Consider the following 144,179-nt stretch of genomic DNA (forward strand, 5'->3'; position numbering starts at 1 on the left):
TGTATGTCCTTTGTGTCCTGTAAATATCTTTCTGATACTCATTTTGTGAGTTATATATGTGATCTGTTCAAATTTAAATTGCATGAGTTTGAGAAAAGCAAACTACCTACCCATTTGACCACTTGTGTAATTTAAAAGATAGTGCAGGTGAGAAAAGGATATATAAACAAATGTGCTTCTATGCATATAAAATATTGACAAAGGTTTATTATTTTAAAAAGCTAATATATTGGTTGGAGGGGAAATGAGAAGTTAATTTGATAACTTCACAAGTTATGTACTTTTTGATTTTCAATCCCTATTATGTAAAACTGCATTAAAAAATATACCGCAAAGGCAGATTGAAATTTGAGTTTGGGACCGAGCTGAAAAATGTGAGGGAGATATAGACATAATAGTTGACATCATTGAGAGGATACTAAAATCAAAAGAAAGAATAAGATTAAGAAATAGAATCATAAAAGAGACCAGTAGAAGACTTAACCAACATACTTCAACTAATTTATAAAAAGTTTTGTCAGGATTTTTTATTGTATGTATATCTGTATTCCATGGTAATTGCTGTAAAATAATCCTGTGCCAGATATAACAGTTCTGATTACATAGGATTATGGATCAAACCTTTTTCTCATAAGACAGAGATTTCTCCAAGAAGTAAAATATAGGGGGGCACCTGGGTGGCTCAGGTGGTTGGATGTTTGATTCTTGATTTTGGCTCAGGTCACGATCTTTGGGTTATGAGCTCAAGCCCCGTGTCATGGTCAGCACAGAGTCTGCTGGAAATTCTCTTTCTCCCTCTCCCTTTGCTCCTCCCCCTACTCACACTCTCCCTCTCTAAATAAATAGATAAATTAATTAAATATTCTTTTTTTAAAAAAGAAAGACAATATAGGAACTAAAAATCATCAAATATATTTCTAATTACCTCATCTGTGAAGCCCTTCAATTTTTAAACTATGGACATGTACATGTAAAAATACAAATAAAAGCTAAATGTAGAACTAAAATAATTTCCACAAAATTAAGTCACCTTTGGAATCAAAACTTGACCAAGGGAAAGAACATTACCAGCACCTAGAAACCACGTTTATGCCCTTCTGGACACAACCCCCACAAAGGTTACTACTCCTATCACCAATTGATTAGTTTTGCCTGCTTTTTTTATCTTAAATACTTGGATTTGTATTATATATATTTTTTTACTTTCGTATATGGTTTAACTTTTATGATAAAATTTATCCTTTTAAGTAAGCAGTTTATAATTTCTCAGAAATACATATCTCAGTGTAGCTGTCACCAAAATAAGGATTAGAACAATTTCATTGCCCCAAAATAATTCTCCATGTTTCTTTGTCACCATTCACCTCCCCCACCTCATGTCCCTGACAACTCTGGTCTGTCTTTTGTCTCAGCTTTACTTTAACAGACTTTCAAATAAATGAATTTTGAATAATGTGAATTTGTTTGAGTTTCCATACTTAGTATAATGCATTAAGGTTTCTTCCATGATTTTATAAGTTTTAGTCACTTATTTCTTTTTTGGGGTTCCCATAATTTATTTATGCATCTTGTAGTTGAGGTGTATTTGGATGTTTTCCAGACTTTGGTAATTATGATTAAAGCCACTCTAATATTTCAAAATAGGCTTTTTCATGGACACAAGCCCTAATTTAATTAAATATAAGATAAATATATAAGATAAATATATAAGAGGTGAATAGGAGAATACTTAACTTTTTAAGAACTCCAAACTGGGGGAAAAGGCAAGGGGAGAAAGAAAGAATCCCAAGCAGTCTCTATGCCCAGTGTGGAGCTGGACGTGGGGCTCAATTTCATGACCCTATGATCACGACCTGAGCCAAAATCAACAGTTTGACACTCAACCTACTGAGCCACTCAGGCACCCCTCTTTTGTCCATTGTTTAATCAACATGTTTGTTTTATTTTATTTGTATTGTGTATTAAGAGTTCTTTATATATATTTGGATAAAGTCCTATATAAGATATATAATTTCTAAATATTTTCTCTCGATTGGTAGTTTGTCTTTGCATTCTCTATACAGTACCTTTAGCAGAGCAGAAGCTTTTACATCTTCATAAAAACAAATTTGTCAGGTTTTTTTTTTTGTGATCTATTGTGCTTTTGATATCATATCAACAAATATAAAGCTAATACAAGGTAACAAAGTTTTCTCCTGTGTTTTTAATCTAGATAATTAATAGGTTTTAGTTTTTATATATAGGTCTATAAACTACTTTTAATTAATTTTTAAATATGATTCAAGAGATAAATTTTTCATATACTTAGCAATTGGCCCAAAACCATTTATTAAGAAGATTGTCATTTTGGAGGCACCTGGAAGGCTTAGTTGGTTCAGTATCTGCCTTAGACTCAGGTCATGATCCCAGAATTTGGGTACTGAGCCCTGCATTGGGCTCCCTGCTCAGTGAGGATCCTATTTCTTCCACTCTCTCTGCCTGCTGCTCCCCATGCTTGTGCTCTCTCTCTGCCCCACTCTCTGTCAAATAAATACAAATAAATAAATAAATAAATAAATAAATAAATAAATAAATATCTTTTTAAGAAGAAGGTTGTCATTTTTCTATGAGCTGTACTTTCACCTAAATAAAAAATTAATTGCCCACTTATTACTGGGGCTATTTATTTACACTTCATTTGTATTAATTCTTTATACACTTTCATGCACATGGCATATACACTCATATAAGTCACACAGACTTTCTCCAAAGATGTACAAATAGTCAATAAGCACATGAAAAGATGCTCAACATCATTTATTATTTTGGATGCAAAACTACAGTAAGGTAGCTCTCCACACACCCCAAGATGGCTATAATCAAAAAGAATTTTAAGTGTAGTGAAGACAGGAAGAAATTGAAACCCTCATATACTGTTGGTAGGAATGTAAAATGGTGCAACCACTTTGGAAAATTTTGAAGTTTCTCAAAATGCTAAACAAGGACCTACCATATGATTTAGCAATTCCATTCGTAGGTCTATATTGAAAAGGTATGAAAACATGTCTTGTACACAAATATGTGTGCCTTTATTATACTAGCAGTACTCATGACAGTCAACAAGTGGAATTAATACAGATGTCTATCAATGAAAGATGAATAAACAAATGTAGTATATCCATAAAATGAAATATTATTCATTAATAAAAAGGAGTAAATTGCTGATATATGCTACAACATAAAATGAACCTTGAAAACATTATGCTAAGTTGTAAGAATCCAGCCACAAAAGATTATGAACTGTATGATTCTATTTATATAAAATGTCCAGAATGAACAAATCTATAGACAAGTAAATTACTGGTTGCCAGGGGCAGGAAGGGTAGAATGAAGTGGATGAATGGATATTAATGTGAATGGAGTAGTTGGGGGATGATGAAAACAACCTAAAATTAGATGCTGGTGCTGGTTGCCCAATTCTGGGACTATATAGTAACAACAACTGATTAGTACACTTTAAATAATGAATTTTATGGTTTGTGAATGATATCTCAATAAAGCCATCATAAAATGTATTAACACTGGCAAAGATGATATACATTGAAAATCAATGATTTCAAATTAATTTACTATTAATATTCTTTCAATGTCCAATGTTTATTTTGTAAGAAATATGCAAATTTCATCTGAGAAAATAAGAGATTTATTATGGATTGCTCTTTATTCCGTTAGGCATAAGCAAATAGTGGTTATCGAAGAGCAGAATAGCTTGCTTACTGATATGTACTTTTTTTTTTTTTTTCATTTCAGGTCCCAGGGCCCCTCGGCTTTGCTGACACGAGTCTCCTTTATGTCTTTGCCTCCTTAGCCAATATGGATCCTTCTGTTGGTTCTGGTACTAATATCTCTGCCTAGAAGTCTGGGACTGGGTCTCCTTTCAGTTGTGTCACTGGGCTCAATATGACAGTTTTATTAGCCAGGAACTACAAGAATCTCAGGAGTGCAAGCCAGACCTTTGCTTTGCAAGTTAACAGCTTCCCATACCCCAGGTTAAGACTATTCTGAAAATCAATTTCTTCCTCAAATTCTCAATTAATAGGAAGTCAGGAATCCTTCATTCTTTTTCCTTCACCTCATAGTGTAAAATGTTTTTTTTGTTCACTCTGGGGTTTTATGATAACACTAGTTGGGAAAAATGGCACTAGATTGCCCTTCTTGTTCTTGTTTTTTAAAATCTTTGTCCTTTTTATGGGCAATTTTCTGGATCTAGGAAAGTAAGACATTGTATATATATTTTCCTGTATCCTATTCTCTTCTCATTCTGCCATGGAAAAAAGCCTTAATAAATGATTTATCTTCTCTACTCAACTATTAAGAGCTTAATAAAAATTTTAACTTCCTTTTTTTGTATTTATTCAACACATTTATTAGCATTATGTACTGAGTTAGACAGTAGAAGATGGGAGGCAGTCCCTGTTCTTTGGACTCAAAACCCTATACTTGGAAGATATAAATAGCCAATTTCAATTTCAAACTAATGTAATACAGGAAGTACCATGGGAATATGAAGGAAGAGAGAACTAATTTTGCTTCAAGGAGATAGAAAATCATGCCCATTAATTTGACAGTGAAGCTTAATGTTAACATAGCAGGAATTTGTTAAGAGAATAAGGCAGAAAAAAGCAGCATTTTAGGTAGTAAAGGAGGAAGAAACACAATGAGTGTGAGAGATTAAGTTAAAATTAAACCTCTTTATCAAAAACAAGGTATTTCTTTCCAAAATATTTAATTTTTGTCATGCTCTTTAGTAGAACTTTACTTTTTTTAAAGATCTTTTATTTGGAAACTTGCACAAAACCATAAAAGTTTTGGATTTTATTTGAGGTGAATCACAAAAGTGTGATCAAGAAAATAAAATGATATTTGTAGTTTATATTTTTACTGTATTGTGTGGTAATTGGGAAAGTTTGGAAGAGATGAGAATAGAAACAAGAAGAGATATTTAGGAAGCTCTAAAAAAATGTTTCCAGATTAGAAACAATGGGGACCTGAAGAAGAATAGAGAGGAGATAATACACTGGAGAAGGGTTTGAAATATAAAGCATAAGGCTTTTTAACACTCAGGTCATTTTATTTTGGATTATGACAAAGTAAGTCTCCTTCACGTAGTTATCACCAAATTAATCTTCTTAGCCCCTTAAATCAGATTTGCAACATTGATTTTGTGAATCACGGAGGAAGATAGTGAATGTCATGTATTTTCTACTTTATAAGATAACTTGTATGTTTTGAAACACAGGCGTTAGTCGCTACTTAGGAACAATAAAGATCGCCAAGATTATGCAGGGGATGCCCCCCACTCCATGTCACACCATTACATGTCGGAAGCCAAAATTAGACTCATCTGTTTGCCCTCGATTTTATGTTCGTTGAGTAGCCAAATGCATAAGTCACATAAACCAGAGCTAATATGGATGAAATGAGGATGGGGTAGGAGATTTGGCTGGCTAAATCTTTCTCTTTATTTAGCTAGAAAAGGCCTTAGAGAAATGTTAGGGCTCTGTTGGGGGCTGCATTTCTAAATCATTGGTCTATACTATTCTGTATTTTGTATATTATCTCACTGGCAAGAACATAAAGCAAGCACACTTCTTTTAAATAGATGATCATAATATGAACATATATATTCAGTGAAACACTTTTCAATGGCAGAGCACTCATTTTGAATATTTTTTTCAGGGTTAATAATATATGCTGGCTTTCTGAGGAATAAGAATGGATTATCAGTACCTGTTGTTTCTATCTCCATTTGAAATTTGGTTCCAAATGCCAACTGGCGTCTTATACAAGCTTTATGTATAATTAGTACTCAGCAAATACTTGCTAATTAATTATTATATAGTGTTTATTGGGTCTACAGACTTACTTGTCTTTGGTGTATGGTTTTGAAATCCTTAGCGGATCCTTATTTCTATCAATTTGATAGTGTTCTGTTTGGCACGTGGAAAAGTTTTGGAGTGCAGCAGGTGGAATTTAAGATGACTCCTCTAAGCATCACCTTCTGAAATTCACAACTTTGTGTAATTTTCTACCCTTGAGTGTGGACAGGGCATATCAATTACTCTACTCAAGGGACTATGACAAGTTGATAAGACATAATTTCCATGATCATAAAATGTTATGATCCTTACTAGCAGACTTGCTCCAGAGATTCTCCTTAGTGCAATAAGTAAGTGGCAATGTAAAGGAAGCATACACGGTAAGGAACTCTGCATGGCCACTGGGAAGCGAGGGCAATATCTAGAAGCTGAGGGCAGCCTGTAACTTGTGATCACCAAGAAAGCAAGTCCTTAGTCCTACTGACGCAAGAAAATGAACTTTGCCAACAACCTGAGTGAGTTTGGAAGTAAATTATTTCCCAATCTAGTCTCAGGATGAAGACATAACCCAGTCAACCTCATGATTTCAGTTTTGTGAGAACCTGAGTGGAGGAGCCAGCTAATTCAGGACCCACCTCCTGACTCTTGGAAACTGTGAAATAATAAAATTGAATTCTTTTAAACTGCTATATTTGTGATAATTTGTTACAAAGCAATAGAAAACTAATGTGGGAAAACTTGTTTTGATAGGCTGAAGCTCCCCAGAGTAAATCAGTTCTTCCTTGCCCAGGTAAGAGGAAGTTAGTGTCTGTGGAACACATTATAAGAAGAAATCACAGTGGTACAGAACAGAGGCATGATGGCCTCAGGTTGCTTAGGAGAGACAAGTATGGGATGGGCATCTCATTTTTATGTGAACAGCTACAAGTAATTTCTCATTCTCTCTTAAACGTATACCTGGATGCCTCTGCACTTGTATATGAAATATGCTGTTGAGAACTAAATATAATTGCTAGAGTAATAATTACATTACACAAGTTAGCTTTATTTTTAAAGCTAACATATTTTGACCGGTTTCATCATGGGACCAATTTTTTCCTACAAAATGACTTAGGATTCATAAATACTATTGTTACTAAGACCCCTATTAGGACAGAGCTATCTCCACTTCTTTTACTACCATAGTCAACAGTGATGCCTTTTATATTACTGGGTTTCTTTCTTCTCTAGAAGGTGGAAGGAATGGAATGGGACTACACCTGCAATTGATTTAAAAAAAAAAAAAAAGGCAGATTACTCATATAAGTCCAGAGAAGCAGGTGTTTGGTATTTTATGATTTTGAGTATTTTTAGTTTCCTGACTCAAAAATGACTATGGAATAGTCTTGTTTTTGTCTTGCTCCACTGTGGGCAGATGTCTGCGACCTGTTTTTTTTTTTTTTTTTTTTTTCAGTAGAAAAAAATTATGGCTTAATTCTTTCAGCCAAACTAACTCCAACTAAAAGTATTGATGATTTTTTTTCTTTTTCAACAACAAGCAGCAAATATGCTTGTATGTACCTCTTTGTGCACCTCTGTGAAAGCATCTCAAGGATGGAACTCTGGGTTGAAGCGGATACACCAACTTACTTTTACTGACTACTACATGATTGCCATTCAAAAATGGCTATGTTCATTTATAATCTCATCTGTAGTGACTGGATTCCTTGCCAACACCTGATTTTATAATTTAGAATCTGTTTGTACATTCTCCACAATTGCTATAATATTTCTTAACAGTAAACTTAATTTATTTTTAGTGTTGTTATCATTATCGCAATTATCATCATTATTATTGTTTTCCCTGGTCCTTGTATTTTGAGCTATGAATTGTCTTAAATATTCCATTATAACAGTATTCTAATACTTTTATTTTGTTTTCTTTTTAATTTTCTTTTTTCTTTTCCTTTCTTTTCTGTTTTTCTTTTCTCTCCTTACCGTTTGACCCTCCTCTCCCATTTCTTTTAACCTTCCCCTTCTGCCCCACTTCTGGCAACCATCAGTCTGCTCACTACATCTATGAACTTGTTTTTTATGAGTTTGTTTGTTTTTAAGGTCCACATATAAGAGAAATTATCTGGTATTTGTCTTTCTCTGTATGATGTATTTTACTTAGTAAAATGTTCTCAAGGTCCAACCATGTTACCACAAATGGCAAATAAGATTTCATTGTTTTTATGGCTGACTAATATTCTGCTGTGTGTACATACCACAATTTCTTTATCCATTCATCCATAAATTGACACTTAAATTATTTCCGTATGTTGGCTAATATAAGTAGTGCTGCAATGAACATGGAGTGTGTATATATTTTTGAATTAATATTGTTGTTTTATTCAGATAAATAACCAGAAATAGAATTGCTGTATCTTATGATAGTTTATTTTTAATTTTTGAGGAAACTTCATATTCTTTTCCAAAGTGACTACACCAATTTACATACCTGCCAATAGAATGCAAGTGTTCTCTTTTCTCCACATCCTCATCAATACTCTGTATTTCTTGTCTATTTTATAATAACCATCATTATTCTTATTATTATTTCCCCACTCCTTGTATTCCGAGTTTGAGTTGTCTTAAGGATTCCATTATAATAATATTTTAATTTTTAATTAGAAAATAATTACATCGAGTTACAGATATTCTTTGATGAAGTAACTTCAAGGAAACCTAAGTGTTAAAAATATCAATGAATACTATTTTAGATCATGATTTAGCGTCTTCCAACCTACATGAATGCGCTAGAATAAGGTTTATTTAACCAACTAAATAGAATAAACTTTAATATTTGTCCTCCTGTATAGAAAGCACAGCTAAAAAAGAAATTTTGATTTCTGCTCTGGACTGAATGCTTGAGTACTTCCCAAATTATTTGGCTGAATCCCTAATCTCCAGTATGACAGCATTTGGAGATGACACCTTTGGAAGGTAATTAGGTCATGAGAGTGAAGCCCCAAGAACGGGATTAGTGCCTGTAAGTATAAACATCAGGGAGCTTGTGTCTTTTCTTTCTGGTCTTCACCATGTGAAGATACAAGGAGAAGATGGCCATCTGCAAAACCAGGAAGAGTGTCCCCACCAGACACCATCTGTTGGCACCTTGATCAGACTTCTGGGCCTCCAGAACAATGAGAAATAAATGTTTATTGCCTAAACCACTCAATCTATGATAATTTGTTATAGCAATCCAAATTAGGACAATTTCCTTTTAGAAAATAAATAGAAATGTACACTTCCTTACTTATATACATTTTATTTTCTGTTTTTTAATTAAATGTACATACTAAGAAATAATTAAATCTGATGACAACTACTGTTACATGTCTTAAAATTGCTAAACCTTGAAGAAAATATTTCATACAATTATACAAAATTTTCATTTAAAAAATCACCTGTTTTAATTATATCTAAGCTACACACATATATATTTAGTAACTAGTTTACAGTTTTGGTTAATATTTGCAAGGTAACTAGAACTACTTAAATCCTGCTAAATATGTTAAAAATTGGATCCAGAACACATTAATATAAAAAATTAGTTTTAATATTATTGTACACTGTGGGATAACTTTAGATAGATATTATGAAAATCATATTTTACACAAAATAAGAAATCATCAAAAAGGGAAAACTATAAGTACAGTGAAACTTAAATCCAGGTGTTAATTTCCCTTTGACAACTGGAATTGATGGTGATCTTCATGACCAGATGATTTGAAATGGTTCATCTAGAGTAACATTATTCACTGTCAGATCAATATTTAATATCTAAAAAGAAAATAAAATGGTAATTATTTTTTATTCAGAACCGTGTTGTTTTTTGTTTTTCTAAGTAAGTAAGACTATTTCCAGAAATAAATTTTCTGTAAGTAGCATAATAGTCTTTGTTTCTCTTTTTTTTTTTTTGGTGAATTTTTATTCCAGAGAGTTCACAACTATTACAGCAATAATCTCACCCAACCCACTCATTTTGCAGTTAAAAATAAATCCCAGAGAGGTGGAATAGTTGTTAAGAGACTATTAAAACTAAAACTATTAAAAAAAAAATAAAATAAAATAAAATAAAACTATTAACCAATTATCTTGATTTATATTACTTTATTTTTTCTCAATATTCCTAAACATAGAATTATTTATAATTGCATTACATAAATCTCTATGCTTCCTGCCTTCAAATATTAGGGCACATCTACATGCAAAAATTAGACTGTAAATATGTTTTCTTTTGTATCAATCCTAAAATGCTTTAGGATGATTAATTTATTGCCAATGATTTCAACTTTGTTGTGTTACTTTCTTTCATTGGACAGAATCTGGACTAAATATGGAGGTGACTAAGCAGTTGCAGTCAACCATTTGTAATATTTTTATGATATGATGATTACATTAGACCTTATTGCTTTTTCTCCAATACACTCACATGACTTTCTGTGCTTTAGCTCAGAAAATTTAGTTTTAATTATCATATATTGAAGAGAAGAGGAAGAGAATTCAAGATTCCTTTACTGCTTATTGAATACCAGGTACTCTGAGTCTTTATAAAATATATTCCTCACTAAAACACAACATTCTAGAATTTATTTCCCATATTATACAGAAGAGGATTTAAAAGATAAAAGTTAAGCATTTTTTAAAATATATATTAGCCAGATTTGAAACATTCATCTTACACCAAAACCTAAGCTAGTTCCTTTATATCAAAAGTGAAAAGCAACAAGTACATCAGATAGCTTTTAATACCTGTACAAAAGACAACAAAACATAATTGTTGCTAGGAAAATGTTTTTAAAATTGTATTGATAGAGGAGCACCCGGATGGCTCAGTTGGTTAAACATCTGGCTTCAGTTCAGGTCATGATCTCAGGGTCCTGGGATTGAGCCCTGTATCTGGCTCCCTGCTCAGTGAGGAGTCTTATGATCCCTCTCTTTCTGCCCCTCCCCCTGCTCATGCACTCTCTCTTTCTCTTTCTCTCAAATAAGTAAATAAAATCTTTTAAAAAATACACTAGATAAAATTGCATTGATAGAACAATTAAATCATGCTTTGCATATAATTCCCACACTGACGGAGAAGGGAAACCAGGATAGAGAAAAAAATTGACCATTCTTTACTTTTAGCATAAATCTATAAAGTTTGGAAACATTAGACACTCATAAATATTTGTTTTATTGAATGAATTTAGAAGGAACTGTTCAATTGTTAGTAATTAAAATTAGTATCTTCTTTTGGAATCACCGAGGTAATAAAATACCGTAAAAATTTCTTCTTAAAACTTAAAATTCGTTTTGAATGAGTTTGGAAGCAGTGGAATGAACTTTTTATAAATGATGTGTTTTTATACCAAGTATCTGGTCAAAATGAACTTGAAATAATACTTGATATGTTAAAATATCTTATTTGACATTGTTCATCTGACTGTATTTAGTTTATTTTTATAGCAAAAAATTAAGAGCTTTATTTTTTATCAATGTAGTACTAAATAAAGAGCAAGAAAATTATATGGCAAATTATCCCTTTTAATCTGGTTGAACATTGGCCAGGTCAAAAACATGGATTCTAATTGTGACCAATAACTATTGACTATTCCTAGAAAATTAATTTTCCTTTTGAAGGACTCAATTTCTTGGTGTGCTGTAGGTGACCTCTAGACTAAATCAGTGATTCCCTTACCCTGCAATTTTACAAACCATTGAAATTTTAAAAAGAAGAAAAATGGGGATGAGGCACTGAGCTATCAACTTTTTATTTTACAAAGGAAGAACATTAAGTCTACAAAACTCTAACTTCCCAATCTTGATATAATATAAAGAAATAAAAGCATTTTGATGCTAAAATGGTAATTAAGACATGGTTCTATATTAAAGGGGAAATAATACTTGCCTAGGACAGGTACTAAGTTTCAAATGGATGGAGTGACGTTTCAGGTGTTGTTCACTTCTCATATTCATAAAATCTACGAGAACCTAATACTATGGTCCAAGACACAATTATTATTTTTTTCAGTTGAAGTCAGTCAAACGGCTGGCTGTTTTGTAAGTTAGCTTTATCTGAAGTGACTGGTTGATTAACAACTAGCTATTTTTATTCAGCCATAAACACTAACAGGTGCATACACACACACAATTTTAGCAGTAGAGACATAGCCTTGTACTTGGATCATTTATAACACTTAGCTGTTGTCTAGAATATATGTTTTTTGAAATCTACCTTTTTGAGACATGGATTCCAGGATTTAGAATTGGAAGGAACTGAAGAAATTGTTTACTTGTGTTCTTATTGAGTTTGAAAGAAAAAGGAAGCTTAAAATTTTTGTTCAAAGTAAAAAACTAATTACTGGTTGCAGTGGGATTTTGACAAAAAAATCCTGAATATTTATTTGACATATATCAGATCCTTGCACACCTGTATGTCAAATTATTCATGAGTGCCAATAGACAAATTATTAATTTTGCAAGGATTTCCAAATATATTTTATCCAAGATGTATTAAATATTTAAATGTAGACATTTTATATTTTAAAAAAATTAAATTTTGAGGCACTTTACCATATAGGGATAACAATGACTTAGAAGCTTAATGTCAATTTCATCTTGCTTTGATTATGTCGGGAAAATTGTAACACAGATCCCACTAGGTTGATTCATATGACAGGTTACTAAGGATGATAATAAGGAGATCAATTCTGAAGTTTAAGAAAAATGAATAAACAACGGAAGTCATAGGTAACTTGTAATTATGTTTCCTTAGGGTTAAGAAATAGAAGACATTCATATAGATGTTTTGAAAAACTCCATTAAAATTGTTTGTGTGTCACTTACCTCCTTGTCTGCTTCTTGAGTAAATTTAACTGCTTCTGTATTTCCATTATATATGAGATTAACCCCAGTAACAGGAGTCTTTCCTTTCCCCCATATGATGATGAATCCAAGCCTCATTTCATCTTTGTTTATGTAACCATTTTGCAATATAGTGCTTGTCAAGGTATTCTATAAAGACAAAGAAAAATAAGTAATTTAAACCATCCACTTTCAAAAGCAATAAAGACTTTTAAAGCACATACCTGTTAACCAAAATGTATATAATAATATAGTAAATTATTTATTCATATATTTAAAATGAGTTCTGCTATGCAATAAATATAAAATACAAAAATATAAGTATGGAATACAACTTCAAATATTATTTAACACAATTGCATACAAATGATCGGACATGAATACATACATTGTTTAAATTAAATTGTGCCGAGAAATAGAAGCCTCTTTCATAGGAATCTGTAGAAGGAAAAAAAAGTATTTATATTTACAAAGAAGAAACATAGTAAAAATATTTTGCTTCTCTTTCCTAGTTAAAAGGATAACAAATATCTTCATTGCATATCTAATTTTTCTCTAAGTTTATTTAACTTAACCATGGATGAGGGAGATCTGTTGAATATTATCTTTGATTTTCCTTGAGAGAAAAAAATATGTCAGGAAATAACATTTTATAAAATGTGAATGTACTTAAAGGAGGAAATAATTTCGTGCCTATCAACTAGATTGACAAGCTTGCTGTAAGAGAAAACTTCTTCGGAGGTTCCAACCTGCTGAATCAGTCATGCTAAGCATTTGTTGCATATTGTTGTGGCTGTTTGCTCAAGGGTTTATCTGAAATCTTTGTACTTAATTACAACATATATACTGAGTTTGTGAGATATAACAAAAAAAAATACAATTGGCCAGAAGAATTTTGTATGTTTACATGGAAAGACTATAAATAAATATTTGAATTAAGTTTACTTTTCAGTGATTAAAAAATAAAATCTGCCATGAAACTTTCATAAGGTAATAGTCATACCAAGTTCTTTTATCTGTATCTTAATTTGATAGGGAGAGCTGGAGATAATTTCTAAGAGAAGCATTGTCTCCTTTGCTGTTCAATTGAATTAATTTATTACATAGGTAAATTCAAAGATTCCAAGACAAAGATGCAAATTATGCATAATTCAACCTTACAACCCTGGGAAACTGTAGGCAAATACAAAGTGCAGCCTGCTGGTCCCAGGTGAGAAAGGCTGCAAACTTTGCAGAACTCCAGCTAATGTGTTAATGAGGGTCAGGACTCTAAAAATGTAAGATTTTAACTAATAGTGGTTGATTCTTCACCTTAAATCACAAAATACTAGGAAAAGTTTTGTTGTTGTTGTTGTTGTTGTTTTTAAGAGTCTTGCTTTTTACCATATGACTCTTGTATCAACCTTCTGGTATGCTTTATTTACTAATAAATAGATTCTATTTCTTAGGGTTCCAAAATATTAACTAGGGTTTACCTAAAAATATGAAAGATGTATGTCTTGACTAGTAATGAAAAATCTCTCTTCTGTGAATAATTTAAATCCCAGTAAACCACCTCATGTGACCATCAGCTCCACATAGATGTTAGTTTTTACGACTAACATTTGTGTAAAGAGAATGTTCAGAACTCCCATCTAAGTAGAGTAGCACTGTAAATGGCAGTCAATAAGCCTAAATCCACACCGGTGTATATTTAACAGCATAATAATCATCTAAAGGCGATACCTAGGCTTCTCCCCAAATTAATGGAAATAAAATGCTCCTTAGAATCTGCATCTTAAACTGCCCCAAGTGATTCTGATGACAATGGTCAGCAAAGGACACACTGCTGGAAGCCTGCCAGTTAGTTCTGTGTGGTCTTAAGAAATAGTCATAGAGTAAACATAGATCTAAGTTTAAATCCTTAAACTTCACATGTAAAAAAAATATTGAATTAAAAAAAATAGGCATGAGGTACTGAGACCAAACTTGAATTTTGTTTCTAAACTATCTCACATTTTAGAGGCACCCTTTAGGCATTGCCCTGCACACATGGAACCTGGTTTTTCAGCATTGCTGACCTCATGCATGCTGAACGTCTATCGTGTGAATAGCATGACAACAGATAATCAATATACATTCTCGGTCCATACACATTTCTTAGTTTTTCAGACATTTACTATATGGATTAACTATATTTAGGCTTAGAGAAAAGTCTATAATGTTTAGACACTACATTTTTAAGTTGATTTAGCTAATTATTAAGCTGCTTTAGCTTTGGATAATATTATTGGCCTTTCACTTAGCTTACAAGGTACAATAGTAGATAACATAAAAGTAATGCGAGATAATATGTATGCCATCAATTACATTTATCTACTAAATGGGACACTCACCTATACTCTCTCCATCATCCCAAAACAGAGATCCCTGTGCCTTCTGATTAACATCTGCAGCAACAATGAGCTTCATGTAATTTTGTCGGCTAAAAAAAAAAAAAGATATAATATCACCTAAGTTTATAGAATAGCACATGTTCAGCTATGATGTGGCATCCATATAAATATCCAAAGGAAAACTAAGAATACCAACTAAGGAGAATACAAACTGTTTCAGACAAAGAAAATTAAAGGACTTTCCTTAATGAGTTACTGGTAATGATATAAACCATAAAATCCTTCATATTTAATAGAAAATATCATGCATTGTCTTTTGATCTCAAGAGATCATCTATTGTAACAAATCAAAAGGAGCCTCATTTATAATAATTAAAGTTGTTTATTGATATATTTATTTTTCCCTCTGCTAATCCTGCCACTGACCATTAACCATGAAACTATATTAATAGCATTATTTATCTATTATAATTTAAGCCTTCTTCACATTTTCCTACATAAATCACTGAGTTATTATTGGTAATTATTAATAAGAATGTGATGAGTAGCCTGCAAGTTGTAATTTCTATCCTTGAAGTGGGCAATACCTCCCAACCTTGCACCTACATGAACTAAATATCTGCTTGCTCACTCACAGTGGTTTGGTTTGACAGCTTCATATTGCTAAGAAGGATTTCTCAGGCATATTATGTGTAGCTGCTATTGCCTTTTCCAATCACAAATGTTGAAAATTGTATTGCCATCGAACTTCCCTAAAATATCCAGATTATCTAGAGTTCAAATCTCTATAGTACCTTGATTTTTCCTCGTAAAAATGTTAACAAGTCTTAGTATGAATACATATAGATATATGTTCATATATACATATATATATATATATTTCAGTTTATAGTAACTGGGGTAAAAGATAAGAATACCTTATTAGCAACATTAAATATCTGATTTTTCCATAATTTTCCAACATATTTAAAGTTTAAGATTATACAATGTTTCACAGTTTACATTCTATCCTATCTATATACTTAACCCTGGGGCCTATTTACTTTACCCCCTACACACTCACACATACTCACACACACTCACACTCACACACACACACACACACACACACAGCGGCCTCTCTACTGTTCTCTTACAACAAAATGTTTCTTCAAGGCCCAACTTATTAATGGTCTTCTCCATGAAGCTCTCACTTCTCAAGGAATAATTGTTTTTCTCCTCTTTAATTATATCAGGGTAGAATATTAAAAGAAGTGGATTTGAATCTTTCTGGGAGATAGAAAAACTCCATTCACTCCACATGGGGCTGTCGGCATGTAGATCACCAAATAAGAGGATACAGCATAAGATGAGAAAAGGAACAGAGACTGAGTCCTCTAGAATCTGAATGTTTAAGCCAGGAATTTAGACAATGAAAATAGACACTCTGAGTGGTAAAAAGATTCACTCTTACATCAGTCACAAAAGGCATAATGGACCCATGATCTCTGGTAGATTGAATATATTGCTGAATAAGAGGGAGAGAATACCAGGTAGGGCTCTTAGGGCAAAGAAGAGAAGGTCTTAGCCAGATGATCAGTTATGAATGGTAATGGGTAGGAAATATGAATTATCTTTCATCTTTATATGGGACAAGGCTGCTAATAAACAGGTCTGGTTCTTCTCTGGACATCAGTAGACTTGAAGTTTGAAGAAGCAGTGATGTTTTCAATGGGCATCTACATTTTCATAGACTAAAGTGATTTGGAGACTATTTCACAGGAGTGACACAGGGAAGTAGAAAGGGGGAATAGAAAAGGTGGAAGGAAAGAAAAGTTGTCTGAGTAATATTTGCTTAAAATTTATAGAAAGGTTCATTTAAAAAAATCATGTTTCTATGAAGTAAATAATATTTCTTTCCACAAGTCAGAGGCATCAAAAATGATGAGTACTTAGGTAAGAGAGCCACTCAGAATACAAGAAGGCATTCATTTATCAATTTTTTTGCAAATTTATACAGAAGACATGAAGTTTTAGTTGTTATTTTCATCTGTGAGGTTTTCTTACTATTAGAAGGAATGCCATGTTGGAAGACGATTTTTCATGAGTCTCAAATATCTGCATATCTTGCATATGAGGGAGGGGTGAAGGGAGAGAGAGAGAGAGAGAATCCTAATCCAACTCCCCATTGAGCACAGAGCCCTATGTGGGGCTCAATCTCACGACCCTAAGATCATGACCTGAGCCAAAATCGAGTTGGATCCCCCACCAACTGAGTAACCCAGGTGTCCCTGAATTACATTTCAAGGGATGTTTTTAAAGCAGACAGTATTGGAAGATAGGACAGGTTTGGTTTAAATTAATTTTTAAAGAAATTTACTGGCCATTATAAAGGACTGAGCGCCTAAGCCTGGAATTCCTTAGGTGTGACACAATCCTCCTCCATGTGCAGCATCTGCATAGGCATAGTCCACTCCATGTTATCTCCACGGGACTTTGGGGACAAGGAAAACTTAAGCAAACATGAATTTCACATCTCTTGCTATGCCATGAGTAAGAAAGACCTTTGTCTTTTAGCCAACATCCATGACACTGTGGCAGACTAACTAGAAAGTAGGGTAAAATCTTAGACCCTTCCCAGTTATTGACAATTCTAGCATGACATATCTCAAAATTTAATCTGAGCTCTTGTAAACACTTCACTTACCTGTGAAATGTGTTTTGAGCAGGCTCTTGACATGGTAGGATATGACCACCACGGACATGTAGATTTATTGTATATAAAGGAGCATTAAATGAAACAAATCCTTTGACACCAATATCTTCGCCCTGGAAACAAGAAGGTTGCAAGGAAGAACACAAGCAGCAAGAAATGGAATCATCAGCAATATTGGTACTTGAGGGGACATATTATAAAATCAAATGATATATTTAATTTAAAAATTAATAAAAATTCAAACATATTCAGGAAATCATGTTAAAGTGTATAATTAGTTCTTAGTTATTAAGAGCTTTGGAAGTAATTCACCTTTATTTATTTTTGTGATGCTCTCATGCAGAAAATATGAGTTTTCAAAAGTCACAAAAGTTATTCCTGATTTGTCATACACATTATTCTCAGAAAGACTATATCACCTTTAATAGTAATTATGCATATTTGATACAGGACAATGACTTTTTGTGTACAATGTGCATTCTCTATATTTATTCAATAAAATAAATCAATGACTCCGTAACAAACTATGGTGGAATAAATTCTCTTTCACTATAAATTTGATTCAGCTGTAATCAACAAGAGATATCTTTTTAAGTGTAAAGTAAACCAAATATGTTCCTAATGAAAAGGCTGGGATTAAATTGTTAACTCATTTCCTCTTAGTCAATTTCCCAGAATTCCTTAACGACTTACCGTATGATAATCAAACCACCGGGCATCAGGGATGTAGCCTTGTACAGTGTTAGCATACTGGAATTTAAAGATATAGTCATTAAAAACATATGGGCCAAAGCAAAAAATATTTTGTGAACAAAAATAAATGATAGGACTTACAGGCTCCAATACAGGGGTGACCATAAATGCAGGACCCCACAAGAACTGCTTGAATATATCCCAGGTTATCCTGTCGTTAAAGAACCTTGACAAAATATTTACAAATAATTAAATCAATAAACTTCATTTTTTTTCCGGAATACCATGAAATAAGTATTCAAATCACATTTTGCAGTAAATTGAAGTGAAAACTAAACTATAACAAATCAAAACCAATTCTATCTCTTGGAATTTAAAATGTAATAAGTAGTACAATACTTTATGAGTAAATGTAGACCATAACTAAACTTCCTGACAAAATACGGAGAATTTGTATAAGGCTAACTAAATGAGAAATCTTTGAAGAGAATTCACAGAGGTACAAATATTGTTACCTAGTAGATGATCAACAAACTAGGAAGCAAAAATTATCAATACACTGGAAGAGAATTGTGAGACAAGTGTGCTATAAGAATCTTGATTTGGTAATTTAAAAAGATTTTGCTTATCTCACTTAAATTAGAGCTCACTGAATAGTGCATTAATATAGTTCTGAATTTCAGATACAACTGCTTAGAAACACAAAAACCTGTTTTTCATAGTTTGAGAAAGTCAGTATTAAATGTCCGCACTTTCTTCTCCAAATGAAATGGAATTGCAAATTTTTGTTTGTTCTTTTGTTTTTGTTTTAACTATAAACTGAGATTAATGCCAAATTGGACTGCTAAATTTACTCCTTCATGGACTTCTCATGGGATAAAAAGGCCCAGATGTTTTCAACAGGACAGGAGTTTGCATAGTTAATAATAACGTTTCTGGCTGATATTCCGACTCTTCTGAGAAGCTAATAGGGAGAAAGTCTGGAAATAAGAGAGGTGAGATACTAATAAAATTTTACCAGAAATAAAGAGTAGATTACGATAGATAAATAAATAAAGCTACTAGAGAACAATGTGAATCTAGGAAAACCTAGATTTTTAAAAACCCTATCATCAGAACAGAAGGCATACTGATCAACTTATTATTTTTGTCATTTTTGCCTTACATACTATTATTTTATTTAGTAAATATGTGCTGTGTATTTTTACTGATTTATCAATTGTGCAATCTAACAAATCACCTCATTCAATTACTCTGGTAATATAGGGTACACAAGAAGTATGATTATTTTAAAGGTTTTGGTATTTTTTGTTTGAATGTGTGTTTGTTTTTTGTGACATCAACAGTAATAACTGGCTTGTATTTGCCTTAGAAATAGAACAGGCTAAAATTTTTGCAACCTTGTCCATAGAATAGAATTTCAAGATTTGATCATATATCAGTTTGAGCTTTAAGGAGTGAATCCAGAACAATTTTCTAAGGAAAATGTTAAAACTGTTCTAGGGTGCTCTATAACATACATCCAAGAAGAGGTGAGATGGCTACCTTCAGTTAGGCAAATATATATATAGTGGATTTACTTAACTGCTATAAACTTCAATTAATCAAATCATTATATGGAAATAATATTACTTGCCTCCATGTTTAAAATACTCCTTATAATAAGGTATGCAAATCTAAAATAATGCTAGGTATATAGTAATTATTTCTAAGAATTATTACTTTTTAACAACTGATTAATGATTAATGGACCCCAAGATCACTTTTAATATCATCCTGTTTATTAATATTTTTATATAAATGTTTATTAACCCAAAATGTATACTAAAATAACAGTGAATGGGACGCCTGGGTGGCTCAGCAGCTCGACGCCTGCCTTCAGCCCAGGGCATGATCCTGGAGTCCCGGGATAGAGTCCTGCATCGGGCTCCCTGCATGAAGCCTGTTTCTCTCTCTGCCTGTGTCTCTGCCTCTCTCTGTGTGTGTCTCTCTCTCAGGAGAGAGAGAGAGATCATGAATAAATGATATAAATAATAATGAAATATAAATAAATAAATAAATAATAATGACATATAAATAAATGAATAAATTCATGATATATATCATGAATAAATAAAAAATCATTAAAAATAAAAAAATAAAATAACTGAAAAAGTTTCCAATTTCAAATATTCTATGATATTACTGAGTAAACTAAGTGAAAACTATCTCTTTTTGGTAGGAAAAAAAGGATTTGCACTTACTCATGCAAAAGGGGTCGAATAACAGTGCCACCATTAGCATGAATTTCATGCATCTGTGTATAGAAATAGGGCAATAAAGTATATCTAATATTTAGAATATTCCTTGACATTTCAGAAAAAGTTGAATTCCAGGAAGCAGGATCTTGTCTCTGAAACAAAACAGAATAAAATAATCATATGATGAAGAAAAAAAGAACTGATACTTTAATAAGAAAAATGAAAATTACACCCACAGCTTGATTTAGTTTGGGTGAACATATGTAAAGTGCAGTTCACATTTGAATAGGTCGCAAATATATTGTCAATCATGGTGCTAATCACTAGGGGGTGAAAAGACTGGTAAGTAAATGAAATGCTGTAAAAATGTGGATTGAAATAAACAGAGACAGGCAAAGCCCATCATGGTGACACCCACATTGTGAGTTCTCATGAGAAATGGATAAATTGTGATACGAAAAAATTAAAAGTATAGGAGAAAGAGAGGACCTAATTAATGCTGGATAAGAAAGAAGAATATGCCCTAGTCTGCCCTGGAATATACACTCCAGGTAAAAAGATGAAAATTGACTCTGGAAAGATTAAAACCTATTTAAAAAATGTTGAGTGGTGCCTGGGTGGCCTAGTTAGTTAAGCATCCAACTCTTTTTTTTTTTTCTTTTTAAGATTTTATTTATTTATTTGACAGAGGCCTATGTGGGGCTCAGTCTCAGGACCCTGAGATCACGACCTGCGCCAAAGGCAGACACTTAACTGACTGAGCCATCCAGGTGCCCGAAGCACCCAACTCTTGATTTTGGCTCAGGTCATGACCTCAGGGTCAAGAGATAGAGCCCCCGTGAGGCTCGGCACTGAGCCTGGACCCTGCCTAAGAGTCTCTCCCAGGGAAGCTTGGGTGGCTCAGTGGTTTAGCACCTGCCTTTGGCTCAGGACACGATCCTGGAGTCCCAGGATCAACTTCCCCGTCGGGTTCTCGACATGGATCCTGCTTCTCCCTGTGCCTGTGTCTCTGCCTCTCTCTCTCTCTATCATGAATAAATAAATACAAAATCTTAAAAAAAATAGTCTCTCTCCTTCTCTCTCTTTCCCTCTCCCCACTTGTACAGCTCTCTCTCTCTCTCTCTCAAAAAAATGTTGCAGTTACTGGTTAAAAAATAATAGGGAAGGTACTGCCTTCTATCTATCTTTAAATAGATTTTCATTTTTATTTTCATTTTCTAAAATAAATCCTTATCCCAATCTAACTAAAATTTCCCAGGAGGGACATAAGGATTTGATAGCACCTAATGAGCTCCACCGCTCAGTTACTGCTGCTAGAATCCATCCTTCAAAGACTAGCTCTATCTACAACTACTCCATGAAGTATTTTTTGATAATTCATCTTTCCTCTGCATTTCTTCACTAAAAGTCAGTAGCACAAATCTTAGTGCTTAGTTATATGTTGCCTCTAATTATTCATACTTTTCCATAATTTTTAATATTGTCACCCCTTACTCCAAAATTTCTTTGAGACAATTTAGTAATATAGAGAATTGTGCTACCACACAAGAGTTAGATCTCATAATTCCCTTTTCCTTTTTCTCAATTTCTCAACTCATTGTCTTAACATTTGCCTTTTAAATCTGCTCATTTGGGATCCTTGGGTGGCGCAGCGGTTTGGCGCCTGCCTTTGGCCCAGGGCACGATCCTGGAGACCCGGGATCGAATCCCACATCAGGCTCCCGGTGCATGGAGCCTGCTTCTCCCTCTGCCTGTGTCTCTGCCCCTCTCTCTCTCTCTCTCTCTCTCTCTCTCTCTCTCTCTGTGACTATCATAAATAAAAAAATTAAAAATAAATAAATAAATAAATCTGCTCATTTTCATGTACTGATACTAGCATTTCAAATGACTTTTCACTTCTAATATTTAAAGGCTGATTTTTGTGTTCTTCTGTCTTAGTTTAGAAGAAGTTTCAGAAGCAGATTTTTTTTCCCCTGGCTATTTCAAAATTATACAGAACAGAGCAGTAAGCATGCCAGCTAACCAAGTTCTATATCCCAAAGTATAAGGTAAAGTGACTCAAACCAGAAAATTCTCAAAGCAATGGGCTCATGATATCCTTAGTAAATGTAAAGAGGCTCATTCAAAGTATGCACTGGAAATGAGCCAGATTTGGTGAATTCTTTTTAAAAATTTCTAAGGTTAGTAAGGAGAAACAAATAAGAGTGTAGTAACTACATACCCTAGTATTTGCAATGTTGTGATTTCTTGAGTATGGATAAAATGCTCCAAGTTGCATCCAGCGGGCACAGAGCTCATATTCTGAATTGTTGAAGAAACCACAGATATCTGCTCCAGTCTAAAATATTATAATGTTTAATTTTAAAGGTTTGTTTCTTAATGTTTATAAGTTAAGATGAAAGGAATAGAGCTACTTACATATGAGATTCCAAAGAGACTAAATTCCATCATACCTAAAAAAATCAAGTAAAAAACCTTAGAAAGCTACTATTTCATATATTTTAATATTTGATTTTTTGTATTTATTGAGGTGTCCTATTTCTAATAACCTAATCCAATGAAACATTTTCAGATTGTTAATAGAACTTTCTATTATTTCCTCTTAGAATATTCATCGGTTTTTTTGTCATCATGTTAATGACATTTATAAAACTAAGACACTATGCTTCTTTGTCACTTTCAAGATGATATGCTTAGAGCACAAAATAGTGATGAATACATTACAGTACGAGAAAAAAAGTGGTAACATTTTCCTTGGTTTCATTTTTTAAAATGAAAAGCCATCTATGTAATTATTTAACCATAGGTCTCATCATTTGGGAAAAAATAATTATCTTTATTTAAAAAAAATCATCAGAGATCAATAAAGTAGGATTCATGTAATACCCCAGCTCTTTTATTTTTTTATTTATTTTTATTTATTTTTAAAGATTTTATTTATTCATGAGAGACACACAGAGAGAGAGAGAGAGGCAGAGACACAGGTAGAGGGAGAAGAAGGCTCCATGCAGGGAGCCCGATGTGGGACTCAATCCCGACTCCAGGTCCACCTGGACTGAAGGCAGTCGCCAAACTGCTGAGCCACCCGGGGATCCCCACCCCAGCTCTTTTAAGGTAATATTTCTAAACATTGATTATTTTTGATCCTGATATAAACAGTAAAGAATTTTTAATACTAGATCTGAAACAGAAAAGTATCCATTTCCCCTTCAGAATAATAATGTTTTATTGACTATTTACCCAACAATTGTCAAAAGACTCTTTAAAAATTTGGCTTTAAATGCTTTGTTCATTAGCATCTATGAGCATCATTATTCTCTAGAATCTCTACCCATTTATATTCTTAACTCTAGATGCTATCTTTCCCAGTTCCTGCTCTTTCCCAGGGAACTGGGACCAAAAAGGATGAAATTATTTTCTCAGAATAAACTATATCATTAGTTTCTATAAAGCATCCCAGAACCTGTTTTCTGGCCTACTGCCTTTTCATCAAGCTATTTGTCATAGAACATGATCCAAAAGCATGTTTTTGAGGAGGACTTGTAACGTATATGTACTAGAACCAGCAAAAGTGAATACCTAACAGAAAACTCAAAAAAGTAATGATAAAGATGGTGACTCACATACCAATGATTGATTTGTCCAGATTGTCCCATTTTGCATAGTTGTCTCCAAGCCAATGTCCTCCCCATCGTCCACCAGAAGGATATGTGGAACGAGAAATAACAATTCCTCTTTTGCCAGTTGTCTTCTGTAATGCACTAATATAGATGGAGAGTATTTATATAAGGTATTCTCAGACATTTCTGCTTATGAGCATCTCATTTAAAAAAGTGGTTTTTTTTTTATGGTGTCTTTGTTTTCTCTTACTACAACTAGCTCTATAAATGAGTCTTCCCTTATTATCCTATAAAATTCTCACACACATAAAGGACATTTTTCTTCCCTTCCACCATTTACCAGACTGACATGCCTAAGTGGCCTTTCCTTATTTGTTCAACAAATATAGGTTAAGTCAACTACTGAAGTTATCAAATCAACTAATCATATCTTGGGAGATTTTTTTAATGAATTCATTTTATTCTACTTAAATATGTTCTCGTGAATAAAGGTCTAAGCTCTAACTATTGATTGCTCCAGTCTTTCTCAATTATAATATACTTGTCAACACTTAATCTCCATACTACTCTACAGAGAATCTTTGCTATAATACTCTGTTTTAGAAGGCAGGTTAGTGATGCAGAGCATTTTCTCATGTGCATGTTGGCCATGTCTATGTCTTCCTCTGTGAGATTTCTCTTCATGTCTTTTGCCCATTTCATGATTGGTTTGTTTGTTTCTTTGGTGTTGAGTTTAAGAAGTTCTTTATAGATTTTGGAAACTAGCCCTTTATCTGATATGTTATTTGCAAATATCTTCTCCCATTCTGTAGGTTGTCTTTGAGTTTTGTTGACTGTATCCTTTGCTGTGCAAAAGCTTCTTATCTTGATGAAGTCCCAATAGTTCATTTTTGCTTTTGTTTCTTTTGTTTTCGTGGATGTATCTTGCAAGAAGTTACTGTGGCCAAGTTCAAAAAGGGTGTTGCCTGTGTTCTCCTCTAGGATTTTGATGGAGTCTTGTCTCACATTTAAATCTTTCATCCATTTTGAGTTTATCTTTGTGTATGGTGCAAGAGAGTGGTCTAGTTTCATTCTTCTGCATGTGGATGTCCAATTTTCCCAGCACCATTTATTGAAGAGACTTTCTTCCAGTGGATCGTCTTTCCTCCTTTATCGAATATTAGTTGACCATAAAGTTCAGGGTCCATTTCTGGGTTCTCTATTCTGTTCCATTGGTCTATGTGTCTGTGTTTGTGCCAGTACCACACTGTCTTGATGACCACAGCTTTGTAGTACAACCTGAGAAAATGCTCTGCATCACTTGCCATCAGGGAAATACAAATCAAAACCACAATGAGATACCACCTCACACCAGTGAGAATGGGGAAAATTAACAAGGCAGGAAACAACAAATGTTGGAGAGGATGCGGAGAAAAGGGAACCCTCTTACACTGTTGGTGGGAATGTGAACTGGTGCAGCCACTCTGGAAAACTGTGTGGAGGTTCCTCAAAGAATTAAAAATAGGCCTGCCCTACGACCCAGCAATTGCACTGTTAGGGATTTACCCCGAAGATTCAGATGCAATGAAACGCCGTGGCACCTGCACCCCGATGTTTCTAGCAGCCATGTCCACAATAGCCAAACTGTGGAAGGAGCCTCGGTGCCCATCGAAAGATGAATGGATAAAGAAGATGTGGGAATACAATGGAATATTACTCAGCCATTAGAAACGACAAATACCCACCATTTGCTTCAACGTGGATGGAACTGGAGGGTATTATGCTGAGTGAAGTAAGTCAATCGGAGAAGGACAAACAGTGTATGTTCTCAATCATTTGGGGAATATGAATAATAGTGAAGGGGAATATAAGGGAAGGGAGAAGAAATGTGTGGGAGATACCAGAAAGGGACACAGAACATAAAGACTCCTAACTCTGGGAAATGAACTAGGGGTGGTGGAAGGGGAGGAGGGCGGGGGGTGGGGGTGAATGGGTGCCGGGCACGGAGGGGGACACTTGACGGGATGAGCACTGGGTGTTATTCTGTATGTTGGTAAATTGAACACCAATAAAAATTAATTTATATTAAAAAAAAAAGAAGGCAGGTTAAAGAGAGTGAGGTTTTGGGGGGTGTTAAAAATAAACCTAGTTGTTCTATTTCAAGCACAGAATCTATCCAAAGCCAGATCTCAAGACAATTTTACAATATACCTCATATTTTTTTTCTTTTCTCCCCTCCTCAGTCTTTGAAGACTTACTTTTCATTTTAAAACATATTCTCGTGCTAATAATTATATAATAATGCATTATTTTATATCACCTGCACTCTTTCTGTGATATTTTAAGAGCATCTAAAGTAGACAAATATTCCACTATTAATTGGAAGTAAAGTGTTTATTTTTATATTATTTAAAATAAATTGCATACGAATAAGGACTACAGAACTGTCTCAGGAAAAAGAAATACTTCAAATATCTAATTAGGCAGACTTTGCAATCATTTTCTTATTACAACATGGATGACAGTGTTTGTACTGATTTCTTTATACATAAAGTTACTTCTGTGAAACCTTGAGATTCTTGAAGTTAAAGATAATGTCTTATTCTTTTTTGTATTTTTTATACCTAATACAGTGTTTGGTGAATACTAATAGCTCAATAAATTTTTGAATTAATGAATATCTTAAATCAAAATTACAGGAAACTGAAAGTGTTTTCTTTTTTAAAGGCACCTTTTAAAAGATTCTTATTTTTCTTTATTTGACTTAGAGAGAAAGGGAGCACAGCAGGAGGAGTGGCAAGCAGAAGGAAAGGGAGAAGCAGGCTTTCTGCTGAGCAAAGATGCCAACCAGAACCCTGGGATCATGATCCAGGCAGAAGGCAGAGTCTTAACCAACTGAGCCACCAAGGCACTTCCTGAAAGTATTTTCAATGGACATCAGATCCATTGAACCAAAATCGAACAATTTGTTAACGATAAAGACCATATTGTATTTGCTAACTTAAAACTTTCTACTTGCACGTATGCCAATCCTTAAAAAGATCATATATAAGAAAACCATTTTCATTACTTTATTTTCTACAATAAAGGATCTAGTCTATTTAGGAACGTCAATATATTTAACATACATCACATATATTAGCTGAAATTTAACAAGAAATGAACGATTATTTATATAGAGAATAAAAAAACACTGACGATCAATCTAAATATATATGTGAAAACGTACATTCTAAGTTTAGTTAATTTGAGAACAAAATTAATTTTATTTAACTAATACAAAAACTACTTATAAGGATGGAGTTTTCCCAAATTCTTAATGTGTTCACACTCAAGAAATACATTTTTTAAATTTATTTTTGTCTGCTTCATGCAAAACTTTTTACTGAGGCTTTAAATCAATAACTGGACATAGACCTTGTTAGATTTCTAATTGAGACGAATTCTTCATTGTTTTCATAATAATTTTCTCTTAAGGAAAATATAACCTCCTGCATTAGAGGAATCTCCTCTGGAGACACCTGGGTGGCTCAGCAGGTGAGCGTCTTCCTTTGGTTCAGGGCATGATCCCAGGGCCTGGGATCGAGTCCCGCATCAGGCTCCCCTGAGGGAGCCTGCTATTCCCTCTGCCTATGCCGCTGCCTCTCTCTCTGTGTCTCTCATGAATAAATAAAAGTGCTTGCTGCCACTAAATATACAATTTAAAATCCCATCAGTATAAATATTTTCCAAATAATTTTGACATCTTCCAACTTCACAAATGATTTAGTCATAATGAATTTAGATTAATTTTAAGAAACACTTTTGACCTGTAGGACAGTTTGTCCTCTGTTACCAGTTGGTTTTGAAAAACTTAAAGAAAGGATTATAATATTGTTATTATAATATAGAAGTATTTTTATTGTGTACTTATAGCTGCCTACATGAGCATTTTTTAAAAGAATTTTAAAGCTTCTAAAAAATACCTTAAATTATTGGGGGGGAAAAAAGTCCTTAAAAATGATTTTTAGAAAACTATTCGTGTATATTACAAAAGTAGATAATGTGAATGGAGAATATTAAATTGAAACTTTTAAACATATTTAAAAACTTCTAGCCATAACTATATATATTGATTTTTACCATGAAAAAAATAATTTTCACCATGGTTACTAAAGATACTAACTTGAAATTAATTCATTTGGTTATCATTTTTTAATTACTAATAAAATAACTATACTTGAGATACTTCTATCTCTGATCAGGTGGGTATTAAATTATTTTAGATTATAGGACAGGATGTCTTAGAGTAAATGAAGTTATCACAGGATTATTTTTCTCAATATTTATTTAAGCAAACTCTTTGAAAGCTAAATATATCTCTTTAATTTACTTTTTTAGTAAGCAATCATTCAGTATTATACATTTAACATTCATTAGAAATAGTAACTGGACCATTTCATATCTCAGACTCACCATTAGATCAGAATATGTAATTTCAGTTTCAGGTTTAGAGTTGGATAATAAGTTTTTGTAAGCTTAACTATTTCCATTGTTAGTGCACAATAAAAACAAATTTAAATTTCCATTAGTGAGAAGATAATGTGAAGGGGTGAACCATGGAAATAGTTCTATGGATTCAGATCTCAATTTTGATACCAGCTAGATCAACATTCAACTCAGACATATTAATCAGGAAGTAAAGTCCGAGAGACAAGGTTGAGTATCTGTTCAGATGACTAACAAAGTCACAGCTGTAAACAAGAAAATTTCCAAATTAGTGGGAGGGTGAGCTATATTGTGTTTTGACCTACCAATCTTATTTTTTGTTAAAAGAATTACAAGAGGTCACTTCCTACATTACACAATTCTCCCACTCAAAAAGGCGTCTTTCGGGATCCCTGGATGGCTCAGTAGTTTAGTGCCTGCCTTCAGTCCAGGGCGTGGTCCTGGAATCTTAGGATCGAGTCCCACATCGGGCTTCCTGCATGGAAACTACTTCTCTCTCGGCCTATGTCTCTGCCTCTCTCTCTCTCTGTGTGTCTCTCATGAATAAATAAATAATATCTTTTAAAAAGGCATCTTTATTTTTCCAGGAGATATATTAAACTTAGAAATGGGATATGGTTTTTCCATTTGCCATCTAACCCAGTCTATTGGAATATCTAAGAAAATAACTTGTATCTACTGATTTTTCAAATTCCATTCTAAATTATGATTACAAAAATCAGGGGCATTTACTTAAAAGTTACATATTTAACAAAAAAGGGAGAATTTCCAAAGGGAGACAAAGATTTTGATTTTTCTATATCCTCTCTAATGAAAAATATATGATAATCTTTAAAGTCACTCTAGGTATTGTTGAAGTTGAAAATATGGAATATATACTCATATAATTCTTTAATTGTCTGATATTTGAACACAGAATTTGAGGTAGTTTTTAAAGCGTACTTATTCCTACATTTGAACCTCAGGCCTTATATCAGTTCAACACTGAATTTAATTTAATTTTTTATATATTTTTTTATTAAAGTTCGATTTGCCAACATATAGTATAACACCCAGTGCTCATCCCATCAAGTGCCCTCCTCAGTCACTCAGTCACCCCATTCCCCCACCCACTACCCCTTCCACTACCCCTTGTTCATTTCCCAGAGTTAGGAGTCTCTCATGTTTTGTCTCCCTCTCTAATTTTTCCCACTCATTTTCTCTACTTTCCCCTATAATCCCTTTCACTGAATTTTAAATAAGGGAAAGAGATGTATTGAAGACAAAGTTTTTGTATGGGATTTAAATATGAAACTTCATTTGCCACTGGTCCAAGGTCCTTCCTCTTAAACTGCTATTTCTCAAGTGATTATCTCCTGTTTTTGAATCCACTCACTGTATTCTTTCCTTGTTTTGCTTGTTTGTGACATGTTTAGTGAAGAGGACAGTAGCAAGAACTAGTTGCATGTTAAATCTGCACCAGTTTTGAAAGGCACAAACAGCGTCAAAAAAAAAAAAAGGAACAATAAAATGCTACAGTCTGGATACCTTGAAGAAAAAAATTATGTTTTAATCCTTTCACTTTTCCCCAATGATTAATAAAGTCTTTACTATCCATCCTTTGCTTAAATATAAATGTAATGTCCTTTTACATTTGCCAAGGTCTTTAAAAACACAGACTACGTTTAATCTCTAACATTTCTGAAGGAGAGTTCAACATTTTTTTTAATATAACTGAAAAAAAATAAATATCAAGAAATTAGGTAAAACATAAAAGTTGAGACACCTGAGTAGTTCAGTGGTTGACTATCTGCCTTCAGCTCAGGGTGTGATCCCAGAGTCCTGGGATCCAGTCCCTTATCAGAGACTGTGGAGACCCTGCTTCTCCTTCTGCCTCTCTCTGAGTCCCTCATCAATAAATAAATAAGATCTTTAAAATAAATAAAAAATAAAACATGAAAAGACTATCACTATATGTAAATTGAGCTCTTTAACTCAACATTTAACATTTATTCATCTCTAATTTAAATAACAAATGTGGTTGACACCTTTACTGAAAATTTTATGAATGGGAGCAAAATCAACACTATTAAAGAAATATATTATGACTTAAATTAAAAACTGTTCTTTGGAAGACTGTACTGATCTCCTCCTCATAATGTTTGTTATTTAAGAGTAAAATGTACTTTAAATATCCCTAAATATCACTAAATATCTTCGTATATCAATTATTTAGAAATTTACCTACATTTCCTTAAATTTACTAAGCATCCTACAGTGTGTTAGGAACCATGAAATGTGTTCCAGTACAATTTACTACCTCAGTTGAGAAATATTTTTCCAATTTTCCTTAAACTACAGTTTCATCCCAAAATGCATAAGTTTTGCCAAAAAGATATCAATCAATTTTCAGTATTTTTATTCTTTTTTAACACCTATATTTCTATGATAAAATGAGGTTAGCTGAGGATAAAAAAGTGAGGATAATTATACTTCAAAATTATATTCCAGTAGGGTAAATTTAATGAAACATTTATCCCGATAAAAAAAAACATTGTTGAAGACCAATTTGATTACTCTTAAAAATGACATTTCCTAGTCTTTCTATATGATTTTAGTGTCCTTGCATTGGAATTTGGTGAGCAAATCTGCGGTCATTCATTCACGTAATAACATCTTTAAATAATTCATCTCTCATAGGTTGAAAAAGTTTGGTGCTAGAAATGAGATAAGCATGTTTCACTAACTGAGGAAATATTACCCATACCCTTTACTCCAAAATGCTTTTCATTCTTTTACCAACTTCAATCATATACTAGAGCTGTGGTTTTCTTTTTTATTTTATTTTATTTTTATTTTATTTATTATTTTTGTGTGTGTGGTTTTCAACCCTAGATGCTCACTGGCACTACCTGGGAAATTTTTTAAAATTCAGATCTTAGGCTATAGTACAGACCAGGTAAATCAATACATTTATTAAAAATCTCTAGTGGTGATTATACTGTGTAGTTAAGAGCCAGTGACATATATTGTACTGTGTGACAAGCTGCACACTAGCCACATGGAACTATTTAAGTTTAAATTTATTACAATTAAATAAAATTTAAAATCACATTTCTGGGGATGCCTGAGTGCTCAGTTGGTTAAGTGTTCAACTTTTGATTTCAGAAAAAGTCATGATAGGGTCGTGAGATCAAGTTTCATGTGAGTCTCCAAGCTCAGCACATAGTCTCTCTTAGATTCTCACTCTCACTCTCCTACTGCCTCTCCCCCTGCTTGCACTCTTTCTCTCACTCTCTCTCTCTCTCTCAAATATATGAATAAATAAAATCTTAAAAAAATAAAACAAAATAAAAATTCTGAGTCACACTAGTCATATTGTTCAATAACCTTATATGGCTAGTACATGCCATACTGGACAACACAGAATCAGAAAATACTTCTATCATTGCAAAAAGTCTTATTGGACAGTGGTAATAAAGACTTGATGGTCAAAGAATGGTTTGTGTTCCATTATCACTGGCCTCACATAAAAATTTGTTTATTGTGGACATTAAGTCAAGTTCACTTACACATATTTTAATTTGGTAATAATGGATTTAAATAACAGATTAAACCAAACTCTAATGCCTTAATTAATGGACTATATTATTTTATTATTTGTTAATACTATATTAATTGTTATAAATATAAATATAAGATCATATATTAAATTAAAATAATACTTATATAGAAGTGATATATATATGTAATATATATAAAACTGAAGGGGGCACTTGATGGGATGAGCACTGGGTGTTATGCTATATGTTGGCAAATTGAACTCCAATAAAAAATAATATATAAATAAAAATAAAAATATATAAAATACATATATTAAAATAATTACATATTATTAACTAATCATATATTATTTACTCATTTATTCATTCACAGCTATATTTTGAAGGCCTATTATTATAATCTCTATGCTACTATGAGCTAGGGAGAAACAAAATAACATTATTCAGGATTGCTTTTGGAATGGGATGAAATTTAAAACAATGATAAATGATACACAATGATAAATGAAAGAGGTAGAGAGACAGAGGGAGAGAGAGAGAGAAATACAATAATTCTAAGTGCCATAAAGGACCAAGTAAGTTACAGAGAACATTGGAAAGTAAAGTGTTATCAGATAGGTCAGCAGGGAAAAACTCTTAAAACTAATTTAGGTATTAAATCTAATATCTAATATCTAAAAGATAACAGTAAAAAAGGATAATATGAACATTGCTTACTCATAACTAGGTTTCATTTGTGACCATCCATATAGATTGTGAACATTGTAATGCAAAACAGATGATCCATCACTAAGAATCTGCTCGGTTTCCATACACATAGTTCTGAAATGTAATCCACTAGTTCTTTTTGTGAGTTCTGGGGAAAATCAATGGAAAAATATTAATATATTATGAAGTACCCTCTATTCAAATGTGTAAATCATACCTATATATTCTTTTGGTAAAACATTAATCATTATTTAAAATAATATTGATTTCTTAACCATTTGTACACTTTGCCTCTGCTAATTAAAGTGAACAAAAATGGCAGATACAACTGTGACTGAAAAATATGTGAAAAACTTTACTGTACTCAGCAATGAAAATGTTACTAATTAACATGAATAAATAAAAACCTGAAAAATAGGGGTACTCTTAAATGTGTACTATAATTTATGTACTCATATGAGGCATACTGATTAGAAAGACTTTTGTTAAAAATCCATTTGGTAACATAAAGCCCCGGGGTTAAGAACTGAGCAAAATCTATAACAACATTATTTTTTGATCCACTTTTTTTTTGGCTAAAGATGCATGTTTTCAGAGCTTTGCGGTCACTTTAGGTGTCAACAGTTTATGAATATAGAGTATCAGGATGAATGCTGAGTGACTAGACCCCTCTTTCCTGGGTCAGCGACAATCAAAGAAATGTCAGTATTCTTTCAATTTTTCTTAATGGAAAGAAATTTTAAAAGAAAACTTTATGAAAGGTTCTTTTATTTAATCTTAAGGAATATTGAGAATTTTCAAATCTGGGTAGATTTTAAGAAAATCAAAGCAACAATTTTAAGCATGCTTAGAAATGTGTTTATAGAAGCAAGACATATTTCTTGATTTTTCTTCCCAAATAGTGTTAAATAGTTTTGGTAACCAGTCGAGGTATGATTCAATGTGTAAATGGGCATTGGGAATTAGGAATGTGAATCCTATTCACTACATCATAAGGTATATAAACATGATTAATAAATACCAATAACATCAAAGGAGTAGCAACAATATTGTACCTGGGAGATAAGGTGGATAATTTAACTCTGTGTTCCTGCATTGATTAGAAACTGTTCCATGTACAAAACTTGATGGTTCATTCATATCCTTAAAAAAAGAGAAAAGTGAACAAAAAGAATTTAGAACATGTATTCTCAAAGGAACTGCTTCAGATAGCTAATAAAGGAGTATATTTAAGTAATGACACATTCACTATTGTAAAGGACAAAATATAAAGCATATCAATAATAAAGACTTAGTTTATGTGTTTTTTGCATTTCATGACTCCTTTTGAAACACATGAAATGTCCTACTTTATAAATATAAAGTAAAAAGTGCAGTTTCTATGCTTTATAAAATTAAATTAAATTATAATGGTGTATCTTCTCCTATGCCCTTCTCTCCATTCCTGCCCCAGAGCCTTCTATCAATTGTTTTTTTTAAATAAAGCAATAATTTATGGTTTCTTAAAACCATAAAATATAGTTTACATGCAGAAAACTATTTGTTTTATTTTTATTTATTAAGTGTAGAATTTAGTGATTCATCGCTTACATACAATACCCAATGCTCATCACCCAGTTAAACCATCCCTCTGCCCACCTCCCCTCCAGCAACCCTCAGTTTATTCTCAAAAGTTAAGAGTCTCTTGTGGTTAGCCTCTCTCTTATATTTTTCCCATATGGTCTTCTATTAAATTTCTTAAATTCCACATAGAAGCGAAATCACATGCTATTTGTCCTCCTCTGACTGTGTTATTTCACTTAGCATAATGGTCTTTAGCTGCATCCACATTTTTGCCAATGGCAATATTTCATTCTTATTTGTGGCTCAGTAATATATAGAATATAGTATATTCTATTATATATATAATATATATATTATATATATGTAATATATATATATATATATTACATCTTCTTTATCCATTCATCAGTCGATGGACATATGGGCTTTTTCCATAATTTGGTTATTGTTGATAATGCTACTATAAACATTGGCATTCATGTATCCCTTCAAATCAGTACCTTTGTACCCTCTGGGTAAATAATAGTTTTGATTTGTATTTCCCTGATCCCCAGTGACATTGAGCATCTTTTCATGTGTCTGTTAGCCATCTGGATTTCTTCTTTGGAAAAACGTTCATGTCTTCTGCCCATTTCTTATCTGCGTTCTTTGCATTTTGGGTGTTGAGTTTCATAAGTTCTTTATAGATTTTGGATACTAGCCCTTTAACTGATAATGTCACTTGCAAATATCTTCTCCCATTCCATAGGTCGCCTATTCGTTTCGTTGACTGTTTACTTTGCTGTCCAGAAGCTTTTTATCTTGATGAAGTTTCAAAAGTTCATTAGGACTTGCCTCCACAGACGTTTCTAATAAGAAGCTGCTATGTCAAACAGTTGTCTGTGTTGTCCTCTAGAATTCTGATGGTTTCCTGCCTCACATTTAGGTCTTTCATCCATTTGGAGTTTATTTTTTGTATATGGTGTAAGAAAGTGGTCCAGTTTTCTTTATTGAAGAAACTGTTTGTTTTTCATTAGGTATTCTTTCTTGCTTTGCCACAGTTTAGTTGACCATACAGTTAAGGGGCCATTTTTGAGTTCTCTATTCTGTTCCATTGATCTACGTGTCTGTTTCTGTGCCAGTACCACATTGTTTTGATGATTATAGCTTTGTAATACAGCTTGAAGTTCAGAACTGCGATGCAACCAGCTTTGCTTTTCTTTTTCAAGAATGCTTTGGTTATTTAGGGCCTTTGTGCTTCCATACAAATTTTAGGATTGTTTGTTCTAGCTCTGTGAAAAATGTTGGTGGCAGTTTGATAGGGATTGCATTAAAACTGTAGATTGCTTTGGATAGTATAGGCATTTTGACAATGTTTGTTTTTCTAGTCCATGAGCATAGATTTTTTTTTCCATTTCTTTGTGTCCTCTTCAGTTTCTTTCATAAGTGTTTTATAATTTTCAGAGTACAGATTTTTTACCTATTTAGTTAGGTAGCTTATGGTTTTTGGTGCAATTATAAATGGGATCTATTGCTTGATTTCTCTTTGTGCTGCTTCATTATTGGTGCACAGAAATGCAACAGATTTCTGTTCATTGATTTTGTGTCCTGTGACTTTACTGAATTCATGTATGAGTTCTAGAAGTTTTTTTGGTGGAATGTTTCAGGCTTTATACATAGAGTATCATGTTGTCTGCAAAGGATAAAAGGTTTGGCTTCCTCCTTGCCAATTTGGATGCCTTTTATTTCTCTTTGTTTTCAAATTGCTGAGGCTAAGACTTCCAGTATTATGTTAAATAACAATGGTGAGAGTGGATATCCCTGTCTTCTTCCCCACCTTAGAGGTAATGCTGTCAGTTTGCCCATTAAGGATGTTATTGGCTATGAGTTTTCCTTATATGGTCTTCATGACGTTGAGGTATGTTCCCTTTATCCCTAGTTTGTTGAGGGTTTTTAACAAGCATGGATGTTGTACTTTGTCAAATGCTTTCTCTGCATCTACTGGGAGGATCATATGGTTCTTATCCTTTCTTTTATTAACGTGGTGTATCACATTGATTGATTTGTGAATACAGAGCCACCCTTGCAACATAGGAATAAATCCCACTTGATCATGGTGAATAATTTTTTAAATATACTATCGGATCTAATTTGCTAATATGTTGTTGAGAATTTTTGCATCCATGTTCATCAAGGATATCAGTCTGTAATTTTTCTTTTAGAAGGTCTTTGGTTTGAGAATCAAGATAATCCTGTCACTGTTTCTGGATATATTCTCTGTTTCATTCTAGTCTTTGTTGCTTTTGGTCTTTCCCATTCACAGAGTCCCCTTTAATATTTCTTGCAGAGATGGTTTAGTGAACATGAACTCCTCTAATTTTTGCTTGTCTGGGAAACTATCTCTCCTTCTATTCTGAATGACAGTCTTGCTGGATAGAGTATACTTGACTGCAGATTTTTCCCATTCAGCATGATGAATATACCCTGCCACTCTCTACTGGCTTGTCTAGTTTCTGTGGCTAGATCTACTGCAAACCTTATTTGATTTCCCTTGTAGGTTAAGGACTTTTCCCCCCTTTGCTTCTTTCAAGATTCTTTCCTTATTGATGCATTTTGCAAATTTTACTATATTATGTCTTGGTATTGGCCAGCTTTTGTTGATTCCTGGATTTGGAAGTCTGTTTTCTTCACAGATTAAAGACAATTTCAGCTATAAACCCCTCAAATATAACTGCCCCCCTTTTCTCTTTTTCTAGGACTCATATGATACAAATGTTATTACTCATCATAGAATCACTGAGTTACCTAAGTCTACTTTCATGATCTAATATTTTTCTTTCTCTCTTCTTGTCAGCTGCATTATTTTTCATCATTTTATCTTCTATATAAAATCCGTTCCTTTGCTTTTTCCATCTTGTGGTCATTACATACAATCAGTTTGAATCTCACTTATTGAATTTTTTCATTTCAGCCTGATTGGTTTTAAGCTCTTTTATCTCTGAGATATGGGTGTTCCTGATGTCTTATATGTTTTTCTCAAGCCCAGTTAGTATCCTTATGATTGCTGCTTTAAAATCTGGATCAGACATATGACATATCTGTTTTGATTAGATCCCTGGCCATGATCCTTTCTTATTCTTTCTTTTGGGATGAATTTCTTCATCTTGGCATTTTGTCTAGGTTTCTGTCCTCTTCTGTTTATTATGACAACCTGCTATGTTTCCTGCTTCTGAGAGTAATGAATTTATGAAGAAGAAGTCATATAATATCCAGGGCCTGACACTTCAGGAAGTGTCTCTAGTGTGTTATGGATGCTCTATCTCTCAGGTCACTCCTTTGCAGAGTTTATCTTTGTCTGCAATGGGGAGTGTTTGGACCTTGACCAGTGTGTGGTGAGTTTTAATTATGTGTGCTTTGATTTGCTGTTAAAAGAGACCCAAAGCTATTTCCATTAGAACTGAAGCTTTTGGGAAAAAAAAAAAAAAGAACTGAAGCTTTGCAGGACTCTATGGTCAGTAGACATGGTGTTGCAGGGGTTTGTGTTGTTCTCTGTCCCTCATAAATAAATAAATTAAATATTTTAAAAACTTTAAAAAAATAAAAAATAAAATTAGGAGATTGAAAGATAATTTACTACATTTGTAAGAAATTATGATTTCTTGTACCAATGACTGACAGTTGTGAAAGATTTATTTCTACATTAAATAAAAGAAAAATAAATGTTTATAAGCATTTATGAATAATTAGAAAGAAAGATATTTTGGTTCCTTGGTGAAGTTGAAAATATTCAAGAAATAGCATCTGTATATATAAAATGAATTGTTAACACTGTATTTTACAGTCCTTTGCATATTGAAATGCTTTTTCTTTATATGGAAAAATTAGTATTTTCACAAAAAATACTTTGTTGCCATTATTAGAATCTAGTAAGAATTTTTGCATAATCACTGCATAAGAAATAAAAAAACATAACTTAAAATATAAATTGTTCAGTTTACTTACAATCCACAAGCCATCAAACTTCATCTGGTTATTGTAGAAATCTATAATTTCTGTTGCCCACCACTCTGCTGTGGAATTCCTGAAAAAGTCTGGAAAAGCTACATGAGCTCTGGAAGCCTGTAAAAAGATGTAGAATGTCAGAAGAGACATCATGCATGTGTAAGTCAGACATTTATCTGTCAAATTCACAAGCTGTGTGCAGGTGATAATGAAGGCAACCTGATCCTAACTTTAATTTCATTAATGCATATAATTTTTCTATAACCAAAAACAATAAAGAATGAAAAGAGAGAGAGATACATGGAAAGAGAAGGGAGAAAGCTTGGAATCCTTATGGATTGTTTAAAAAAAAAAGTTCACAACACAACACACAGAAATATATTTTCAGTGCTTCTTAGAGTTTTAGGGAATTTTTTTCTTTGTATCCTTAGAGCCTTATACTGCATATTTACTTTTGTGGAGCATGATAGGAAAGGAAAAGGCCTGGTTTAGCCTGTTTATTTGATTAAAAAAAATTGTTTACCCTGCTTTCTGCTCTTCCAAGACCAATATATTGCTTTAAAACCAACTCAACCATTTGTCTTTCTTTCTCACATCTAACCTTTCCCACATCAGCAGAGAAAAGATTATTTACTCTTTTCTCTACCAAGAAAATTCCTTGCTTGTCAACCTACCTATATAAATGCTAAGGTCAAAGTTTATGTGCTAGCAGAGGATTGACCTTCTGTAAGTAAATCAATTGCCTGGAAAACATGGTATCATCTGCATGCTTTCCTGTCACACTAAAGTCTATGTAGTAACTGCCAGAATAGTGTTCTGAATGAATAAAATATGGAAAGGCATTATGCATAGAGATAATGCAAAGGGTAAGGAATATAGGGATTTACAAAACATATGGTACCAGCACAAAAACAGACACATAGATCGATGGAACACAACAGAGAATCCGGAAATGAACTCCCAACTCTATGGTCAACTAATCTTTGGCAAAACAGGAAAAAAATATCCAATGGGGGAAAAAAAGTCTCTTCAACAAACGGTGTTGGGAAAATTGGACAGTCACATGCAGAAAAATGAAACTGAACCACTTCTTACACCACACATAAAGAAACTTAAAATGGATGAAAGACCTAAATGTGAGACAAGAAACCATCAAAATCCTAGAGGAGAGCACAGAGAACAACCTCTCTGACCTCAGCTACAGTAACTTCTTGCTAGACACATCTACAAAGGCAAGAAAAATAAGAACAAAAATGAACTATCGGGACTTCATCAAGATAAAAAGCTTTTGCACAGCAAAGGAAATGCCCAACAAAACTAAAAGGCAACCAATGAGATGAGAGAAGATATTTGCAAATGTCTTATCAGATAAAGGGCTAGTATCCAAAATCTATAAAGAACTTACAAACTCAACTCCCAAAAAAAAAACAAAAAAATTCAGTCAAGAAATGAGCAGAATATATGAACAGACATTTCTCCAAAGAAGACATACAAATGGTCAACAGACACATCAAAAAATGCTCGACATTATTTGGCATCAGGGAAATACAAATCAAAATCACAATGAGATTCCACCTCACCCCAGTCAGAAAGGCTAAAATGAATAACTTAGAAAATGACAGATGTTGACAAGGATGCAGAAAAAGGGTGGCTCTCTTATACTGTTAGTGGGAATGCAAACTGGTACAGCTGCTCTGGAAAACAGTAAGGAGGTTCCTTAAAAAATTAAAAATAAAGCTATCAGAGGATAGCTCAGCAGCTGCACTACTAAATATTTATCCAAAGGATACAAACATAGTGATTCTAATGGGTACATGTACCCCAACATATGTAGCAATAATATCCACAATAGTCAAAATATGGAAAGAGCCCAGATGTCCACTGACAGATGAACACACAAGGAAGATGTGTTATATGCAACTGATAAATCACTAAGTTCTACCTCTGAAACTAATAAAGAAAAACACATGTCATAGATATTTAGAGCCAATATAATGATATACTTCAATATATCATTTGCCTGATAATTACTTTTATTCATAAGGAAAGAGGCACAATGGGTTTATAGTCAACAAATATTTTCTCTGCTAGATTGTAATTTCTCCTCTAAAGTATAATGAAAAATAAGTACAAAACATAAAACCATGTTTTGTTTAACTTCTATTGTTGTGCTCTTTCCACAATTCATGCATTTTTCTATTTGCTTTATTCAGTTAGGTGGCTGTTTTATTCCTTTAATACAAATCATTAATTATATCCAAAACTTTCATCAAATACATATGATCCAAGATTCTCTATACCTTATGTGTTAGAGTATCCCAAAGGATTCTACATAAACCACTGTAAATTGAAGGGGTCTTCCAAATTTATATGAAGAAGCCATGCCTTCCTCTCCATTACTCTTGTGCTAATAGTACACAAGAGTAATGGGTAGAACTGCAGTTGAGATAAAACTCTATTTTTCCCAAATAACATTGTTCAGTAATCCTTTGGCTCAACTCTAGAAACAATTTAGTAAGTTTTAAGTAAGTATTTCTTTCTAATTTTTCACACATGGACTTGTATGACTTACTGATTACAGTAACTGACCCAAACTATTGACTGCCAACTATGAAGTTTCACTGATTTTGTTCTATTGTCTTGATATTTTTTCTTTCATTTATTTTTGGACTAATTTTTATCATTTCCTTTTTTCTGTTAGTTTAGGGTTTAGTTTGTTCTTCTCAGAGTTCCTGGAGGTGTATAGTTAGGTTGTTTATTTGATATCTTCTTTACTGTGGGTATTTATCATTATAAACCTCCCTCTTGCCACATCTTATAACTTTTGGTGTGTGGGATACTCAATTTTGTTTGTCTTAACAAATTTTATAATTTCCCTTTTAATTTCTTTTCTCAGTGGCTGTTCAAAAGTGCGCTCTTCAATTTCTACATATTTGTGAATTTTCCAATTTTCCTTTGGATATTGATTTCAGCTTCATTCCATTGTGGTCAGAAAACATACTTGGTATAATTTGACCATTCTTAAATTTAAGACTTAAAACCAGTCTTACTTTGCAATCTAATATGTGATATATCCTGGAAAATATTGCATGTTCTCTTAGGTAAAATGTTCTGCAGCTCTTAGGTAGAATGTTCTGTAAATGTCTATTAAGTCCATATGCTCTATACTGTTGTTTAAGTCCACTTTTTCTCTCTCTCTCTCTCTCTCTCTCTCTTTTTTTAAAAAGATTTTATTTATTTACTTGACAGAGTGAGATAGAGAGCACAAGCAGGGGGATCAGTGGCAGAGGGAGAGGGGAAAGGAGGTTCCATGCCAAGCAAGGAGCCTAATGTAGGCTCACTCCTAGAACCTCAGGATCATGACCTGAGCCAAAGGCAGATGCTTAACAGACTGAGCCACTCAGGCACCCTTAGACTCCTGTTTCTTTGTTGATTTTCTGTCTGCTTGTTCCATCCATTATTGAAGACGTATTAAAGTATCCCACTATTATTGTGCCACTGTGTACTTCTCCTTCAGTTCTGTCAATGTTTGTTACATATATTTAAGTGTTCAGATGCTGAGTGCATACATATTCACAATTGTTCTATCTTCTTGATGAATTGAACCTATTGTCATTCATCATGTCCCTATTAGTCTCCTGTGACAGTTTTTCACTTAAAATCTTTTTTTTTCTGATACGAGTATATCCACCCTTGCTCTCTTTTGGTTGCCATTTGTCTAGAGTATCTTTTTTTCACATTCCTTCACTTTCTGCCTATAAAAAAAAAACTATGAGAGGCTAGTATGAATAATTAAACACCAGCAAACTGAATAACCTAGAAGAAATGGATAAATTCCTAGAATCATAAAACCTAATAAAACTGAATTGTGATGAAATAGATACCTAAAAAGACCAATTCTTTGTAAGGAGATTGAATCAGTAATCAAAAACCTCTTAAAGAAGAGCCCAGGACCAAATGATTACATTGGAAATTGTACTAAACACATTAGGAAGAATTAATGCCAATCCTTCCAAATTTTTCCCCCCAAAACTGAAATGGTTAGAATGCTTCCAAACCCATTTGAAAAGGCCAGCATAACTCTCATACAAAAGTCAAAGATATCACAAGAAAAAGACAAGAAAAAGAAAAACTACAGAATAATACCCCTTATGACTACAGATGCAAACATCCTCAACAAAATATTAGAGAACCATATTCAGCAGCATATTAAAAAGTTCATACACATGAACAAGCAGAATTTGTTCAATGCAAGGATTGTTCAACATATGAAAATCAATTAATGTGATATACCACATTAACAGAATGAGTATAAAAATCACATGATCATCTGAAAAAGTATTGCAGAAAAAGGTACTTGAAAAAATTCAACACCCTTTCATGATAAAAACTCTTAAAAAATTAGGAATAGAAGGAAATACCTCAACATAATAAAGATCATTCAGTAAACACCCCCAGCTAATATCATACTTATTCAGAAAAAAATGGAGTTTTTTTCTCTCTCACACACACAGAATTATTAAATTAAAGTTGTAGAAAGTAAAACCAACATGCAAAAATCAGTAGCATTTTTATACACCAACAATGAACTATCAAAAAAGTAAATTAGGAAAATATAATCCAATTTAAAACCGCAACACAAATAATACTTATGAATAAAAGCAAGGAGGTGGGAGACTTGTACACTGAAAACTACAAAACACTACTTAAAGATAATGAAAAAGACTCAAACAAATAGAAAGGTAGTCTAAGTTAATGGATTGGAAGAATTAATATTATGAAAAATTTCTGTACTACCCAAAGCAATCTGTAGATTCAAAGCAACCTCTATCAAAATCCCAATGGCATCTTTTATAGAAATATAAAAACAATTCTGCAATTTATGGAACTACAAAAATCCTGAATAGCCAAAATCATCTTGAGAAAGTAGAACAAAGCTGGAGGCATCACATATCTTGATTTCAAAATATACTTCAAAGCCACAGTAATTAAAACAATATAATACCAGCATAAAGATAGATATAGAGATTAATGGCAGAGAATAGACAGCACAGAAATCAATCCATACATATATAGTCAATTGATTGACAAGAGTTCCAAAAATATCCAATGGAGAAAGGATAATCTCTTCAAAAAAGGTGCTGGGAAAACTGGACATACGTATGCAGAAGAATGAAACGGGGCCCTTATCTCACATCATACATAAAAATCAGCTCAAATGGAGTAAAGACATGTAACACATGAAATTGAAAAACTTTTAGGAGAAAACAAAGGGGAAAAGCTTCATGACATTGTCTTGGCAAAGATTTTACTGATATGACACCAAAACACAGGCAACAAAAGCAAAAGTAAACAGGTGACTACATCAAACAAAAAACTTCTGCACAACAAAGGAAACAAACAACAAAGTGGAAGGCAACCTACAGAGCAAGATAAAATATTTAAACACCATATATCAGATAAAGTGTGAATCTCCAAATTATATAAGAAAGTCCTAGACTCAATAGGAGAAGAAGAAAGAAAAGAAAGAAAAGAGAAAGAAACGAAAGAAGAAAAAAAGAAAGAAAGAAAGAGAAGAAAGAAAGAGAAAAGAAGAAGAAAGACAGAAAAGAATGCTAATAACCTGTTAAATTATGGGCAAAGATTTCAATAGAATTTCTCTAAAGAACACATGCAAATGGCCAACAGGTAGATGAAAAGATACCCAAATTCACTTATAATCAAGGAAATGCAAAACCACAATGAGATATCACCTCACACCTGTTATCATGGGCTATTATCCAAAAAACAAACACAATAAGTTTTGGAAAGGATATGGAGAAATTGGAATCCTTGTGCACTGTTGGAAGTGCACAAGGGAATGCAAAGTGGTGCAGCCAACTTAGGAAAACAGCATGGATATTCCTCCAAAAATTAAGAATAGAAACACCGTACAATTTAAATATGGCCTGGTATAGATCATTTAAAAATAAGTAAGCTACTTTTTTTTAAGAAAATATTCAAATTGAATTATTGGTGAAAGTGATAGTTAAGTCCAAGTGCTGAATTGTAGTCAATCATTGTAAAACTTACATTCACAGCTTCATCTTCAGTTAGACTCTCATCTATTGTTATATTGGGCAAATCTGGCCAAACCTACAGAGAAAGAAAAATGGGAAAATAGTTGAAAATAAATTCAGCACGATATGACTATGTTGTAAATAAAGTATAATAGAGTTTTGGAAGCATATTATTACACCAGAGATGCCCAGGTCAGTAATTCCTTCAATTGTTTTTTTCAGTTTGTGTTTTGGTAAATGTATCATTTGCAAACTATTCCCATTTCTAGATTAATTTCCTCTTTAACATCACAAATAGGAAATAGAATGCCAATCTTTGTAGTAGTAGTTACTTTAAAACCAATGCATGTAACCAAAAGTTCTAGTCAAGAACTAATATGAAGGCATATACTAAATTTAATTTAATGTGGTATATTAAAACTGTTTCTATAATAAAACTTTTTCTATAATTATTCCAGTATTAAAATCTAAAAATAATAAATATATTTTTATTTAAAAGGAATTGAAATTTGAGTTGGATAATGCCATGCTGAGGCAAATATTTTCTTAGTTTTCACAATTAGTACTAAATACTCCTCTCTCTCACCCTCCCTACCTTCATATCTGTCTGTTTCCATGCCTACCAATGTGTTCTGCTACCTCAACCACAAACACACAACTTGAGCCCACATTCAATCATGCTAAAAGCTCTGAGAATTTGAATCTGTGAAGTAAAAGTTAGATAGTTCCATATAGAAAAAAATCTAGATAATTCCCAAGGACTAATTACCTACAAGGCATTAGTTGCTGATGGAGTATAGTACTCTAAAGAAATGGAACAGAAGACAGAAAACTGAGAAAAATGTATAGATATATTGAATGGGAAGAAAATAGGAAGAAAAAAAAAAACCCTTTCTGTGGCCAACATGCCATGCTCCATACTTGCATGTTTCTTAAATGTTATGATTCCTCATTAAGTTTATTGTATGATGTTTTCTATTTTATTTTTAACTTTTCGTTTTGAAATATTATCAGACTTACAGAAAGCTACAAAAATTGCAACGAGTTCTATTTCCTTCATTGTTTCTACTAATGTTAACATATTTATAACCTCTCTACAATTATTAAAACCAAGAAATCGGCATTCATACTATATTATTAAGTAATCTAAAGGCCATATTTGAATTTCACCACTTTTATCACTAGTGTGCTATTTTTGGTCCAGGATTAAAAAAAAAAAAAAGGATTTTACATTGCAATTCATTGTGTTTCCCGTTACAGAAATCTGTTTTTGTTTTTCATTCTAGCTAGAATTAATGGATTTTTTGTTTACTTTTTTATATATAACCAAAATTAAGATATTTCTGTATTAGTATACCAGTCTAAATATTTTTGCTTAAAAGTAATTCAGTAAATTATATTCCTTGTTCAAGTCAGGAATATAAGTATAGCTCTTGAAAACATTGTCTCTTTTATTAATGAAAGAAGTACAAACATTTAAATGACTTGCAGTGTAGAATAATGAACAACCATCTTATTAATGTTAATTTTACAGTAAAACACAAGGCATTCTAAGAAATGCAATAAAAGACAATTTAAAGATGAAACAAATAGTATTTAGACATATGAACTATACAAATTCACTGTTTCTAATAATTTGAATTGAAATCAGAATACATATTATTTTATTAGCTATTAAATCATTACATTTCTGTATTCTGTATCTCTCCCTCTGAATATGTCTTTAACAGGTTTTTTTCTTTCTCAATAGAAACTTTCAATGAAATAACATTTTATGCTTATTTTATCTCAAGATATCAATTCAGTACCTTTGCCCAACAAATATCATTGGTGTTAGGCCATTTGACAAAAACATCTTTCTCCTGTCCTCTTTCAAATGCGGAGTAATACTTTGTTTCATTTCCTGAAATTGCTGGATCCTAAAATTAAAATGAAAGACACACCAGGTAACTCTGGAATAAAGTATAGCCACTCGAGTCACTGTTATGAAACAAATTTTCCACAATTACATTATCATTTTACTGTGTTCTCACATAGACTGACAAATAGACGGTATACACTTCAATGTTCTAGCTAGATTGTCCTCTGAATCCCATAGAAGGAAATTTTAAGAACTTTTGAAAATGTATTCGTTATGATTTCAAGAAAGATTGCTAGTATTTTTCATTTTGTTTTTGTTTCTACCAGTGGGATTACTGCCTGCCTAGCTTGCTTCCTGTAAGATATTGATAAAATATTCTCCCCACTGAATCACTAACTTGAAGTCAAATTTTTAAACATGACCAACATAAGAAGTAGTCCCATAGAATGATTTGAGAATTGTATAGAAATGGAAAAATCCATCATTACTTTGTGATAGCTTCTATAAACTGAGACTAGTTTGTAGCTCCGATGATTACTAGACGATAGCATGCCTTTGACTTCCAGATTCAATCTTAAATCTCTAAGGATATACCAAAATGTAAAGGTAGCCTGGTAGTGGCCCATGTAAATAAAAATGTTAAAGGAAGAATTTAAAGTAATAGTCTTAAAATTAAATAAAATAAATAAAATAATAAAATAAAAGTCTTCTATTTTGAAACACCTCCCTCCCACCTCATTCTAAGAGAGAAATTTTAAGGAAATCAAGATAATAAGTCTCAGAAAAATATAAAATATAAATACTGACCAGGATAATAATGTATCTCATTCCTTCTTGTCTTATTTTGTCAACAAACGCAGGAAGGTCACGGAAGTTTTCATCAATTGTAAAGTCTAGTTGCCTTTCCATGTAATCAATGTCTGTATACTGAACATCCTAAAACATATGAAGAATATGGTATTGGGATAAGAATCACAGGAGTCAGTGCATCTCTTTCTGTCATCTTATAAAAGTAATAGCACTATGAAATTTTAAATGCTTTTTCACTTAATCCTAAAGAGAATTAAGTAAGTAACACAAGGTTCAACAACAACAAAAAAAAAACCTAACATATAAAATGCAAAATAGTCCATGAACAAGTTCATATAAATGTTGTTTATTGACAGTACACTTAACAATTTTCATTTCTAAAAATTCTTTCAGATCAGTACCTTTTGTTATGTACTTCCCAAAGGAAATAGGAAGACACAGGAGTAAAGGATTTACGAGGCAATGAAATTACAATAAATGGCAATTTGGAATTTTGTACAACATATACAGAAATAGATGTTGTTCTATTTCCGGAAACATAAAGGCAAGAGGGGAATATTTCAAATAATTCTAACATTGCCAGAGGGAAAGGAAGAAGTATTAGCAAATCCATTAAGATTCTTTTATTATCTACTGAAATCTTTTTAGAATGATAGCCCAAGTTTAAAAAAGCAAAATATTGCTTATAAATAGTTAGTAACAAATATGCTTAAACTAATAAATGTTTGAATTCTTTCATGACACCTTTAATTTAGACCTAAATAGCAAAATTTTAAATTATTTTCTGTTAATAGGCATTAATTAAATTTCTTCTTCTAGGTGTTATAAAAAGTATAGCTGGTAGAGTGGACCCAATTGATAATGGAAAAAAACTCCCTTTTTATAAAAAATTTTCACTTGCATATTTCTGTATCATATACCTATACAATTAATTTCCTCATAATAATGTATTCAGGGATCATATATACTTGATTCTAATACATGTACCAAAGTCTTATAATGAGGCCCTTATTCTTCTTTGAGTGAGTTCTTATACACCAAGCATTCTGGATTTCACTGTTTAAGTGCTCCCAGAAGGACACCTGGGATTCCTTAATCTTGCTAAAAAATAAAATCACAGGGATGATTATTTCTAGAGACTCAGTAATATTTAGTTTCCTGAATAGTGAGGGAAGAGCATATTCTGCAAGTGTTCTAGTTCTATGTTCTAACATTCACCTATTCCAGGGCAAAAATCATTCAGTTTCAACTCCAATATCTTCTCTGTAATTTGTCACATCAGTTGATGAAGTAGGTTTCTGTGGAGTCTTATTCTCATATAAAGAAAATATGGGAAATATATCTGACTCTTAGGCAACTCAAAGTTTGTGAGAGAAAACCAAGTGCACAATGCCTTGTTTAGTACAACTCAGGGTCATGGACTAGAGAGAAAGGAGAAAAAGGAATGGTATTATCCCTTTTCCTTCATCTAATAAAGACACTTTATAAAAATCTCATAACTAAGTCATTAGATGCTACAAAAAAACTAAGCATCAATTATTGCCAAATGCTTAATTTTAAAGTCTATTTATTTACTTCATTTTGCTTTAATAGATAACACATTTAACTCTTTTAAAACTAATATACATACATAGGGGATCTGAGCAGCCACCATCTCATCATATACTTGCTGAACTTGTGAAGTATTTCTATACCCATAACGACATATTTGGAATCCCAAAGCCCAGTAAGGTGGCATGACTGGTCGGCCAATTACCTTTGGAGAAAAAAAAAATATTTGTGAACTAAGAGAGTTACTCTATTTTACAAAGAAAACTTTAAAAAATTATATAATCATACTTCATGGTATTGCTTTGTTGCAACTTCTGGAGTTGGGCCCAAAAACATATAAAAGTCCAAGATTCCTCCAATCACACGGTAAGTTAGAGCAGGAGTTGGCTGAAATGTAACATCTAGAAATTCAAAATATGATTACATGTTTATTTACATATAAGATCTTAGTTTACTAAAGAGTCACATAAAATATGAGAATTTCAACAAATGATTGTTTTACCCATTGCATTGCTGTTAAGTAATAAAACTCCATGAGCATAGCCTTCGTCTTCCAGAGCCATGTAATAGGGATGGAATCCATAGGAATTAAGTTTATACTAAAATAAAAAATTAAACATAATATAAAATATTTAAATAATAAAAGCATAATATTTAAATAAAAATAGCATATGAGTTTTGTCAAAGTAATATTTAAATTAATCAGAGGATTGAGCCTATATGAATTTAAAGCTTCTTTCTTTGTACACAAAACTATGCTTAAATTAAAAAAATATATCTCCTTTAGAAAATAATCTCTATTATTTGAACCATTACTGCTTTAGAGCATACAAATTCATGAACAGATTTGTAATTCTGTACATGAAAATTCATGTAACCCACAAATACTGTCACATTAACTGATGTAAAAACCATTAGGGTAGTTGGGTTTCCTTCAACAGGTATATCTTATCTATAAATTGGAACTTCTTTTTTGATAACAAAATGTCCTAGAAATAATTAAAATGATGAAAGTATTCAAACTTATTAATAACTTATATGGTAATACCTATGTTTATATTTTATGATAATATTTTAAATGATAATATCTTGTTTATATAATAGTTTACAAAACATTTAATTTCATTCTCAGCTAGATCTTTTCACTTTTCAGTATAAAAAACTTATATTCAGGGTCATGAAATGAATTGTCAAAAGTCGCAAAACTCTTAATTTAATGATCCCTAATCAAACTGACATCTTTAGGGGCACCAGGTATACATACATCTGTAGAAAATGTTTTTATATACTCATGTCACTTTTCCCAGTGTTTTGTCTTATTAATGGTATCATAAAGGAAAATGTTAGCATCAAATAAGTATCAAAGGAGTAAAAAAAAAATCAAAGACAACTCTAGTCAGTTATTACTAAAAGCTGAGAGTTAAAGTAGATTCGGCAGGGGATTCTGAATCTGAATATTTTGTTCTACATAGTTGAGAGGATAAGGGATGGGTTGCACCTCACTTTTCACTGTAATCAAGGATGTTATCCATCCAGTCCTCTGCCTTCACCCGTAATTTATTGTGGGTTTTTTTTTAAGATTTATTTTTATTTATTTATTTATGATAGACATAGAGAGAGAGAAAGGCAGAGACACAGGCAGAGGGAGAAGCAGGCTCCATGCCGGGAGCCCGACGCGGGACTCGATCCAGGGTCTCCAGGATCGCACCCTGGGCCAAAGGCAGGCGCGACACCGCTGAGCCACCCAGGGATCCCCTATTGTGGCTTTTTTGTTTGCTTTATAGAAAATCACAGTAGCAAATCTGGGGCCCCCTTGTCATTACTTCATTACTGAAGTCTAGGCCTACAGAGAAGTTGCTGAGATCCTAATCATGGTCTTAACTGCCTCATGGAGTGGTCAAATATTGATACCTACACCAGGGGGTTGGTCTCTTGTGAACATTCCCCAGGTATTCCAGTTCAGGTCTCTCTTAAATGCTGTATGTTCCACTTCCCCAAAACCATATATATATTCTGATGGCAGGCGAGTAGATATTTGAATAAACTGGTCATTAAAAGCAAATCCTGGCAGCTGAGAATCCCAACTGAAAAGAAAAGAATACAATTCTAATCCTGAAAATATATACAAATTAGCACTACAAATACTTGGTAATTCTTTCTTAGGTTATCTGAAAAGCAGTTATATTTTTCTCTATGTACCTTATTGTTGTACTGAAACACCAAATGACAAGAACTATCCCACTACATTTTTCTTTTGACTAAGTTAGAGAATATCTAAAGTATGTTTCATTTATTTGACATTATTAATAAAATAAATTATATGATGAATATGATTATATGTTTATCTTTAGATATATATTGCTTTTAAAAATAAAATTAATAGTAGTAAAACAAATATTAATATAACTTATTAATAAAATTAATAAGTTATAAATATGATCTATAAGTAATATATTTCCAAGAAATGAAAAGTTCTGTTTTCCTGTTCCCTTGAGATAATCACAGTAAACTTTTTCTATGTATAGAATGAAATGAAATCAGTATAAAAATAAACTATAAGGCATGATGGATATTTTAAATCTAAGCTTTCCCTAATTACTACTCCCAATCATTTTCTTTCTTTTATTTTGTACTTATACAAATTGGTGTTAAAAATAAATCCAGAAGAAATGTGTTACAGAGAATATATTGTTTTTCTAGTGATTTGCAAGAATGTAAAGGAAGAAGAAAAGAAGTTAAGGTTGGAAGGAAAAAGAAATGTAATAATTACAAATAATTTGGGACACATAAATTTCTATATTAAGTATTTAGGAGAATTATTTACTAAAAATAATGCTTTCCAAATAAAAATAAATAATGCCATTGCACCAGAAGTCATTTACAAAATGACTTCACTTCTTATCCTCTGAAACAAAAATATTGTCATCATACAATTTTTCAAATTCTACAGACATAATTTTCTTCATTATTTGTATCCACCCTGACAATACCTGAAAAAATTCTGGCAACATCTTCTATAAAGAAGCATGGCAAGCTTAAATTAGTAAAATTTTCTTTTAATATATTATAGTTTGTCTACAACCTCTACATTTTACTAAAATAAAAATAATCTTTTTACATAAATTTATTCATTGTAACATAAAAATATAGACAGGTATATGTATCATAATTTCCTTTCATCAATACCTGGTGGAGATAGTATTAATTGTCAGATTTCAGAATTAATAAACTTCAACTTCAATTAATTTCTTATTAAATATTTACATAATACATTTCCAAATACTTATTTTGTTAACACACACACTTTTCAAGAGGAATCTTGATGTGGGTTGTAACTTGATTAGAAGAATGAGTGTGATAATAACGAAATCACATCCAAAATGTAGATGAAATTTTACTAATCCTTAATGATAGTCTCATGAGTGTGATAATTGTTTAGTTTAAAAATATTAAAACAGGCAAAGTTATTTAATAGAAATAAAAACCTTTTCAGTGTGATGACTGATACTGTAGCACAGTGAAAATCTTACTTTTCCCCTCTAACTTAAAATAAAAATATTCTTCATATCAAATAATTCGATCACTTACATAACTCTTCCTGTACTTCTTCTTCGAACCTGGATGCCAAAAGGATTTTCTCTGATTTCAACATCATAAAGTCTATTTTCATAGGTACTTGTTGGCACGTCTGGAATGTTTAAAGGTATTGGAACTTCATATCTCTTTGTTTGGGGATCATAAATCTATTGCAGAGAAACAATTAAAATAAATATGTTTCACTTTTATTGTTAAAACATCATGTAAATAACAAATAATTCAAATAATTCCTCAAACAAGAACATTAGAATTCTTGTTTATATAATTCTTAATTCTGTATCTATGGCCCATTATCTAAACAGGAAACCTCATTCACATGTATTGAGATCAAATTATGAACTGCATTTTATCATTTGTTTAATATTTTATAATTCATTTTGCCATACAATGAGAAATCTTCAAAAAATGAGAGCTAAATATTCTCCTATGTGGATATACAGAATTATTTACCACTTCATGTTTAGACTCAGAAGTGGTTTCAATATTTCTGGTCACTTGTATGATCCTACAATGAATATTAATAGTTATTTATGTTTATTCATGTCTTTATTTCCCCAGTACATTTCTGAGAAGTGATAGTATTAGGCTAGTATTAGTGTGCTAAAATTTGTAGGGTCTTTGATATCTATTTTCCAAACATAGTATACTAATTAATATTCTTACCAAAATGTGTACTCTAATACTATTTCCTATTAAACTAAAAGCATTTTTTAAATTGTCATGTATTTCTTTGCTGATGAGAATCAACCTTTTTCTACATGATATTCAACATTTAGGTTTCCCATTTTTTAAATTTTCTTTTTGTTCCTTTTATTTTCCACTAATATAAGTATTTTAATATTTTTATCTCTAATTTTTATTTCTTCTATTAAATGTCTGCTTAGGAGGTCTTAACCTTTTTTTTTCTTGGTTACAAGAGTTGTAATTGCTTGGTTTCTGTCATGTATGTGGCAAATACTTATCCATTTTTTGTTTGCCTTCTAATTGTTTATAGTGTTTGTTGATGTTGAAATATATTTAATTGTTATGTAAGAAAATATAGATATTTTTATCTGTGGAATTTATATTTTTGTATCGGTGGTTTGAAAGGTTTTCACTAGGCAGATGCAAGATATAAATGTAGCTATTTTTTTTCTGAGCTTATGTTTGGTTGATTTTGTATGTACACAAGCACATCTTTTATACACACACATATATCTTTTATGCTATCTTCTTTCAATAAACTTTCAGGTAATTCTGGCTGTAGTTCCGTACTGTTTAAATTCGGTAAATTTTATGCCTTCTTTTTCTGAATTTTAACTATTGCCATTATCATAGTTTTTTTTTTTTCCAGATGAACTTAAAGAAAATGAGTAAACTTAAAAAAAAAACAGGATTAGGATTTTTAAAATTTGCTTGTTTTCATAATGTTATTTAAAATCTATCAATACTTTTTTGGGGGAGTGCCTAGATGGTACAATCAGTTGGACATTGAACTCTTGTTTTTGGCCCAGGTTGATGGTGATCTCAGGGCCTTCAGATCAGCCCTGAATACTCCTCCTTGCTCAGCAGGGAGTCTGCTTGAGACTTTCCCTCTTCACCCTCCTCCATCTTGTTGGAGCAAAAGTATGCAGGTGTATGCTCTCTCTCTTAGATAAATAAATAAATCTTTTAAAAAATCTATCAACACTTTCTAAGTCTTTTTCTTATAAACAATTTACTCCTATGATTTTTGATATTTTTGTTGCTAATTTGTTTTTCTCATTTGATTTTACTAATAGGACTTGCCTCCATTTCAATTTCTAAACGGTGAATGATAGCATACAGCAAAACATTTTTTTGGAGATATTTTACATCTATCATTTTGCTGATCTTCTTAATATTTTTAATAGTTTTCTTAATGGACTCCCTTGGAGCTCTTAAGTAAAAATAATGAGAATAAACTGATCATTGCCAGACGAGAGGAGTGGAGGCTTCTGCAAAGTGGGTGAAAGGGCTTGGGAGATGCAGACTTCCAGTTGTGGAATGAATAGATTAGGGAGATGAAAGGTACAGTTTAGGGAATGTACTGTAATAAGGTTATATGGTGACAGATGGTAACTACACTTCTGTTGAACTTAGCATAATATATAGATTTGTGAAATCACTACTTTGTACACCTCAAACCAACTTAACATTTTGTGCCAACTATACTTCAATTTAAAAAAATAACCAGTAAATGTACTATCGAATGAGAAAAAAATTTTTAGATCTGCTGCATTGGTCTGAAAATTCAGGTCACTATTTAAAAATAATGGAAATAGTATCCTGTTTTGTTTTTTTTTTTTTTGTTTACACTAATGGTACTATAAATATAGTCTGATTCTAAGTAATTTATGTATTAGGAAGAATTTAATAGTTTTTTAAATCACCAGTACATGTTTAATTATTCACAAAATTGCAAAAATAAGAAGCCTTATTTACTGAGCACCTAGCTATGAGTTGTATAGGAAAAAAGCCTTATTTTTGTAAAATCAAAATGTCTCCAACTAAATTTATAATCCTTAATATTACATTAAAATTGAAATACCTAAGCTATTCAGAATCTCATCTTGGGAGATAAGTCATGGATTGGGAGAGTTTATATTAAACATACCTTAAACTGCAGCATATCGTTTTTGTGATATTTCACTTCCACACGAAGAGTTGAGATGGGTTCAGAAGGTAGCTTTATTCGAGCACTTGTAGGATTCAGTTGCAGGTCAGTTGTTATACCCATTGATGAATACTGAGTTGCACGGACTAAATATGGGTTGGATTGTCTAGGAAAGTAACACTCTGGTGCTTTGGAGCTAAAAGACTAAAAACATGATACATGTTTGTTACCAGAAATTGTAAGTATCATTACATTGATCTCTTCAAAACAGGTAGACATGTTTAATAACATGTATAATTTATAAATTTTATTAATTTATACTAAAATAAAATTATAATCATAGCACAAAATACCTATTATGCAACCCAAAACACCATATACTAAAATGTTATATATAATTTTATATTTTGACTCTAAAGACAGACCAATAGAGGAAGAGAATCAAATGTCATAGCTTTTCAACAGAAAATACAATGATTCTGTGGTCTTTGCAAAAATTAAGTATGTTACACACAACATTTGATTTCATGCTTGTTCTATTCATATTGACTATTGACTTTTGTGTGTAAAATGGCTCTATAACAGCCCTCAAAGGGCCTGTACTTAAAGTTCTTTTCTTTTACTTATAATGAAACTATTTCATTCCTTATTTCATGACTGGTCCTTATACTGGTCAATAATATCCTGACCAGTATTTGAATAGGAACTGTGGCCAAAGATCAAAGTTAATTGGTTTTAAAAAGAAAAGAAAAAAAGTAATTGGTTTATATAAGGGTGGAAGCGAAGACCTAAGAAAAAGAATGATAAATAGTGGTACTGAGGGCTGGTTGCCTTATAATAGCCCATTCTCCCATCTTTCTTATTTATTAAACTGGGAGAAGCAACATGCCCATCTACATGTCCCAGCCACTTCTGAGGAAGTTATATATGATCTCTAAAACCTCTTTAAAAGAAAAGAGTATAAGCTGATTAAAATAGGATGCCCCTCTTCCTTCTACCTATGGGCTTGGAATGTCTACTTAACGACAGAAGACATAATACAACCTTGTGGATAAAAAGAAATTATCATAAGAAATTGATGACATTGAGAGGCCAGTATATTAGGTGTGGGACTCTCTCTTTTTTTTTTTTTTTGCAAGAGAAAAATAAATCGTGTCTTGTTTAACCAGATCATCATTCTGTTGAATGAACGACCAAAATAACTGGCTAGAAATTATCCCTTAGTAGAACTTACAATAGTGCATCAATTTCAGAAGTTTTAATGACTTTAGACAACGCTTTTGAAAAACTGTCTCCTAGTGGTATAATACCTTAGTAAATTAAGCTAGTCGGCTATAGACAACATCTAACGAGTCCAACAAATAGAGGACTACTTTACTAAGTAAAATGGGCACACTTTATTAAGTAAAGTAAGGCACACTGTCCAAACTGCCTGGAAAGCAATTTACACATTCTTTTAGCCTGACATTTACTAAGCTATGTCTTTGGAGAATTAATTAAGGTAAAAATAAATTATCCATCAAAGTCCTAATTTCAAATTCCCAATGTTTTTCTAGATGAATTTAGTTCATATGTTGTAGAATTAAAATTATAATACATAATCATTATGTTGAGATATTTATGTAAAAGCCATATTATGAATCATAATTAAAATTATCAGTACCGTTTCCCATAAACAGCCACGTGCTTCACATTTTTCTTTACTTGCAGTGTCTGCATCTGGGTAACAATTAAACTTTTCATTTTCTGAGAAATTTTGATTCCACTGAACAGTAAAGTTTCCTCCAAGGTTCAACTTGAGATTGTAAATTAGGAGACTCTGAAGACAAAGAAACATTAAAGAATATTTGTGAGCACTGGATTATTTAAAAATACTTAACACTTATAAAATGCAGCAACCACAGCAATTCTTCAAAACAAATCATTTGTACTTTTAATAGAATATTTAAAGAAGAGATGAGAAAGGGGAAAATATGTCATGCCACTAAAATGGCTAGAACCTCTAGACAAGAAAACTATGAGAAACTGTAGAATACTAATGAAAGACAATATTGCTAAATCTGGACATGAGTTCAGTTCTCAGTTCTGCCATTTAATGCTTATAAATCTTTGGGAAAATTGACTATCCTCTATTATCTTCAATTTCCTCCCCCTATAAAATGGGGATGATGGCTACTACTAAAGGGTGTTGCTATACAGAATGCATGATAAATGAAATTCATAGCACTTAACACAGTGTCTGGGGCAGATTAGGTGTGAAATAAACGTTAGTTCCCTCAAGGGTGGGAAAAGTTAACCACTTAAGTTGATATGGAGGACGCCAGATCAGAAAAGGGAAATATTTATTTCTTCAGTTCTGCCTCTAATTCAGGAACAAGTTAGGAAAAGAACATGGCAGGATGCAAAAAAGAAAAAAAAATTAGACAATGGTTTTATATATATATATATATATATATATATATATTCTAATACATAATTCTTTCTATTATTAGGATATTGAAAAGTTATGTTTGTTGTCTCTATACCCTGAGAATAATTTGGGCAAAATTTATCCCAGAGCTTCCATCTTCATAGCTTACTTTTTGATACCAACTTACTTTCATATCTCTTTCTATATAAGCATAAATACAGACACAGATATAAATTGAGATTGCAAAAATGAAATAAAATTATTTTTGTATTATACTCTCCTGATCATCTTTGTTAGAGTCATAAAGTTTTTAGTAGGGCTATATTGTCTAATTTATAATAATTATTACAGCCCTAGGAATATATATATTATATTTGTCTCCATATTATATATATAATATAATATATATTATAGTATTTTTGCTAAATAAAAATGATTAGCTAATACAAATTTTTATGAAAATTACCAGCTGAAAAACTTGGCCAGAGGACTTAGGAATTAGAAAAATATACTCTAGGAGAATATTGTCTCAAGTAAATCAGAATTTATGCTGATATTACCAGTAATTTAGGATGTATATGAATCATGGGGGAAAAATGTCAATAAAAATCACTTCAGGGGCACCTGGGTGGCTCACTGGATTAAGTTTCCACCTTCTGGGCAGCGCAGGTGGCTGAGCAGTTTAGCGCCGCCTTCAGCCCAGTTTAAATACAGTGATTTATTACCCAAAGCAAATTTATGATTTAAATGTTACATTTTATAGGTGAGGAAGCTAAGATAAGAGATTATTTTGATATGTTTTAATGTAAAGATCGCAGGACTGGAATTCAAGCCCTATCCTATGATTCCTTTTCCTTCCCTAGTACACATCTTCAGATTTTATTTTGTTTTGTTTGTTCTGTTTTTTAAGATTTTTTTATTCATTTATTTTGATAGAGCACAAGTAGGTAGAGCAGCAGGGAGATGGAGAGGTAGAAGCAGGATCTCCTCTGAGCAGAGAGCTCGATGTGGGGCTCAATCTCAGAACCCTGGGTTCAGGACCTGAGCCAAGGAAGACGCTTAACTAACTCAGCCACCCAGGTACCCCTTGAGATTTTATTTTTAAGGAATCTCTATACTCAACGTGGAGTTTGAACTCACAACCCTGAGACCAAGAGTCCTATGTGCTCTCCTGAGTGAGCTGGCCAGGTGCCTCTCTAGTACATATCTTAAAAGAGACAAAAATTACAATTGCACTAGAAGGGAAGAATGTAAACAAATATTCAAAGAAAAAAAATACAAGATATATCAAGGACACTGAGAGTTCTTGAAAGGAGAAGACAGCATAAGGAATGACTGAAGAAAGGGATTATATCAATATCTTAAAGAGTACTAAATGAGAAGCTAAAACATTTAGAACCTTTACTGTATGCAACAGCTGAGTAAGTTAAAGTTCAGAGTAAGAAAATGGTATGATAAAATATTAAGAAGGAATATATAAGAGATATCAAAGACAAAATGAAATAAGGAGAAGCAGTAAGGAGTCCTTTTAATGTTGATATCTGAAATTGGAATGACCTAAAATGGAATATTGGTAGCAAAAGGGGGGAAAAAGGAATGTCATGAAGAAAAAAAGTCACAAAAGCTAGAGACTGAATGGTTACGCAATGTTAAATGTGAGAATATATGGCAGCCAAAATATTTTAAAATTTTTAGTTTACCTGGTTGGAAGCAGTATAAGTAAAATTGTAGTGATTCTTCATTGGCTGATTATTTTCCACCACTGTAACTTGTGTAACAGAATCTATCAACCCAAGGATTTTTATAGTCTCAAATGCTAAAGTGGTTCCTTCCTGGTACGATGAATGTGTGCATATAATATCTAATTTGTTCTGTAAAGAAATACATAACAGTATATATTAAGTAGAAAGTCATTGGATGCAAACTTGAAAAAACAATACAGGTATGAAACAGAAAAAGAACCAATCATCTATCCTTCCATTCCCACCAGCTCTCCACTTCCAAATAACCTATACTATAAAATTTATTTTCAGAGATAGCTTGAATTACCCATGATACAACTCATATATATCTCTTCTCATTCTAGCCTTTGTTGGTGAAGGATAACAGCTTTCGCAACAAAGAATAAATGAAGAAATCCAACATCTACGAAAACTATTGCTATCATTTATTATAATTTAGCCTTGTGTGTAGATGTTCCATCCTCTCTCATAATTAATAACAATTATTACTGTGACTGATATAGTAAACCATTTTCAAATATGTTGACACTTTTTTCCTAGGTCATATCGTTTGAGATAGACACAGCACTTTAAGATGTTTGGAGATTTTTGTGCATCAATCTCATAATTACAAACTTATGGATTATGTTTAAATGTAAAAATTTAAGGTAACAATGTATTTATAATTTAACAACTTAAATTTAAAAATTTACCAATTTATTTCATTTCTTTCCATTGAAATCTGAAGATACATATAAACATCTTAACAAATAGAACTCCATGATAAAAGCATAACTCTGCATTAGGAAGATTGTGTCCAAGAAGAATACTTACATTGGAAACTGAAAAAGTATATAAAATATAATTGCCATTTTGTACGGTATCTGAAATGGGGAAAAAAACAGCATTATTAAATCAAAATGTAATTCTTCACACTATTAGTTAAATTCTCTATTTTTATAGCTATACAACAAAAAATTTGAGATATTTGAAAAAAAGATACTGTTTAGGGGTGACTAGGTGGCTCAGTTGGTTCAGCATCCGACTCTTGATTTAGGATCAGGTCATGGTCTCAGGGCCTAAGATTGAGCCTCAGGTCAGACTCTGTGGTCCATGGGCGGTCCACTTCCCCTTCTCCCTCTCCTTCTGCCTCTCTCCCCACTTGCACGCATGCGCTGGTGCCCACATCCACACTCTCTCAAATAAATAAATAAATAAATAAATAAATAAATAAATAAATAAATAAATCTTTTAAATTATAAAGAAAGATAGTTTTTATTAATGAAGCAAATCAAAAAATCTTTTCAAATTAAAATTTTAATCTCTTGTATACAAAACAATCTTGGCAGTGCATTATCTCAGTAAGTAAAGGTAATGAATAAATATGTGCCTAGTTGAATTTTTCAAAGATGGCTAAAATATTTCTGGAAGTTAAGAGAAAAGAAACTTATAGTAAAATATAGTCGTTATAAATTCATTATTTTGAATATTTTATCTCTTTCTAGTAAACCATATAATATTCAGTTATCTTTGGAAAATATGGGACACTACTATTTTATTTTGCATATTTAATTTTTTTTTCAGGGGCAGCCCTGGTGGCTCAGTGGTTTGGCGGTGCCTTCAGCCCAGGGCCTGATCCTGGAGACCCAGGATGGAGTCCCACGTGGGCTCCCTACATGGAGCCTGCTTCTCCCTCTGCCTGTGTCTCTGCCTCTCTCTGTGTGTCTCCCATGAATAAATAAATACAATCTTTAATTTTTTTTCATTGTTTGAGGCTATAAAGTGAATCTGTAGATATAGACTGAAATAAAATTTAATGAGGAAAATGGAAGAAGACAATGATTTGCTACACTATCTATGTAATAGAATTTTTTAACATGTTTCTTTAACAGAGAAACTGAAGATTACAGTTAAAATAATTAGAAAGAAAGTGAAAAAGTAAAAGGAATCTGAGAATACATATATATTTCCAACAACATTAATTTATCTAAAATTTTAATCCTAGTTAATGAAATAAAAATCAAAATCAGAAAAAAAATCAAAATCAGAACTGGTCATTTTATTGTTATGTTTATTTACAAATTGATTATTTAGAAAACTCTGATTTTAACTTTTCACAGCACATAACTATGTAGATACCATATTAGATGATTAATTGAATCCTATCCATCTTTTTAACCATTTTCCTATATGAAAGTAAATTATCAATGTATATTTTTATATAGAAAGAAATATATTGAGTATATTGATATAATTTGAGAAAAAAAGAGTAACCTTAAAATCAAGACCCACATGCTACCAATACAGGGATTATCTCAGCAATAAAATAATTTAATTCAGCAGGAATCCAATCTTAAGAAACTTCTATGTAGTAAATGTTTGGAACCTATTTTCATAGGAGAGCTCACCCTACTGTGCTTAAGCTCTAAGGCATTTGAGACAGAGCAAGAAGGCTGTTGTGCTGGAGTAGAATGAGAACTAGAGAGCAGTAGGGGATATGTGTGTGTGTATGTATGTGTGCATACGTGCAAAAACAGCAACCTGGTGAGTGGTCTAGGTCGGAAAAGAATATGGCTTCTAACTGAATAAAATGGAGAGTCATAAGGGGGTTTTGAGTGGAGGTGTGATGATTTGAGTCATCTTTTAAAATGAGTACTCCACCTGCTGGATTATAAATTTACATTATAAATGTGAATGGGATTTGACAAGAACTATAGACAGACCAGTTAGGAAGATATTATAGGAATTAAAATGGAAGATATTAGTGATAGTGATGGAACTGATGAGAGAACCCAGGTCATGGTTGACCAAGAGATATTTCTAGGTTGTGAGAGAATAGTCAACTAAAGTTTTTAGCATCTTGTAGAATTGGAATCATCAACTGACAAGAGAAGACCAAAGGTGAAGCAGATATATTGTGTATAGATATTTTCATAGATAAGCCTTAAAAAAGAACATGAACTTTTTCATAGATTCCATATTTTCAAATTATAAGACAACACACAAATACATAGACTATTTCTTGAAGTTAAGCTAGAGAAGTTTGGATGTTTCACACACATATAGAGACCTATGGGATGTTCTTTTTTCTTTCTTTCTTTTTTTTTTTTTTTGGACTTTATTTATTTGAGAGAGAGAGAGAGAGAAAGAGAGAAAAACAGCAGGAGGAAGGATCAGAGGGAGAGAGAGGAGACTCTGCATTGCGCGGGGAGGCTTGAGGTAGGGATGAATCCCAGAACCCTGAGATCATGACCTGAGCTGAAATCAAACGCTTAACAGACTGAGCCAACTCAAGTGTCCTTGGAATATTCTTTAATATATCTGGGAAGTAGTGAGCTAAAACAGTAGCCAAACCATAATTTTTTTTGTACACACATATACAACACATATACCTGAGTCTTCTATTAAAAGAAATAGGATAAAAAAAACCCACAAATTTATGAGGATAATTCTAATTGACCAAATCTAAACAGATAAATTTACTATAGAATAATTATATATTAGCAAAAAAAAAAAGGCTCATTTTTTATTCACTTGGGTACTGCCTTCTCAAGTTTGGAGCTCATGAAATAAAATTAAAGATATTTATTAATTAAATTGTGAAACATTTATATGATAACATTCTTATCTCAAACAATTTAACATTAATTAAACAAAATTTTAAATGTGAAGATATATTTTACAGTACCAAAATTTTAGTTTTTAACCACTACAATTATTTAAGAGAATTGAAAACATGATGAAAAATTTGTCTGAATTTATTAACTCATCAAACTAGAAGTAATAATCTAATAAAGATATCTATACTTGTCAAGACTTTTACAATGAACCAATAGACAAATATATTATAATTCAATATTTATAATTTAAAGAACAATGTTAAATTTCATAAAGCAACCTAATCCCCTAAGATAAATAAAACCAATAATTAAAAAATAGAACGTGACATTTTTAAATAGATGTGATGTTATATCAATAAAAGTCAATTCTCCCATCATAAGAATGAACATTTAAAAGCATATCACATTGAGACTTACTCTTAGTTTCTCCATCATCCCAGAAAAAGTCCCCTTTTGCTATGTTATTGTCATCCAATGCAACTATAAGTCCTAGAGGATTCTTTCGGCTGTGAAGTAAGTTTGTATATATGATTCAAAATATATTTATACTAGTGAAATATCATATAAATAAGTTCATTTCAACCTAATGGATACGTAGGAGTTCTACATTCATATGATAACATAGATATCAATGAAATTCATGTCTGTTTCTTAATTTTTCTATAAGAGAAATAATTTATATATTTATAAAATATATAAAATAAATGAAAGAAATATATATAACAAATGTAATATGGAATTTCATGGTGGCTAAGATACCAACAAAATTGAAACAACATAACAATACTTCAAAGAAGAAAAATTAAATATACCTTATGAATGCAAAATACATTCAGCATATACTTGCACATCTCAATTAACTCTACCATGCGATTTATCAAGGCTACGTCTTACATACATAATAAAGAAAAGTACAATATGAAAAAAATTTAATCCTTAGTGAAATATCTAATAATCTTACAAATGAGGCTAATTCTATCATGAGAAATGAGATATGATGAATACAATTTTTTTCTCTATTACTGTAGGTTTTTAAATCTAAAATAGTATCCCTGAGGCTATACAGTTCAGGCAACTGCTCTATACAGAATATAGCCCATCCTGCATGCTCACCAAAGTGTATGTCTCTCTTGTTCAATACAGCTCTAGAGTAAAACTAATTTTTTGGAGAAGACAGTCATGGAACAGTTTCAGTCTGAAAATAAGCAATTCTAGAATGTCAAAATAATTTAAATTACTAGCACACATTCATTCACTTACGTATTTGTTCCTTCAACAAATATTTAGCAAAACTAGAGAATATATTATGGACTGGATATTTATTATTGGTTTGGGGACTAAAGCAGGGAAAAGTCAAGTCCCTGCCTTAATAGAATTTATAGTCAAAGGGAGTGGACATGCTACATACAAGATAAAGTAAATAAAAAATTCTAGATATTCTTAATATTATGAAGAAAACACAGCAGGAGGGATCCCTGGGTGGCGCAGCGGTTTAGCGCCTGCCTTTGGCCCAGGGTGCGATCCTGGAGACCCGGGATCGAATCCCACATCGGGCTCCCGGTGCATGGAGCCTGCTTCTCCCTCTGCCTATGTCTCTGCCTCTCTCTCTCTCTCTCTCTCTCTCTCTCTCTGACTATCATAAATAAATAAATAAAAATTAAAAAAAAAAAGAAAACACAGCAGGAGAAGTAATAGACAGTGACTATCCCTTGGGGGGGGGGCTGCAGAATATGGGGAAATATGTGTATTTAATATAAATCTTCCTGTGCCCTTGTACCCAGAATGAATGGTGCAAGCTAGAGCACTAGAATTTTCAAGATTCTTCTTTTATTCTAAATGTTTCTGGATTTTATTCTTACTGAACTCAGTTTCTATCTAGTTCTTTCCCTAAACAGAATTATCCATCTCATTTATCATATTAAAAGTAAAACATTTTAGCAGAAAGAAAAACCATCGTGACACTTATGTATTGAAAATCTAAGTATGTAATGGACACTTCAACCATTATATAACTTACTATAATTTTTCATAATTTTATCAAGAATAAGCAATTCACTTTATACATATTCTATAGAGAATGCAAATACATTTTTGGCATAGGAAAAAATTTATAATCTAATTACATTCATTTTTTTGATCAAGAAATTTGTAACAATGTTATATAATTTGAATCTTCTTTTATAAATGACTATATTTAAGAATTCCCTCAAAAAAAATTCCCTCCATATATCAAATATCTTCTGGTGGAAATAACCAAACATTAATCTTTGACTCTTAATAAAATATGAAATATAAAAACTTGAATTATATTTCATATTTCAGTTAATGAAATTTCATTTTACCTTGCAGTTGTAGTTACCGCAGGTTGCTGAATGGGGATAATATAACCTCCCCTGAGATGTAATCCTATTTTGTCGCCCGGAAGATACATATTAACACGTTGTTTTTTCCATGGCCTTTTTGCACCCTAATATTTGGAAGTTAAAAGGATTTTTTTATTAGTGAAGACTTTAATCCCATCTCACAAGAGTTTAATTTTACACATCTAAATAATTTTTACTGTGAGCAATTCATGTCATCTAAATGAATATTAACATGCTCTTTTCTAACCTTGGAAAAAACTTTTTTTTTCAGTTTACTGAACAAAACAGAAGAAAAATAAGTTCACTTTTTCAAAAAGATTTTTAAAATTTAGAGACGTCGATTTCTCCTCTACAATAATGTTCTTAATTAGTCTTATTTTTATTCTTTGTTTTGGTTTAAAATTAAGCATATCTTTAAAAGCTTTTAAAAATCATTGTTTCTATAAAAATAGAGTCTGCTTAGCAAATATAAGTGATACGCAAAATAATGCCTTTTAAAATAAATACTCTTCAAGGAATTTTAGCAATTAAAAAAAATATGTTGTATATGAAGCTACAATGTTGCCTTTTCAAGTTTGAGGTGAAAAACTTTCCCAAACTTTTGAATGTGCCATGTAAAAACAAATGTTTAGAATCACCTCAGTACTAAATTATTGTCAATATGTAATGTAGAAAAAGCATTAAAATGTCACCACTCCTTCCTAAAATTACTTATGACTTTTATTTCCACAATTTAAAAATGAATAGCTTTTTACACTAAAGAATATAACTTTGTATTAATCACATGCAACAAGCAGACTTACTTGCTCATATGCAATAAACATATATAGTTGCAAAAATTTCACACATTATTCAAATTTGGAATTATTCTTTTTTATAATAATAACACAAATGCCGAAACAAGATATGCTGTGTGTTGGGAATTAGGTTTCCACGTACAGATGTTTGACCATATAATACTTGTGAGTAAATTATTATATTAAGGTTACTTACAGTTTCATAATCATACCAAGTAGCATTAGGGATGTATGCACTCACTGTATCTGTTCCCTAAAATAAAGCAGGATAATTTATATGTTTTAATTTGTTTACTTTAATATTTATCAGAAGGGTATCAGATCAAATAGAGAGTTGGGTTTTAATTGGGTTTTAATATTCAAGACAAAAACTTTCTTTGTACTATCAAGTCCAATATTTTCTATAAATAAAAATCAAAAGACTATTTTACTAATTTTATATAATATAATAATATTAAACACACCAAAAGCAGAGTTGAAATTAATTTAAGTAGCAAATAAAAAAATGCATTTCTATTGTCATAATCTATATGGTAATTGCAAATGTGTATACATTCATTTCTGTATATTTCCATGTCCATATAGACTTCTAAACAATAGATAAAAGCCAAAAATCTCACTCCACTATATTTTCAATATTTCCACATGCTGAGTTGGCTTTCAAGTTCCCATTTATTTACAATTTAGCAAAATTTCAATGTGTCTAGTTAAATGAGAGTTCATTGTTATTTTGTGAGATTTGACTTAATTCCATAAATAAAGTTTCTTTTTTAGAAAAATATTAAATTACATAATTTCCTTCTCCTCAGTTACACATTATATATTTAAAAAGCATAAATTTACCTCACATTTTTATGATTTTTCAGAATTTCCTCTACATTTTAGAATTCAGCATTTATCATGTTGAAACAGTAATGTTACTGAACAATTATTCAAACAATTTAAAGCAATAAATTTATTAAAATTGTAAAATCTACCTCTTTTAAGACGGGAGTAATAAGTAACGCAGGGCCCCATAAGAACTGAGTGTCCTCAATCCAGCTTTCTCTGTCATCATAAAACCTAAGAATGGCAATTCACATTATAATGACAATGTTTACAATATAAAGGTAAAAAATAAATGTATCCAAATTCCTTGTTTGGTTTATCATTTCAGTTTTTTCCTAGGAATGATTATTAGCTTAAATTTTACTTGTTTGACACGTCATTTTGAATCTATGATTCTCAAGAAAGAAGAAAGGAAGGAAAGGGTAGAGGGAAGAAATGAGGGAAGGAGGAAGAAATTAGTTTATCTGGGCTCAAAATAATCTATCAGACACGATAAGGTTACTTGTTATTTGTAGTAAACAATTAGTGTGCTTAATTCTTTTTCTCCTCTAAGTACCAGAAATCTTTCATATTCTACTTTCTTCCCTTGAAATTTTTCATTATAAATTCCTGTTTTAACCTGGATTTGAAAGAGTCTTTAGTCATTTCTTGAGGAAAGGTCCTGCTTTGCTCAAGATATACAAAGACAGACACAATTAATTGCTGGGCAACTATACTATACTTTTCATCTTTATTTAAATGATTTTGACAGTATATACATAATATATCTTCAATAACTGCACATTTAATCTTACTAGTATAATTTTTCTAGTATAGTCTATGTATTATTTTTCTTGTATTTATTTTTTTAAAGATTTTATTTATTTATTTATTCATCAGAGACACAAAGAGAAACAGAGAGAGAGAGGCAGAGACACAGGCAGAGGGAGAAGCAGACTCCATGTAGAGAGCTTGACATGGGACTCGATCTTGGGTCTCTAGGATCACACCCTGGACTGAAGGCGGCACCAAACCGCTGAGCCACCCGTGCTGCTCTATTATTTTCCTTTTAAATTCTATTCAATTCCTACATTTCTATCTTAATCTTGTCTAATTCATCAAATTAATTATATTTATTTACTATCATTCCATTGTTCATCAAATGATTTATATGAGTGTAAAAAAAGCAGAAATCTATTTGACATCTTGATTACTCTCTATTAATTTTTCCATATATGTCTGAATATAATTTGAAAGATATTAAAATTCTTGAATATGGTACTCACTCATGAAGAACGGGCCTTGCTACTGTTTCTCCAAACACATGGGCTTTGTAAAACAGAGTATAGAGGAAAGGTAATAAGGTATAGCGAATATTCAAATAGTGCCTTGATGAATTAACCAAAAGGGAATTCTGGCCAAAAAATGCTGGATCCTGATGCTATGGAATAAAAAGAGAAATTGACATTAAAATGCTAAAATAATAAATGAAAATTAAAAGAGAAGCATTTAATCTATTTTTGAACAAATTTTATACATTTTAGCTTGTTTATAAAAATTTGAAATTGTTCCTCTTTCATCATCAACATATGTATTTTATGTTTTCATTTGGATATACATTTTAATCAAACTTTATTTTAAACTGAGATCTTTCATTTAAATATAGTTAGAGATGAAAATATATATTTTAACAAAGGATTTGTCACCTGCATTATTTGTAGGAGACTGAATTATTGCCTCTAATTTCCGTGTTTCCTTGTACCCACACCCTTCGTTGTGTAGTCTGCAGTCCCTACCGCTAAAGGGGGCTTGTACTCCCCACCTCTTCACTTTGTCCTCAGCTCAGTGACAAACTCGGGCCAGTGGAGTCTTAGCACACAGGACACATTCGTATAAAGGTTTGAAACGTGCTTGCCTGAGGTCTTACTGCCTTGTGCCTTGTTGTTGCCATTAGAAGAAAAAACCCAGGTACTCTACTGGCCCAGACATACAGGGAACAGACTGCTTGGCCAACACATAGGTTTGTACCATGAAAGACAGCCTTCCTGCTGAGCCCAAGCTAGACTCTCTGCTGCAGTGACCTGAGCAAACCTGCTTAGCTCTCCTGCTATGAGTAGCGAAATTAACTGAGGGTACCAGCTACTGCCAACCTGGATTCACCCTAATGTTTACACTGAAGACATATTTCCCTTTTGGCTGCTCCTAGCTAATCAATGAGCATGGTGGGGGTACTGTTCAGGCCCATTCCTGGAAGATACAGGGCTTTCCCAGTTGTCAATTTTGCCTTGAGGACTCACCATTGGACTGAGTGGAAACTTCATTAGAATTAGGCTGCAGTGTGTGGCTCTCCCTAAAAACCCTTCTTCTTTGCCTTGATCTTCACCAGATTCAGACCCCAATTGTGATGTAAATGTTTTCCTGCTCCCTGCCCTTTATCTTTCACAAGTGTTTCACTAATAAATCTAACACATCTGTCTCGGCATCTGCTTGTTGGAGACAGAAACGAACATACAGTGTAATGTAATTCGTATCAGCCTCTCCCATGAGCACAAATTTCTTGAAAGCACCATTTAGGCAGATTAGGAAATGACTAATCTCCAATTTATACCTTTTACTTCTGTTCTGACATGCTTCCTTTCTGGCAGAGTTCTGAGTGGTTGACCCTCTTCTCAAGGAGAATTAATGACTCTGTATGTAACCAGTGTGTGAGCAGTGAATAATTTCTCAACCAACATGCACTTAATTGACTTAATGGTTTCACCCAATTTCCCTCATTTCCTCTGAGAATTATGTCTTTGAGAGTCAGAGCATGCTGAATTCCGAGGGCGGATAGAAGAGCTCAGTGTGTCCTTGTGTTTCCGCTCCCACCAGTTCAGACGCTTGTGGTGATAGTTTTATTTTCCCCAACCTGTCATTCCAGTTTTACTTATTATGGAAAGACTCTGGACTCAAACTACTTTTCAAGTCTCTTAAATTTCTTGTGCTTCTTTAATAAAACAAAAAGTGGAAATCCCTAATATTACATTATATTTTTTATGGAGGAAAAGTTACCTGCAACTTACATTTTTAGAATTTAGACTCAAAAAGCTTGGGCATTAAGTATTAAATTATTTTAAGTTAAAGTGATGTGACATACTTGTATATCCTTAAGGCTAAAATAAATATTTATGTTGTTACATCATTACATTTCATGATTTCCTTAATTGAACCGTTTTTTTTTAATATATAAAATATTTGCATGCCTTGAGAAGAGGGCTTCTAACTCCTCTTTATGAATTATGCTGCAAATTTTCAGACTATATCTTCTATAGATATGAATTTAAATACATTGGTAAAACTAGAATTAGGTTTTGTTTCAAAACATGGAGAGCAAGAGGCATTTACCTCATATCCATCAGCATTATGGTTCCTGGAAAATGGATAAAATGCCCCAAGTTGCATCCACCTTCTGCAAAGCTCTTCTGTGGTGTTAACCACAAATCCACAGATGTCCGCTCCAACCTAAATAACAAATATATCTATTATTCATAGTGTAAAGAGTCTCAAATTTGCCTAGAGCGTCACATTTTATGCCTCAAATGATTAATTTACATTACTTAACAATCCTTTTGCTTTACTCTCTTTATATATTCTTCCTTAACATAGTTTTATATTTTCCAGTTTTGCTATGTACATACCTCTAATTGCATTATGTTACACTTTTTAAAATTGCTTCCTTATATATTGTAAGTGTCATGTATTTACTTTCTCCTTTGATCTAATCATTGTTAACTCAATATATAATGTGGAATTATATTATTAAAATGTGTTGTTTCTTAATCCAAAACTCACCTGCCATGATTTTATTTTTTCATTTTATAATATATTACTGTAACAGTAAAATTGTAAACAATGTCACTTAGCCATATAAAATGTCATTTCTTTCCTTCAAGGGTCTTCCAGAAAAAAACTATTATCCTTAATTAATTAATTTTTTTTAATTTCTTTATTTATTCATGAGAGACACAGAGAGAGAGAGAGGCAGAAACATAGGCAGAGGGAGAAGGAGGATCCCCTCAGGGAGCCTAATGTGGGATCATGACCTGAGCTGAAAGCAGATGATCAACCACTGAGCAACCTAGGTGTCCCTACTATCCTTAATTTAGTATGTTCACATTTATTTAAATTTTTGCAAGCATTTCTTTATTTTTCTAAATAGTATAGACATATCCATAAACATTATAGTATTGTTTCATATGTTTAACTTTATATAAATGGCATATTTCATGCATGACTCAGAATATCATTTTGTTCTCAAAGCATTTTTGTGAGATTCATTTATGTTAAATGTGAACATTTAGCTCTTGTTTTCTATAATAATATATGAAAAATGCTCCTATAATATTTATATATAGTTTTCTTTGTGAATATTAAAAACTTACTCTTATTCTGTGGTATTATATATATTAATACTTTCAAGATTATTCTCCTGGCTTATTAGAAATGCACATTGTTTAATCAAAACTCATTGTAATCATTTGTAAGCACAGTGACAGTCTATGAAAATTTCCATTGTTCTGTTTCTTGTCAATTGCTATTATTTATAGACTTTAATTTTTGCCACCTTATACTTCACCAAAGTTTTTACTTTCATTTCTCTGAATACTAGAGAAGTTGAGAACTTTTTCACATTTTTACTGAGTCTACATGGTTTTCTCTTTCTACAGAATTACCCTTTCACATCCTTTCCTAATTTTTCTATTGTTTTTACCTTCTACAAATTTGTAGTAGGCACTTTGAATTGGGTGTTAGGCATTTATAGGCTATATTAATTGAAAAATGTCATTTTCTAGTGTGTGGGCAACTTTTTTTTTAACTTTTAAAATAGTCTTAAATGAACAGAGTTTGTTTTTTTTTTTATTTTGTTGTAGTCAAATTTATGTTTTTTATTTTTTTAATTGTGCCTTTTGTGATCTGTTTAAGAAATATCCCCCTAACCTAACATCAGAGTTACTCATATTTTCTTCGAGTATGTCTGTTTACTTTTTATACATAGATCTTTAATTCATCTGAGATTGATTTTTGTGTATGGTGTGAGGCATGGACCCACTTTATTTTTTTAAATGGATAATCAATTATCCATATGAATATTTGATATTTTCCTCACTGATCCATAGTGATAGTGCTATTAGTTAATATTTCATTAATGCATGGGCCTATATCTTGTTTTGCCATCTTAATCTATTTGAATACAGAGACAAATATCATTGTGCTATATTACTGTTTTATCAGATAGGGTAAATCTTTGTGCTATTTTCTACTTCTTTAAAATGCGTTGTCTTCAACATGAAGGTTAGATAATCTTGGATGTTCCCCAAATTCACTTTACAATGTAAGTTGGAATATCACTGAACCTGGATAATAGTTTAGGAGAATGCATATTCCTAATATATTAAGCTTTATTATATATGGACTTGGCATATATTTCATTTATTTAGTTATTTAAAATTTTCTCCAAAATGTCCTATATTTAGTTTTAATATTTACTCTTGGTTATTTATTAATCACTTGCTATAATAAATAACATCTTAAAATACTAATGAGATTGCTTACTTTTTTCTATTGCAGACAAAACTTGCCAAAAATGCTGTATTTATTCACATATTCAAAATCACATTTGTAATTTCATTTTGTTAATATTTTTCTAGAAACTTTGCTTTCATTGCACTAATGTCTTCTCTTACTTTCATTGCCTACTTCCTTCTTTAGGTTTATTCTGTTTTCCTTTTTTCCATTTTCTTAATCAATGCACTTTAGTCATTTATATTCAGCATTTCTTCGTTTTTAATCTTAGTAGTTAAAGCTAAAATTTTTCTCTAAAACACACTTAGCTTATATTCCAATTTTGATATGAAGCATAATTGTGAACATTCAGTACAAAGGATTTTCCCCCTCCTTTTCTGTTCAGTTTATTTTTAACTCATGAATCATTTGATAATGTGTTTTTTATTTTCCAAAGTCAAGACTTTGTGTGTGTGTGTGTGTGTGTGTGTGTGTGTGTGTGTGTGAAGTTTTTGTTGTTGTTTTGTTGGGTTGGGTTTTGGTTTTCATATTATTCTCTGAAGCACTATAATTTACTAACACATTTTACATTATTTCTTTTTAGGTAGTGGACATCTTTAGTGATGAATGTCAGCATTGTATACTTTTTTTAAAAAAATATTTTATTTATTTATTCATGAGAGACACAGAGAGAGGCAGAGACATAGGCAGAGAGAGAAGCAGGCTCCATACAGGGAGCCTGATGTGGGACTCCATCCCGGGACTCCAGGACCATGCCCTGGGCCAAAAGCAGGCACTAAACCACTGAGCCATCCTGGGATCCTCTGCATACTTTTTTAACTTGATATAGAAACATCAGATTTTTTTTATGTTGGAATTGCCTAGCATAAATTTTCTTTGCTTTTCAAATTTTGAGATTTTCTCTGTCCTTATTTTTTATCTTTTTTATAATGTTCTTTTATTTTCCTATTTTCCCTATCATCTTATCTGGTACCTTAAGATAATGGGAGCTTTATATATGCTTTGTTTATACTGATATTTGTTCTGTGTATTATCTTGAATTGCTTGAATTTTACTTATTCAATTTTCTCATTCTAATGGCTTGAATATTATAGACATCATTCATATTCTTTTTTTTTTCAAAGATTCCCTAAGAATAAAGATTGAATTTTACTGCAACATACTTTTAGTCATTTTTTTTGGAAAATCATTAAGGTGATAATATTACAAAATTAAGAGTAATTCACATAATTTATAAATAACACTCTACGAAATTGCTTACCAATGGCATTCCAAACAAACTGAACTCCAGCATTCCTGCAATAGACCATTCCATTTGTTCCCATGAAGCAGTATTGTCTCCTAACCAGTGTGCAGCATAGTGCCCAGATCCAGCAAAAGTTGACCGGGTGAGAATAAAGCTTCTCTTACTAGGAAAAACTTTTTCTACAGCTCTAAAAATAAAAGTAAATTTATAAATAAGATTTATTTTTAAATAAATACAAATATTTTATCATTTCATAACAATTTTGTATTTATCTATGAATATTTACTTATTTAAATGCATTCCAATCAAACAAAAAAATCTATTAGAAGTGGTTCAGAATTTTATTTTCTCTACCACATTAAACAGATATTTTTTTATCCATTCAATATTTGTTTTAGCATATACGGTCTAAACTCATAGAAATCCCTTTGTGATATAAAATTTAGTAAACTGAACTTGAATTCTACACATTTTTGTGGTGCAGTGATGTTAATGATGTATTAATGCCTGTATTTTCAAATATTACCATGCAATCTTGGGATAAAAGTTACTTTTTTTGTTTCTAGAAGTTTATCATCCACAACTACTGGTATTATTCATCTTCTACTGGTATTGAGTATTATTGATAATTTTTTCCATAAATGGAAAATATTCAAAAAAAGATACAGAATTTTTATTTAGTATATAAAACTAACCAGACTTTCTTAGTAAAAAATATAATGTTAATTTCAGGTGGCTTTTCTATATTTTAATCTTTATAACATTGAACTATAATGTTGCCTTTTTCTTTTTATAATTTATTTCTTTATACATTTCAATATATGATGCTCTATTGAGTTTAAAAGTGAAGTAAATAAACACTATGAAGACAGTGTATAAAAGTTGTAATATCATGGTGTTTTAGGACTAGACAAATGTGAGTTTTAATTAAACTTGATCATGGTCATTTAATAATGAGAAAACTTAAAATGTATTGAGATCAGGATCTGGGTGCTATTGACTATTGCATTATAGGTCCTAATATAATGCTTGGAAAATAGTAGGCAATCAAGATATGATTGCCTTCCTTTGTTCCATATTTTTTTCTGTTCTGTATGCAAGTGACACACTGCTTTAGAAAATTACTTTTCTAAAATATAATTATCATAATCTATTATATAAAAACTACATCAAAATTCTTGATTTTGAAACATAAAGACTTATTTAGAAACAGCATTCTCCCAGGCCAATTGTGAAGTTCATGCTTAGAACACAATTATATTCAGAGATAGCAAACTGAGGAAAATTTTGAAGCGTAATTTAAATATTTTTAAGCATAATTTAAATCTATGAATTAAAAAAAGAATTGCAGCTAAATACTACACCACACAGTTCTTGATTAACTAAGTTCCAAATTCAGGAAGATTAGTAAAAATACTGATGCTTTTAATGCCCTAATTTTTCCATGAAAATACTATCTTTGTTTTCTTGCTCTTGCTGTTTTCCAACTATTTTAGTAAATTATAACATATATTTCTACACAGTAAATATGAAAGAGGTTTCTGAATGAAACTGCACTTACTTCTCTGTGGCTATAGCCATGCTGTACCCATAGAGGCTGTGAACATCATACTGCTTCCCCCAGTACTGCACAGCATCCATGCAAATAGTTTTGGAATACAGGAGTTTGTCAAGAATATCTTAGAAAAAATACGTAAGAAATGTTTTTTAAGATATATTTTGCCATTATAAACTTCATAATCCTTAAATAATGTGCTATGTAAGACCATACTTAGTTTTAAAAAATATGAAAGACAATTGAAGCGAAGTTCTAATTAGGTCTGCAACTTCTACTCCTGTTGATTAACTGCAAGGTTTGCACTTACACTAAGAAATACTCTGCTTCCAAATTTCAGTACTAAGTAAATTCATAGAAAATCATCCTTTAAACATATATATAGAAATATATTTATTTGTATTATACATCATATACATCCATTTTAAAGCTTTATAGTTTAGTTTATTTAAATATAATTATTTACTTTATACGTGTCAATCTGTTACACAATTACAAACCATTCAGATCTCTGCTTTTCATTTTTTTGTGCTTTCATTTGCAGGCTTATGTGGGGTTGCCATAATTATTGTCCTCTTTCTTATTGTTTTTCTTTCTTTAGATATACTTATTGCTATCTATCTATTCCCCTAAAAGAAAATCTTTTTGGTTGTTTTTTTTTTTTACCCGCATTTATTGATGAAAAACTTGTTTTTTAGAATATGTGAGATGTAACTATTCACATTAGGTTCATTCTAAAAACTGCACAGACTTACAGCATAGTGCTCACGGTAAGAATTTGATCATTTAAATTGTAATTTCAAAGAAATTTTGTTTCTTTTCATTGATATTAATCATGGGCAATTTATCAGTGATAAAATCAATATGCTATACCAAGATTTAAAATCATCCTCCTTTCTTAAGCATAAAAATTTTGGCTCAAATGTAAAACAGAAACAAACAAACCAACAAAAATCACATTGATTTCAGGGTCTCAAAATTGTATCAAAGTTTGTGATTTATAGATATATGCTAGAATTTGCCAGACAACAAGGCAAATTATTCTCAGTTAGTGGTAAGTTAATAACCAAGTAAAATTTACCTGGAGTAAAAGGTGGATAATTCAGTTTGTTGTTATTGCATCCTTTCTGTGAACCTTGAATAAAGCTGGAAACTTCATTCATGTCCTGCATAGATATGACATAAAGAACAGCTGATTTTAAATAATAACAGAAGTTATCGTACAAAGGATTCAGAGATTGTATATAACCAAAATGTTTTTAATTTACTTAGATTTAATTATACATGTAAAACATGAATTATAAGTTCAGGCAACTTTCTCAATAGTTAAATCAGTCTTTTCACTGTGAGTCCATCACTGTACACATTTCTAGCACATTCATTTATTCAACAAGTTTGCTCATTTCAGCTAACATTTAGCTAGCTTCTAGATGTGCATTGGTGGCAGCAGGCACAGCACTTTTTGCCTAGCCCTTAATTCCTATATTCTCATAAGAGAATGAAAGTGAAAAAAAGGTAAATAGCATTTTAGTATTCTAATGAAAACAGTCAGGACCTTACTGAGTCCCTGTAAGAGTCTCAGGAAACCCTAAGGCAGCTGGACCATATTATGAGAAGCAGTGACTTAAACATCTCTTGGAGGAAGAGCTGTCTTTATAGATTTTTTTTTTTTTTGCCATGTAAACCTAAGTCCCCAATATTGTCTTGCCACATCATAGCTCTGTGACCATAACTTTAAATAAAGTCTTTGAAGGGCAAATATAATGTATATAAAATTATATTTCACACTACACATGATCAAGAAATAATGAATTTTTTCTCCTCTGCTAATTGCATTGAAGCACTTCTATAATTTTTCAACTTTATTTTCCACAACTCTGTAATATGTAGTCTCTGCTCTCACAAAGGCATAGACTTTCTTCACACTCAGTCAAGTCCCTTGTTAATTTTATTTTCCTCAGGAGAAATATATTTTCTTTATTACTCTTCCCTTCTGTTATCCACATTATGCTCAGATGGAATTAATGTGAAAAACTAAGGTTCCTTAAAGGAGGAACAAAATAAATTTCTCATTGTGATAACAGATATTAAAAGATAAATGTTTACATTATCCAAATATTTTCTTAATAGTCATAAAGAAGAAAAATTATGTGGTTATTCTAAAGTATTGGGGTTATTTTATTGAAATTACCTGGAATATTCTATTCAATTTTATTTTCCTATGTCTAGCGAAATTAATATAAAACATACTACAATTACACAGCCAATAATTTTAGGTGATCTTAAATATTTTTTCTTCATGAGTCCACCAATTAAATTAAATTTAAATACAACTTCAACTGCTGAAATTCATAATTGGGAATTGAATTGCATTATTTTACATTTTAAGACTTTCTAAACCACTTAACATCCTTTGTATATAATTACTCTTGAGAAAATACAAGGCAAACATTTAAGTCTGAAATTTATGTTATTCTATTTGAATTACATATTTGAAATTTTGCAATAAAATTTACAAGATCTTCAAGCATTTGCTCAAAATAGACATTATTCATGTAATTTAAGAATAGACAATTTTAAAGATTATTTATTTCACATGAAAAATTGATAAAAAATATTTGTTTAATCATCAATATTTTATTGTATGTTCACTATCTAGAATTTAAGTAAAAACTTTAAAAAACAAAATAAAATATTTGTTTTATCATATAACTATCTTAGCAAGACTAAATCAAATGTATTATTTCACCAATTCACAATATAAGGGAAAAGAATCTTGTGTTCTCAAGAAAATAAATGTATTAACCTGCTAAATGAAAAAAAATAAACACCTTTATACTATTTTAACCATATTTTACAACAAATGCAATATTTGTTATTTGATTATTTATTTTTAAAACGCCCTGTCTACTTGGCAAGATTTTATTATAAATATATTAAACATACTATACATAATGTAATCGAATTTATTAATATCCCTTTTAATGTACTTTGTATATTTACACTTTTGAAAATTCTGAAAACATTTTTCTCTAACATATACATTAAGTGATGCTACATGTATTTAATGTTATGTAGAAATGAACTCAATCAGTATTTTTAATATTACAACCAGCAGATTCAAAGCAGTGGAAATCATGTGGCAAAAGCCTCAGTGCATTAACAGTGATAAGTACACCTACAGATATTCAAGTATCATTCAAATTATACCAAATTGAGTAACTACCATTCCTAGAATTGTCAACAAAATTTTTAGAGATGTTTCTGAAGATTCTTTTCTTTAAAATCCATTGAAAATTGTGTATGAAAGTTTGGTGGCTAATAAAAATTTTTTAAAAACCTGTTGGCATTCCATAGCTTCACATTAAAAATCAATTTAAATAAAAATAGCCCAATTTTTCAAAAAATTTATAAAATAACTCAATTGTTATAGAAGCCTATAAAATGTAAAGAATATTCCAAAATAGACCCTGGTCATTTAGATATATGAATTGTTTGGATATATCTCCTCATTGAATTTTAAGTTTCCTAGTAGTATATATTAAATTATTGAGCTTCTTTTGGAAGAATACTGGTTGTTAGATTTTTAAGAATGAAATAATAATAATAACATTATCACAACAATATGTATATTTATTCATAAAAGGTGGAAATGATCTTTGAATTTTAAAAATATTGATTAATCTTTTATCTTAAAATCACAGCTTCAGTCTTAATTACACCAAATGAATTAGGCTCTTATTTTTCAAGTATTAGAAGATTATCTGAATCACTTATTGGCCTTTTGGCAAAGATGAAATGTAGAAAAGACTATGTCAAGAATGATGCCATAGTGATAATTCAAGTACATAACATGGCTATGCAAAAATCTATTCTTTCAATGACAATTAAGCTCACGTAATTTTCTGAAGTGATTGTGATGTTTACACTAAAATTCAAAACAATAGCATGGAATTTAAATTAGAAATCTAGTAAATTATAACACTACTTTTAAATTTGACATAAAATAAAATTTCAGCCATTAAATAACAATACTTTTTACTGTATGTTCATTCTATCAGAACAAATCTGAGGAAAGTGAAAGAATTAAGGAACCAGTTTAGCAGTAGGATTTGGCAGTTATTCAAGTAAGAACTGGAAGCAGAATAACCACTGCTTATACATCATATAAATTAATTCAGTGATGCTTAGTGACTTTTGAAATCATACTGATTATCATGTGTTTTGCTTTTTAAGCTCAATCAAATGCTTATGTATTAGTATGAGAACAACTCTGCCTTTCTCAGATGCTCTTCCTCGTCCCATCCCCTCCCTCTCTTTGGAGATGAATCAAGTATTTGTCTTCAGTGGCTATAGGAAATGAAGTATTCTCTATGTACAGCACAGTCAGATTCTCTTTTACTATTCCTAAAGTGTCATTTATGCTGTAACTCTGCTCTAATGGATTCAAACTGTTCCTAAGCAAAAAAAAAAAAAAAACAGTAATAAAATAAAATAAAAAAAACCCAGAAACTTTTAACATGTAATACATTGAAATTGAGGCTAGAACTAAAAACAAAACTCAAGAATGGAATGCAAGTTTTTATTTCTATCAGCAACTAGATATTATTGTGATCTCAGCAGTTTTGTGTCAAATAGCTAAAGTCTCACTCTCTATCTTCATTTTATTCATCATAAATAATCCTGAAGATTATGCTACCCTCTAACTCAGTTGCAGGTTTTCAGCTAAAAACACAATTTTCTTTTTTGTATTCTCCACAGTGTACTTGTTTTATTGATGCTGCAAAGTAAATGCTTCTTAACAAAGTTAACTGATTAAATAAATAATCACAGAATGAATAATGAGCAATTCATGAAAGTAGAGATATTGTGTAACCATACAGCCAAAGAAAAGTATAGCTATCCCTAGGACATCCATTATCTCCTTCCAAAATTCTGTGCAGTTGTAATACCTTTGAATAAAATCCCTGATGGTCTCTCTGTATTCAGGCTTATTAGATTTTTTTTCTGAAATACAGAATTCTGGAATCACCAACTAGTTTCATTCCCCAAATGTGATTGTGGTTTCCATAACAAAAGACACTAAATCATTGACTATCATCCAGTATCATTGTATATGATAAACCCAGAAGCAAGCAATCAATAGTTATAGATATAAAACTTCATTCAAAGAAACTTTGCCTTCTGCAATTGTGATTTGTTCTACCCCATAAATTCCTAAAAAAAAGTTTCTAAAGGCTGAGGACTCATTTATTATTATAGCCCACATTGCACATTGTTGCAATCGCTTGAATACTGTAGACTATAAATATTTTTAGAATTGCATTACTTATCTCCAAATCTTAACTGTTTTGAAACATAAATTATGACTCAGAAAAATATAGCACCTTGTGACAGAAATGAAATTTATTCTATAAAGGGTATTACTGAAGAAGAAAACTCTCAATATACAGTTTTAGTTTTTATTCTAATCTAACTCAGGAACATGACAGTTTTGAATTTATACATTCTAGAAAAATATTCTAAAATTTTTTAGTTTCATGTGCAATACATTACAAAATACACCTCGTCAACTTAATAATTGTTTTATAGAAAAATAATTCTACATTAATTGTTCAAAATTACTGGTTTAAAATAACTACTTACAATCCAAAGTCCATCATATTTCACTTCTTGATAGAAAATGCTGCATTCATTTGCCCACCAATCTATGCAGTTTGGATTAGTAAAGTCAGGGAATACTGTTAATCCTGGCCATACCTAAAAGAATGGATCATTCACATACACATAAAAAAGGAAAATAGTGATAATACAGTTATTGAGTGAAAAATAGTAAAAAAAATATTAAAGTTATTATACTGTACCATCTATATATTTTCAAATTTTTTCTTTCTTTTTCTCTTTTACTTTTTCTGGGAGAGAGAAAAAGTGTGAACGGGGGTAGGGGAGGAAGGGCAGGGGACAGGGCAAGAATCCGAAGCAGGCTCAATGCTAAGCTTGGTGCCCGACACAGGGCTAGATTTCACAATCTTGAGTCCATGACATGAGAAATTAAGAGTCAGACATCCAACCAACTAAACCGCTCAGGCGCCCATTGTACCATCTGTATTTATAATAATCTTAGGCCTACTTTAAAATGCATTTAAGTGACAGTAAAGTAGATAAAGACCATAAAGCATATAGGAAGGCAAAAATATAAGAGCATGGAATAAGGCTGGTCTTTTGATTGCAACTAAATTTATTTCTTAGCATCCTCCTAGGTTAGGTTAAAAACAAACAAAAACTATATAATATATTCATTGTCTGATAAAAGAAAGCACCCTGATGTTTCTAGCAGCCATGTCCACAATAGCCAAACTGTGGAAGGAGCCTCGGTGCCCATCGAAAGATGAATGGATAAAGAAGATGTGGTTTATGTATACAATGGAATATTCCTCAGCCATTAGAAATGACAAATACCCACCATTTGCTTCAACGTGGATGGAACTGGAGGGTATTATGCTGAGTGAAGTAAGTCAATCGGAGAAGGACAAACATTGTATGTTCTCATTCATTTGGGGAATATGAATAATAGTGAAAGGGAATATAAGGGAAGGGAGAAGAAATGTGTGGGAAATATCAGAAAGGGAGAACATAAAGACTTCTAACTCTGGGAAACGAACTAGGGGTGGTGGAAGGGGAGGAGGGCGGGGGGTGGGGGTGAAAGGGTGACGGGCACTGAGGGAGGCACTTGACGGGATGAGCACTGGGTGTTATTCTGTATGTTGGTAAATTGAACACCAATAAAAATTAATTTATTAAAAAAAGAAAGTATACTATTTAATTTCCAAAAAGGCATTTGCTTCCAAGAAATTCAAGTAAAAAGAAGTCTTTTTATATTTATTTTTTGTTTAATGAGAATATGACAGTTGTTATGTGATGGGTAGTTTTCCAAGAATTATTATAATTATTAGCTCATTTAATCTTCACTAGAACTATAGGAGAGAGGCATTATTTTTTAATCACTACTTTACAGACGAGTTATTTACTATAATTAAACTCACTCTGCAGATGAGAGAAGTGATAAACAGAGAAGTTAAGTACATTTTTCAAGATCACACCACTAATATGTGGCACAGAAGGAATTCAAACATAGCAAACACATATCTGAGTCTATGCTATTAAACACTGTACATATTATGCTATCTCTTTGTGATTTATACTTCTTAAAATTATCTACTTATTACTTAAAATCATGACAGGCAAGAGAAATTCAATTTAAGGTGATCTAAAATAAATCATATTGTTTCATATACTAATTATGAATATAGGCGATCTGATCCATCCATATCAAATGGAGCTTGTCGTAACAAAGCATATTCTGTGAGATACTAATAGGCATTATGAGAAAAAAAAATTCAACTTTTATTTCCTGATGGAACCCCTATGTATTTGAATAGACTTTCACCAGAAATTTTGACTGATGAATGTAATAAAAAGTGATAGTTAGAATATTCTTCATTATAGTAAATAATGCTATAATAAACATGTTTTTTATAAATCGACATTATCTCTTACTTTATTTCCTTTGACTAAAGTACAGAAGTGGAGTTACCAAGTCAATATAGTTAGGCCTTACAGTTTTGATATGTCTTAAAGGTGTCTCCAAAATAATTTTTGTTCTTGCTAAAATTATGCATTTGAGATCTACTGTTTCCTAACTCTGCTTATATTAGCTCTGTGACATTAGGAAAGTTACTATGCCTTTCTCAAATTCAATTTTTCACCTATAAAGAATTCTAATCATAGCTATCTCATTATTTTATTATGAGGATTAAACATAAATCATAAAATTTAATATCCAGTATTCAATTTATATAAGTATTTTACACATCAAATTACTAGAATCTAATAATTTATAATCTAAGTTATATTTTGTTAGTTTTGTTTTAATGTGCATTGAAAATTACCTGTCTTCTTACAAAAAATGTTTTAGAGATCACTGAAATATTTCCTCTGTCTAAAAAATTCTTTACACAATTAAAATACCAGGTCCTGATTTGTAAGCAAATACACACATACTCTTACAAAAACTTTGTGGTTACCCAACAGAATATCTCAGCAACACAACTTTAATGAATATCATAATTTACCTCTCCAATAATTGCTGTAGTCCCATCTGAATCATTTACCCACACATTTTTTGCATTTCCCCTGTCATAGGTTTCATATGCTGCTCCATTGGCAAGCTTATCTATGGAAATTGCAGGGTCCTAACAATAGAAAGAAAGAAACTATTAAAAAATCTATTAAGATACAAATGCATAAATACTAAAAACAAATTAATAAATAATGTCATTACCAAGATGATGACATATTTCTGTCCATGGTCATGTAAATCTTGAACAAATTCAGGGAGGCCCTGAAATGCAACTTTATCATAAGTAAAATCTTTCTTGGCTTCCATATAGTCAACATCAGTGACTTGTGTATCCTGAAAATTAGTAGAGTATATTTCAACAAATAGTAATGAAAGAACTCCAATCACTCTAACCTTTAGGTCCAATGAATTTGAATTATAAATATAATAATTAAAAAGTAAATGAACTTAGATCTTCTATTTCACTAAAAACAGTGAAATTGTTTATAAAACTAATTTTTTAATTGTAAAGTACATAAGCATTAAATGATTATTCACGCTTGTTTCCATGATGATCACTGGATAAGTACTATATTTTATATATGGAAATCATTGTATAGAAAACAAAATATACATATTACACAAAATACTTTACATTTTAATTATATTAAAAAGCACATAGACTGTAAAAGTTAATCCATATTAAAAAACTGAATGTCACGTTCACTGTTAAAAATATATTCTAATATAACTCATAATCAGTTCTTAAAATTTCAAGAAGACTTGGCTTTGAGTATGGGTTTAAAAAACACTTTATCATTAAAATGCAGTTTAATAATTCATACTTATATAATGCTGACAATCCCTACATTTATACTTATGTGATAATATTTAGCTTGGTGTTATAGTCCCACAAACCCTTGATCCCACTTACAAATGGTATGCCAGCATCTCTATTTCTTTTTACCACTTCTTTCACTACATCAAGTGACTTATAATTCCAGCGACTCAGTTGGAATCCAAGACTCCAATAGGCTGGCATTGCTGGTCGTCCAATGAGCTTTAAGTAAATGAATATTTGATTAATTTCAATAAGGAGCATTAAAATTATTATTAATGTGCTTCTTATTCTGTTATCTCTAGTGTTTATTTGAGTTAAATTACATATTTTGAAAAAGATTTAGTGTTACCTAAATTCTATGCCCTGGATATTCTATTAGAACTTTATTATAAACACTTTACATTTTGTCCCTAATCTCTGTTTTGTTAAAAAGTTAGAAAGTTAGCTCTTAAAAAAATAGCATTTGCAAAGGTATATTCTGCCGAGCATGCAAAGTTAAAAAAAGAGAATATAAAAATAGCATCAAAGAGAAAAAGAAAATTGTCCCACCATACCCTCACTTCCTGTAGCTATAGAATGAATGAATAAGTGAACAAATGGTCCTCATGTAAGAAAAAAAAAATGTTTAAAAGTATACAATTTCTATCCCCTTATATTTTGGCACATATTTTTCTCCTTTTCTAAAGATTAATATTTACAAAATATTTATAAAATATGTGTTCTGTATGCTCCAACCCAGTTCTTATATCAAGTACTTGTCTCATTCACATGCAGGGCATTGGCTTCTCCCCCAGGGGCCAACAAGAGTCTCTTCTGTGCACACTCTCTCTGTGCACAGCAGCAACAGCATATCAGTGTGTCATCACAACAGAAGACATAATTTTGCACATGGAAATATGGGTGTAACTAATAGTAACTAATTTCACTAAAACAAAGTATTAGGTTCTATAAAGACATTTGTAACATACGACTTTATTGGCGTGATGGATTTTTAAAATATAGGCACATGTGTATATATTCCATGATTTCTTATCACGTATGTCTAAAAAGCTACAATGTAACATTTAAAAAATTACTCATATTGAATTATTGTATTCTACTCATTAAACACTAAATTTATTTTAAAAATAAATTAGTATCAAAACTAAAAAATTAGCATTTTAAAACTCATTTCATAAACATCTTAGGCTTCATAGAATTTCATTAAAGATTAGGACACGTAATTGAAATGTCTTTGTGTGTGTATCATATATACATGGCATAATTTATTTTGAATAAAGGTTTACAAAATATGATTATATATCATATTAATTTATACATTATTTTAAACTTTATATATAAACATTGTTTTTAAAACTATTTGGTCAGTCTAATGAATTAAATTTCAAATATTAAAATATTGAAACCTCTAGTGGGCTAGCTTATGCAGAAAAAATTGTTTTTCTTCAAACAAGAAATAAAGTTCTTTTGCCTATTATCTACATAACTATTATCTACATCACAGTGATTGATTGTGCCATATTCTACACAACAATTGTATCTTATTGCTAAAAATCAAGCCTCTGCAAGGCTATCCATAAAATGAAGTAAGTGTGCATTATATGCTATACTACATGTATGCTGTATTCATATACCACACATGACTCAAGCTCAGCTGCTGCTGACCACAGATTTTACTCAGCACGTAACAGACAACAATCTAAGCTAATATCTCACAAATCCAATGTAAAATTCTTTCTAAAATGTACTATCCACTGTTTGGATAGTTCGATTACCATACGCACAGTCTGTCTAAAGCTCAGCCTAGCACTGTAATTATGACTTAGTATGACAGACTGTAAATTTTGTGTGCTTTTCTGAAATGCATATTTCTTAATAGCAATTTAGGAAATGTTAGACACTGTAAATTATTTACTTGTGTAAAACCCTACTTACTCTCATTTCACATTTTTGGATTCTAATTAAAGAAAGTTTTTGATAGTAATCATTTAACATCATTTTAGCAAATGGGAATTGTATATCAGAGATATATCAATTAAACAAGATTTTAAATTTAGGTATAGTCCTTAAATCTTATGCCAATAAAAATAATTTATTTTTCTGTAATAACACTAGGAATTATATATTCCAACATTCACAGATCATGCAAAAACTTATACAGAAGAAGTACAATGTTATATTTTAGAAGCAGGCTCAAGATAAGCCCTGGATTTTTAACTCTTTAACCCATCTTGGATTTAGGTACATGAAGACATTATTTAATAGGTAAGGAGGAGTTGCTTAGAAGATATAAGACTCCAGACTATATTTCAAAATCTGCCCTTCTATGCCTGAGCATCAGAGCCAATTCTCCTGGAGTTTACCTACTGTGCAGCAAATTAACAGCAAATTTCATTAGCCCTTCTTATAACTCACTTGCCTCTAGGATTTTTATCAACAAGGTGTATGACCTGTACATCTGTTGCTTATCCTCAGCCTTGAATTTAAGATACTTCCCTCTGCTTTATCTCAAAGTAGGTCATGAATAAGTAAAGATTTAACATGCACTATTTCAAAGAAATCCAACTCCTGAACTCAGCTGCCTAGAAGCAACAAAAATTTGATATCAGAAATATAGACATGTATTATATGCATAGTCTTCATGGCATTGGAAAAATAAAAACCACCTACTCATACCCCCAAAAATGGTAAGATTTAAAAATATATTTAGCTAAGAAGCTGCAGATAAATAAAATTAGACATGTGAGACGAAAGAAAATTATGGTAGAAAATAACTTTATAATATATATGTAAAACATACCTCTTGATACTGTTGAACTACCTGTTCTGGTGTATCTCCTAGAAAGATGTAAAAGTCCAGAATTCCACCAGTAACTCTGTAAGTTACTACTGGAGTAGGCTGGATGAAAATTTCTACAAATAAAATTGGAGAAGCATACATAATTAGTAAAAATAAACACAGTGGTAAAATAATTGCAGTGCTTCATATCAACGACATATTTTTACACTGTTTTAAATAATTAAGGTAAAATAAGATACTGAAAATAGGCAGAATATAGGAGAATAATAGAATGCTACCATATATGAGGTTTATGATAGGATATCCCAGATGTTTCTTTCTACAGATGTTGGCAGAGTCTCCCCCTGGAAACTGCATAGCAAAGGATCAGTCCTTTTACAATAGATATATTGTTTTCTAAAATTGGATTTCAATTAGTTATTTTATTTATTTTTTTTAGATTTTATTTATTTATTCATGAGAGACAACAGAGAGAGGCAGAGACATAGGCAGAAGGAGAAGCAAGCTCCTTGTGGGGAGCCCAAATGTGGGACAAGATCCCAGAACCCCAGGATCATGACCTGAGCTGAAGGCAGATGCTCAACCACTGAGCCACCCAGATGTCCCTCAGTTATTTTGGTTGAAGATTCTCTAAAAGATCATATTACCTATCACATGTTAATATCTAAGAATAAAAGTTTTTTATTTTTTCCGATTGTAGACAATATGCCTGGATAACCATATAATATACTGTTCTTGCTGGGACATTGTTCAGTTTTGTAGCTTTTTATTATCACTGATTCATCTGTTAAACATTAGTGTTGCACTCACATTTAAAAACATATTCTATATTAATTGAATTATAATAAGCTAGAAAATTAATCTTCCTTTTTTCTCTCCCCATATGGACCTTTCTCTTTTTTGGTTATAGAGGTACATTAACTTATCTTAACAAGTGAGGCTGTGGAAATAGGAATATTCTTTATCATGAATGTGTTCATTGTTTCTCTGAAGGGACAAGACAGTCCCTGAATATCATAACATGGTACACTCTCCCGAAAATAGAAACAGTGATAAGCAAAATTCCATTGTCATACTCACTACAAAACCTGCTTGTAATAATTTCACATAATAAATCATCACCAATAGAGTTTATTCTGACATATAATACCTATGATTGGAATAAGAGAGGGTTCTAAAATTGAAGATAAACCTCATTGAAATATATTATCAGATAAATTGCTCTTACCCATTGCATTGCTGTTCATTAAGAAAACACCAAATGATTTTCCAGTCTCGTCTTCAATACACATGAAGAATGTATGATGGCCATATAAATTATTATTATTCTGTATGGCAAAAATTTGAAAATTAATTTTTAAAGTATATTTAAACAATAAAATTATATATTTAAAATGGCCTATATTGGGGCACCTGGGTGGCTCAGTCAGTTAAGTGTCTGCTTTTGTCTCAGGTCCTAAGATGGAGCTCCATGTCATGCTCCCTGCTCAGTGGGGAGCCTGCTTCTCCCTCTCCTTCTGCCCTGCTTGTGCTTTCTCTCTTTCTCTTTCAAATAAATAATCCGTAAATAAATAAATAAATCCATAAATAAATAAATAAATAAAATAGCCTTTATTCCAATTTGTTTCTGTAATTTACTCTTCATATCTCTATACTAATTTCCTCTACTATACATAACCATACGAAACACTGTAGCAAAAAATTAACTTATTTTAATTATTAATATGTTTATACATAAAACATATAACAATCTATTCTTTAAGAATACTTTATGTTTTATTATGATTGAGTTTTAATAAGCTATTAATGATAAGAAAATCGCATATTTATTCATTATGCCCTATGTTTGCCCAAGGCACTTCAGGAAATTCCAAGGTAATGTCTATTCTCATAAAACTTCTGCAGTTCATTTGCTAAGAGCTAATGAGTATGTGAAATGGTTGAGACCAACTGGAAATACACTTGAAAAGTAAAGGAAAAAAAGAATTTTTAGCTGGAAATGGAAGTTCAAAGGAAAGAATGTATGGAGTATAGCTAAGAAGTTCTCAGCCTAGTGTTTATTAAGTGTTCATTACAGATAGTGATGCTATGAAAATAATTGTTAGAATTATTAGTAGTAGTTTATTAATAATAGTTCTCTACCAAATGAAGATCTTTAAAGCAACAATCCACATATTCATTTGGGGGAATGAAATAGTTAACACTAGCATTTTTTTAAAAATCACTAAGAATTGACTCAAAACAATCATGAATCAATAAAAAATATTTTTTTAATGATATGGTCTTTGTCCTGAAGAATCTCATATTTTAGAAGTACAGATACATATAAATACATATACTAACGTGTGGCGACCGTCATACTAAAATATGAATAAAGGGTTAGAAAATAAAGACTAATTCCGCATAGGGAATTTGGGAGGAGTTCTTAGGAGGTTGAACTTCAAATTAGCTCTCAGTGACTTATTGTACAAATGATAACCTCAAGTTTCAGTGTTTACAAAAGGAACCAATCCCCAGATATATAAACGTATGGAAGATTATCATATGTTATGGAAGAGGAAGAAGCAGGTGTAGATATACAACATGATGTCCAATAAATAGGCAGACACTATAAAATGCAAAATGATATAGAACACAGTATTCAGAATTATTCTAGTGCAATGACTAGTCATGGATGGATTTTTGTTTTGTTTTTGCTTTTGTTTTTTTAAGTAGGCTCCATGCCTTTAGCATAAAATCCAATATGGGGCTTGACCTCACAGCTGTGAGATCAAAATCGAAGCTGAGATCAAGAGTCAGATGCTCAACAGCTCAGATGCTATATCTATTTAAGTATTCATAAAATCTGTTGGTCACTTTTTGAGTTAATTTAGGACTTTACTATAAATCCTCACCCCTAAAGTAAACAAGCTTCTGGATTAAGTATCACTGACATCAAATAAATGATGGTTTCAAATAGACTAAAATTATCAACTGCTCCAATATATTTTATTTATTAAAAAATAAAAGATAGTTCCTTACATCACCAGGAAGTTGATCCCGGGTAAAAATTGGCCATGTTTTCCAGTTTAAATCATGACGAAATCTCTTATGAATATGTTCCCCAATACCATACATATATTCACTAGGAAGTTTGGTTGAGATCTGTAAATACTGGTCAGAGTAAACCAGGGGACCAATGCTGGTATCAAACCTGTACAATAAAATAAATAAGTAAATAAATTATTTAGAAACATACAAATCTTCTACCAAATAAGGGCCTATGTTATCATCCAGAATATTTCATTTTAAATATCATTTCTTGGACTATATGAATTGCATCATAAACAGAATTTGTTAATTCCATCAACACAATTTGCTTCATCACCACCAATATGATTCTTCATACACATCCTTTCTTTTAATTTTTTTTTAATTTTTATTTATTTATTTATTTATTTATGATAGTCACAGAGAGAGAAAGAGAGAGAGGCAGAGACATAGGCAGAGGAAGAAGCAGGCTCCATGCACCGGGAGCCCGACGTGGGATTCGATCCCGGGTCTCCAGGATCGCGCCCTGGGCCAAAGGCAGGCGCCAAACCGCTGCGCCACCCAGGGATCCCTTTTCTTTTAATTTTTATAACAATCCTAAAGCATAACTACCATTGTTTTTAAAGATTTTCTTTATTTATTCATGAGAAACACAGAGAGAGAGGTAGGGACACAGGCAGAGCGAGAAGCAGGCTCCATGCAGGAAGCCGATGTGGGACTTGATCCCAGGGCTCCAGGATCATGCCCTGAGCCAAAGGCAGATGCTCAACCGCTGAGCCACCCAGGCATCCCCATAACTACCATTATCAATTCCATTTTACAAATAATACAAATTGGGAAAAGTAATTTATGTTTTCTAAGGAGACAAATTGGGAAGCAGCGGAGCCAGATTTCAAACCCAGTTCTGCCTTGCTCCAAACACAGTTTTAAAATACAGTCGCATACTGGCTTTCATACCTCTAGCATACGTATTAGGATTAATGAAATTCAAAATAATTTTTCCAAAATGAAAAAGACTGTATGTTTGAGGCATATCAAATATATACTACAAGAAATGTTATATAGTATTTAATACTTTTGTGATTTAACATAATGTGAATTGCAAATTATTAAAATATATTTAAGAAAAGTAATTGCTTTGATCTTGACACCTGCTTAATTAACCTTCTTAGAAACATGAGACCATTTATCTGGAAAATCACTAAAACCCTTGCTACAAATATCCCTCAAAATACATTCATAATGAAGGCATTTGAGCAATATTTAATTTAGTTATTATATATGCTTTCATGTACATTTCCTATATGCGTATATAAATTCCTTTAATATTACTATGGGAATTAGCCCTTTTCTGAATAGTAACTATTTGATCCTACTAACTGGCAACAAAATATGATAAGCAATAGGGAAAGGACACAATAAGAATTCTAGCCATGTAAAAATATAGGCAAAGCTAAAATTCTATCAGTGATGCTCTTTACCTTCACCTTTGGTTGGCTCCAATTTGTATATTTTCATTCACCTTCTCATACCTTTCATCCACAGGAAATAAAACTCTTTTTCCATTATTCTTTACAAGGATGTACACTCACCCTCTCTGGGGAGGAAATTATTTTTTTCTTTTTTTTTTTTTTTGAAATTATTTTTTTCAAGAAATGCCTTAAAATTAAAACTTTCCTAATTCTATGATAATAGAATAAAATTGACCAGTTATTTAACCTTGTAGAAATGTAAAATAAGATACTTACAAAATTCTCCCATTGCTTTTTCTAATGACTTTGATGCTGAATGGATTATTTATAACCTGTACATCATACAATGTATTAGAAGCTGCAGTTCCAGTAAATTCCTTTACAAACTGGTGAGGGACTTCATATCTTTTGTTATTTGGATCAGTAATCTGCAAATATTTAAACAAATTAGCATTATTTGATTCAAAACTATTATTTCACTTTTCAATTCTGAATTATCAAATGCAAGTTTTGAATGAAAAATACTAAATGTAATAATTTAATAGAGGAGTTATTAATCTAGTCAAACTTAATATTGTTGAATGGTTATGCACAGAATTGTATAAATTATTAAGGAATATAGAATTGGTTATAAAAGTATTGTATATAATATAAAGATTTGTATTAACTGATTTAAAATATACAGAAACTAATGATAGTTTTACCAAATATTTATTTTTGAATACCGTGTTTTTGTGAATATAAAAATTGTTATTGCTTTTCAGTGTTCATCCCCTTAGAAATCCCATGAAGATTTTAAATTTGCTTAAAAAAAACCCTCTTAATTCTTGTGAAATTGCTTTAAAAAGTAATATACAAGAGATACGGTGTTGTTTTCACATTCAAATCCAAAAGACCATGCAAGTAAATAACTTGCTTTAAAAATACCAAGAATTAGTTTATTTAAAACCATGAATAAAAGTGATACCAGTAAAAAAGAACTAGTAAGTATAAGTCCCATTTATAGAGCACAATTAATGTTTCTTAAATTGTAAACTAATTCTTCATCCTAGTCTGGGTTGAAATAATAAAAATTACTAAAGTTTATTGAGTATCTATTCTTCTCAACACACTGTATCCAATATTTTACACTGACTATAGTATGAAATTCTAACTGCTGGAGAAACTAATGTTACATTTCAGTACACAGGTTCAAGTAAGTGGCATAACTAGCCCAATTAGTCCTTTGCTTTGGAATAAATAGTTCTTAAGAGGGAAAAATGTCTTGGTAAGATGAAGGGTATGATCATAACTGCTTTTCATAATTAACTTCTCTTTATAAATAAAAAACAAACCTTAAACCGGAAACGATTGGCTGTTTGGTTTTGAGTTGTGAAGAGAACATGAGTAATGTCATTTCCAAACAATGTAGGTGAAGATATCCTGTTTAATGTGGCTTCAAGTCCTTAACGGAAGAAAAAAGTTGTCATGACTGATGATTTTATTTATAAATATAAGATTAGAAAATATTAAATATTTTATAATAATATTTCCTTTATCACAAAAAATGACTTATTTTGTTATTTGGAAAATATAATTATGCAAAAAAATAAATCCTTGACATAAACAATTTAAACATTCTTATGTACAAACTTTCCACTTGGTTCTATTTAAGATATTTATCCAAAGAAAAATTTTAAACATATTTATTCTTTTCCACTTAAAATATATTCTTTTGGATCACTAATAACAGAACATTTCTCACCAGTACTTGTTGCTGTCAGTTGTCCAACATTATAACCATGGTTATCAACGAAGAAGCACCAAGGAATAATAGAGTTATTCCATGGCTTCCAGCAGCAACCTCGCATTGCACAAACTGCCTGATAAAACATTTATAAAAGGAACCATAGGTTAGTACTCTTATCATGTGCCAGGCTCTATTTTTCTAAAACATTCATTCCAATAAATGTTTGAATTAAATGTTTGAAAAACAAGCTTATTTCTTCAAGAATATGTTAAAGCATCATCTATTTTCTTGTTCCTTTCACTTGGGAGAAATATAAATTGAATTAATTTACACCCTACCAGGAATTGATGCTCTTAGTTGTGATCTAGCAAATCAACATATTAATACACATTATTACAAACCTATGGTTTTTCTTTGCTGTTAAGTTTTTTTTAAGATTTTATTTATTTTATTCATTTGACAGAGAAAGCACACAAGCAGGGGCAGCAGCAGGCAGACGGAGAGGGAGAAGCAGGTGCCTCACTGAGCCGGGATGCTGACACATGGCTCAATTCCAGGACCCTGGGATCATGATCTTAGCCAAAAGCAAACGCTTAAATGACTGAGTTACCCAGGTACCCCAACTTTTAATTTTTTTATTTGAATAAAGCAATCTACAAGTTCAATACAATCCGTATCAAAATACCAGCATTTTTCACAGAATCAAAACAAATAATACTAAAAGTTGTATGGAACCAGAAAAGATCCCATGTAGCCAAAGTAATCTTAAGAACTAAAAACAAAGCTGAAGGTATCACAATCCCAGATCTCAAGTTATACTACTGAGCCCATATATATATATTTTTTTTTTTTTTAAATGTCCTGCCCTGGGTGCCTAGGTGGCTTAGCTGGTTAAGCATCCGACTCTTGATCTTGGCTCAGGTGGTGATCTCTGGGTCACGGGATTGGGCTCCATGCTCAGCACACAGAGTCTGCTTGTCCCTCTCCCTCTGCTCCTCTTTTTTTTTCCTCTCTCTCAAATAAATAAAATCTTTTTTAAAAAATTAAAATAAAAAAGTAAAAGTTCCTGCCCTATGAGGAATTATAATCTATTCTGTTGTCATGTAGTCAACCCAGAAAAATTGAAATTTTTTTTGTGTATCAATTATGTATCAAGCTACAAGTGAATTTTGGCTGCCCTGAATTCAAGCCTACAGAAAATGCTTAAGACAGTTAGTTCCAGCCACTTATTAGCTCAGTACTTAAGTAAACTAGTTAACTTATGGGCCAGGTGTCTCAACTAGTTGAAGACCTTATATCCAATGGATAATATAAAACACTGAACTCTTAAGTAGTATTATGATCTGTATGGAAAGATTATGTGAAGTGGAAAAAGTTCTAAATGCTTATATACCAAAAGTGGTAATGCTGTGTGCTAATATTGGTATAATTAAAAATCTACTTAATATTTAAATTTAATAGTGTAAAACACTTTCATATGAGCATCTATGGTATTTCTTTTTCTTGATTATTTGCCTTGAAAAAAAGTTTAAAGCCTACATTTTTAGTAGCTGACATGTTAACTTCTCTCCTACTACAACATAAAATTAAAATGGCTTCAGATACACATATGCATGCAAATGGTAAGTACAACTGGTTCTGATATTTTAGAGGGTCATTACCTATCAGAATATAAAGTATGTGTGACTTCTATCAGGCAATTTTCCCTTTACAGTAGTCTTTCTAAAAGACTTTTTAAAAAGGTTGGTACAAACAAAGAGGCAGAATTAGATGTAGATACACTGATTTGGGAAGGTGTAAGGTTCTAAGAAAAAAAATAAATAAGCAAATTACAATCACGTTTTGCTAAAATAGAAAATATACATTAAAATGGAATTAGATGAAGTTCTTCCAAACATACTGTATTGGGTTACTAGGTGTTGTAACAGCCATAAACAGGATTGTCTGAATCAACAGAAATGTATTTTCTCACAATTCTGGAGTCTAGAAGTCCTGCTTCAAGCTGGTAGCAGAGCCATGGTCCCTCTAAGGCTTTAGGGAAGACTGCTTCCTTGCCTGTTCCTAGTTTCTGATAGCTCCTGGTAATCTATAATTTCTTGATTTGAAGATGCCTTACTCCAATCTCTACTTCCATCTTTACTCTGCCTTCTTCCCTGTAGTGCTCTGTATGTCATCCCCTTTTCTTATAAGGACACCAGCTATGGGATTTAGGGCCTATCCCACTCCAGCATAACCTCATTTAACATTTAATTACATCTGCAAATATTCCTATTTCAAAAAAAGTCATATTTTTTTCTTTTTTTTTCCAAATAAAGTCATATTTTAAGGCTCCAAGTAGACATGAATTTTTGGAGGACATCACTCATACCACTACATATACACACCAAAATGTTAATTTAAAAATGTATATCCTCATTGTTGCTTTTAAAATGAATAATTTTGGTTTATTTGGGGGTATTTTTGTATATTTTTTATTAGAGTTTGATTTGCCAACATATAGCATAACACCCAGTGAATTTTGGTTTATTTTTTATAGATTTTTGATACTGGTTATTTATGGTTAGTCATTTTGTCTAGTTTTCAAGATTTCAGGTATTTTCCCCTCTTATTTTAATTCCTAATTTTTTTAAGTTTTTATTTAAATTCCACTTAGTTCAGATACAGTGTTATATAAGTTTCAGGTGATTCAACACTTCCTTATAACACCCAGTGTTCATCACAAGCACCCTCCTTAATCCTCAGGATCCTTTCCACTCCCCACCCCCACATCCACCTCCCCTCTGGTAACCATCAGTATGTTCTCTATAGCTAATACTCTGTTTCTTGATTTGCCCCCTCTCTCTTTTTTTTTCACCTTTGCTCATTTGTTTTGTTTCTTAAATTCCACATATGAGTGAATTCAATTTTCTTCTTAATTTGAAAAAACAAAAAAAGTAAAACACATCAATAGGCATAAACTTTGGTAGGTAAAAATACAATACATTTGTTATGTTCTTATCTTTATTATATGTGTGTGAGTATGCATATAGAAATATATGTAATAATATTTATATTACTGTATACGGATGGACTGTATTATGGACTGAATTGAGTCCCCCCACAATTCATAATTAGGAAGCCCTAACCCCCTCAATGTGACTGTATTTGGTGATAGGGCATTTCAGAAGGTAATAAAGGTTAAATGAAGTCATAGACTGGTGTACAAATCTGATAGGACTGATGCTCTGATAAAAAGAAGAGACTCCAGAGCATGGTCACATATATATTGTCCCTCTCTCTTTCTGTGCATGGAAAGACCTGTGCATTGGAAAGACCATGTGAAGACACAAGAATGCAGCTGTCTACAAGCCAGAAAGAAAAGTCTCACTAGAAACCAACCCTGATGGCATCTTGATTTCTAGCCTCCAGAACAGTGAGAAAATAAAGGTCTGTTGTTTAAGCCACCTAGCTTAACATTTTATTACAGAAGTCCAGGCTGAATTATGCTCTCTGGGTAGAATTATAGCTGCTCTTAAATTAAGTTCACCTTCTTTTCTTAAATGACAAATTACATTAGCTGAAATTTGCTAAATTCATAAATTTAATTTGTTTCACATTGAAAACACTCTTTAGCAACCAAACAGACTGACATTAAAAACAGCAGGCATCAAAACCTTAAACCATTGGCTTTGAAATGTTGTTTCCCTTTAAGATCTTAGCAGCCAATATTGTTCCTAATAGAATTCCATGTTAAGCTTCAATTGTTTCCTAAGGAGAATATGCCTGAAGAGAATATCTGGACAATTATCTTAGCATGTCACATTAAACACTATTTATCTAGCTCTTTTATAGTTACAAAGACCCACTATTCCTAATGTTGTCCTAAGAAAAATCTCATCTATGTGCAACTTTTCATAGCAAATTAATCAGAAAATTATGTCTGATTTATGAGGTTGCAATGGTAGGATAAGGCTAATAGAAATTTTACTGTTAATTTAATTATTTTTGTGATGGAGGGAGAGAGGTGAGATTTAGATATGTTTATTATAGATTTAACATATATTATAGATATGCATATTACATGTATATAAGAATATGCTATAGATGTACACATTATATTATAATATGTATATAACATATAATATTTAAAAGCACTGATTAATATATATTTACATTAGTATATATCATAATATATTATTGATTACATACAATACATAGATATTGCAAAATGTGAATGCACACATATTCACACACACACTCATTGACCTTTATTCCCGCATACATTATGAAGACCACGGAAGATCAACTTAGGGTTACATGAATCCATTAAGTTACCCTTAATTTTCTCCATTTGAGCTTCTTCTCCCAAACTACCAAATAATAATAAAAAACTAATAATAATTTTCCAAAATATCAGTATTATTTCATTTTCCAGACACTTCTTAATACCATCATTACAAATACTTTTATGGAGTATTCATATTGTCTCTCAAACATTCTATATAGTCAAAGGCTATACTTTTTTAAAGTGTAGATTTGCAAGGTTAGAATTTCATAAAGGTTTTTAAAATTAACAATAGCTTGTTAAGCATGGGAAAATATTAACTTGTTAATTTAAATTGATTAGAAGTACAGAAAAGCAAGCTCATCAACTTCAATTATCTCTCATCTCTTTATATGGAGCAGTAATAAAAAGATAAATGAAGCCTAAATCATGACTAGAGCTTTTAAAAATATGGAATTGATCCAATATTGAGCAATTATCTTAATATAATTACTATTATATATATATTCATAAAAAATTAAAGTCTTTTGTTGCAGACCTGTGTTGGAAATTGTTCTGGAATGCAGTTTATTCTCTCATTGATAGGATCATTTAGCTCGCTTGGACATTTTCCTGAACCAGGATACACAGTGGTTGTACGAGTGGTAGGTGGAGTTGAAGTAGAATTACTAATTGCTAGGAAAGAGAGAGAGATCAATAAAATAAACCATGGTGTTAAATTTTTTTCAGATTATTTGGGTAATAAATACCTTACATTGAAAGAATACATTAATTTATATATAAGAAAAATAAATTTGACACTAATAAAATCCCCACAAATTCAAGTCCTAATTACCAAAGGAAAATACTGAAACAATATTTAAAATTTGACTGTGCAGAGCCCTATTGACTATTTCTGCAGAAAAACAAAATATTATCACAGAAGGTCTTGAGGTAGATTCAAAAGGAAGCAAAATGTTCATTTTACCACTTTTATGAAAAATGTGTTTTATAGATCAAGAAAGAAGAAGGAGAAATATGGATGGGAAAAGGATATAGAAAAGGAGATAAGAATTAGAGCAAAAAAGGGAGAAATAGGAGGAAAACAATACCTTGAAGTGAATAGTAAAGAAAGCAGGGAACTATAAGGAAAAATAAATCTCAATTCTATATAATAAGAACTTGCCAGCAATAAGATACAGTAAAGATAAAATGATCACGCCACAATGTAGTGAGCTTTCAGTTAACTAGGAGAAGGTAAAACAAATGCCTAATAGCAGTAGAAAACTAAGTTAGACTAGAAGATAATCACAACATCTTTTCTAAGAGAGAATGATGGAAAAAAAGAGATTAGTTGGATCAGAGTAGTAAGCATTTACTCTAAATTAGGATAGAAAAATTCAGAAAAAAATGATAAACACTTCAAGCTTTGTTTTACCTTCCTTTTACCTGTTTTTGTTATACATCATCTGTTTCTTTTGAAACAAAAATGAGACTAAAATAAAGAGGATGTTCCCCCCCAGATTCTCCACCCCTCCTCCTACTTTTGCAAGTATCTGAAAGCCAAACCAAAAAATTACAACAGTTCTTCATTGAAATAACTATAATATAATGGATAGAAAATTTTGGAATTATTATGTAACTTACTTGAGATCTTTCTTCACATGTTTCATCTCATGCAGATTTACTTTTAAAAATCCATAACTATTAAGGGGTAATTTTTTTTTAACTTCACTATAATGTGTAAGTATCTTTAACATTAGTTACCTTCAACAGCAGGTGTCTTAGTTGCTAAAACAGCAATTAGGGCAATAGCTATTATAGTAACTATAACAAAAAGGACAATCAGAGAGATTTCTAATCCAGTAAATTTCTTCTTTGCCATCTAAAAAAAAAGGAAATTATATATTTAATAAATATGTATTTATATATTTTTTAAGATTTTATATATTTATTCATGAGAGATACAGAGAAAGGCAGAGACACAGGTAGAGGGAGAAGTAGGCTCCCTGTGGGGAGCCCAATGTGGGATTCGATTCCAGAACCCCGAGATCATGACCTGAGCTGAAGGCAGATGCTCAACCACTGAGCCACCCAGGTGCCCCAAGTGCATACTATTTAATCTTTCTTTAATCCTTCCACTTTTGCTCTTCTAGGTTGGTCCCAATTAATGCCCAGTTCAATACCATGGTCTTGATGCGTTCTTCCCTATTACTCTTAGACGCAGAGTTAATCTATCTTTTTCCATCTTACCATACCACATAACAAATCTATTGCCTTTATTAATGTATATGTTAATTTCCTTAATTGGATTGTTTTGTTTTGTTTTTAATTTTTAAATTTTTTTGTTATATTCTTTAAAAAAAAGATTTATTTATTTATTTGAGAGAGAGAGTGGGAGGGAGGATTAGAGGGAGAGGGAAAGACTTAAGCAGAATCCACACTGAGCTCAGAGCCTCACACAGGGCTTGATGTCACAACCCTAAGATCACAACCTGAGCCAAAACCAAGAGTCTGACACTTAAATGACTGTGCCACCCCATCACTCCAGTATTATTATATTCTTAATAACAATAATCATGGAGGTAGTTCAGAGCCTGACATCAAGTAAGCATTAGCATTCAATTTTAGCGTATGGTTTCCTATTACACATATGAAAGTTCTTTATTGGGATCCCTGGGTGGCGCAGCGGTTTGGCGCCTGCCTTTGGCCCAGGGCGTGATCCTGGAGACCCAGGATCGAATCCCACGTCGGGCTCCCGGTGCATGGAGCCTGCTTCTCCCTCTGCCTCTCTCTCTCTCTCTCTCTCTGTGACTATCATAAGTAAATAAAAAATTAAAAAAAGTTCTTTATTGAATCTGTAATCTTCAAAGACACAAGTGTAAACTAGGCTTACAAGGGGATATATGAAGCTGTTAAGAAAATGAAACTGAATTGCTCAATGTTCTCTGAGAAAGGACACAGTTGAATTTAATGTTTAACTTTAAATAAGTTTATCTCACTGAAAGTTGTATCTTACTTTGGTATCAAGAAGTCAATAAGAATTGTGCCTTTCTATTGTTAAGAAAAGTCTAAAAGTAAAAATGCATCTCGTTTCAAAGGAAACCTTTTATCTAGAAGAATCAGAACAAAATTATTGTATTAAAATACTCATGTGAGTACTCATACAATCAGTACTAAAATTGTTCATATGCTACTCTCCTATCTTTAAGAAAAACTAAAAATATTTTGTCCTGTTTTAGTACAAGGACTATATATTTAAAATGGCAAATGAAAATATATTATGTTTTCTATTCTAAACAAGCACCTATAAACAGGAGTATTGCTAACACGTAATAAGGGGAAAAATTACTTGGAAACATGAGAGAAACAAAGAAATATGATTTGCAAACTTACCTTATTTCATAGCCTGTTCTGTTTGCTAAGTTGTACCAGAGTTGAGTAAGACTGCCAAAGTAATGATCAAGGAAACTGCTCAGCTATATATTAAGCTACTCATAAAGTTTTATTGCATCTTCACTGGCCTATCAGTATTTAATAAACTTCTGTTCAACGTGCATTGGAAAAACATGTAACCCTGAAAATAGCTGCATAAATATTTCTGTCTAGAAACATAAGTCAATTAATAATTAAGCCCTCAGATAGTCTTTGATTTCTGGAAGCTATTAACTAGTCCAAAAATATAAAAGTATTTACTTATATTTTTTTCAAAAGTTTATTTCTTTCATTATTTATATAGTTTGAAAATTATTTTACCAAGTTATGTGAAATTTAAACTATCACTAAAAAGTAGAAGCACTGGTAAACTAGGATCTGGAAAACATTTGCCAGAACAATCAGAAGATAATATTTAATAGAAGATATATAAAATAGTTATAACATAGAAGATAATATAAAAAGTAATGCTAAAATAAAAGCTCTCTCTTGTGTCTCACTATTAATGTTAAGTTTGACAGGCTGAACAGATCCATTAGAATACAATGTAAAAGTAGAGATATATAAATAAGTAATCCAGAAATAAAAATTTTATTTATATATTTTTTTATTTAGGGCACATATTTCATTATAAAAATTATACTAAACACCATTTCATACAGTAAAAATTATGGTATCAATTACATTACTGATTTAAGCCAGTATAGTGTTTAAGATCAAAAGATTTGATACAAGAGACTTATATATAAATGCTAGGTCTACTACATATTCCTAAGAAATTGGGGGCAAATTTGTTAATGTTTTTAAGACTAAGTCACTTTACAAAGAGGAAATAAAAATACCTACCCACAGAGTCATCATGAGATATGCACTAATATAGTCTATTATTATTGCAGTTCTGCTATCATAGATACAATCTGAAATGCTTAGTGTCAGAGTTCTGCACACAATCTGGGCACTACTTTTTAAAAGGAATATACATTAAAATAATGTGTTCATACAAAGTAAAGTAACTGTTTGTTTTTTTTTTTTTTTTGAGGCAACCTGAATATGAGTTTAAGGAGAAACAGTAGAAGTGAATGTATGGATTATTGTCACGAATCTGGGGTTGGGACGCCTGGGTAGCTCAGCAATTGAGCATCTGCCTTCAGCTCAGGGCGTGATCCCCAGGATCTGGGGTCACTCCCACATTGGGCTCCTTGCGGAAAGCCTGCTTTTCCCACTGCCTGTGTCTCTGCATCTCTCTCTCTGTGTGTCTCTCATGAATAAATAAATAAAATCTTAAAAAAAAAAAAAAGAAAAGTATCCGGGGAATAAAAAGGAGAACTTACAATATATAAAGAGCAGTATATGGAAATAACATTAGAATCTTTCTAGATTGACTCAATGGGCACAACTAAGCTCAATGTAATAGAAATCATGAGTGATTTACTCTCTATTCAAAGAATGCATAATTATGTATGTGTAAAATTCATTAAAACTACCCAAATCCCTTAGAAACAAGATGTGAATGTAGCAAGGTCACAGGATATAGGTTAATATACAAAAGTCAATCATGTTCTTACAAAATAGCAATGAACATTTGGAAACTGAAACTAAATATATTATATACTTATATGTGTACATATATTATATATTTATATATATTTAGAGTTTTAGATATTTTATCTAAAATATATTTAAATTTATTTATATATAGATAAATATTTCCTATATACCTATAGACATATATCTAGCATATATCTTTACAAACAGATTAAAGGGATATATAGATAATTTATGATAGCTTGAAAAATGAATATGTGGGTATAAATCTATACCCCATATCAAATATATGCAGGATATCTATTCTGAAAAAAACAAAATGTTGATAAAAGAAATCAAAGACCTAAATAAATGGTGAGATAAATTATTCATGGATTAGGAGACTCAGTATTGTTAAATTGTTTATTTTTCACAATTAGATCTACATATTTAATATAATTCCAATAAAAATCCCAGCAAGTAAATATAGACAAGTTGATTATAAATTTTCTACATCAATGTTTATACAAACTTTGTAATTTCCCCAAATTGGAAACAACTAAGGTGTCTAACCCTAACATACTACTCAGCAATAAAAGTTATGAATATTGATTCATGCAACAACATGGATCAGTCCTAAAACTGAGGTTAGTTTTTTTCCTGCAGTTTAAGCTTTCTGATTGATTCAAAATAAAGTAAGTAATTAGCAATTTGTCCACCCTTTTGCTCTTCTAAAAGTGAGATCAAACACTCCAGTTTCTCACTTCTTTGAACTGAAACTGTATATCTGTCAAGTTTTAATTAAACATCTTTTAGATTCTCTTTTATTTGTAGAAATATTTTAAATACACTGTTTGTCCTCTTGTTTTAAAAAGCTTTATGTGATTTGAAATTTTCATGCCTTCTATTTCATATCCAGGTTTCCATGTCTGGTCCTGTGAACTGGCCTTTGCCTTTCCTATGCTCACTTTGGTCCATAGCTCCTCTTACCTTAGCTCTGGTTCCATTCATTAACTTTATGACCAGGGAAGTAATGTGCTCATGAATTGCTTATAAAGTGAATTCAGACAAAACTACAATATAAAGGTATTCAAATTATAGACATAAAGAAGTTATCCGGAAAAATTGTGTTCTAACTTAAAACATACTGTTTCTACATAAAAGTAATTTTGAGTTTTAAAATTTTTACTTATTAATATAAAAACTGTACAAAAATTTAAAACTGTATGAAGTAAATTAACAAATATTGAGTTAGGTAGGTAATAGGAAAAAAAAGGTGTAAACACCAGCAGTAGCATTGAAACATACTTGGTGACTAATACTTTTACTAAACAGAACAGATTAGTGTTCAACTATTCTCCTTATGGACTTTGCTCTACTTAGACTTTGTAAGGTGCATTTCAGAATTTCGAACACATGATAGTTAAATCATTCACATCAAACTTACACTTTGGATTAAAAGGTAGTTAATTTACAATCAATTTACAACTGCACCAAAAACAATAAGATACCTAGGAATAAACCTAACCTAAAAGATAAAAGACCTGTACTCTGAAAACTATAACATATTGATCAAAGACATTGACAATGACACAAAGAAATGGAAAAACTTTCCATGCTTATGGATTGGAAGAACAAATATTGTTAAAATGTCTATACTACCCAAAGCAATTTCTACATTCAATGCAATGATAAAATAACACCAGCATTTTTCACAGAACTAGAAAAAATACTCCTAAAATTTGTATTGAACCACAAAAGAGCCTGAATAGTCAAAGCAATTGTACAAAAGAAAAGCAATGCTTGAGGCATAACAATTATGGACTTCAAGCTATATTACAAAACTGTAGTCACCAAGACAGTAGATACTGGCACAAAGACACAAAAATAAATAAAACAGAAAAGAAAACCCAAAAATAAGCCCATAATTATAGCATCAATTAATCTTCAACAAAGCAGGGAAGAATATCCAATGGGAAAAAGCCTCTTCAACCAATGATAGTGGGAAAATTGGACAGCCACATGCAAAAGACTGAAAATGGACCACTTTCTCACCAAACATAAAAATAAATTCAAAATGAATTGAAAACCTAAGTGTGAAACTTGAAACCATAGAAATTCTACAGGAGAACACAGGCAGTAATCTTTTTGACACTGGCCGTAGCAACTTCTTTCTAAACATGTCTCCAAAGGTGATGGAAACAAAAGCAAAAATACACTATTGGGACTTCATCAAGATAAGAAGCTTCTGCACAACAAAGCTTGCTGATTAACAAAACTAGGAGACAACCGATAGAATATGAGAAGATATTTTCAAATGACATATCTGATTAAAGGTTAGTATCCAAGATCTATAAAAAAACTCATCAAAATCAAAACCCAAAAATAAATAATCCAATTAAGAAATGGGCCTAAGACACGAACAGACATTTCTCCAAATACAAATGGCTAACAGACATGAAAAAATGCTGAACATCACTTATCACCATGGAAATATAAATCAAAACTGCAATAAGATATCTCTGCATACTTGTCAGAATGGCTAAAATTAATAACTTAGTAAAGAACAAGTGTTGGTGAGGATGAAGAGAAAGGGAAATCCTTTTGGACCGTTGGTGGGATTGCAAACTGGTGCAGCCACTCTGGAAAATAGAATGGATATTCTTCGAAACATGAAAAATACAACTACTCTATGATGCAGCAATTTCACTACTAAGTATTTATCCAAAAGGAGTTTTTAAAATGCTGATTTGAAGGGGCACATGCACCCCAATATTGACAGCAGCACTATAACCATAGCCAAATTATGGAAAGACCCCTAATGCCCATTGACTGATGTATGGATACATACACACACACAATGGAATATTAGCCATCAAAAAAATGAAATCTTTCCATTTGCAACAATGTGGATGGAGCTAGAGTGTATTATGCTAATCAAAATAATTCAGTCAGAGAAAGATAAATACCATATGATCTCACTCCTTTGTGGACTTTAAGAAACAAAACACATGAACATAAGAGAAGGGAAGGATAAAAGTGAGGGAGGCAAACCATAAGAGACCCATAATAATAGAGAACAAATTGAGAGTTGCTGGAGGTGAGGTGGGTAGGAGGAGGGGTTAAATGGGTGATTGACATTAAGGCAGGCACTTGTTGGGATAAATACTAGATGCTATATATAAGTGATGAATCACTAAATTCTATTCCTGAAACCAATACTCTGCTATATGTTAACTAAAATTTAAATTTAAAAAGGAAAAGAAAAATGTTATTATTTTGCCTTTACCTATTTGTTATCCAATGCTCTCCTTTTCTTTATGTAGATCTGAGTTTTTTACCTTTATCATTTTTTTCTGTATTAAATAATTTCTTTTAACATTTACTGCAAGGTGTGTCTACTGGCAACATATTCTTTCAATTTATGTTTGCCAGAGAAAGCATTTCTCCTTCACCTTTGGAAGATATTTTGCGGGGACAAAATTCTAGGTTGGCAATTTCTTTTCTCTCAATACTTTAAATGTTTTGCTCTACTCTCCTTTTGCTTACATTGTTTCTGAAAAGTTAGAATTTCAGAAGAAGAAAAGATCTTACCTTTGCTTCTATATAAATAAATTGTTTTTAATCTATGGCTTCTCCCAGGATATAAATATTTTTTAAATCTTTGGTTTTCTATAGTTGGAAAATGATATTCATGGTTGTGGTTTTTTGAGGATTTATTCTACTCAAAGTTTATGGCCTTCCTGGATCTATGGATTAGTATCTGACATTACTTTGGGGAAAACGCTCAGCCATTATTGTTTCAAATATTCCTGTTCTGTTCTTTCTTTTTTCTCCTGGAATTCCCATTATGAGTACGTTACACTTCCATAGTTTTCCTACAGTCCTTCAATATCCTGTTGTATTTTTTCCCATGCTCTTCTTGTTTTTCAGTTTGAGTAGTTTCTATTAGGATACCCTCAAGCTAAGATATTCTTGCCAGAACCATTTACCATCTACCAACAAACCCATCAAAGCAATTCTTCATTCTGTTACAGTATTTTTCATCTTATGCATTTATTTTTGGTTCTTCCTTAGGCTACTCATCTCTTTTCTAAAATTATCCATATGTTTTTGTATGCTTTCTGCTTTATCCATTGGAGATGTTAGATTTCTAGTATTTTTGTTATATTCCAGGTCTGATAGTTCTAACATCTCTGCCACTTTTGATTCAGCTTCTGATGTTCTATTTCTTCAAATTGTTATGGCTTTTCTTTTCTTTTATTTTCTTTTCTTTTCTTTTTTTTTTAGCTTTTAGTAATTCTTGTAATTTTTTCTTGACAGCTGGATATGATGTACTTAGTATAAAGAAAACACTACACTTAGTGTAAAGAAAACAGTCCTTTATTAACGTTTTGGTAATGTATAAGGAGAAGGGAAGAATTCTACATTGCTATGAGAAGGTTTCATTCTTTTAGTGACCTGTACTTCCAGACTGTGAACTTCATATATGCTCTTAGTTTTTTACTCTGTCCCCTTCCGTTGGGCAAAATAGGTAAAGGCCCAGCTCCTAGAGTTAAAAAAAGAATAGGAACCCTCGATGACTAGGTCCCAGTTTTTATCTCTCAGAATTGCACTCATTGAACTCCCATCAATTCATTATTTGTAATTGAGGTTTCCTTACCTTGGCACCGGATCCCATTGAGCTTTGTGCTCCTGGATTTCTGCTCTAGAAAGTAATGATTCTCTGTATTTGCCTGTTAGTCTCTTTAATTTGAGGGTAGCGGTTAGTCCTGTGTTACCACCACTCAATCAGATGTAGGAAGAGTTTCTGATTTTCAGTTTGTTCAGTTTTTTTATTTTTGTTTTCTCATTTTAATACTTTATCCTCCTAATTTCCAGTATCTGATGTTCTATGTTTTTAAAAAATTAGAAATCAACTGACTGTTCTTATTTTGTATTTATTTTGTAATTTTAACTACAAGGGAATGACTTTGAGGTATTTTGTGTTAGAAGTTCTAGCCAATTAAATGCTTTGTCTAATAATTTGTATTTGTATTTGTATTAGAGTTATGTAAATTATTTTAATTAAAATGAACATGAATAGTATGTAACATTAAATAGTATTTAACTTACCATTTGGTTATGTTTTTGTTTTTTTATTTCTATTTACATCCTTCATATTGGAGAGCATCATGTCTGTCACATAGAAAGAAATCAATAAATTTTAAATAAAGTTAATTAATAAACTTTACAAAACCACAAAGAAGAAAATAATACATTCTCTGCAGTTAGAAAGGTTATCCTGCCAAAGCCTATAAGAAGAAATGTATTTCTCTCATTTAACTTAATAAACTTGGACAGACTGCTACCTATAAGAAATATAAATTAACATTTTTAGCAGTAAACTCACTTCAGCATATTTACAAGAATTTATTCTGTACAACACAGTACTGATATTTAAATCCTACTACTTCTTAGAGCTCAAGTCTGATGGTCTCACTATTATCAAGACTTTTTTAACTTTCCCACATTTCTTTTCTTACCCTAGCTGTTAGTAGTTTCTATGATCTCTGAAACACCATAAGGTACATTATGTGCTTCTCTCATATCTTTCTTTTCTTATTTGTTTTATAAATATTTGCATATAGTTGCCAATTATCTTACTAAGAACCCTTCAGTGTTCCAAACCACTTAGAATATGGCCTGATACTAGTTAGCTTGTAGCCCATCAAATAGTAAATACTCAGTAAATATCACTGAATACATTAGCAAGTAGCCCCATTTATTTATTTATGTACAACTCTCTCAGTGATAGCAAAAAACTTAAGAGAGCTTATGTAAGTCTATAAAACATCACAGAATATAATATTTATAATTCGTGAATGGCAACAAGACAATAAATATAATTAGAAGAAATCAGGATTGATGATAATGACATAATTCCCTGAATATTTAAGATCAATGACCATAAAATTTGTTCTACTCTCTCCATAACCTATGCCAAATGAAAGTCAGAATCATTTATATAATTCCTAGTGTTCATTAGGTAAAATAAAGCCATCTGTTCAGGAAATTTACACCAATTTCTTGTACTCAGAGTGCATATTTATTTCAGGTGAATTTTGTGTAGGACTCAGGTAATCAAAAATCACATCATATTATTTAAATTTTCTAAGGCAATGAGCTTCATTGGTTTGTTTTTTTCTACTGCCCCTCAGTATAAGCATAATGAAAGATGAAAAGTAATTTAGTATAATTAATATTAATCCATAAATAATTTAAAAGCAACATGATGGGACACCTGGGTGGCTCAGCGGTTGAGTGTCTGCCTTTGGCTCAGGGCATGATCCTGGGGGATTGGTCACATTCCGATCACATCAGGCTCCTTGCGGGGGGGGGGGGGGTCTGCTTCTTCCTCTGCCTATGTCTCTGCCTCTCTCTCTCTTTGTTCTTTCATGAATAAATGAATAAAATCTAAGAAAAAAAAAGCAAGATGGTATTTCAAGACTAAATTTTTGCTTATCTGGCTTAATTCAAGTATATATTTCAGAATGCCTAACTTTCCTGTTTTCAATTTTTGATCTGACTACACCTTTTGATATATACCAACACCCCAAACCACTTGTGTACTGCAATTTATATCTCTGGACATCACTAGATGAAAAAATATTCTGAGCAATCATAAATTCTGATACCAAGTGTTACTGGACAATAACTTTCAATTCAGTTTGGACTGCATTGTTATTTTTGTTGGTAAAGCCATGCTTGTGCAACTACTGTATTGGTGTATTTTCTTAACTTGTGGCCATGCTTTTAAGTAAAAATAGTGGAAAATAGAAAAAAGATCAAGTTCTCTTTTTAGTGAAAACAAAGTATAAGTTTTCTATAAGTAGGACATCCTTAGGTCTGATTAAAGTTGCAAAGATTTCCCTCAATCTGACACTCAATGAACTTAAGTAAAACAATGGTGTTTCCAAATATGAAGATATACAAAATCCCAGTAATAAATATTATTGAATCTAAAAAGCAAAATGTAAGTTGGGGGTCATTTAAAATGTTTTAGTTGTCTGGAAACAGAAACCATTAAAACTAGAAAACTGACTTTACACATAATATATGTATGTATATATATATATGTATATATATACTGACTTTAAATATATATACACACATAAATTGTGTATATAACTAATAATAAATACATTTAACATATATAACAATTATATATAATGTAAATATATAATAAATATATACACATATTTATACATATTGACAAAACAAATTATCAGGACTATATTTTTATTTATTTTTTAATATTTTATTTAAATTCAATTTGCCAACATACAGCATAACACCCAGTATCAGGACTATGTTTTTATTTATTTTTTAAAGATTTTATTTATTTGTTCATGAGAGACACAGAGAGAGAGAGAGAGAGAGAGAGAGGCAGAGACACAGGCAGAGGAAGAAGCAGGCTCCATGCAGGGATCCCGATGTGGGACTCAATCCCGGGACTCCAGGATCATGCCCTGGGCCAAAGGCAGGCGCTAAACCACTGAGCCACCAAGAGATCCCCAGGACTACATTTTTAATATTAAAATAGAATGCTGTCTATATTTACTAAAATGAAAATACATATACATTCTCAGAGTATCAATGCCTCACTAAATTGACCACTTGATAAGAATTAATTGACAATAACATTGGCTACACTCCTCAAGAAGCACTTCAAGTATTGTTCTTTGTTGCATGTACTTGAATGGTCATCTGAAAGATGGTATTTTGGTATCTTCCTGAAAGAGTAAAGTTGCTGACAAGAACATACCTGATTTCCACTCTCCTGTGCATTTCTTGCTTTTTCATCTCAGAAGTGAGGGATAGATAGTGTTGAGTGGCCATAATTCAGCCATATACAGGCCAAGATATTTTTTGTGTGTGTATTGTGTATGTGTGTTTTTAAAAAATGCAAGCATTCAGGCCCTAAATCTGAACTTTTTCTTCTTATATAACAATTTTTTTCCTTTTCTCTTAAAACAGACATTTTGGGAAAATGTGAGGAAAGAATGATAGAAAACAAATTCATTAGAATATATATATATATATTTCAGTTTATAAGATAGGAAAAATGCCTAAAATATTATATTGTCAAGTATCTGCATTACGAGAAACAATAATATTGAAAATTTGGGGTAAACAATAAAATAGTCAAAGCTATTGATAAACATACAAATATATATATATATATACATTTATATATATATATGTTCCCTAATCTTAAAATTATTTGTGCAACTTAAAAATTTATCATGAATGAAATGTGCTTATATCAATCTTCATCATATCCATATTTCTAAGACACAAGCATTGAATCTGTCTCTAATCATAATTAACTGCTAAATAAGAATCTATAAGAAGATGGAATCACTGGAGTGCCTGGGTAGTTCAGTCCATTAAGCATCTGCCTTCAGTTCAGGTTGCAATCCCAGAGTCAGGGTCCTGGAATCAAGGTGGTGTCAGGCTCCCTGCTCAGAAGGGAGTCTGTTTCCCCCCACCTCCCTCATTTGTGCTCTCTTATGCTCTATCTCAAATGAATAAAGAAAATTAAGAAAAAAATGATGGAATAATCTATATTCAATATAGCTTTTTTTTTAATCAGAAATTGGTATACAAACCAACAAATTTATTTTCAGTTGTAATTCAAGGTCATGAAACCAATACATTCTCTGTAGTTTCAAGTTTGCCATGGACTTTTTCAGAAAGTAGACATTACTAAAAAATAAATATACTTTTCTGTTCCTCAAATATTTCCTATACTTAAAGAGATACAGTATTGGGGGGGATCATGTTAGGAAAATAAAGTACTACTTGATCTATCAATGAAGCATTTATTTATACCAGCATATTAATTAAAATATAATTAGATATACATCTTTGTTTTCCAAATAGAATTTTAAGAAGTCACAATACTCACTTTCTGAAAGTGAAATCTTCATATTTTTCATGATTGTCAAGGCAATATTGAGCTAGATTCTAAAAGTTAGAACAGCAAAAAATAATGTTTTATTGATTCTCAATATTACTTTGGAGCTCTGTTCTTTCTCAACATCCTATCTCTCAGAGAACTCATCCTTCAATTGTCATCTCTATGCTGAAAATTGCTAACTGTATTTTTCTAGTTTATATTCTCACAAAAACTACAGTATGTCTAACTTTCTAATGTACATTTTTCTTGTTTCATCTTCTCACCAAAATTGCAATATGCTTATATTTTACTGTACATTTTAACTTAAACAAATATTCATCCTTCAAAGTCAACATTTTTTAAATTAAATTCAGAATTTTTCCTGTCAAATTTCTCCTAAAATGTTTCAAGATATTCTAGTGTCGCCATTTCTATTGTAACCATCCTCAAAATCTATCATCTTTCATGCTTCAGTTTTTACATGAGGCATTTTGATCATTTCAGCTCTAAAAGGTTTTCTTTTATCAGAATTTCTATGAACATCAAAAAATACATTTAAAGTAGGTACATCTTGTATTGCTTCATACTAGATTCAGGCGTATAGGACATAGCTTTCAATAACATGTGCTGAGGGGTGCCTGGGTGGCTCAGCTGGTTGAGCATCTACCGTTAGCTCAGGCCATGATCTCAAGGACCTGAGATCAAGCCCCATATTGGGCTCCCAGCTCAGAGCAGAGTCTGCTTCTCCCTCTTCTTCTGTTCCTCCTCTTCACTCATGCTCTATTCCTCTCTCTCAAATAAAATCTTTAAGAAAAATATGAGTTTCTTAAAATAATAAAGTTTCTAATTCCCATTTTACAGATGGATCATTGAGACCAAGAATAATGTTTATGCCAAAAATCACAAAGCAAGATTTGGATTTAATTCTACTCTGATTTATAATTTGAAGAACTTTATACATCATATATTTTCTCCTTATATTTCAAAAAAGATTTTATTTTTCTTTTCTTTTATTTAAATTTTTCTTTAAATCTTATTCCCCTCTGAAAATAGATCAGATACTTAAATAACTGTGGGTTGACCAGTAACTTAATGAACATGAATCTTGCAAAACAGAAACTAGTTTATTTGATGGCAAGTAAAGCAACACCAGCTTGCAGAGATAATAAAATCATTGTGCATATATGAGTATACTGAGTTATTTATAGTCACAATTAAAACCTACTGAATCATAGATAATATGCACAGAGCAATAAAATATAAAATCAAAAGGCAGGTTTCCAAATGTCAACATGTGAACAGTATATAAAACAAAATATTGGAGATGGTATTTGAAAAGGATGTCATAATTAATTTTGAATTGTGTATCATGCCTATCTTAATTTTTAATGCTATAATTTTAGCAGTGCATCAAGATTGAGAAACACTGAAGGTCTTTCAATATAATCTTTAGCATAAATACATATTGGCTAAAAAAATAATATTAACAACTCGAAACCCTTCCTATTAAAAGGAAAACCACAAGACATGGAAAATAAGGTCCCTAGGTCAAAGGGGAGCAGAGTCTCTTTCCTGCTCTTAGCACCTACTTGAACTAAGATGATTCACTGGGAAGCAGTAGAGTGGCGTATCTAACAGTGCTGACAGCATACTAAACAGATAATTCTTAGGCTTTATTCATGGGCTGTTTCCTAACATTGCTTACCATCCTTTAGTTTTCCACTCTCTTCCTGAACCTTCTACTGATATTAAGTCAAAGTTTGCACTTGATTAAGGAGCTATACAAAAATTAGGCTAATAATCTTAGTAGGGATCCATATATCTTCAATATCAAAAATTAAGAAAATAATCACTGGAACCTCCTCAAATTACTGAACAACTAAAAGTGATTTAATCCATATGATAACCAAAATGTGCTCTAACTCAAAGTGTCTTCAAAAAACTAGTGAAAATGTTACATGATGATTAAAAATTTATTACATGTTAATTTATATTGATGATATTTTGAATTGATAATCCATATAGGAAAACAAACCTCTACTCAACATTTAATTAAACAGGGCATTCTATTCTCAGGCTATTTTCAGTGACTTGAATGGTTTTGGCTTTTAACCTCTTAAGTTACCAGAAGCTTACAGCAGCATCAGTCTATACAAATAACCCTCTGTTGAGGAGGAGGCTTACAAATAATAAACACTACACTTCAGTATCAAGGTTTTAGGAATTTGGAGAGATTACCAGATCCAACAGCTCATTTCATACTATCACCATGTGTGTTTTGGATAATATTTATTTACCTTTGGTTTTACACTCCCAGTCAAACAAAACATTGTTTTACAGAGTTACTCAGCACAGTTATTTTCTCTCTTTTTTATAGTTGAAGTATACTTAACATGCAGGGTTATATTAGTTTCAGGTATGAAATAAAACGATTCAACAATTCTATACATTACTCAGTGTTCAACAAAAAAAGTGTACTCCTTATTTCCTTTATCTATTTCACCCATCACCCCACTCACCTTTCCTCTGGCAACCACCAGAATGGTCATATTTAAGAGCCCCCCCCCCCCATTTTTTTTGGTTTGTCTCCTTTTTCTTTGTTTTGTTTCTTAAATTCCACATATAAGTGAATTCATATGGTATTTATATTTCTTTGTCTTAGCCTTATACTTTCTAGTCCATCCATGCTGTTGCATATGGCTAGATTGTACTCTTTTTTATGGATTAGTAATATTCTATGATATGTGTGCATGTGTGTGCATGCACATGTATTCTTCATTTATCTAGGGATAGACACTTGGGGTGCTTCCATATCTTCGTTGTTGTAAATAATACTGCAATAAACATAGGGGTGTGTATATATTTTCAGATTAGGAATTTTATTTTATTTTTTGAGTAAACAGTGGAATTACTGGATCTTATGTATACTATAGAATTAATATAGCTAATACAAAGTTCAGTTGAATTCTTCCTTTAGATACACAGAGAAATAAAATGCAAAATCAAAATAAGTTTTTAAAATACTTTTTATGTAGATTTTATCAGAGAGCTATGAAAATAATCTCTTCATTCTGCTTTATTAGGATGCAACATTATTTCGATGGTTTTGGGGAATTCAAGGTATATAATAGAAGAAAAAAATACTATTTATTATATCTCACTTAATTTTAAACTATTATTCAATAGTTTTGTTTCATTTCTGAAAATTGAAACAATTTTCTATTTCAGTCTTGCTAAAAAGAAAATCACTAGGGTTCACAAAGTATATTTGAAGAAAAAACAGGTGAAAACATCTCAGCATTAAGGAAAGAAATAGATACCCAGATTCAAGATTCTCAAGGACCTCCAAGTAAAGGGAACTGAAAAAAGTTCACATAGAAATACATTATAATGAAATTGTCAAAATTAAAAGGCAAAGAGAAAATTCTGAAAACAGCATGGAAAAAAGTAACTTCACATACTTAGAAGCCCTCATAAGATGAGCAGTGGTTTGTAAGCAGAAAGCATGACAGCCAGAATCATATATTTGAAGTGCTGAAAAAACAACAACAACAAAAAAAAACCCTGTCCTTCAAAATGAAGAAAAACTAAGCACTTTCCAGGTAAATAAAAGTAGAGGAAGTTCATTGTTACCTGATTGGCCTTACAAGGAAGATTAGAGAATGTCCTTCAAGTAGAAGGAAAAAAAGAGACACTAGAAAACAATATAAAAGCATATGAAAGTATAGAGCTGGCTGGTAAAGATAAATATAAAGACAAATACATAAATGTAATACTGTAGCAGTGTCATATAAATGCATTTAATTCTGGTATAGAGATTGGTATAAAAATACCTAGAACTTTAAAAATTTGGGAAAATATCCTATGTTCATGAATCAAAAGATTTAACATGTTTAAATCGTCCATATTACTCAAGTGATCTTCAGATTCAATGAAATATTATCAGTCTTACAGGGAAATTTTTGCACAAATGGGCAATGTAACCATAAAGTTTATACAGAACAACAAAAGACACCAAATAGAAAACAAAATGGAAAAAGGAAATCCAAGCTGGCGTCTTTAAATGTCCTGACACAAGTCAAACTCTATTAGCTTGGACAAATGCTAGACTGCTAATGTTTCTTCTAAGCCTGTAATGTTACTAAAATCAGTATACATAAGAACAAAATTTTATAGGTCGAATTACATTTCTAAATAAGAAATGGCAAATTGTATTCTATGTCTTCCTTTAATTAATGTGTTCTCTAAGCTTTCTTTTAATTTACCATATGTTTAAGTAAAGTGATATAGATATGATGAGAACCAGATACATGCTTACATGTCATAGTATTTTCCTTTTCACTAACAATTTAGAAATTATAGGTAAAAAACAGTTGATCTGTTGGTTTATTATTGTCAGAAAGTTCAACTGAATATTTAGTTATGCTGAAATGAAAATATTTGACATTTGACATATTTTGGATTCCCACGTCAATGCATTCAATTCTTCAGGGAATGTTTTACTGCTAACCTCTTTCTCTCAAACCATAGATTAAGTAAAATTTACAATTAAATATCTTAAAGGGGTCATTTATATTTGAAGTAAAATAAATAAATAAAAACTAATTTGAACATTTATGTCAAAATCATTTCTTTACTATTTCTAAATTCAGAATCCTGGGTCTTAGGTAAGTACTAATTCCAATTCTTGAGAAGTTTTGTTGGAGTAATAAACTCAATGAGAAGAAACTACTGAAATCCTCATCAAAGTAAAAATAGAATATTTCTCCATTTGGCAAAGGTATGTCAATTCCTTTATTACTACACCTGTCCTCCCGGTTCCTTCCCATATGGAATTTACCTCTATATAACACAGACTATCATCTTGTCACATCGTTATTTGAGAATTCAAATAGAAATTAATGAATCAAAAAAAAGAAAAGAAAAGAAAAGAAATGAATGAATCCAGACTTTCAGGAGGTTCATTTGAGGATATTTATTAAGCCTGTATTGTGCATCAGACACTTTACCAGAGATTTACATGAATCACTGAATGTAAATATTAAGATGCCTTCTGAAGTAGGCTGTATTATTATCCCCAAATTACAGAAATCAAAATTTATGTTAGATAGATTAAATAATTTAGACCTACAATTTGTTACATATGCACTTTCCTAATCGGCTATGCTATTTGTATTAGCTAGACCAGTGATTCCCTAATATTTTGCTTTCAGGACCTCCTTACCCTCTTAAAAGACACTGAAATACCCAAAAAGCTTTTGATTATGTGGATTTTTTTCTGTGAATGCTTATCACATTTGATAGTAAAAATGTGAGTTAAAAATATTAAGTCATTTAAAAACATTGGCAATAACTCATCACATGTTAACGTAAAAATATTTTCTGGAAAAATATATTGTCCAAAACAAAAAATAATAAGGGAAGTGACCTTGTTTTACATTTTTTGCAAACCTCTTTAATGCTCAGTTTAACCAAAGACAGATGGATTGTCACTTGTGCCTTGGCTTTCAAGCTGTTTTGTTATTACCCTTTTCATACACTTGTGAGAAATTGGAAAGGCATATAATATATTAGTATTATTATAAAAAGTTTTGAATTTTTGAAGCCCTAGATTGGTCACACTTGCTGAACCACTGTCCTGATGCATCATAAATACACCTAGGATACATTTACCTTCCACAGATAATTTAAATTTATTTCTATAATTATAAAGACAATGAAATATATACTTTAAATAGTATATACACAGAATTTTTCACTAAGAAATTATGGAAGATTTTCACATCTGACACATTGTGATCTTTTAATGAAATCAGTTATTATTTAATTAATGTTATTAACATATTGTCTTTACATTCTCCTTATCTGTTCTTATATTTCTCTTACAAGTCCTTAGTATGATCACAAAATATGGCTTTAGGAATAAAGCCAAAGGAAGCTATTTAATGATTAATGTATATACCACATTTTCTTTCATATGGCAAACATTTGTTACATAATAAACCCTGTGCTAGCATGTCAGAGATAACAATAGATCCAAGTCTGTTAAAAAAAAAACAAAACTTACAAACATTTCCCAGAAAGTTGGAGAAAAAATATACTTAGCAAGGTAAAATTGTCTGGTAGAAATAGAGGAAAGAAATTTCTATGTCATACAAACTTGTTAAAAAGTGAAATATTGTGCTAGTTACAAATTATGTTTTTCTGACAATGACCAATAGATTTGACCAAACTTTTTGTTAATGACAAACGTAAAACATGCTTTAGTTATGGAAAAAAACACATTTTTTGGTTCTTCAATGTTGAAGGAATGAAAACACTAAAGACAATTACTGCAATAAATCTAAAACCACTAACTGGACTCTGATGTATTTATAATTGACAGCACATTGTTCATAAGTATGAAATATTTTTAAAAGCATAATGTGTTTTCTCTTTTTTCTATTTGGTTTTATATGAAAAAATTCAAGTATTTCTATTTATAATTCAGAAAATCAAATGTTTTTAGGAGGAAAATGTATAACTATATAATTATTGGTATGCTATGCTACAATGAAATATTTTAAGTTCATGGATTTTTGATAAAATGCAATACTAAAGACAACAATAATTTTTATAATAACTAATTTCTTACTATGAAGGATATATCATAAAATACAAATTAGCAACATAAAGTTCATTGTGATAAGAAATTGACAAGTCAAAGTGCACTGTGATAAGATCAATGTGCGCAACTTTTCTTCTCCATTAAGTTATCTATTTTACAGCAATTGTGTTTAATGAAAACATTTTACCTCCAGAAACTCAAACAGGTTTTCACAGAGAATGTATTCTATGATGTTCTGAGTAGATTATTAAAATTAATCAGACAACACCCTGGGCCAGAAGACATACCTTTACAAATTTAAAGCACATAAAAAAATACAACGTCTGTGCTCAAAGAGCGTGGAATTAAATCTGAAATCAGTAACAGAAAGATGTAAATCACAAATATTTAGAGATGAAACAACAAACTTCTAAATAGTGCATAGGTCACTGAGGAAATCTGAAGAGAAATTTCTAAACTTTTCAACTAAATTAAAATGAAATTACGTCAAAATTTGTGGCATGAAGTGAAAGTACTGCTTAGAAGAAAATTTATGACACTGAATTCATATTAGAATAGAGGAAAGATTAAAGTTGATAATCTAAACTCCCATCTTAGGAAACTAGAAAAAGAAAAGCAAATTAATTCTAAAGTAAGCAGAAGAGGAGAGATAATAAAAATTTAAAAATGATTCCATGAAATTAAAAATAGAAATTAATAGAAAAAATCAACAAAACAAATACTATGTTCATTTTTTTAAACTGTCATTTTCTTGACTTCAAGGTTAGCCTCAGGACACAAAAGAAGGCGAGACAAGCAGTAATAAATAAAGGAAGATGTAGGGAGGGACAAATTTAAATTATATCTTTTCCTACATGTGTTTTGTTGTGATAAACAACATCTAAATGTATTTTCTACATTAAGCAAAAAATATATTGCATTTAAACAGATTAAATTCTTTTTGAGTATTTTGTTAGTCACTTTGAGGAATGGGGGTGGGGCGGTGCATGCTATTTGGAAAAAAAATCTGACCACCACTTGGCTGAAGAAAGAAGCTCTTCTTCTGTGTTGGAACAGATGTTCTAGAATTGAGGCTTCAGTCTGGTTATTTGAATCCTTGACAGTGAAAGATCTTAAGATAAAAATGCTTTTTAATTTTTGTTTTGATTTCTGTAATAAACACAGGTTTGAATCATGCAAAAAAAAAGAAAAGAAAAAAAATCTATTCTATTATTACAACATTCAAGTAAATGCCAATAAGCTTACGTGAATTATTTGAAAATTTATAAGCCTACATTTTCTCTTTCAAGATCACGAATAACAAAAGAAATTTAAGATAAACAGTCAAAACAAGATGAATCTGTGAAGGCAAATAACTAAAAGTCATGTAACAGGTGTAACAGTAGTCAAAACATAAAGAAAAATGATCAGAAATCAATATGATCATTTAACCATTGAAGATGTACAATGTTACATAACTCCATATATCTTTTTATTATAAAAATTAATATATTGATTGAAATAAAATTAAGCACTTGAAATACTATGGAAATTTCAAGTCACATTAAGTTACTTTCCTCTTAAGGAAAAATAGAAATTTACATTTAAAATGTTTTCCACAAAAAATGACTTCAAGAAATAAAAATACTGGGGCAGCCCAGGTGGCTCAGCGGTTTAGCACTGCCTTCAGCCCAGGGCCTGATCCTGGAGATTCGGGATCGAGTCCCACCTCAGGCTCCCTGTGTGGAGCCTTCTTCTCCCTCTGCCTGTGTCTCTGCCTCTCTCTCTCTCTCTCTCTCTCTCTCTCTCTCTCTCTGTCTCTCATGAATAAATAAATAAAATCTTTAAAAAAAGAAATAAAAATTCTTTAAAATGATAACAATATATTAGGTGAGTTATTTTAGCAAATTGTTGAAGTAAAGTAATATATCTGGTAGGTATGGTGAAATGAAGATAGTTTCCTGTGGAGGCCAGAAAAGGAAAGAGTGTTCTCATTTACTAAGGCTTTATATAAAACACTGTGTTGTTGTTATTTTTCTATTATTTGATTTTGGTCTAAAAAAATGCAAAGAACAGTTGTTCTACAGTTAACAAGTGTTCAATGTACACAGTCAGTGAAAGAGCCAGAGATTTTTTAGCTCCAAAGGCCATGCTCATTGCATTAAAGCATGAATAACTTTGGATCCTAGCCTATCTTATATTCTAAGCAGAGCATAATATGTTCGTACACAATGTTGGCATGAATAAACTCCTTAGCACTATCTGAATTATCTGGGTGAAGTCCCAGAGTTCATCCGGCCATTTGTATTTACAAAGATACTAGCTTGATTGTGAGAGTGTACATGCAGGAATCACATGTTATAATAGTGACCAATTTCAATGAGTTGCTTTGTCAACCAATCATATTCCATCTCTTTCTCAATCATGTAGACTAGAGATGTGGGAGAGAGATAACAGTTTTTGAATTAAGCATGCAGGCAAAAGATAAATACTGTTTCATATCTAATGCAGTCTAAGACTTCTTACCCACCTCCAGAAATTCTAAGGTAATCTTGATTTAGACAAGCCTGTGAATTTCCAAATAACAGCTATAATGTTTATTTTAAGGATTGATTCATCCTAAGTAGAAGATGACTATACATGTTCTTGTGGCATCTTTCAATGTTTTTGAAGGACAAGGGTCCCCTTTTGCTCACTCTATTTCTTTACCCTTTCTCCTTACCCCTAATCATTATTTAAATCTTGCTTATAGAAGTTGCATTAAAATAAACATTTAGCTAAACAATTATCTAAATCTTACTTATAGAAGTTGCACTAAAATAAATATTTAGCTAAACAGTTAAATATGATCAAACCATCCATTACTGCTTCCAAGATAACTCACAAAATACTACAGTATCTCCCTGATATGCGCTAAATTCAGGTACCTGAGTAGATAATTTTTAAATACTTAATAAAATGTTGTTAAAAAACAAACAATGTTGGACATTAAATTTTGTGTCTCAAATCTGTAGGGAACTGAAAGCTATTCAGTAAGTAGGGTTGGAAAAAGACGATAATCATCTGGAGAAAAACGTTGCATTTTTACTTGACCTCTACTGAATAAGTTCCAAATGAATGGAAATTTTAACATAAAAAAAGAAACATAAAAGTACTAGAAGAAAACAGGAATTTCTTATCCATTCTCTTCTTTTAAAAATAATGAGTAAAATAATAAATAAATAAAAAATAAAAATAAATAAATTAAAATAAATATATTAAAATAAATAAATTTAAAAAAACAAAAATAATGAGTAGGAAATTCATTTAAGTACATTTTAAAACTCATAAGCTCTTATAAAATATTGATAACCAAATACATAAAAATATAATTGACTTTCTTTGCCCAAAACATCTTAAAGATTAAAAGACAAATTGACATTTTGGTGATTCATATCGAAGGTTAAAGTTTTCTTTCTGAAGTTAACAAAATTTCCTACAAATCAATAAGAAATAAGCCAATGGCCCAATAAAAGAATGACAAAAGACATGAACTGACATCAACCAACAAAAAAAAAAAAAATAGTTCTTGGGGTGCCTCGGTGGCTCAGTCATTGAGCATCTGCCTTCAACTGTGGTCGTGATCCTGGGGTCTTTGTGATCGAGTCCCACATCAGACTCCCCATGAGAAACCTACTTCTCCCTCTGCCTATGTCTCTGCCTCTCTCAGGAATAAATAAAATTATTTAAAAAAATGGCTCTTAAAAAATAAACTTGTTCAAAATCACTCATTAGTATAAAAAATAAAACTGCCAGATCCTGTTTTACCCCTGAGTAATGAAATAACTGGATCACAATGTGATGGAGAGTGTTAAGGAAATAGTCCTTATGAGGGCGCCTGGTTGGCTCAGTCTGTTAAGCATCTGCCTTTCACTCAGGTCATGATCCCGGGGGTCCTGGGATCAATCCTGCATCTGGCTTCCTGCTCAGCTGGGGAAGTCTGCTTCTCCCTCTCCCTGTGCCACTCCCCCTGCTCTTGCTCACCCTCTCTCTCTGTCAAATAAAATCTTTAAAGAAAGAAAAAGAAACAGCCCTTCTCATATGTGCAGCAGGATAGGAAATGTACCAGCTTGGTGAGTAGCAATTTGGGTAATATCTATTAAAATTAAAATTAAAATTAAAATTAAAATTAAAATTAAAATTAAAATTATGTTTGTTGACGCAGCAACTGCATCCACAGGTGTTTTTTTTGTTTTTTTAATGGATACATGATTAGATATATACAAATAATATATATATCAAATGATATATATATATACACACACACGTACTGCAGTTTTGCTTACAATAGCATGAAATTGGAACTATAAGTTCATTATTTTATAACTAGTTACATAATTTATGGTATTTATATAAAACAGAATATTGTACGGCCATTTAAAAGAAAGACAGAGGGTGCCTGGGTGGTTGAGCATCTGCCTTTGGCTCAGGTCATGATCCTGGGGTCCTGGGATCGAGTCCAGCATCAGGCTCCCTGAGGCACCTGCTTCTCCCTCTGCCTATGTCTCTGCTTCTCTCTGTGTCTCTCATGAATAAGTAAATAAAATCTTTAAAAAATAAATAAATAAAGGCAGATATGTAGTGACTAATATGACAGGAACTTCAAGGGAAAAAAGCAAGAAGAAAAATAGTTTGCGTAATATGCATCATGTATATGCATATCATTACTAAATTTGGAGAGGAAAAACTAGATTTTCTGAAAGCCCCCTCCCCCCCATCAAACACACACACACACACACACACACACACACACACACACACACACGAGGCATTGTTTCTAGAGTCTTCTCCTCCATACTACTACTGAACTTCATGAGGCATTCACTTTGGTGGGTTGCTTGATGCAGAAGAAAAAATTGGAATCAGAATCAGAAGCTCTGTATGCAGGTCTCAGCCTTGATATTTACAGAGCATGTAATCTTGGATGGGTACCTTAACCTCTCTTAGTCTCAGTTTACCTCAAGTATAAAGCAATGGTAAAATCTTCTTTTCTTTTTTTTTTAAGATTTTATTTATTGATTCATGAGAGGCACACAGAGAAAGGCAGAGACATAGGCAGAGAGAGAAGCAGGCTCCATGCAGGGAGCCTGATATGGGACTTGATCCCAGGACTCCAGGATTACCCCCTGGGCCAAAGGCAGGCGCTCAACTGCTGAGTCACCCAGGCGTCCCTAAAATTTTATTTTCATGAAAGATAGTGTGTCATAGTAAATCAGATCATGGGCTTTGGGGCCACAGACCTAAGACTAAATTTTTGTCTGTTATTTCTCTGTTTTGTGTCCTTAACACTGAAGCTCAGAAAGGTTAAATGATTGGGTCAGAGACCTAAGATTGTTACAGACAGAAAACACTAGATCTGTTGTCTGATTAATTTTGACAATCTATTCAGAACATCATAGAGGATATTCTCAAACAGAATTTCCTTGATAGCAATATAAAACAAGTAAATTCTTTTAAATTGTTCTTGATCAACATAAATTTTGTAGTTTTTATTATAAAACTTAAAAAATCTTAAATACTTTGGGGCTTTACAGTATGTTGACTTCAGTTTATTAACCTTTAATATTTAATAGCCTTACAGCAGTAAAAGCTAAAACATGGAATCATTCATTTTTATATCTTTTCCTTCTCCTTTAAAAAATATTATTTAGCAAAATAATCTGAAAAAATATGTAGTATTTAATTTTGTCTTGGATTCTTGTGGGAGAGTAGGTTTGTAGGTAAGCTTTAGGACAACAAAAGAAAGGCACAATGTGGACTGGAAATTAGTAACTTGATTATGTGTGTGTGCATGTGTGTGTATTAGTTTTTGTTAAGAGCATATGTCTATTTCTATGCCTTTAATCCCAACATGTTCTTGGAATATTTGAAACAACTTTAACATTTACATTCCTCAAATTAAAACAGCACAACAAATACTGTATAATAAATGGAATCTTTAGAAATGAGTCTGAGAACATCGACAATTCAGTCACTTTGGCTAAGACACTGCATGTTAATTCTGACAAATGGTTTCTTGAAGAACTCATATTTAGAACATCAATGAATCCAGTTAAATCCAAGTTAAAGACTACCAAATAGTTTTGTTGCTTAAATGTTTCCTTTGCTTATGACATTTGTTCCTACTACCCTCACACTCAATTAGTAAGTTTATTTTTATCAGGGTGATCTTATGCCTTATTCTTATTATCCAAAAAATATGTTTTTACATATATAGACATTGATCAGAAATCAAAGTTAGGTTATGGAAATTCATCTAAACAGAGAGAAAAACTAAAGAGAAGAGATGGCAGTGTCCTATGCCCATAATTACTAAACACACATACAATAATTTTTAAAAAGTCTGAAAGTCTCATTGATACACAAGAAAACAGAATCCAATAGTATTATTGGAGATCAGAGTAGGAAAAACAATTCTTAGAAATATATAATTGTAGTGAACTATATAAAAATTTTTTTTCTATTCAGGTAAAAGGTGATTTCAGTAAGACAATGAAATAAACAACACTCCAGGATGGTTAAGAAACATATATTAAAAAACAAAGCAAATCACTCAAATACATGCCTTACTTCCGAACTTTATTCAGAATTTAGAAACTTATATTTGAAAAACATTTCAAGATCCACAGAGCATTTTTGGTCACCGAGTTAGAACATGTTCGTAAGCACTGAACCTATGCAATAATTGCTAATAAAACATAGATCAAGAATACCTATTTCTTGAATCAAAGACATTTCATCTTTACTTTTATTCATTAAGCAAATAAAAATGAAATAAAGCCACAACTTACAGTGGTTTGTAAGCAGTGTGTTCTGATTTTTTAATAGGTTTGCTGGGCAAAGATCTGATTTGGTGATACTTAATGGTACTGTCTACCCTATAGTATCGAATCAGTTCACAACACCTAGAATAAACCTGTCTTGAATGACAGCCTAAATGCTTGTGGAGTGTAGGAATTACATAATTTTAGGAAACAATACAGCAACGTACGTAGCATTTTGTAGTACTGACAAAACTCCTAAATTTCTTCAAATGAAAGATAGAAGACATTCTGAGTGAGAGTTATAAAGATGCTCTCTATAGCATTCTTTAGTTCCTTTGCCAAAATTGCTGGGACTTTTATGTGTTTCAATACTAGAATGACTTCAGGGTAATCACTGGATGTTACGTCTTCCAGCATAATGTCTTCAAAGATGAAACTTCAGCTCACTACTAAAAAAAGGGCAGGTAAAAGACTCATGGGAAATAATTTGGTTACATTGTGACTAAGTAATGAGATTTGAAGGTAGTCATACTATCAAAATAATCAAACTGCTAGAAGTTATCAATGGATATCCCAAAGTATTTCCTGATACTTTTTGCTGTTAAGGTTTTTTTTTTTAATCAAATAGAGAATTATTTTCAATTTTTAAAAGAGTAATATATATGTCCTCAAAACATTATTATGTACCAAGTATTTCATCACTATAGCTACAGAGAAAAAACAAAGGCAAACCTAAAATGGCTAGATTTTATTGTATGTAAATTATACTCTAAATAAAGTTGAATTTTAAAAGCTTATTGAGACTATAGAAGCACTGTGAATAAGACACTAAGACTCACCCATATTTGGTGGCCAGTCATCAAATACTCAGATTCAACTGTGATGACTTTTACCAACATGCTCTCATCAAGTTCATCCAAAACTAATTCTGTTTCAGGGTTTACCAAACTTGCATTGTCATGAAATGGTCTGTGCAATTGTTAAACATATAGGTTCCATGGCCTTCCCCCCAAGATCTACTAAATCTGTATGTTCAACAATTGTTCCAGGTAATTCCTAAAATGGGCACATCTGAGCAAGAGGGCTTTAGTTTCCCCAGCCCCTCTTACCAATCAGTTTTCTACTCAGGTTTCCACACGAAATTCCTCTGACTCAAATTTCTATTGTTCTTTGAATTGTCAAAGTTTTATGGACCTCTGCTTTCTAGAACTCCAAATATGGCAATATGCACTGATGACATCTTAATCAGGATTCAAAAATAAAATACAAAAACAGACTAAAGATCTCCTACTTGGGTTCATTACATCAGGTAATGGAGTGAATGAAAATAAAAATATGGCATTCGCACTTCCAATGTCACCTGCCTAGGTAGGCATAACAACAAAAATACTAGCATTCCTACCTTCCAATTTATAATGTACTTTGATCAAAAACAAATAAAAAGCTTCAAATATTTTGAAAGTGATTTCATATCTTTGAAACAAAACAAAACAAGGGCTACTACCAAACAAACAGCACTGTGTAATTTCACTACGTAGTGAGAAAAGCAAACTTACTAATTTAAAAAAGGACTTCTAGGGTCCCAAGTAGTTACTGGTTTTTGAATTCAAAGAAATGCATTGTAATACCCACTTGTTTTGATTATTAGCACTCACTAAGGTTAAATGTATAGTGACTATAGCTCTCATTGAATAAAATGGCCTCAGCAATCTAATTATTTTTGTTTTCTTCATGAATTATAAATCACTGCATCGTTTCAGTTATGGTTACAGAAAGTTGTCCAAACTGAGTACAGATGCTGACAAACGCCTAAAATTTCTGATACCCAGAATAGACATTACCAGAGAAGCAGTCTCTGAGCTTGTTATAGCAAGGCTTATTTATGTTTTACTAAAATAGAGGTCCTTAAAGAAGCCACAAAGGAATCATTTGGAATGCTGATCAAAAACAGACTCCTGGACCCAGCCCCAGAAACAATGGATCCAAATCTTAAAGGAAAGAATCTATATTTCAACTAGATTCTTGGACAATTCATATGCTGAAACCATTTTGGGAATCTTTGTATTTTATGAACCTAAACCTCATCCATATAGGATTCTTTCATTATCACTGGAGTCACAGAAACTATATTATGGCCCAGAAGCACAGATGGATCTATATGACAGTGTTAATGTTAACTATCTATAAAAGCATTTCTCCCAAAGTAAACGAATAATAGGAGAATTAGAAAACCTTCCTCAGAACCATCTGACATGGATTTTTAGCTACTCCTTTAGAGGACTTACTAAAGCCACAGTCTGAAAGAAGCAATAAATTTTCATTAAATGTTACAATTGCTAAATCATGGTCACTTGCTCCAGCCACTTGCTAAACTATGTGTGTGGGGGGGCCGGGGGCGGGGAGAGATGGGCAATGTATACCTTCCTCCCTTCCTCCCTCCCTCCATCCTCAGAGGGAGTTTTTCAAGAGCATTTCCTGGCTGGAAAAAATAAGTTGGTAGTAGAGGGAGGTAAGGAAGAGAGGTTACTACACATTACAGTATGTAGGACAATGATTTAAATTTTAAAATTCTAATATTGCAACAAATATTGCCACAAATATAGAAGAAATAGGGAAGACACAGAATATAAGAAGTAACAATACAGGGTACAGAATATAAGAAGTAACAGTACAGGGCAGCCCTGGTGGCTCAGCCCTTTAGCGCTGCCTTCCGTCCAGGGTGTGATCCTGGAGACCCGGAATCGAGTCCCACATCGGGCTCCCTGCATGGAGACTACTTCTCCCTCTGCCTCTCTCCCTCTCTCCCTCCCTCTCTCTCTCTTTCTCTCTGTGTGTGTGTGTGTATTTCATGAATAAATAAATAAAATATTAAAAAAGAAAAGAAGTAACAATACAGGGCCCTGGGTGGCTCAGTTGGTTAAGTGTCTGTCTTCAGCTCAGGTCATGATCCCAGGGTCGTAGGATTGAGTCCTGCATCCAGCTCCCTACTTGGCAGCAAGTCTGTTTCTCCCTCTATCCCTCCCTCCTGCTTGTGAGCATGATCTCTCTCTTTCAAATAAATAAATAAATAAATAAATAAATAAATAAAATTTTTAAGGAGGACATTTGATGAGGTGAGCACTGGATGTTATATGTTGGCAAATTGAATTTAAATAGAATTTTTAAAAAAGAAGTAACAATACATTGTTTTGTTGAAATCTTTTTATTCTGTTTATACATAATATTGGGCTTCCTGCCTACCATCCTTTTTTATCTTTCTCCTCTCCTCCTGACTCCTGGCTTTTCATCCTATCCTACACACTTTCCTCATTCTTATACTTACTAATCTACATGTAACATGATCATTTTATTTTCAGGTGAACAATTTATCAAGTTTTTATAGTATGCACTTTAAATACTTCCGAGGACAAGATACGACATAAAACCGACTCCACTTAATAACAAGTCACATTATAACAGCATGCTTTAGATTGATCTTTGCCCAGTACATAAATCCAGTGATAATCAGTCATAAAAATGATTAGATAACACACAATTATACATCATCACACATGGTGGGAAATAGGCTTTTGCACGGCACATGCATTAATTAAACCAAAAAGACCCAGAAAACAAAATACATTGGGTATATAAATCTATACCTCAAACTTACCAAAGGAAAGAAAACATTTCATACATTACATTTATTCAAATTTTTCTGGTCTTTAAAAAAAAAACATTTTTGAGAATGGCTGAGAATTAGCACTGGTTTGTTTGCATAGAAATTGATGCCCTATGGAGCCATTTACTAAAGAGCACTCTGACAGCCTTGAAAGAGTCAATGCACCTAATAAAGAGAGGTTACCAGGAAGCACAGAGAAGGTCTAACAATATTTATGTAGTGCCATTTTAAAATAGACCACTTTATTAATGTGATTCCTTTTCTTTTACAACATTTTGAAAACAAAATTCTTTTAAAACTGAAAATCATTTTAGCAAGGTGAATCCTTCAGAGAAAACAGAAAAAACAAAACAAAACAAAACAAAAAACCCTTGAAGAGATGCAATTAAAATTACGAGGACTAATTAAAAATGGAGCACATGTTCCAATATTATTGTTCCTATATATCTAATATACAATTCTGGAGAAATTTGCATATTGAACCTGCCATTGCTTAGACAACATCATTTGATAGAATTCTATAGATCTTTTATGATCATGCTTATTTTATTTTTAAATCTTGGATAGTGGCTTTTAGCTTCATGTTTTATTCACATGTTATTAAAATTATACAATTACCTTCCCATTCACAATGGTTTTAGTCTCCAGCTTTAATTTCCATATTTTAGAAGTTTCTCCTAAGTCTCAGAAAATATATACATATATCCATTGTAAGTGGTAGGCATGTATGTGTGTATATGTAATGGGTATGCAGAAATATTATAAGTAGATTTAATAATTATATAGGTGTGTGTATAGATGTAGTAGACAAATATGTATGTATATAAATATGTAGGAGGGATGTGGTTTGTGTGTATGTGTTGACATGGATTTTGTTTTGACTCCATATCTTAACATAACATAGGTTCTCAATAAGTAGGTAATGAGTGAACCATGTTTCAAAATTTAAAACTTCTACTGTGGGGCAGCCCGGGTGGTTCAGGAGTTTGGTGTTGCCTTCAGCTGGGGGCCTGTTCCTGGAGACCCGGGATCGAGTCCCGCATTGGGTTCCCTTCATGGAGCCTGCTTCTCTCTCTGCCTGTGTCTCTGCCTCTCTCTCTCTCTCTCTCTCTCTCTCTCTCTCTGTGTGTCTCTCATGAATAAATAAATAAGATCTTTAAAAATAAAATAATAATAAATAAATCAAACTTCTGTAAAATCTTTATAGTTTCTTGAAAAAAACTATTCAAATTCAACAAACTTGGTATTTCAGCTATATTCAAATATAAACTTTTCCTTTGAATCTTATCTCACAAGCTTTACCATTTTCTTGAGATGGATTTTTGCATTTTTTATACTCTACATCGAGAATTTACTAGTGCTTAACACCCCTAATGAATTTTACTCTCCATTAATTAAAATAGATATCTTCCTGTCATATATACTATTATCTGAATTTTGGATTCAATATATTTCCCTTTAGCTCCAGTTTAAAATAATGTGAGTGATGTTTTTCAAAGAAGTATATGCATTGAAATATAAAATAAAACCTAAATGTATTTCAATCCACTGCACAACAAGGACTATCTACTGCTTTTTATATAATCTAAGTTATAATACATCATAATAGGACTTTCCTTGCTTTTAACTTCAAGGCAATCTACCATGAACAATCATCCTTCAAATTATCTTTCATACACTCTTTTTCACAGGATGTTATAAATAGAGCATAATGCAAAATTCTCACCCAGGTAAATTTTTAAATTTTAGTGTGTGTAATGGCAAAATCATATGAAACAGAAGTTATGTAGAATAAGTGTTGGGGCACCTGGGTGGCTCAACTGGTTGTCTGACTCTTGATTTCAGCTCAAGTGATCATCTTAGGGTTGTGGGATCAAACCCCATGTTGGGCTTTGTGCTGGGTGTGGAACTTGCTTAAAATTCTCTCTTTCCCTCTGTCTCTACCCTGCCCCTGCTCCCACTCTTTCTCTTTCAAAAAAAAAAAAAGGGAAAAAAGTCACTGTTATTTGTTTATTTGAAAAATAAAAATAAATAAATAAATAAAAAGTATGCTCCCAGACACTGCTCTAGGAATAAAAAATAAGATGGATATGATCAATGTTCTAATGAAAATTAGCCTATCTATTAATAAAAATATGACATTATTTACACAATTATTCAACACTTTTATCCACATTCCATCTTGAGATAGAGGCATTTTAAATTAGCAAAAACATTCATAGAGTTTACCTGTAAATATATTACTAACTATATGATAAGCATACTAACTACAAATTAAGAAATAGTTCAGATATCTTCTAGCTTTATAATTTTATGTGCTAGTGATTCTACATGATCTCAAATTCCTGCCCTTAGAACCCAGAGACCAGGCTACTGATCAATAGTGACCTCACCATCTGCCCTCCTGCCATCAATCAGAGGACACTATCTTCGCTAAACACCAAAGAATGTTATAAGTCACCTCCAACAATTGCATTTACACTGCCCAATTTCACTTGTCTCATTTTTGTTTCAGATCCTCACTTTGTCTCCCTTTAATGCTAAAAAACTTCCAATTTCCACAATACTGTTCAACTACTAGAAAAACAAAAACCCTGGGAGGTTCCCACTCACTGCCTTTTCTCTAATGCATCTAAACATGGAAGGCTGGAGAAATCCACCTTCATAAACTGGATCAGGCCTAACACAGACAATCGAGCGTGTTGCTTACAAACTCTAGAGTGCCCTAAGTCAAAACTGCCTCCCTCCCCAAAGCCATATTCGGAAGCCCCGCCCCCCCATGGGATTAATTCCATGATCTCCAAGCTTAAGTCCTTAAGGGTACTCCACTGTCCTTGTATTTCTCAAAAGAGCTTTCTCACTCAACAGAAAACATTGCACGGTATCAAAAAGGTGGTGGATATCATCAAATTTCCATTTTGGAAAACTCTTCAAATGCATAAGAAAGAACCAACAAAGAGAGTCAAAACTCAAGGCTATTGCAGTAATTCACAGGAAGAGTATCTGCTTAAATCTAGATAGTCACAGTGAGCGTGCAGAAAAGAGCTGGATCTAAGGTTAGAACACAAAATCCTCTGCTGTGTGTGACCTAAGAGCTGAAGCTGACATGGCCACAGATCTTTTTTTCCCCTCGCCCTTAAGAAAATGATCTTCTAGTAGAATCTCACAGAAAAGTTTATTAGTAAACTAGTAAAAGGTGCAAAAAAAAATCTACATCATAAAGTGAATAGTGGGGACGCCTGGGTGGCTCAGTGGTTGAGCATCTGCCTTTGGCTCAGGGTGTGATCCCGGGGTCCCCGGGATCGAGTCCCCCATCCGGCTCCCTGCAAGGATGCAAGGAGCCTGCTTCTCCCTCTGCCTCTCTTTCTCTCTGTGTGTCTCTCATGAATAAATAAATAAAATCTTTCAAAAAAAAGTGCATAGTGGTTTTAACAAAGAAAAAGCAAATAAGGGGCATGCATCTCAAGAGAGGAGACGGGAGCTGTACAATGAAATCTCCTTTATGTGGGGCGAACACCCCACAGGAGGGGCAGGAGGCAACAGGGGCCTGAGCAGGGCGTTGCCCTGGAGCGGGAGAAGCGCCGGGCCCCGGCCGACAGCGGGAGCGCGGGTGCACAGCGCGGCTCCGACCTCCGGGCACGTGGTCCCCCGCCCTGGAGCGCGGGGAGCAGAGCTGGGCCTGCGCATGCGTGCCAGCCGCCAGCGGCCCTCAGCGCCGCCTGCATCCGGGGCTCGGAGCCCGCGCCGCTTCCGGGGCCCGGGGCCCGGGGCGCCCTCCCCGCCGTCAGGGGGCGCGGAGGCGCGGAGGCGGCGGCGAGTGGCTCACAGGCCGCAGGGGATCTCCGGGGGTCCCTGCGGTTGCTGCTGGGGCGGAGGTGGGCCCAACCGAGCTCGGGCTCCCTCGGCTCCCTCGGCTCCCTCGGGCGGCGGCTTCGCGGGACCGGGAAGCCGGTGCGGCGCGAGCGGGAGACGGAGTCGGAGGTCGCGGGCCGGCGTCGCTCCGCGGCCCTCCGAGGCCTCGGGCCCAGGTGAGACCCAGGGAAGCCGCTCGGTCTGACTTCCGGTTGGTGAGGACCGCTGAGGAGGTGAGGCTGCAGGATCGCTCGGACAGGGGCGCCCCTGTGGAGGTCACACGGCGGGCCGGGGCTCCGGGATGACGCCGCCCGCCCGGCTGCAGCCCACGACGGGATCTCGTCCTGGGAGGAGGCGCTGGAGCTCCAGGTCAGAGGAAGCCGTCTTGGTGTTCTCTCTCTCTCCCTCTGCCCCTCTGCTCCTCCACGCCCTGTCGGTCTCCTTCAGAAATGAATGAATGGATGGATGGATGGATGAGTGAACGAATGAATGAATAGATGATGAATGAACAAATGAGTGAATAAACGAAATGAATGAATGAACAAATTAGATGAATATACGAATGAATGAACAAATGAATTTAATGAATAAATAGATGAATAAGTGAATGAATGAATGGATAAAGAAATAAATGAGTAAATGAATGAACGAACAAACGAATGAATGAAGAATGAATGAACAAATGAATGAATGAAAATAGATGAATAAATGAATGAATAAAGAAATAAATGAGTAAATGAATGAATGAATAAATAAATCCTTAAAAAATAAATAGCAGAAAGCTGGTGACTTGACCCAGGATAGCAGTTAATGAAGGTGGTAAGAAAGAAGGGGCTTCCGGAACCAGATATTTATATTTTATTTATTTTATTTTACGTTTTTATACAGTGTTGGGCTATTACAAATAAAGCTGATGTAAATATTCATATGCATGTTTCTGCGTAAGCGGTAAGTCTTCATGTCTCTGAGATGAATATCTAGGAGTGCAGTGTCTGAGCAGTATAGTAGTTGCATGTTCAGTTTTATAAAAAACTGCACTTTTTGGGAGTAGCTGTGACATTTTACATTCCCATCAGCAACGTATAAGTGATGCCACTTTTTAAAAAAATTTTAGGCATTCTCGTAGATCTCAGTATGATTTCAATTTGCATATCCCAAATGATGTTGATCGTGCTTGTGCTTATAAGCCTCTGAATATCCGTATCAGTGAAAAGTCTCTTGGTCTCCTGCCCATATTCTAGTTGGATGTTTTTATTGTTGAATTTTTTTTTTTTATTGTTGAATTTTGAGACCTCTCTATACATTCTGAATCCTTGTGCGTTGTTGGATGTGTCATATAGAAATATTTTTCTCCCACCCTGTAGCTTGTTTTTCCATCCTCTTAACAGTATCTTTCACAGAGCAAAAGTTTTCAGTGTTTATGTGCAGCGCATCAATTTTTCCTTTTATGGATAGTGCTTTTAGTGGTCTCAAATCTAAGACCAAATTGCCTAGCCCTACATCCTAAAGGCTCGCTTCTATTTTTTTCCTAAAATGCTTATATGCCTGTGTTTCGTTGTAAGTTAATCTTTGTGTACGGTGTAAGAATCGTTTTTTTTTTTTTCCCTCCACTTATGTATGTTCAATTGCTCCAGGATCATTTGTGAGGAAAGCTGTGCCGTCTCCATTGAATTACTTTCCCACCTTTTTCAAAACTCATTTGGGCATATTTATCTGGGTTTATATCTGACTGCTTTATTCTAACCCGTTCATCTATTCCACCAGTACCACACAATATCTTAATACTATAGCTCTATTATATGTCTTAAAATATGTTATATATATAATGTCTTAAAATTGGTAGACGGATTGCTCCCACCTTAATCTCCTTTGCTCAAATTAATTTAGGTATTCTAGTTCCTTTTTATTTCCATGTGGCTTTTAGAGTTATCTTTTGTATATCTACCAAAAAAAAAAAAATCATGCTGGGACTTTTATGGGAATTACATTAAAACTGTTGTTTATCAATTTAGGGAGAGGTGACATCTTTACTAGGTTGAGTAGTCAAATATATGTATACACTATGTTTATCTATTTACTTAGATCATCTTTGGTTTCATCAGCTTTATGTAATTTTTTTTAGCTGTATATAGTTTCCAACATGCAAATCCAATGCATATTTTGTTAGATTTACATCTAAGCATTTCATTTTTTTCTGCAATTATTATTTTATTTTAAAAATAATGTCCATGTATTCATTGCCCGTCTGGACTTTTGTTTTTTATCTTATATCTTTCAGCTTCACTGGTCTTGCTTATTAGTTCCGGTTTTTGTTTTTTGTTTTTTTTGGTTTTTCTTTGTTTGTTTGTTTTGGTAGATTCCTTGAATTTTGTATGTAGGCAGTCATGCTGTGTACAAATAGGGACAGTTTTATTTTTTTCTTCCTGATCTGTGTAACTTTTATTTTATTTTTCTAAAAAGATTATTTATTTATTTATTCATGAGAGACACAGAAAGAGAGAGAGAGGCAGAGACACAGGCAGAGGGAGAAGCAGGCTCCACGCAGGGAGCCCAACGCGGGACTCGATCCGGAGTCTCCAGGATCACGCCCTGGGCGGAAGGAGGTGCTAAACCGCTGAGCCATCCAGGGATCCCCTGTGTAACTTTTATTTCCGTTTTTTGCCTCCTTGCATTTTCAGCACTGTGATGAACTTCCAGTACTATGTCAGATATGAGTGGTGAGAATAGTCTTTCTTGCATTCAGTTTCTACCTATTAAATATAATTTTAGCTGTACTTTTTTATAGATGTTCTTTATCAAATTTGTTCCTATTTTTATTACATATAGGTGTTGAAACTTGTCAAAAGATCTTTCTGTGTCCATTGATATGATTATGTGACTGTTTTACATTAACTTGTAGATATGGTAGCTTGCACTGATTGATCAAGTATTGAACCAGCTTTGCATCTCTGGAATTAATCCCACTTGATTATGGTATGTAGTTCTTTTCATGTATAACTGAATTATATACTTGGCTAATATTTTGTTAAGGACTTTTGCATCTTTATTCGTAAGGGATAAACATCTGTAGTTTTTGTGTACTGTCTTTGATTTTGGTATTTGAGTAATATTAGCTTCATAAAATGAATCAAGTTTTCCCTTGTCTTCTATTTTCCAAAAGAGATTGTTTTGAATTTAATTCTTTAAATATTTTTTAGAATTCTCTAATGAAACCATATGACCTGGATATGTCTTTTCTGGGATTTTCAAAAGTGTAAACACAATTTCCTTAATTACAGGACTGTTCAAATTTCCTATTTCATATTGGACAAGATGTGAGAGTTTATTTTTTTGAGGAATTGGTCTATTTTTTCCTTATATTTGTGTGTGTAAAGTTATTCATGGTATTTTCTTATTTTGATGTCTGTAGGATCTATAGTGATATCCTAGTTTCATTCCTGATGTTGATAATTTGCATTTTTTCTGTTTCTTCTTTTCTAGTTTTGCTAGAGGTTTGTCAAATTTTATTAATCTTTTCAATGAACAAACTCTTTCCTCATTGATTTTTCTTTTCTGTTTTTCTCTTCGAAGTTGAACTTAAATCTGTTCTTCTCTTTATTGTGTCCTCACTACTTCATGCTTTGGGTTTATGTTGATCTTCCTTTCTTGGATTCTTGTAATGAGACTTAGATTATTGATTTGTGACTTTTACTTTTTAACATGTGCACCTAATGCTATAACTTTCCCTCTCATCATTGCTTTAGTTGTGTCTCACAAATTTAATATGTTGTATTTGTATCTAATTCAGTACAATGTATTTTTTAAAGTTTCTTTTGACATTTTCTATTTAACCATTATTTAGAATTCCATGTTTTAATTTCCAAGGATTTGAAGATTTTCCTATTGTCTTTATGTTATTGATTTCTGGTTTTACTCCATTGTGGCCATAGAATACACTCTGTATGATTTCAGAGTTTTTTTTTGTTTTTAATTTGTTTTATTGTCCAGAGTATGGTCTATCTTGACATATATCTGTGGGGTATGAAAAGAATGTGTATTCTGCTGCTGTTGGGTGCAGTGTTCTTTAAATTTTAATTAGATTCTGTTGGTTGATCTTGTTGAAATCTGTATCCTTGCTGAATTTCTGTCTAGTTGTTCTGTCAGTTGTTGAGAGAAGACTGTTGAAATCTCCAGCTAGCTATGGATTTATCTATTTCTTCTTTGGGTTTTATCAATTTTTGCTTCACATGTTTTGCAGCCTTGTTGTTTGATGTATACATATTTAAGATTGCTGTGTCTTTTTGGTAATTTAGCCTTTTATTATATAATGTGCTTCTACGTCTCTGGTAACTTTCTTTTCTCTGAAGTCTATTTTATTTGGCATTCACCTAGTCACTCCTGCTTTCCTTTGTTTAATGTTTGTATGATATATATTTTCCATCCTTATATTTCCAACTTGCCTTTGTGATACTTAAAATTAGTATATTATAGACAACATATAGTTCAGCCATGGTTTTTAATCCAATCTGCCAATCTCTGTCTTGTAATTGCCATCTTTAGACAACTTATATCATTTACATAAAAAATAATTAATGGATGTTAAGGCTTACTGTGCCCTTCCCCCCATTTGTGCTCTTTTTCCTTTTTTTTTTGTTTTGTTTTGTTTTGTTTTTGTTGTTTTTGAGTGTATCTTTGTACTTTTTTTTTCTTTTGTTTCTTGCAGGTATCACATTATATATGCATAATTATCATAGTCAACTAGGTCATCATTTTATCTGTTCTTGTGAAGTACAGAAAATTCATTTCCTTTTATATCCATTTATTTCTCCCATTTATAATTGTTTTAAATATCTCCTCTACATGCACTTGGACTCAAGATAGGCAGTGTTATTTTGCTTTAGTCATCAAATGTAAATTAGAGAACTCAGAAGGGGAAGGAATCCTTGGTGATTTACCCAATAAGATATGATCCATTTAAATTACATATAGCTGGGTACAATGTTATCTGCGTAGCCTTAACTTTGTTACTTATTAGCATTGTGATCTCAGACAACTCCTATTTTCTCCACTTCCTCAATTGTAAAATGACAGCAGCAATTTAGCAAGTTTATTTTAGATACTCATTTCAGTTTTAGGGCTTCCTGATTTTATGATACAGATAAACTTATTAGTGCTTTAATTATTTGTGGTAAAACACCAAGGGTCAGACTCCATCACTAAAAGAATGTGTTAGTTGTCTTTATTACAGCCATACCCAGTTATATTTGCCATAGTGCTTTCTGACACTTTCACTTTACTATTCCTGAAAGTCTTCTACTGCAGACATTCACAACTCACATGAACAGTTGTCTCTTTGACCTTATTATCACCTGGCACTGCTCTAGTCCCATGACATTAAACGCAGAATAGTCACTGCTACTCCTTTATTTCCACCATTTCTTGTCCCCCAGTTCTGCTGACTTCACATTTTCCTTCTTCATATTGCTAAGTCCCATGATTCTAAACACAGCAGAAAAATCACCTAATTACTAATTGAATCCTCTATAATGTCAAGTAAACAATTTCTCAGAGAAGCTCTCAATTGTACCAATCAACTCTTTTATTTATCCACAAATGTCAATCTACCATCAGATCTGTAAACATGATCACATTTTTAATAATTCATGGGGAAAATTCTTTCCTTTCAGCTCCCACTCCATACCATGAAACTTCTAACTTGTTAGACTGTCAATCAGTGCTTCTGTTTTTTTTTTTTATTTTTTTATTTTATTTTTTTACGTTACTATAAAGTTTATGCTTTGGATATCTGCTCACATCCCTTTCCTGAAATTAAAGCTTTAAAGGTCAAACACTCAATGCCTTATAAATAACAAATTTAATTGCACTTACTCTTTCCTCCCAAGACCTTTCAGAGGCATTGCCATTTTCAACCACTAGGTGCTCCTCAGTTTCAGGATTTCCTTTTACTACCAGGCCTTACATTTTTATCTCTGGAGATCTGTTTCTTCTTCTTCTTCTTCTTTTTTTTTTTTTCCCCCTTATTTCACTTAATATCTCGGGGAGGGAGAATGTCATTACACAGAGACTTGAATAATTATCTCTATGCTGATCTCTGCCAAATTCTTAACTCCAATCAAATTTCTAGAATTATGTATTTCAACTGGACACTTGATCTTCCCATGCAAATATCCTTTCAAATATGACACACCCAAACTGAACTTCCTTTCCCAAAATAGCTGTAATTATTTTTTTTCTGTAACCTTCCACTCACCCAGTTATTCTTTAATTTTCCCATTCTTCACTACAGAGTATTTCCAAAAATCCCTTTAAATATACTATCTTAATATTTCAAACCATACCATGTCTATTGCCATTCCAGAAAAGCAGATCAAGAAAACAGAAAAGGAAAATGAACAAACAAAAAACTAAGCAGATATGTCCTTAGAAATACAGTAATGATTAATTGGTGTTGGAGAAGTTAGGCAAAAAGAATAGGGTTGAAGGAGATGGTATTAAATTGTCCAGTGCTGTGGAGAGGAAACATAAATTAAAGACAGTGTATTTGTACTGGTTGAGGACTAAGCTATAAGTCACATTTAGAGGTTAATGGAAGGTTAAGAAATAAATGCAATGAGTGTTGACTATTCTAAGGCTTTGGGCTAATGATCACAGGGATGAGGGAGCAGGAGGACAAGGAATTAAAACCACACCTGGTAGATTCAGTTGCAAATAGTAGGAGAATCCATCTCCCAAGATAGGCCACAAGGAGGTAAACATTTAAGTCAATAATACTTCATAAATAAAAATAACTAATAGCTTCAATTTTTCGTGCTTGCTTTTGCCGGCCCAGTGCTTTACTTATACTTTGTCATTTAATACATTTATGTGGTAGGTTTTATTATTTATTGGATCAAAACCTTGCCTAAAGTTTCCTAAATAGTAAAACAGAAAATAACACTGAGTTGCATTGTATTATAAACAGTTTCACATTAGAGGTAATGTACTTTGTCCATAATAACATAACAAAGTTTTAAAAATCCTGACCTGAGAGGTATGGTACACACAGGTGAACTCCAAAAGGAAAATAATCATTTACAAAGAACACTTTTTTTATAAGATCTATCTATCTATCTATCTATCTATCTATCTATCTATCTATCTACCTATCTATTTTGAGAGAGAGAGAGAAAGAGTGTTGAGGGGAGAGAAAGAGGAAGAGAGTATATTAAGCAGACTCCCCACTGAGCACAAAGCACGACACGGGGCTTGATCTTAGGACTCTGAAACCACAACCTGAGCGAATACCAAAAGTCTGTTGCTTAACCTACTGTGCCACCCAGGAACCCCAAGAACATCATGTAAATATGAAATTAGGGGTTAGGTTTTAGGAACCTAATATCCTGAATATGAGCCAATATACTTTTAGGATGCTGCAGAAAATTAGAATTAACATTTCGTCAGGGCCAGGACTAGGGTTAGGCAAACAAGAGACCTAGTGTAAAATTTAAGAAAGCACTTACTCTTAAGTTCATGCAAGTTCAGGGTCAGTATTCACATTGGAGGGTGAATGCCTCCCTACATTTTGTACCTTATACACTTTGCTTGCCTCACCTTAGTCTTGGCCCCAACATTTGGTAAATTTAATAATATGCTTTAAAAAACCTTATAAAAAATAATGTAGCATAGAAATTAGAAACAACAGCTAAGGCAGAAGAATGTTATATACTCACAGACTCTAAGACCATATTACTTCATTATCAAGCTGTATATAGCATAAATTCAATTTAAAATATTAATTAGGCAAGGTGAGAATGGTTAAATCAGAACGTATATTATATAGTACATTATGGGGGGATCCCTGGGTGGCTCAGCGTTTTGGCGCCTGCCTTTGGCCTAGGGCGCGATCCTGGAGTCCCAGGATCGAGTCCCTCGTCGGGCTCCCGGCATGGAGCCTGCTTCTCCCTCCACCTGTGTCTCTGCCTCTCTCTCTCTCTCTATCATAAATAAATAAATCTTAAAATATATATATATAGTATATTATGTAGCCATTAAAGATGTATTTAAGTGATTGTAGTGATATTGCCAAAGTAGCATTATACTATTAGGCAAAAATAAGGAAGTTCTAAAGAGAGTTTATTATCTGATCTAAATTATATAATATATATCCACATGAAGATATATATGTATAGTGTGCATTGAAGAAAGACCATAATAAAATATATCAAAATATAAGTATTTAATTTTGGTTTATAATCTTAATCGTTATTTGAATATTTCACTTTATATTTTTCTATATCCCCAACATTTTCTTTAGTAATCCTCTTAGATTAAGAAGAAAAAAAAATAGCAAAAAAAAAAAAAAAGAAGAAGTGGAAACAATAGCTTTAAAAGCATGTGTTTATTGAACATCAACTGTGTTCCAAACGTAAAATATTTAGGAATTAAAGATAAATTAAAAAAAATAGTCTCTGCCTTCTTTAAATCACATTGTTTATTAGAGGAAACAAATCACGCACACACACACACAATTAGTTGTGGTATAATATAGTAGATTGTGTGTTATAGTGCAGAAAAACTGTCTATATGATTCCAAAATAATGTTTTGTCCTTAACGAAATAGTGTGAAATAGTGTGAAAAAAAAAATGAATTGTATGGAATTGCTAAACCCAAAGCATATTTCACTCTCTTTTCTTCTAAGTCATTTTTTACTAGAAGCAGTATTCACCTCTGGAAAGTGATCTGTCAGTGCCTACATTTTTATGTATGCTTCTCCAACAGCAATGAATGATTGATTTTTTTTAAAAAAAAAGAGGGACTAAGGGGTTGAACATTTAGTTAATAATCACTGTAAGGTTATGTCTAGTCATTGAAAGGATATAATCTTTATTCTTTTTCAGTTCTGTGAATATTTTAAGAGAAGTTATCAATAAGTTTTGTTATCTTTTGTTGAGCACAAGTTCATATTTACATAAGAACATTATAGCTTTGATGCTTTGTACATTATATACTTTGTTAGTAAACTTAAATCTGAGTGTATATTCCCTGCTAATGCTACAAAGGCAATAACAGATGTTTTCAGTTACTATGAATTCCATTAATCCATTAATTTATCTTACTTTGATAGGATGATTAATCTGCTTTATTAGACGTCAATAGTTACTAAGTTTTATGATTGACATGTTTTTGTACTTCCGTTTTCACTCTTTTTCAGCAATACCTATTATTTTACCTTACTCCATATGCAATTTTAACAAATGGAAGGATTCTTTGGTCCGACAGCTCTTTTTACTACTTAGTTTTCCACATTTAATTGTTCCTAAAACTTTCAAAAATACCTGGATGTCGCAGTTAAGAGCCAAGTGCTTTTCTCCTGTTATTGTTTTTTCCCTTCTCTGGTTGCCTGTAATTATCTAAATAGCTACTTAAAAATTACATTTCATGGGCAAAATAATTGAGACATTAAAGATATCAGTGCCTGGCAGTTGGGGAATGAACAATGAATAAGTGTAGCACAGAGCAGTTTTAGGCAGTGAAACTATTTTGTGTAATACTATAATGGTGTGTGTATAAGTTTCGTAGAGCTGCCATCTAAATTACCCAAAACTGGGTGGTTTAGAACTCTGCAATCAAGGTGTTATCAGGGTTAGTTCCTTGTGAGAGCTATGAGGGAGAATTTATTTCATGCTTCTCTCCTAGCTTCTGGTGGCTTGCAAGCAATCTTTGCATTCTTTGGCTTTTGGATATATCTTCTTGATCTCTGGTCAACTTCATGTGGTGTCTCCCTATGTGTGTTTCTGTATCCAGACTTCTTTTTATGACACTAGTCATATTGGATTAAGGGCCACCCTAATAACCTTACCTATTATCTCTGTAAAGACTGTATCTCAAATAAGATCACATTGTGTGGTTCAATGGCATTAAGATTCAAATTTTTATTGTGGGGGTGGGACACAATAACACCCATAGCCGTGGATATATTATTCATTTGTCAGAATCCATAGAACTGTGCAGCACAAAGTATGTAAATTTTACAGTATATTTAAGAAATCAGAAGGGCTTAGGAAGCCCCTTCAGTCTCCCACTCTAGGGGGTGGGGCAAAAGGTACTGACCTAAGTAACTTTGGAAATTAATGCAGTCTGTAAGACCAAAAGCCAAAGGAACGCACATAAGCCCTATACTGGTGAATAAAGGATTTTTGCCACAGAGGTACAGGTTAGCCATCTGCAGTTGCTGTACATGTATACTAGAATTCAAGAAGTAAGTGCATAGTGGATGGTGGGAACCAGGCTTATCACTGTTGGAGTAGAAATTTACAAATGGCAAGGGGAAAGGCGCTAGGACTAATCATGGGGTAATAGATTAAATTGGAGTCACCAGTAAGAACTGGTGTTTAACTGAGTTAGTATGTGGTTACGTATAGAAATACTCATAGATAAATGTGTATATACAGGGATTAGTATACAAAGATATATTTATTTGTTCTATCATTTGTGAGGGCCTAAAAGAAGTGGCATCCCTGTAGCAATGAACAATTAGAACCCAGATATTGGTTTCTAATATCACTTACCACTAAAAAGAACCAGGGTCCCTTATAGAAATGATTGATTCTTAGAAATATACAAGATGAGCCTCTAGCAGGAGCATCTTATAGAGCTAAGAAGTTAAGAAAGTGCTTAAAAATAAATCCCATTAATGGAGGCAAATCAAAGGGTACAGGAGCCAAGTTAAAGATTTGAGCAACAAAGTGTAGTACTGGGTTATGGTTAAAAGTATAAAACAAATATTCTCGATTCTATAGTGATAAAAATAAATGTTGAATACATTAATAAATGATCAAGGACAAATCTCCTGTGAAAATGAATTTCAAACAAATTATGTAGAAACTTTATTATAAAGAATGGGAACTTAACTCCCCACTCCTTAAGCATAAGCTGCACAAAGTATATGGTATAGAAAGAGGAAAGAAAGAGGTACAGTGGAGAAACCTGATGGTAGTGGATGGTAGGAAGCAGGTGATCAAAACTAATAGCAATAGTCATAAATCATGTGAATTGTATGTACCCTTGATATGATGAGATGAACATAGCACTCTGTCTCTGTGATCTTCTTCACAAAAATCCATTAAAAAATTACATTACAGACTGCAAATGTAAGCAAATTCTAGTCTTTCTCTAACTAGTAAAAGTATTAATAATATTTGAAATATAAATAAGACTTAGAATACATTATAGACTGAGTGTACCTCCTCTCCAAATGCATATGTTGAAACCCTAATCCCTAGTGTGATGGTATTTAGAAGTGGAGGCTTTGGGAAGTAATTAGGTTTAGAAAAGGTCATGAATAGAGTTTTTGTAAGGAAGAGGAAGAGAGATATAAAACTCTTTATCTCTTCACCATGTGAGAACACAGTGAGAAAGAAGCCAACTATCTGCAAGCCAGAAGAGGGCCTTCATGAGGAAGTGAAACTGCTTGGCACCTTGATTTTGAAGTTACCAGCCTTTAGAACTGAGAAATAAATACTGTTTGAGCCAGTCAGTCTATGGTATTTTGTTGTACTATTAACTATTTTGTTAGTTAGCAAACCCAAGGTAACCAAGACAAAATGATTATAGGGCTTCAGATACTATTCTAAGCATTTATTATAATACAAAATATATGTAAGAATTTTAATATAATAAAATGATTCGTTTAATATTTGCAGAATTCTTATGAGGCATACTTTATTGTGATTTTGTTATGATCCTCTGCCCAGTGTCTCATAAAAGTTGTAGGTCTGTCTTTTGAACCCAGGCAATCTGATCTCAGAATCTGTATGCTTTATAACTATGCAATCATGTTTCTCAACTACCTATGTTTATAACATGTCAAAAATAATAATAATTATACATTTATGTATATGTGTGAATGTATATACATATGTACATATAGATGTGTGAATATATGTATATATACATGTATATGTATGACA

The 144,179-nt window shown here is 32.2% G+C and overlaps 1 protein-coding gene across 1 annotated transcript; it reads right to left on the reverse strand.

The window, feature by feature from the left end:
• Positions 1 to 9,143: 9,143 nt before the first annotated feature.
• Positions 9,144 to 100,958, reverse strand: SI (sucrase-isomaltase). Its single transcript, XM_055308179.1, has 48 exons — positions 100,822 to 100,958; positions 99,193 to 99,310; positions 97,985 to 98,121; positions 93,198 to 93,315; positions 92,788 to 92,897; positions 91,730 to 91,881; positions 89,973 to 90,144; positions 88,180 to 88,279; positions 86,952 to 87,064; positions 84,245 to 84,370; positions 83,533 to 83,664; positions 83,324 to 83,443; positions 80,838 to 80,951; positions 76,273 to 76,357; positions 75,198 to 75,315; positions 73,652 to 73,823; positions 70,213 to 70,329; positions 68,115 to 68,269; positions 66,999 to 67,083; positions 66,218 to 66,274; positions 65,204 to 65,328; positions 63,279 to 63,367; positions 60,076 to 60,125; positions 59,221 to 59,391; positions 56,774 to 56,929; positions 55,111 to 55,314; positions 52,488 to 52,642; positions 50,815 to 50,983; positions 49,402 to 49,498; positions 49,188 to 49,300; positions 48,979 to 49,104; positions 47,346 to 47,474; positions 46,486 to 46,596; positions 44,691 to 44,753; positions 38,619 to 38,735; positions 34,130 to 34,217; positions 33,084 to 33,222; positions 24,365 to 24,498; positions 23,156 to 23,190; positions 22,959 to 23,075; positions 20,741 to 20,889; positions 18,639 to 18,723; positions 18,498 to 18,554; positions 17,796 to 17,917; positions 15,110 to 15,198; positions 13,123 to 13,172; positions 12,717 to 12,884; positions 9,144 to 9,665 (listed from the first exon to the last, which is right to left on the reverse strand). Exons 2-48 carry the CDS (start codon positions 99,308 to 99,310, stop codon positions 9,597 to 9,599), a joined length of 5,478 nt encoding a protein of 1,825 aa, XP_055164154.1. The 5' UTR covers positions 100,822 to 100,958; the 3' UTR covers positions 9,144 to 9,596.
• Between the last annotated feature and the right edge of the window lie 43,221 nt (positions 100,959 to 144,179).

Source organism: Nyctereutes procyonoides, unplaced genomic scaffold (assembly GCF_905146905.1).
Source record: "Nyctereutes procyonoides isolate TBG_1078 unplaced genomic scaffold, NYPRO_anot_genome, whole genome shotgun sequence".
Taxonomy (NCBI): Eukaryota; Metazoa; Chordata; class Mammalia; order Carnivora; family Canidae; genus Nyctereutes; species Nyctereutes procyonoides.

Coding starts and splice junctions, on each gene's coding strand:
- SI (XM_055308179.1), bottom strand. CDS start 99,310: ATGGCAAAGAAGAAATTTACTGGATTAGAAATCTCTCTGATTGTCCTT. Junction 83,665..84,244: donor GAGATGCTGGCATACCATTT/GTAAGTGGGATC, acceptor ACTAATTTTCAG/GATACACAAGTCACTGATGT. Junction 52,643..55,110: donor ACGATATGCTGCAGTTTAAG/GTATGTTTAATA, acceptor TCTCTGCAATAG/ATTTATGATCCCCAAACAAA.